The sequence below is a fragment of the Marmota marmota genome, unplaced genomic scaffold (assembly GCF_001458135.2).
Source record: "Marmota marmota marmota unplaced genomic scaffold, marMar, whole genome shotgun sequence".
NCBI lineage: Eukaryota > Metazoa > Chordata > Mammalia > Rodentia > Sciuridae > Marmota > Marmota marmota.
The window spans coordinates 13,951,913-14,096,091 of record NW_025999982.1 but is presented as its reverse complement, the minus strand read 5'-3'; the positions used below and the strand labels follow the sequence as shown (position 1 = coordinate 14,096,091).

The 144,179-nt window shown below is 40.7% G+C and overlaps 2 protein-coding genes and 1 pseudogene across 8 annotated transcripts in view; 1 reads left to right on the top strand and 2 right to left on the bottom strand.

Moving 5' to 3' along the window:
* Positions 1-24,572: 24,572 nt before the first annotated feature.
* On the top strand, positions 24,573-114,524 carry Adgrf5 (adhesion G protein-coupled receptor F5). Of its 6 annotated transcripts, none has more exons than XM_048805435.1 (22): positions 24,573-24,833; positions 62,797-62,916; positions 68,330-68,384; positions 77,901-78,071; positions 81,428-81,604; positions 81,718-81,827; positions 83,364-83,422; positions 84,259-84,401; positions 87,510-87,725; positions 88,650-88,853; positions 94,709-94,879; positions 96,828-96,947; positions 97,105-97,314; positions 99,219-99,431; positions 101,194-101,349; positions 103,368-103,576; positions 105,516-105,695; positions 107,455-108,849; positions 110,100-110,141; positions 110,230-110,289; positions 111,092-111,176; positions 113,018-114,524. In XM_048805435.1, exons 2-22 carry the CDS (start codon positions 62,821-62,823, stop codon positions 113,095-113,097), a joined length of 4,152 nt encoding a protein of 1,383 aa, XP_048661392.1. In that variant the 5' UTR covers positions 24,573-24,833; positions 62,797-62,820; the 3' UTR covers positions 113,098-114,524. The 6 variants fall into 6 exon arrangements, with proteins under 6 accessions (XP_048661392.1, XP_015343317.1, XP_048661391.1 ...); XM_015487831.2 differs by lacking the exon at positions 24,573-24,833 and adding an exon at positions 48,889-49,257; XM_048805434.1 differs by lacking the exon at positions 24,573-24,833 and adding an exon at positions 112,305-112,371 and having other exon boundaries at positions 113,018-113,109.
* LOC125617533 lies at positions 42,663-42,863 on the bottom strand (annotated as a pseudogene).
* Positions 114,525-124,183: 9,659 nt separating the features above from the next.
* Mep1a (meprin A subunit alpha) overlaps positions 124,184-144,179 on the bottom strand; it is a 45,127-nt gene continuing 25,131 nt past the window's right edge. Inside the window, exons 7-14 of one of the 2 annotated variants that reach the window (XM_015487829.2) lie at positions 143,802-143,977; positions 138,557-138,778; positions 137,626-137,775; positions 133,952-134,167; positions 130,009-130,482; positions 129,105-129,278; positions 128,153-128,453; positions 124,184-124,862 (exon numbers count right to left, since the gene is read on the bottom strand). In XM_015487829.2, the coding sequence (XP_015343315.1) occupies positions 124,703-124,862; positions 128,153-128,453; positions 129,105-129,278; positions 130,009-130,482; positions 133,952-134,167; positions 137,626-137,775; positions 138,557-138,778; positions 143,802-143,977 (1,873 nt within the window). In that variant the 3' untranslated portion in view covers positions 124,184-124,702. Of the gene's footprint in view, positions 124,863-126,982; positions 127,649-128,152; positions 128,454-129,104; positions 129,279-130,008; positions 130,483-133,951; positions 134,168-137,625; positions 137,776-138,556; positions 138,779-143,801; positions 143,978-144,179 lie in introns of those variants that run through there. The other variant, XM_015487830.2, reaches the window with a different exon arrangement.

Here is a 144,179-nt window from a genome sequence, read left to right as displayed (position 1 = left end):
ACCAGAAGACTGATCTATATTTGCTTAACACTAAACAATAAATCCTTGAACTGGTCCTCAGTAATAGGACTTTTCCTCTTCATGCAATTTGAAAAATGAATATCACTGTGGCCAAAACAATTTTTGAACCTGGTATAACAAAAAAAATACCTCTGGATAATATAGGGAAAAATATGATCAAATGAGATGAAGTAAGTAAAGATATGGAAAATATGATCAAATGAGATGAGGAAAGTAAAGCCCATTCATTTCAACACACTGTGATCCAGAGCCATTCACAACTCTGTTTTTCTTTAAACACACAAATGGAGGCCTTAAAGTAGCTTTTTGATATTTTTTCACTTCAGTGCTCTCTATTGTTTGCCAAGCCCATCTGGGCAAGCCAAAATGAGACCCATTTCCTTCTTGGTAGTTGTTTGGTGTGTAAACTTCTCACTGTGTATGTTTTCATGTGTTCCCTGCCTGCTTATAGGAATATTTCTCCTGTGATCCAGGGCTTTCAATGGTGCTGAAAATGTGGGTTTGTTCTTTAACTTAATAATAACAACACTGACTTATGAAGTGCTTGAGGAAATACCTAATGTTGCATAAAAGCGGTGCCTTAGATATAATTCCTGGCACACTGCTGTCATTAGAAATGGAGCCAAAGACAATTTCAATGTCCTGAGAACAAATAGTACTGGGGGTTAAGAGGGATGGCATCTTATTTCTCAAGGTGGAATGAGCTGATTTTTACTCCTGGATTGCTACAATTTTTGTTCTGATCCTGTTGTGATGCTTTTCACTTTGTGTGCATGTATGTGAACATGTACATGTTAAAAAATATTTCTGATTTTTTAATTACACAAATACAAGTAAAACAATGATTTATACTTGTGGTTTGGTTTGTTTTGCTCTATGACAAATGGTAAAGCCAGAAACGGTGCCAGGTGGATTAGTATAAAATCACTCAAGATTAGGTTTGGAAACACTTGGGGCACTTTTTTTTTCTACATGGTTGCTCTGCCTTTCTAGAGTCTTGAAAATCAATAAGATGTACTTTGTATCCAAGAGTGAAAGGAGAGTAAGTGGTCAGATTCCAAAAGAAATAGAAGAAATTGAGACTGTGGGCCAATAAGGTGGCACATGTTTGAGTCTCCATCCTAATACCATATGCCAGTATCTGTTTATGGTCTGGAAAGTAGGGGATCCACAAAGAAAGGAGAGTTCTAGGTTAATGCCCTAACTTCCATGACTCTGAGTGACTTCTTATTGATTTTCTGTTTCCAAACTGGAATATGCTACAGCAATTTGGGTTTCCCTAGGGTAAGAAGACTCCTTTGTCACATACAGTAGCTTATCCTTTACGCATTTCTTTCTATTGCCAGATTTCAAGACCTGTAAGTGGAAGACCACAGGGCTCACTCATCTATATATTCCCCAGTCTTAGTATTAATTCTATAAAATTGTTCAATGAATGAAATAGTGAAAGAATTAATAGCAGAGAAACAGAGAATCCTTGCTGAAAACACTTTCTTCCATGTGATTTTCCAAGGAAGAACTCCACTTACTTTTTAATTTTATGTATTGACACAAAGCCTGGTTTGGGTCTACAATTAACAGGAAGGAAAAGGAAGAGACTCTTATTTCATTAAAAAACTGTAGACCTCAAAAGGGGGCACATATCCTATTGAAACTAAATTTGGGCAATTGAAAAAAATCATTACAGTAGAAGATGGAAATATATAATTATTTAGCTTAAAGATATATCTTCCATACACACCACTTCTGACATACTCTGTCTCATACACCCACAGATAACCTAAATGATATACACAAGAGTACAGTCTACAAATTTCCCTGTGTCATTAGTAAGTTTAAAAATAGAATTTTAATGGGTATATTATTCTTTAATGGTGTTATACTAAATTTAATTTAAACAATCCCTTGTTGTGACTATAAAGTAAAGAATTATCTTACCCAAAGAGTAGCCTGGCTGTTGCCCTTGGCTACCTAGATAATCTCTAGGCCCTTGAAATATCCTAAGCATGTCTTTGTTTACCTGGGGTCTTGGGGAACATGTAAACAGTCTAATAATATGGTTTATGATGGGGCTTTGGGCCATGTGGTATCCACTCTACCTCCAGATGGACTGGAGATTGAAGGTCACCTACATGGACAATCAGCTATGTTTACATGATCAAACCCCAGTAAAATATCTGGAATCACAAGATTCAAGTGGTTTTCTCTGGTTCACAATACTCTCTCTCTCTCTCTCTCTCTCTCTCTCTCACACACACACACACACACACACACACACACACATACACACACACACACACTTGCCAGGGTGGAGTTCTCACTCTGTTGTCTACTGGAAGAGGACAAATGGAAGCTCCCATTTAGAAATTGCCTGGATTCTGCCTTATGTGCCTCTCTCCTTAATCTGGATTCTTTCATTGTAAAAAACTGTAAACACAAGTATGAAAACTTTCAGCAAGTTCTGTGACTACTTACAGTGCATTATTGAAACTGAAGGTGTCCTTGAGAACCTCCAGTCCTAATAACTAACATCAGAAGTGAGGGTAATTTTGTGGATTATGCTCAACCTTCAGGAGCTTTTACATCACTATGACTAAAAGACCTGATCAGAACAACCTCAAGGACAAAAAGACTATTTTGGCCCATGGTTTCTGAGGTTCAGTTTATGGTTAGGCAACTCCATATCTCTAGGCCTAACGTGAGGCAGAACATCATGGTTGTATTAGTTAGGGTTCTCTAGAGGAACAGAATCAACAGGAAGTATAATTATAGAAGGGGGCTTATTAGGTTGGCTTACACGACCAGAAGCTGGATAGACCACAATGGCCATCTGCAGGCTGGAGAGCTGGAAGAACCAGTAGCTTCGCAGTCCAAGAGGCTGAACCCCATAACAAGAGGGATCAATGGTGCTACCCTAGTCTGAGACAGAAGGCTTCTGAGAAATCACTGGCAGAGTCTTCTTTGGAAGAGTGAAGAAGCGAGAGTCCCATATTCTCAGACAATTGTAGCAGCAATCAAGGAACCCCTTCAGGAAGAATTCAACTTACATCTGCTGCTGCTTTCTTGTTCTTCCAACTTTTATTCCATCCAAGCCATTATCCAATTGGTTGGTTCTGCCCACACTTAGGGAGGGTCTCTGTTTCAATTGGCTATCCCACATATGTCAATCATTCCTAGACATACCCTCATCAACACACCCATAATCCTCAGCATCTCTTAATCCAATCAAGTTGGAAATTCAAATTAATCATTACAATGGTGGAAGAGTATGACAATGGAAAGCAGCTCAGGATATGGCAACCAGAGAGCAGAAAGAGAGCTTCTCTCACCAGGGACAAACTATAAACCTCAAAAATCTCTCCCCAGTGGCCCGCTTCCTCCAGTCATATCCTACCTGCTGCAGTTATAACCTAGCTAATCCATATCAGTGGATTAATTAGGTCACAACTCTTATAATCAAATTATTTCACCTCGAAATATTCTTTCATTGTCTTCCACATGAGTTATTTGGGGACATCTCATATCTAAACCATAACAATATCTTTTAAAAAATGTTTTTAAACTTATATATGACAGCAGAATGCATTCCAATTCTTATTACACATATAGAGTACAATTTTTCAAATCTCTGGTTGTATACAAAGTATATTCACACTAATTCGTGTCTTCATACATGTATTTTGGATAATGATAATAATATTCCACCATCATTTCTAACCCCATGCTCCCTCCATTTCCCTCCCACCCCTCTGCTCTATCAAGAGTTTATATATTCCTCCTATGCTCCCTCTTCCTACTCCCTATCCCACTATAAATGAGCCTCCTTATATCAGAGAAAACATTCGGCATTTGGTTTTTTGAGATTGGCTAACTTCACTTAGCATTATCTTCTCTAACTTCGTCCATTTACCTGCAAATGCCATGATTTTATTCTCTTTTATTGCTGAGTAATATTCCACAGTGTATATATGCCCATAGCAACTCTTAGTAAATATAAAAAAGTAGAGATACTACCTGCAGTCTATCAGGTCATAATGAAATGAAATTAGAAGTCAATGATAAAATAAGAAATAAAACCCACTCCAATACCTGGAGACTAAATAATATGCTACTGAATGAACAGTGGGTTGCAAAAGAAATCAAGGAGGATACTAAAAAAAAATTAAAGGTGAATGAGAACACAGATACAGCATATTGAAATCTCTGGGACACTATGAAAACAATTCTAAGAGGAAAGTTCATTGCATAAAGTTAATTCCTCAAATTAAGAAAAAGTAAGCAAATAAATGACTTAACATTACATCTCAAAGCCCTAGAAAAAGAACAAATCAACACCAAAAGCAGTAGAAGACAGGAAATAATTAAAATCAGAGCTGAAATCAATGAAATTGAAACAAAAGAAACAATTGAAAAATTTGACAGAACAAAACGTTGGTTCTTTGAATAAACCATAACAATATCTTAATACATTTAATGGAAGTTCCCAGCTATCTTCTTAGCACTCATGATAGGCTCTTGCACATAAAGAGTACTTGATAAATGTTATGACAAAGAATAAATGGATAGATTTATGGAAGCCAGTGCCCAAATTCTAGGTCTTTTATTAGAAAAAGACACACCTTTCAAAAGCATAAAGTCTTAAAATATTGCAAACTATCTCCTACCCCTCTGCTCTATCGAGAGTTTATCTATTCCTCCTATGTCCTCTTATCTAAGGACAATTTTCTAGATACATTGGAAACATTGGTGAAATTACTACATTTTGAGAGAAAGTGCCCAGTGGGCCTGGAAAGGAATGGAAAACAGATATGCAACTTTTCAACAACTTGTTTAGTGACCAAGGATGATAGGTCCCTGCTCACTGCCAGTGTAGTCCTGGGAATAATTCTCCTCAGTCTTCCTACCAGTACCAGTTTGATGGGTGTGAAAACTGAATCATAGGGCCCTACGTTCAGAAAGGTTCATGCTTGGTTTAATGCTACTGTCATTGACTAAGAATTCTTAATTTTTTTAACAAGGGGTCCTAATTTTCATTTTGCACTGGGCTCTGCAAATTTTGCACAAGATGCTAGCTCCTACTAACAGGTGGCTCCTCAAAAAGCTTATTGAAGAGGGTAACTGAACAAGCTAATAAGCTAATAAGCATTTTAAAGTTGGGGTAACTCTCAGAAGAGTATAATTAAAGGAAATAAGTAGAGTCTTACCAATGCAATTTATCTTACTCACATTAACACTTATGTCAAAACCTACCGATTTTTTTCCAGTTTCTTATCTGTCTTTTCTCTAAATATCTAAATGGTTTTCATTTTATTCTCTTCTAGGTCTTTCTCCTCCTTTCCTATCCTTTAAGTTTTCTTCTCCTCTTCTCTATTCTTTCTTTCAGGATCTATCTCTGCCTTTACTATAAGGAAGAAAACTATATTTAAAACTAAATTTGAATTTATGAAATGGATTATGTTTTCATTTTATTTTTTAAATGAGTTAAGTTGGTACTCTGTATTTCTATCTATCCTTTCCAAAAACTTCATCTTTTTTTATTATATAACATGATACCCAATTAAATTTTTGGCCTTTGAATTTGGGACCTGTTCAAAGAGAAAGCAAAACAAATAAGCAAATAAAAAAATTCTTAGCAAATTTAGGAACTTTTCACTCACATTCAAATCTCTCTAACTTCCTCTTCTGTTCTGAGAAGCAAGGGGAAAAAAGAAAAAAAAATCAGGGAAACTGCTTTTAAGAGATTTGTGTGATTAGGTTAGGTCTATCTTCATGTCCGCTGATTAGAGACATCAATTAATAAAATCCATTACTCTATGTAGAGGACCTAATCACAGAAGTGACACCAGAGTGTGGTCATGGGGTCCTCGTAGAATTATCCTATTACTGGACAGGCTTGACCCTGTTCAGAGAAGGACCCAAGAGACAAATGTATAAAGGCTGGCAGAGTTTAAGCCAGAGGTTGTCAATCATGGACCATAGTTTACTAGGTTTTCATAATAATAAAAAAATTTAATTTGCCTTTTTTTCACTTTCATTCTTGTGTGTGTGCATACAGTGAAACTTTCCAGTGGATACAGGTCACGGGAAGTCAACACAGATGAAATATGCAGTTGGCTGCCATATCTACAGGTTCGCATCTGTGAGTTCAACTAACCTCTAGTCAAAAGTATTTGAGGAAAATTTGCATCTATATTGAATATGTACAGACTTCCAATCTTCTCATTATTCCCCGAATGATGATTTATATGGCATTTGGATTGTATTAGGTATTATAAGAAACAGCAAGATAATTTAAAGTTGTGGGAGGGTGCACAGGTTGTATGCAAATACTACTCAATTTTATATAAGGTACTGAACATCCATAAATTTGGGTATTCACAGGGATCCTGGAACCAATATCCTGTGGATACCAAGGGATGACATACACATATATGAATACACAGGAGAATTCAGCTCTCAAAAGAAAAGTTTGCAGTTTCTAGGAAGAGTGGAACCTAATAATTGCATTTTTCATTCTCTGGCCATCAGGTGGAAAATGTATGCTAAGTCACTCATCAAGAGAACATTATCTCTTTATCAATATTAGCTGTATGTGTAATTAAATGAGAAAATTTAAAATGTATTTATTTCATTTTATGTATGTATGTATGTATGTATGCATGATACTGAGGATTGAACCCAGAGGCACTTCAGCACTGAGCTACATCTCCAGTCCTTTTGTTTTATTTTTATTTTGAGATAGGGTCTCACTAAGTTGCCCAGGCTGGCCTTGAATTCACCATCCTCCTGCCTCAGATTCCTGATTTACTGGGATTACAGGAGCACACCATGACACCTGACTTATTTATTTCATTTTAAATGGCAATAGTAAACCGATTGCATATTAAAATTACATTCTTATGAAGAGCAATTATACTTTCTAAAGCAAAACAAATGAATGACAGAATGTTGTTTTACATTTTTGTAAATCTCTTTAATGTCTTTAATAGTTAATACTGATAAAAATTAACACAACAAAACAAAAACGTTGACAAAAGCTCTAAATTTTAATAGTATAATTTTTAACAATATACTCATGCTGAGATAAATAAGTGTGAGAACTGCTTGTTTCAAGCAAAAGAAGTGTGTTGAGCAAAGTCTACCAGGAGAAAATGTATTTTATTGGGATAGATACACCTCTTTTGCACTGTTAGAATTATAGAAAAAAAATCCATTCAACTGATTTTGTCAGATGAGAGACCTGGTAAATACTTCCCCAGTTGATGGATCATAAAATAAAAATATAATCATTTGGTTCCACTCTTCCAGGAAGCTGCAACCCCGATTCCAAAAGAGATAGCAGAACCATGCTTACAGGACCTGGGCCAAGTTAAACATGCTTTTACTCTGTGCCCTTAACCAGAGAAATGAATCCCCTTCTCAAGCATTTGAGTCCCTTAACCAAGATCTCAGGTTCATCGAAGATGGTCTCCCCTTTGGTTTTCATGCATAGCTTCTCTTGCTTTTTTGTTATAATTTTAAAGATCTGAGAAGTGATGGATATATGAGAGCTGCATACAGAATAAAATTGATTGTACCAGAAAGCCACATTGCCTGTGGTCTCAGTCTGCCTGAGCATAGTACTATGGCTCAAATAACAGCTTCATTATTTACTATGTGGTTTTGGGCAAGTATTTAACCTTTCCTAGTCTCAATTAAAATGTACAAATTCAATTAAAAGTGATTATGAACATTGAATAAGATAGTATAAGTGTGGTACTTACCACATTGCCTGATATATAGTATAACTATTATAATTTTTAAAGGTATAGATCATGATTCTTCCACTTATGTCCCCAAATATGTTATTTCAGATTGTAGAAACCTGTTTTATTTGTATGTTCATAAAATCCAGTATTGTCTCTTAGTCTACTAAGTAAAAAACTATGTAATAATATCATTAGTCAAAATTATTGAGCACTCACTAGGTACCAGACACTGTAACTCATGTAAGACCCCAACTCCATGAGAGAGGCAGATCATACTTGGTCCTATTTATAGATAAGGAAACTGTGGCACACAGTGACTGGAAGTCTTATACAATGTCATTTGCACAGTGAGTGGCACAGCCAGAGTTCACAGGATGGACAGTTGTTTTTATTTCTGTCTACATACTTAAGTCCAGCCGTGGCTTTGCATTCTTCCTGGTAGAAAAGACTCCTGATAAAAAAGATTTTCTGAAGTCAAGACATGTGTGGTAGATGTCTCTTACCCCTTACAAAACGGAAAGTGCAGTGGAGAAAATTTATTCTTGAATAATTGGCTTTATCTTGATGTTATATTTAGATCTTCATTTAGGAGAAAAATATGATTTTCAAATAAATATATTTAGTAGCCTCAAAAAGTGATTGTCAAACCTAAGTTAGCAAACCTTTCAGCTTTTCTTCAATATTTTGTCCATTTCCCCCCAGATCTCAGCTTTATTATTTTTATGATTTTTTTATCTTAAATGCCCCACAAAGGCTCATATGCTAAAGACCTGGTACTCATTTTTAATCAGCATGTGACTATAGTGAAAATATTAGCAAAATTACTCTTGAATAATCCCTTAATAAGAACTATCAACAGTGTAAATGCCCATATTTATGGGCCACTTGCTGACTGATACTGACATACTATCACTCAGTAAGCCCAAGATGGCCAGTGTTATCTCAAGGTTAGAAATGTGGGCTGTGTTGGTATCAATTGAAGTCCCCGTCTTGAATTTAAGGGCTGTGTGAAATGAGCAATGTGTATCTCTCAATCCTAGAAACACATTCAGGGTGAGAGAAACATGGAAACTGAGCGTGTCAGAGGAAAGAGACAAAAACTAATAGTCTTTCATAATGGAGGAGAGACCGGGTTCAAATTGGGAATTTTTTCCACTTCTTTCAGTTCTGTGTCAAAATGTGACAATGCAAAGAGGTTACCATACCCCTTCTCATGGGGCTAGAGCCTGTCCAGAACCCATGAGCAACACCTTGTAGATTTCACCCAGCAATCCAGAGCCCTAGAACTCACTACTAAAGATCTCACTCTGGTTTTCTGAACCTGTGCAGCCTTTTTCCTGGAATGGGCTGTACCCCTGCTGTGCATACCTTTAAGCCCCCAGAATGACTAAGGTGTGGTTATTGCTGAGTATGAGGGTGGAATTTCAGCATGTTGACCTGGATGTGCACAGCCTTGTGCATGAGTCCCCTTGTGGTACAGGAGAGGAGTGGGGGCGGGCAAGCTTCCCTGCTCAGATCTGGGGATGTCCTGCCCGTCCCTGGCTTACTGGAAGGTCTATGTTGATGAAGTGGTGTCAGGCAGAATCTCCTCATTTATTTGAAATATCTGTCTATTTGTTTCTCTGCTGGTTGAATCAGCTTCACTTTAATTTTGGATTGATATAGATACCCTTCTGGCCCATCTGAAGGCGAAAGAAATGATATGTGGGTGAGTGTGAGGTGAAGAAGCCTTCCACAATCTGACTGGGTCAGTTGAGAATGTTTCCAGACTTTGTGCTAAGGACACAACATGTCACAGTCACCCTGTGGAGAAAGCTTGGGTCATGAGTGCAGGCATCTGTGATTCTTTCCTGGTCTTAAAAAAATCAAACAGAATCTTCCTATTATAATCCTTGTCTCAGGAGTTGTCCAATCATTGAGCTCCTTGGCCCCTCTTCCTTTCTTGGGCATAGTCTTCAATTTCTTGCTCTTCTTCATCATGTCCTTTCCAAGCCAATTCACTAGAAAATCCTTTTTACTATCTCAACATTACTCTCAGGTGGCTCCACTCTTTGTCCCCACTGTAACCACCAGTTCAGAGAAGGACATTGGAGTTGATGGTACAAAGCTTGATAGTTTTGAGAACCAGAAGTACGCAGAGCCAGATCTGGTGATTACTGGTAGTCATCAAGGTGGTCAAGGATGAAGAACAATTCAAGGGTATAATGTTCTCACTTTCTCCATTGCCCTTTACAGGTGTGTTATACTGTTGTTTCTGCAAATATTTTGGATTAATGTCAGAACTTTGTGTGATGGAGTCATGTGCAAGTCACACAAGATAATAATTTACTGTAGACATTTACATTTTTTCCACTTAATTTTAAAAGTATTTAGCATGCTGTTTGAAACCTACCTTTCCTCAAACTAAGAATGTTATGTAAGAAAAGTAATTTTCCATTCCAAATGTTTACAAAGTTCCCAACGTACCTGTCAATCTATTCTTTTATAACTCACCTTCCCCAGACAGATATGTAAATTAAAAAATCAATTTTGTATTGGTCACAGTCATATTTCCTGATGGGCTGAGTAAATATTTGCCTTACTGATTCAGAGGTATCGGAACAAAGTGTTGGAAATAAATGTATCATTTGTCTATAATATGAATTTTGCCCTGGCCCATTTCAAAATGATTGCTTTCTTGAGGTAGGAACTTCTCCGACACCTCAGCTGATCTACAACCTATCTTGAGGTATCTGTACCTTTGGTGGGGGCAAGTGCGAACATTAGAGAAAATCTGCATCATGGTGAAATAAGAATGATAATTACTAGGGAATTAATTATTCCTTATTAACAACATGTCATATTTATGGCTCTGCAAGGAGATTAGCTTTAGGGAAAGAGTTTACTTCCACTTTTCCCAGGCTCAAGCTTTGTTCTTTCTCCTTCTAGAGGACAAAATGTCCCTCCGCATAGCAACAAGCGGACTGGGTCGCCAGAATGTCTTCACATATTCTCACTTAAACAAACAGGAACAAATGTGCTTAGAGAGAGTTTCTCTTGTTTGATGCTGTGGTCCCGGTTGAGATTTTTCAAACAGAAGTTTTGAAAACAAGCCTATGCATGTTCTTCCACCCCTACAGAGCAGGAGATGTCGCTTTTCCTTGGAGAGTTTTCACATCCATGAAAATGGGAAGGTCTGTCGCCATACTGGCAATTAAAATGTCAATCCATGTGTGTTCTTTAAGAGTCATCATCCTCCCGGCTCCAAGATTCTGTCAATGGTCTCAGGCCCACCTGTGCATGTGAATATGAACACCACAAGGTAGAAAGGAGACTTTTCTGTACCTCCAAAGTCCTGGATTCCAGTTCAGTTTCAGTCCTTGGTGAGCAAAGTTTCTCTGAAAACCAGTCATTGCAACTTTCTGAGGTCAAGCTCCCCCATCTATAAAACAAGAGAATTGAACTAGATCAGGCTCATCAAAAATAATGGGGCATGTACCATCCCTTCCATTCCCTCATGCATGGCAGACACAGCTAATCTACCACTGAACTCTTTCCCACTTAGCCTTGACTTGGAGTTAGATCTTTCCCAATTAAATACGTTAGTAGCTGCTACCAATCAAAATAGACTTGGCATGATTACACTGTGACCATTTAGTCTTCCAATTCCAAATACTATCAAATGAGCTTTTCAGTCCAGGACCCCTGTGTGTGTGTGTGTGTGTGTGTGTGTGTGTGTCCTTTGTAAGATTAGCTTTAGGGAAAGAGTAATAGACTAAAGCTTTGGAAAATTTTGAGTCTATTCTATGGACTTATCCAAGGAATAATACTAAGAGTGCAGGAAATCAAAACATGCTACTGCAATGATGGATACATAGAATTATCAATTCCCCACTATCTTTTTTACACTCTGAAAATTAGATCAATAATACCTGACTTGAGAAACACAGATACTCTAAGCATCATATATGTAAAAACATTCTCAAATGAGATGGAAGTATAAGGAATTACTGTTTTACTGCCAATGCCCTCAGATTTGGAGGACCGAGGGACTCTTTTCAGAGTGAATCAGTGATTTTTATTTCAGTTTTTTTCCTTTCTTTTTGTAATGCTGAAGGAAAGATAACTCTGCTGTCTGATGCTTCCTAAGCCTTACAAGTGTCCTGATATATCAGGACAGAAAGTTTATCCACAGACCTGGAATTTAAATCATTGCTCATACAAAGAGGATCTATTAAGTGAGGTTGCCTTTAATGGAACAAATCTCATCTTGTGATACTTGAGACAAAAGAAAAACTCAGTTTAAATAGATTCTTAAACTGGCTGATTTAGAAGAGAATGCTTCCATAAATTCCTATTTAACTTAGCAAACATTTAGTGATATTGTCAGTGTACATGGCATCATGTAAAGGACAAAGAATAGAGACCAAGACCTGAACCTCAACACGTTCAGTCTTTGAAAGGGGAATGAGAAAAGTAATCAGACAATAAGCAGGAAGATTATTTTTCCCTGAGGAAGTCGACCAGGAGACTCAGAGAAGGAGCTCTCCTCTGGATAGGAGGATTAGGTAAAGCTTCACAGAAGAGGAAGCAACCCACCTTGACTTCGAAAAATGCATAAGCTATCCATGAAGGAAAAAGGGTCTGAGGTTTTGGAGAATGAATGTGATACTGAGTGTTTTGACTTGAAAGAAGGAGAGAATGGAGCCCAACTGAGATGCCCGGGATGACCATTCAGAAGTCTAAGTGTGAATTACTGATGGCCTAAACTAGAGAAGTGTTTGTAGAAACTGAAAAGCAGAGGGCACTGCAGGAGGAAAGACTGTCAGCACTTGGCCACTGATGGCCATCACAAGGGGGAGAGAAAGTAGTCAAAGCCTCCACTAAGTGTTCAGTCCAAGCAACTGAGAAGTGGCTGTGTTGTGTTTGCAAAATGGCTGAATCCGGAGAAAGTGGCTTCACTAACCTGTAGGGAATAGGCATCTCAGGGAAAATATTTCACAAAGAGAACTTTTGATTTTTGTAAATAAATAGAACCCCCACTGGAAATACTTATAACTTTTGCCTTAGTCTTCCTTGATGATTTGAATGGTATGGTGAAATGGCTTTTGTCTTTCAGACATATTTATTTACAAATACAAATATTGGAGTTTATCCTAAGCCACCCAGTTAAAGATGTCCATTAAAATTTTAATTTGCAATCATCTCTGTATGAAAGTTTCTGGGTGATTGAATAAAATGAATAAAATCCTTTGCCCTGTAAAATATATTTATTTTCTAGCTCAAAGACAATGTGTTAACTACCAGTGCATGTTTTAAAACCTGTTTTTAAGATCAGCTTTGGCTAGTGATGATATCTGCTACTGGAAGCACTCAGCCTCTCAATACAAAGAACATAAAAGATGCATGAGAAGGCAAATAGTAATTATTAGAACTGAAAAATAAAGGCTGAATAAATGGAAAACAAACAATAGTTATTTAAACACTGAAACAGACCATTGGGCATTGGGTGATATTTTTTAAAGAATAATATTGTGTGCAATATTTACCCAAGCATCATGATGTTTTTGTGGCAATAAAAGAACAATATTTACAGAAAATAATGGAAAATTGTAGGTTAAGTAGAAATGCTTTTGAAACTTGATGTTAAAATGGCCAAACATACTAAAACCTATTTTTTTTTAAAAAATGATCATTACATAGAATGGAGATTTTGATAAAAGATTGTTAATCATGGGTAATTAAATAAGAATATTTAATACACAAAATTTTCAGTGGTCAACTAGAAGATGTCAGTGATAAAAGTCACATTATATACTTACAAAGTATTAAAAACTACTAGATGAACACACAAGGAAGTGAAAGGTTAAAAAACGTTTCCTGGGTTTTACATCTATTGTTAAAAAAGTAAAAGTTTTGACTTCTATGAAAATCTAAAATCATAACTTTCAATTTTAGGTACTGATTTAAAAGTTTGCTAAAAATTGTGCTCTGGTGGTTGATAAAGAAAAAGCAAGTAAGCCAAAATATTCAACATAGTTTGAATTTGTCACAGGAGACAAATCTTTAACTTATGTACCATAATGGCATTCCATGGAACGAGTTGAAGACTATGTAAGGTGCTGTCTGTATCTGCCAAAAGATGGAAAATTAAAGAAACTAATATCAAATTGGGCCATACAACCATCCCCAGTTACATCATGACACTAATACTGTTAGAGCAATATGATTTGATTTAGACAAGATATCAGAGGTAGAGAAGGGTTACCTGAAACAAGAGAACAGTTTCAAATAAACAGCAAATTGTGGTCTTTAGCAGAAAATCAAATTTTGAACAAGAGCTGCCCACAGTATTTTATTTGGGATGCACTGTTGTTTATTTGGTATGGACTGTTAAGCAAAATCCTACAAAAAAAGAAATCTACATTTGCCCTTTCACTTGTAAAAGGTTGCAAATTTTTATTTATTTTCCAAGAAAATGTGTTTTCTACATCTAATGGAATTACATGTGACATGTGAAGCAAAATGACATTCCAATAACATATAAATTAATAAGAACAAGAAAAAGGCTCACATGAATATAAAGAAAACTTACATGCAAATAATCCTGGAAGAAATTCCTATAAGGATTATTTTCTGGTCTCTATTGATGAACAAAATTTGAACAAATGCAGTACATAGCACTATATTTGGCTTTCTTTAAAATTTTGGTTTTGAAAACTTAAAAGTAATTTTTAAAATATATGGAACTAAATTTTTCTTTAAGAGATGGTAAAAAACACAATATACCAATTGTTACGGTAATATTCAGATATGGCTTTTTCTATGATAGTGCTCATTTTTCACATGTGATTCTATTACACTATTAGAAAAGGTATATAAAATTCATGGCCATTTGTGAATTTATTTTTTTTTCAAGTGTTTCAAGTTTATTTTTCTTGTGAGAGAGGTTTGGCTGTGTCCAAACAAATAAACAAAAACTCGTTAAGTATACATTTTCCCTTTATTTCCAGTTAAAGACTCTTTTCCCATAGCAAGTCATCTATACTTCTGTCATAGTGATCATCCTGTTGTCATAGCTTGTTGTTTATGGGCTTCCCTCTCTTTCTGCATGGCCATGTCCTCTAGGTCAGATGACAGGCATGCACAATTCCGGGTAGTAATACATTAATTGTGAATTGGTTATGTCCAGAAAAAATTTCATCTTAAGAATCCCATGGGGCTGGGGATGTGGCTCAAGTGGTAGCATGCTCACCTGGCATGCGTGCGGCCCGGGTTCATTCCTCAGCACCACATACAAACAAAGATGTTGTGTCCGCCAAAAACTGAAAAATAAATATTTAAAAAAAAAGAATCCCATGGAAGCGTGTGTACTACATATATATGAATGATAAACATATAGTGAAGATGTTTCATAAACTATAGCAACTTACAAGTTGCTCAGTTATCCAGCTTCACTACACATAAATTTAGAAACTTCCAAGTAAAAATTGTCTCCTCCTCACATATGGGATTTTAAAACATATCTATGTTAGTCAGTTCAGGCTGTCATGAGAAAAACATCATAGGCAAGGTGGCTTAAATGACAGAAATTTATTTCTTGGAGTTATGGAGGCTGGGAAATCCACAATCATGGAGATGGTAAACTTAATCTCTTGTGAGAGTTCTCTTTCTGACTCATAGACAATCCATTTCTCACTGTATGCTCATAAAGCCTTTTGTCTACACTGTGCAGAAAACGTGTTTTTAAATTTTTATTTTTTTTTCTTTTTTTTAAATTTACATACATAATTTTACTTCAACATTCAGTTTTATATACATATATATTACTATATACGTTCCAAAGGTAACTCTCTCCATAAACCTAGCCCATAACTGCTATTTGTGAATTTAAAATTTATTTAAATTTATTAAATAATTAATTAAATTAATACATTTAAATTTATTATTTAAAAATATTCATTGACAATTCTAGCTGATTCTTCACTATGGAGCAGTTTCTCCAAATTTAAATCAATTTTATAGAACTATCTAAGAATTATAAGAAAGGTGTTCTAAAGTGACATTATATCAACAGAACAAAAATCTTTGTAATAATAACACAATTTTGCTAAATTCAGTCAAGAAAACTTAAATATATACTTTCATATTACTAGTCTTTAGTAATCATCCCAAATCATCCAAACTTCACAAGTTCATCAAAAGAACAAACACCCAGAAATGATCTATTAATAATCACTATAAATCACCTTTAATATTTTGCTAATTTATTAGTTATTTAGTTAACCATTGCCTAGAACCTACTTGGTGTTAGCGCATCATATTGTCATCGTGTTGGTTTTTTTGCCAAGGTGCATAATTGTAACATATTTTATTTAACAATTTGATAGTGTTATGGTCAGTTTTATATGTTAGCTTGTCTACAGTTTGTAGTTAGTTAATAAAATACTAATTTTGTGTTTGCATGAAGGTATCTCACAGATAAAAACAGTTGATTTTAAGTAAAGGAGATAATCCGAGAGGGCCTGATTCTATCATTTGAAAGACCTTTAAGAGCGGCCTAAGGTTTCCTGAGGAGGAAGTTTTGCCTGTGAACTGTAGCTTCAGGTTTTGCCAGGAGTCCAGCCTACTCTTCCTGATGCTCTGCCCTGTGGATTTTGTACTTGCCTTCTGTCTCAGTCCACTCATGCTGCTATAACAAAAAACCTGATACCAACTAATTTATACATGGTAGAAATTTGTTTCTCAGAGTTCTGGAGGCTGAACAAGTCCAAGACCAAAAAAAAAAAAAGAAAAATACTGGCAGGTTTGATACCTGGCAAAGGCCTTATTTCTGCTTCCAAGATAGCATATTGTATCCTCACGGCAGGAGAGATGGAAGGGACTATAGGGTAAAAGGGCCTAGTTGCTCCTCTGGTGGGGTCTTTGCCAGAGCCATTGACCATTCACCTGTCTGTATAGTCCTCAGTCATTTGGTTTCTGAATGCTTCATGGCCTTCGGTCTGCTTTCCCACATTCATGCCTTCAAGATTTCTATTGTTTTGTGATTTTAAAGTAGTTTTAGTTTAGTTTGGTTTTGTTTTTAATCAGGCCACAAATCTGTACCCATTTCCAGACAGATCTGTGTCTCCATCTTCTGAGTCTTGGCTCTCTATAGGCTCCCTGAGAAAGCAGTGGTGAAGAGATTCCAGAAAGCATCCAGGCTAGAAAAGCATAGTGTGTTACATTAATAAACTAATATTTCCTCAAACTCCATCCATACCTTAACCACCATTAGTTTGATATTTTTTAGCTTAAAGGAAATTTTACTTGTGTTCAGTCAAAATAATATATTTCATTTTAAATAGCATCATGAGACTTTAAAAAATAATAATAATACAACTTTTTTTTAACTTTTAATGGATTTATTTTTCTGGGTTTGTACATGGATTTTTTTTAAAGTCACAGGAATGATGTTTACTGATTAATATTATTGATTTTTATACCTTTAAATGATAATACCACTAAAGAGCAATATTATGGAATGTCTGAACACATCAATCTCCTTAGTGGGGATGGGGGTTGGGGAATGAATGTGGCAGCTGGGATTTTTGTTTCTATCAGAATTTGATCCAGAGTCTTGAGTGATGATGGAAGGGATCAAAGGATATATAATGTGGAGCATCATTGCCTTGCATTTTGCCACCTGTAATTAGATATGTTTCATTTTGTTCTGTACAACCGCCAAAAGGCAACTTGTCATGGTGATAAAAAGAAAAAGCAGTGAGGAGACACACTAGTGTCAAGGAGAAGTAAAGGCAAAAGCTTTTGAGGGAAATTAGGATCAAATTCAAAATGACTAGAATTACCTCCCAGAATTGTTTATGTCCCTCTTCCAGGCAGACTGGGCTCTCTTAAACATCAGATTTCAATATAACCATTTATTCAAGATTATTTATTTTTTGCATAGTTTTATTACTAATATCATAATTATTTTCTGTGCTTACTTTTCTTATGCATATGGACAAGTATGCAATATGAACTGCTTCCGAAACTCCCTGGTTTGTAAATTCAACCATTCTTTCTTTTATTCATGTATTCAATATCTGCATGACAGCCAAAAGGTCAATCCATATATTTTAAAAAACATAGCTAAGTGACCATGAACAAGTTCCACAATATCTGAGTTTTAGTGTCCTTCTAAAGCAGAAATCCTCAGAGATTAGTTTTTAAATCACAATCAAGTGAGATAATATCATTAAATTTAGCTTTTATCTGATATATGACCTATCGTAGTATCTGCTACTCAATACATGATAGCCATTATTCTTGATGCTATTTTAGAAACTTTGTTTTTGTTAAAAATATGTTCAGAATTCCAAAATAAATGACTGTATTTGGGATTAGAAACTTTTTGTGATTTCCAAACTGCCTTGTCCTGATTTCTATCAGTTGTGGAAATACAGGGAGAACAATTGAGATAATAATAGTAGATAGTATTTTTTTCCAAATGACATGAAAGTTGTATGCAAAATCTCAATGAGGTTAATACCCTAGGGTTAGAGTGTTTCTAAATTTAAATAGTTCTGAAATTATTCAGTCATATAGGCTGTGAGCTGCTTGAGCCCAGGATGTGCCCCGTTTTTTCCTAATGCTGGCATGAAACCCAGCACAGAGTATGGAATAGAATTGTTGAGTCTTTGAAGATATTGGCAGATTTTCTTTCTAAGTTTTCTAAGGATGATTAGGAACAAGCCATCTTAAATGATGTAGAGTCTTCGTGATTCTCAGAGAGAAATAAAGATCACATTTTTATAAAGTACTGCCTATCTGAAGAATTAGTAGCTGGGGAAAGTACTGTTTCTGTGAGAAGAAAGGATGATTCATTGAGGCATAGAGAGATGGAAGTCATCCCCTGGGAATGGACTGAAACATCAGCCTTTGGATCATTTCAGCAATGATAAACCAGAGGAAGTGGGTTCAACCCAAGGGCAGAGACCATGAAGGCAGTTAACTTGGCCTATGCTTCTCATTCCATAGAAAAAGGGGTCGGGGGAAAATACAACATGTTGTTTCCTAAAATATTCCATATTTACAGGACAGATTTAGTAGTAACAGTAACCTAGACTCAAAGAAGCAAGTACATTCTGGAAACAGGACAGATCTTTAAGACGTATCACATCTATGCATTTCCCTACCTCCCATCTCTGAGATTTGGGTCCTCTGCAACTATGAAATATGAGGCTTCTTGTGTTTTTCCAAGCATTGATAGAAATCAGTCTTCCTTTGTCCTTATCCATCCCAAATGCCTATTGTACTCATGCCTTTTATCATCCTCTCTCTAATTAATAAATTTATTCAACAAGTGTTCGAAATAAAGAAGCCTACAACAATGGTTAAGATGTAGTACCGATGATTAAAATATAATGTGAATAATAAGACATACATATACGAGGAAGTTAAGATGTGCACAAGCTCAGGAAGAAAATAAGATTTTGCTATTTAAATTGATAAAAGCATTATGGTCTTCTAAGGAAGTAGCACAAAGATGGATACTTATTTTATAAGATACCCAATTGGGTCATTCTGATTTGAAGGCTGAAATTCCCTGGGTATTTGCATGGGTGGAAGCAAAACAAGACAAGGGCTGAACTGCTGTGCATCGTGAAGTGAGAAAACATCACAATTTACGCAGTAGTGAGAGAATGGGAGCCAGAAAAGAGGGAGAAGGAGGAAGATGTCAGGAGGCTCTGGACAGGAAGAAGAGCCCAGGAAGCACCATGTTGATGGAGGCTTGAGAACACTGGCCTGAAAATTTCCCTATGGAGTTGGGGTGTAGGGACTTTAGGACAAGGACATCCAATGACTCACTTAAGTGGTTTTTTTGGACTGTTGATAAAATGACCATTTTTTTCTTTTCTCAGACTTCATTAAATCTGTTCTATGCAATGACCTTTGCTAATGGAGCTTTGGGGAGATGGAGAATGTAGATTCAGCTGCAGGAGTCAAGATCAGTGCTGATGAATCATTCTGTGCTAGTTCTGTGGGCCCACTGGCTCAGGAGAACGTGACACTCTCATTGCCCCCTGTTGGAAAATCCCAGAGGAATGGAGGGTGGGAAGGCTAGGATCCCATGTTTTGCCCAATACAAGGGATAGGAACTCCAGCCATTAATTTTTCTATACTAATGGGAAGTCTGTGAGCATTCATAAAGTTGCCTGTTGGGTGAATTCAATAAGTTAATCTATGTCAAGCACTTGGCATGTAGTAAGTGTTCCATGAATTTTGCGGGGGTAGAGGGTACCAGGGATTGAATCAGGGGCACTCAACCACTGAGCCACATCCCCAACTCTATTTTGTATTTTATTCAGAGACAGGGTCTGAGTTGCCTAGCACTTTGCTTTTGCTGAAACTGGCTTTGAACTCAACGATCCTCCTGCTTCTGCCTCCCTACCAGCTGGAATTACAAGTGTGCACCACCCTGCCCGCCCCATGAATTTCTGATATTATATTTTATAATTAAGTCATAGAAAGATAGTATATAAGACAGGGAAAGGCTACCAAAGTGATATAGACAATATGTGTTGTAGATATTTAGTGAGGGGAGAGAGTTCTTCCAGCATCATTTACTGGAAAAAGGTTTGTGGAGGAATTGAACTTTGTGCTGGGCACATGGACCTATTTGAGACTCTAATGGCCAACTTCAACTGGAAGGTCAGCTCCTTGCAAAAGAGGAAAGGAAAAGGCTTGTTGGAGGGAGCGAAGGCAATTCAGAGTCAAGGATAAGCACCAAAGAGCAGTAACTTTGGAAAGGTGGACTGGGCATAGGCTGGGATGGTTATCAATGACAACCCATGGAGTGAAGCCTCTTGGTAGGCAGTGGACATGTGCAGCTTAGGCATCATGGTAGGATTTGCAAGGAGAGTGTCACAAACATAGCAGTGCTTTATGGAAATTAAACTGGCAGCAGAGTGTTGTTAGATGGCAGGAAGGATAGGAGTCTAAGAGCAGAAAAGACTGAAGAGAATTTCCAGTAGTTCAGGCAGGAAGAGGAAAATGAAGGCATGGAGTGACAGCAGTGGATATGTAAGTACTGAGGCACATGGGAAAGAGCTGTCAAAGTGAGGATCAGCAGGACCTGGAATCCAACCTGGACCAGGGGAAAGGATGTGGGGCTAGGAAAACGAAGGAATTAAAACTAATGCACCACAGGTTTGAACCTGGCTAACTGAATGGTGTTACCAAAACCACAACAAGGGATGTACTTTAGGATATGCTCTCATTTAAAGAGGAATGAAGAAGTGCCCAGTGGGGAGGAAGAAAATGGATAAAAGGTAGAGACTCCAAGTGATATAATGCTAAGACCAGAAAAGAGTTTCAAAAAAGAATAGCTTTACGTGTTAAAAGCTTCAAGATGAAATATGAAAAAAAGCTCCTGTTTGCACAAAGTCCTTGGTGACTCAAAAGAGGACCGCCTAGGGAGACATTCGGAGAGGAGGAGAACAAGTGATTATGAATTGGGATTTTGAGAAGTTTTGGAGGCAAATGAAAGGGAAAAGACAGAATGGTAATCCAAGGGTAGGAAGAGCCAAGGAAGATTTATTGTTGAAATTTTTGGAATAAATGATATGAACACATTTTCAAGCAAAGGGATTAAGGATTAACGAGGGGGTCAGAGCTCAAGGGCTAGCTACTGAGCCCTGGAAATCTATGCCAAGTAACTATGAGAACCCAGCAGTGGCTTGCTCTTCAGTAACATTTTTAACCTCTTCAATATTCTTTGGTGATCTTTCCCATGAGTCATAGAAAGAGCAGAGAAGATAGCTTCATGGACTCCCCAGGACCAGAGTTTACTGGGGGCACAGTGGAATATCAAGAAAGAAAGATGTGACACAAAGTTGGCAGAGAGGGTTTAAACATCTATCCATGGTGTCTGGGTGAGTGGGAAGGTAGGAGTAGGCTGAAAAAGTTGGAAGGCTAAGGAGGAGGTGCAGAAGAAGTGGGGCCTCAGTGAAGCCAGAGTCCCTTGGAAGTGAGGAAGGGAAGGGAAGTGGGTGTTCCCACTTACATCCCCAATTTGAACTTAATCATCTATTTTGAAAGTACCTCAGTCTCAAATGGTGCTACTGTGGCACAACATATGATGACTGACATTCATATGGGATGAATGTCATTGTCATTGAGGAGATCGAGAAAGTGAAAGGCCAAGGTCTCCTCAATGACCACTGGAGCCATTCTAGCATGGAGTAAAATGGGAAGCAGAGCCTTATATCAGATAATGTGGGGCTTTTCACAAGTAATACAATACAACGTTACATCTGAAACAAGAACCAAAGAAAAGCTAAGAGAGGTTTTAACATTTTTTTGTGGAAAAAAGTGGCAGAATTCTTCCATGTTTTACGATGTCACCTATATAATAAGATTTCCTTATTATTGGCCAAAAAGGCATTTAAATACCAATCCCAGTGGAAACAATAACGCAAAATTTATATATAATTGGTTGACAACAGGTTACTTTATCCATCCTTAAAACATCAAGTGACATGAATAAATACCAACAAAATTTGTTATTTTGACATAGATCCAAGACTTTTACTACAGGTAATTTTAGTTTGGAGAACATCACCTTGACAAAGTGCTTTCCTAAGCTTTACATTTAACTAAGTTTTACTTTTAAAGTATTTCAAATTTAGAATCCAGAGTGTACAGTTACAATAATAATCACAGGTCTGCATGGATTAACAAAAATCAAAGAATAGCTTTAAATATCTTATACATTTAGGAAACAGTGTTAATGATCAGAAATTGACTTAGTCATAACAAACAAATATAAGACAGGTCTTAAATGACAGTGTGGCTCTTTCTATGTCAGACACAATGGTGGGATACTGTGATAGCAAAAATTGCTTTGCCCCAGTGATGAATACCCCCTGGCCAAACGGGGTCTCCTGTAAGATCTTAAAAGGGTAGACTATTTCTGTTCCCAGGTCATAAACTGACAATTTTGGAACCTACTGCCACATGCTTGTGGCCAGCAGCCTTCTTCTACCCCTATTTTTTCCTTTTCCCTTTTCACTCTTCCATTTGATATTCCCTTCTTTCTCCTTCTCTTCTCACCTCCAACAACTTGACATTTCCTTCACCCTTACTACTGTCAGTCCTCTTTCTTGTGGGCATAGCTGAGGCTTCATTTTCTGAACGGAGCCCATCTCCTACTCTTAACAGTTTACATGAGACAAGTAATGCACAGTAAGTGACAAATGGTGGCATCTTAGCAAATATTAAAACAATGTCCCCTGTGAAGTTGCTGTGCTTTGTCAGCCAGAGCTTAAGCTATAAAACGCTAACAACAAATGTGTGTTTTCCTATTTTTTTTTCTTTCCTCTAAAGTTCATAGGTGACTGTAATTAACAATGTTCCTCCTACTAAGCCTGAATTTACACAAATCAAACACTTCTGGGCCTTGGGTCTGCGGCTATAACACTGAAACAGATTCAGTCCAAGACCTCATGGTGTGACAGCCCGTGAGGCAGAGGGACAGACAGGCTTCCTGGCTTTGAGTGTGATGAGAGAGATAACTATGATTTGCTAGGGAAGAATGCTAAAGGGGCCCAGAAATCAGAAAATGCATTCTGGAAGATGTAAGAGTCAAAGGACTGAGTGCTGGGGTTAGGGAACATTCTTCATTCATAAATGGGGAAGGAGGAACTGTGAAGGGAATTGAAGAAAGGACATGTGGAGGGGTACCTTGAGGTGAAGAAAGAAAGGCTATCTCGTGTCTTGTTAAAGTATTTGGCTTTTATCCTTAAGCTAATAGAAGATTCTAAGCATGGAACTCTTAATCATGAAGACAGCTCTTGACAGAGATTACCCTGGCTGCTGGGAGGACCATAGACTGGAGGTGAGTCGTTGACAAGGACCAACTGGAGTGATTTTAAGTCAGTGATGCATTTGCAGGCTATGCCATAGCTCAGCACCCCCACCCCACCCCCACCACTTTGCATCAGTCTCCAAATACATTGATCATTACTCCATAGACCCAAACGGAGATAGTCCAGGTCACTTGACAACTCAGTCTGTTAAAGTCAATGCACCCCAGGATCCCTTCTTTTTCCTGTGCCCATGACTGGCTTCATGGGTACACATGCTGCACAGTTGCACAAAGACCTGTGCTCAGCAGGGCCCCACCCTTTGTTTAATGCCCTGTTGTTTCATCTTGCAATTTTAAATTTCTGAATGAGTGATCTTGCATATTCATTTTATACCAAGACCTAAAAATTATGTAGAGGGTTCTACTTCCAGCAATCTGTGAATAGTAGCCATCCAATAATTCTTTAAACCCTAAATAAAATGGCCCCAGGAATATGTTGTTGTTTTTTTCCAAGATTAGGAGCAGCATATCTAGACTTCCCAAAGACAGAGCAGAGAGGGTCTCTCCTGAGGCATGGGGGAGCTGATTTCTTCAGCCTATTCTCACCTGCCTCTTACCAGCTGCTCTGTAAAACCACATCTGGACCATAGCCAGAATATGCTTCAGTTCTGTGGAAGAGGATGAGGGCATTCTTGACTTTTGCAGAGTTAAACACTTGGAGAAACTTCAGGAAGAAAGCACTTGGGGAAAGGTAAAGCTAGCTGGCCGTCAGCTCCCTGCCTGTTCCCCCTGCTTATTCTCATTTTCATGGTTCTCAGCATGTTTATTCTCTTCTTTGCAGTGGTCAAAGAACAAGTTTAAATTTCTTATTTCCTCTAGGGAGCCTAGAGAGAGGCATGAGGCACCAAATACAGGAAGTCATGTGGAGAGGATCTCTTATTTATTACAGTCCCCATATTACTTCCCTTCTCCCAGCCTCCGCCCCCACCTCCAGCCACACTGTGTCTCCTTGCTCTTTCCTGCAGCAGAGAGCAGAAGGCAGTTCACCTCTGCTCTCCGAGGTCTGGAATCCTGCAAGCCCTGAGTATCTGAAGGCTGGTCTTGTGAAACTTACATCCTTCTCTGGTTGTGTGATTGAATGGGGCGCTCTTAAGTTTCACCTCAACTAAAGGGTTTGGGGAAGATCTCCAGTACAGGACTGCATTTCAAAAGCCTAAAAAGCCCAGAAGAGAAAGGTAGGCACCTGCACAATTTTGCTTTGTCGTGTTGAATGTGAATCAAGCTGCTCTGAGCTAGTTGTGAATATCCAATGTAGCCCTTTCAGTTGGCTTTGCGTTTTCAAGCTATGTATCCTGTGGAGATTTGCTGATTTATGTGAATATGAAGGAAAATAGCGAAAAGGAGATGAAATTTGGGTTTTTTGAATCTGTACATCTTTGGGTAAAGAATACCAACCAACATAGTACAAAGAGAAGCCAATTTTTACTTTCTTTGGAGGGCAAAATCTCATTAGGAATTGTATTTTTGGTTTCTACAAAAGGGGTAAAAGTTTGCCAACTCCTTTTTTAATAATATAGAATCCTACTATGATTTTTTAAATTAATTTCTGAGCTTTTTAGTTAAAAATGTATTAAAATTGAAAGAGGATTTGGTAATAGAAGTTTTAAAAAGGTGTTTCCCATTGGGGGTACCTATGAGTTATAAGTAAAATAAAAGCACTTTGTTCAGGGATATGGTGGACTTTCGCATTATTTTCCACAATTTTCTGTGAAATAGTTGTTCTCCTCAAGGTTTCCTGAAATTTGTTATAAGTAATGGCTGAGAAATCTGATTTTATTTATTCTGTTGTGTTAATTGATTGTAAAGATAGTACCCATCCTTTATCTGGCTGCTCTTTTTTGGCAACTGTTTGTTCGAGGTGATTTGTTAGCTGAGACCTAGAGAAAGGTCAACACGTATTCCAATAACACTAGGTATTGTTTTGGATTTTGGGAGGAATGGCCTTATGATTTTATTTTTATTTCATTTTATCCTCATAACCAGCTTTTCCTCTGGGAGAAATATTTTATACCGACCTCATAGAATATCAGCCAATTATACCTATCCTGCAGTCCATTTTCCATGTCCTACAGAGTTCTTGGGAAAATGCAGTTTAGATCTTGTCACTTTTCTCAGTGAAATATGTCATTGTATTCCATTGTTTACAGACACGTACCTAACCTGTAGTCAGGGGACCCACTGCTTCATGTGTTGCTTGGGAGCTTGTTGTCCCCAGACTTACAGGATGTGCATTTTACCCAGATTCCTGGGTGATCAAGCACTGACTTGAGGGAGGGTAGATGAGACTTTCAAGGCCTGTTTCTTCTGTTCTGCCAGCATCAGCTCTCACCACCTGAATCTTCAACTGTACTGAATGCTTCCATTTTCCCAGCAAGGGAGCGCTCTACTGCCTACCCATGTCTGGGCATGCTGTTCTCCCTGCCTGGATACCTCCATTCATTTATCTTCTCCACCCAATTACCCATTACAGCCTGATTTGTACCCTCATTACCCTTTATCCACTGCCTGCTGAGCACCCTCCAGGTCTGTGATTTTATGGCACTTGGTAAAATACTTCTGTCATAGCCCATAGTACATTAAATGATAGTTGCTGTATTTATTCTCTTCCTCGAGGAGTTATTGGTCTCTTATTTCTGAATCTGTGGCACTTGTCACAATGCCTGGCACATAGCTTGTGCTCAGTCAATGTTACTTGAATTCATGAATGAATGAACGAATGTGTACCTTGCCTGAAGAGCCTGAATTGATTATCAGAACGAGATCTATGTGTTTCTAGGAGCTTCCCGATCCCTATAACATTTGCTCTCACTTTTTTTTCTCTGAGGCTTTGTCAGATTATTTACCCACCAAATATTTTGAGTACCTGTGATGTGCCACACCTTTTAGAATCTATTTCTCCGTGTTTTTGTGGGTAGCCTCTCTCTCTCTCTCTCTTTGGGTGATTTCCCATCAGTGTTCCCTTTCTTCACCACTCCAAGTCAGGGATTAGCTTTTCAGCAAATAAATATTGTGCGCTTTGCCCATGCTAGGCAGATTCCTGTGTGCTAGGATTGTGACAGCAAATGACACAGATGTGGTTCCTGCTCCATGCAACTCCCCATGTGGAAGACATTTTATCATCCTCTACCCTGCTTTTCCTTAATGAAAACCCAAAGAAGCCTGCCCTCTAATAAATGTTGATGCATCCAAGTAAAGACATCAGAAGCAAAGTAGGAAAAGTTGAGCTGTGCTCTGGGACTCTGAGTTTGCTCCGGTACCTACAATTCTCTTGCCAGGTGACTGTAGTTGAATCCACAAACTTTCCCAAACCTCGATTTTTTTTTTCAAGTAGTAAACAAGACAGAGCTACAGGGGAAAGAAGCCCTTGACTTCATGGAGTGCACAGAGCAGAAACTCTGCTTTTCTAGGGAACCTCTGCTTTCATGCAGCATGATAATATAAAGACAATTCTCTGAAGTTCTCTGTGTCAGAGCAGCAAAGAGTCTCAGGGAAGTTATTTCATTACTATGCTCATGTACTCAGCTATAGATATTAATGTTGTCCTTTGGTACATTTCCCCAGAGCACAGTGTGACAATGATTCCTCGGGAGCATGTCCTGTGACATAGAGGAATCTCCTAGCTATTAATTTTGGGGCTTGAAGTGGGGAAGCTGAATGGGGAGGCAGTACCATCCTTAAGCAGCCTCTGCTTTTGGAAAGCAGACAGAAAGAAAGGAATTGGCTTTAACTAGTGGCGCAGGAAAATGTGGAAGCCTGTAGACACAGAACCAGTCCTATTATGTTGATCCTCACTGTAGCACAGGGCTCCCTTTCTGACTACATGTGGGATTTTCCTCTTTTTTTTTTTTTCCTAAGGATTTGTGTATTAGCCAGATTTTGCCAGGAATCAAAGGTTGGGGCAGAGCATAGTATCATTTGCCCCAAGCCTTGTGCTCCTGTAGGGTGCGTAGACCAATACTTGCTTTTTTCTTCTCCAGGCCCAACCTGCAGGCCTAGGCAGAAATTAACAGCTTAGGTAGTCTCAAGTGACCACTTTGGTTCTCTTCAACTCTTTCCTCACTCCTCCATCTTCTGAAGCTTCCAGATGAAATACCTCCTGGACATCTAGAATTTTTCTTTCTTGCTTCCTGCTGTGTATCCATCTTGTTATCTCCATACCTCCTGCATGACCACATTGGGTGGCAATGTGGTCATTCAGCAGCACTTGCTTGCTAGTCATTTCCTAATTGTTCAAATTCCCACTAATCTCTATTAATGAGCACAAGTTGTAGCAGCAAAAGAGACATTAACTGGCATGGAGGGGGCATTTAGTGGAATGCAACAGATCTCAGACTGTATCTGAGACCAAACTTGACTATCATCAGCTCAAAATTTTTCGTTTAACCAGAGGCACATGGTGGATTAGAAAGAGACAGACTTAGTTTTAAATTCCCCATTGGCTAGTTCCTTAAGTAAGCAATTGTACTCACTACCTCTTAGTTTTTATTTCTGGAAATATTTGCTAATACATAGCCCTCAAAGTGCAGATAAGATTGGTTAGTGAAACTGCATAATACATTACTTCAAGAAATAGATCTTAAGAGAGGAGGCTTACCAAGATGATGAAAATGAGAAGAAATATCACCTGCAGAAAGAATACTTGCAAGAACATTCAGGGGACATTTGAAGAAAGAAGTAAGTGTTGCAGCACATGAAGGCTGCTTTCAAATATTTAAAGGTGGCTTTGAGTGGGAAAAGACAAGGCCACCAGATCAATGAATGGAAATGATAGTGTAACAGATTTCAGCGGCATGTGCAGAAGGATTTACCCACCATCAGAATGCTCTAGAACCAGGAGAGCTGCCTTGTGGCATGGTGAACGTCCTGTCCCGGGCAAAGTTCCATCACCCTGGAAGACCAGAGACCGGGGTGTTCCCAAGCAATGCCTGTGCTGGGTGTGGTCTGGCGGATGACCTCAAAGGTCTTTTCCCGCTACCCATAGTCTCCTGATGTCAGTGCCTTAGCCCAAGCCATCAAATAAAGGGGGGGGGGAACCTCACCAGACTAGAGTAGAGTGAGGGGGGGTGACTTTCTGCTAGTTAGTCCTACTTTTCTGCTGCAGTAATTTTAAAATAAGATCCTTGTAACAACAATGGAGTAGGTTGGACTTCCAGGAAAGAGAGAAGATGAAATGAGAATAATGAGGAGGGAAAAGTTCATTCCAAACCACTCTTCTTGGGTTACTCTCCAACTTGATTGTGGGTTACTCCTTGTGCTGCAAAGACATTTCTATTTGATGGAAAATTGCTGTGTTTTGGTACATTTTCAGAAGTACCAAGCAGAAATGGGTATCAGCAAATGCCACTGTTTGTCAAATCGAAATAAAGCCTTGATTTGTTATATTCTCTCGGTTTACCTAGGCTTGCTTTCTTAAAAACAACAATATTAAAACAATCTCTTTGAAATATAATCAACTGTGCAGGGCAAAAATCACAGAAACCCTTGCAGACCAGTGTGTTTATTTTTAGATGCACATCAGCCTACCCAGCATAGCAAAGCAACTGTCTCATGTCCAAAGCATGGCCCTGGGAATTTCCTCTAACAAGGCTGTGTTTCCGCCCATTGTTGCAGTACAAAGGGCAGAAGGAGGCCGGAGTGGAGGCTCATGTCAACCCCGCCTAGAGTGAAATCTGGGACCTGTCATTCCCTTAGTCCCTGTGATTCTGAATGCAGCTATGGGGATGTGGGGTAGTCAAGATAGAAGTCTCGATTCTGGGCAGATGCAAATGAGTATACATGGATGATTATTTCATCTAAAAATATCTCAGAAACTAGTGATGGCAATTTAAAAACAAAGGCTCTGCTTTCTATTTGTAGTCAAGTATCTAACCCTGGTGCTATGAAGTGGATTCTTGTATACTCCTGAAACAGGAACACCATTTGAGGATGCTGAGTTGGATGGCAATTAACAAAGCAGTTTTAAATAAAAGTCATAAAAGCACACACAGTAAAAACAAAAGTCATAAAAGCAAACATAGCTCCAATAAATGCACACACACACACACATACACACACATACATACTTGTTCTTTGTAAGAGCAATTATCAGATCCCTGAATTACCCAGAATTTTGCTATTATTGTAGTCATTTACTGATTTTTTATTTACTCATCTACAAAATGGGTAAAACAGATTTCCCATCGTAATAGTTTTGGAAGGTATAAGGTACAATGCTACAAGTAATCAAATCCAAACTGGACTTGACTTAAGGTTTTGTAATTTGGTACTAATATGCTGTAAGTTCCTGGCAAGAAATCTCTGTTAAAATATTTAGCATTACACTTCCAGTTTTTGTTTATTTCTTTTTTTGCTACTGCAATAAAAGAACTGGCAGAGCCTTCATGTCTTTGACAAGCTCTCTCCACTCCCAAGGAAAGTCACTGCTTTGTTACTCAAAGTTGCAATGTGCCAGGTTGTGTTTTGGGGTCTCAGGGAGATGCAGAGGGTCTCAGGTCTGCCCTGACCCATGTTGAGTCTGCAATCTGCATTCCAGCAGCTCCAGCTCCAGCTCCTGCACAATCAAAGGTTCAAGGAGCAAGGGGGACCTGCACGTACAGATGCCATCAGGGAAGGATTGTTGGGCTTTGCCAGCAGGTGGAAGTCCAGGCCACCTCCAGGATTCCAGATGCAGGAAAGCGTTTTCTAACCCTTTGGTGAGAATGCAAGCATCTTAGTAAAAATGCCTTTATGGATTGTTTTGTTTGCAAGTGTTTATTATCAGACACCCCTCAGGGGTTCACGGGGCAGTTTGAGAATGTCCACAGTGAGGCCTGGGAATTTCCTTCCACAAAGGCTGTGCTTCCTCTCTTTGTTATTCCTCAAAGAACATGTTGAGGCATTACTAGAGATCCTTACTTAACCCTTTCTCTTGCTCTGGGCTCTTACAACTCCATCACAGAAAAATTACACTGCCAGCTGGCTAAGAAGCAAAAAGATTTTTGGAATTCAGTCGTGTGTGTGCACCTGCAGATGTGCAGGTACCTGTGTATGTCTGTGTGTGCGCGCGCATGCGCAGAGGAAATAGGCAATAAGGAATAAACATTTCATTTAAAAAGTTTTTCACTCGGTGTGATAACATGCACTTACTCATTGATCAGACCAGATAAAACACCTACCTTCTTTGCCACAATCTGCATTCCTACTACAAATGCTGACTCAATTTCAGTTCCCTTTCTCCAAGGCAGGACCCTTGTAGTATTATAGTTGCTTTTCCCCTTTAGCATTTGCTTATTGGCTAAAACAGGGACACGATGAGTTGGAATATCTATCAATCAACCAAGAATTTTTTATTGAGACTAAATGTTACTAAGCACTGAGGGAATGCAGAAGCCCTACCTCAGAAAAATTCCAGAGCCTATGATATAATTATACATATATCCAGATACAAACTTTTGTGCATTATGAGGGTGCAAAGAAGTGAGGAAATAGTGTGGGTTAAGGACAGGAAGGATTAGAAAAGAGAAATGATCCCTTATCCATCCCGGGACTCTTTGATTATCTCCAGGGACATTTTCATGGTGTCTTCACTGTCCCCAACCCTCCAAGTACCAGCACAGGATAGTGCCCACATGCACGCCCACACATCCACACCTTGCTCTCAGGAGAGGGATTTGCTGTCTTGAAGGAACTCCCTTGGCCTTGTCACACCAATTCCATGCTAGTTTCAGCCTGAACACTCATCTCTTGGCCGTCCTCTCCTGCCCCAAATTAAACATCCAGAACTTCACCCTCAGCCACTCCTTCCCTCCCAGTGGCTTCAGTATATTCCCTTTCGTTGACATAGAATTATGCTCAGGTGCTTCACATCTTAAGATAATAGAAGCTGCTCTTCCCATCCCATGTTCCTCTTTAGCTGCTCTTCCACCTGCCTTTCCCCTCACAGAATTCTTGAATCATGCATGTTCGTGTCTTCATCTCATCACCAACCATTCACTCCATTCTGTGCCCCTGATCCTGGGTGTACCTTAGTGACCACCCATGTCAAGATTCTCTCTGACCATTATGCCCTCAAATCCATCCAGTCCATCATCAACAGCATCTGTCACCATTGACTACTGAGTCCCCTGGTCTTGTCACTGTCTCCTGGGATGTCACAGACTTCTTTCTCGCCTTCCTTCTTCTCCTTTGGCTGTGACTTCTTGGTTTTCTATGCAGGTTCCTTTCCCTCTGCTTTCCCTTCAACTTCCTGATGAACTTGACCTGGGCCAACTTCTCTTCTCCATCTCACTGTGGCCCTGCTGAAGTACATTCCTCTGCCTAAAATTTTCTTTTTTTTACCTTCTCTGTCAGGTTAACTATTCTCCAAAGCCTATTTTAAATGTCACCGGCTTCTTTTTGACACATCTCCCCATCTCTGTGCAGAACTGGCCTCTGTTCTAGGTGTCTTGTGGCACTTTTCCCCCACCTCACTTCCAGTGCTTTTGGTTCAAACCTCAGGGCAAGTTCTCAGGTGCTTCTTTCCAAGGACAGAATGCCATCAAATTCATGTCTTTATTCCTAGTCCCTGGCATTATACCTGGCACATTAGGTTTTCATTAAATGTTTGATCATTAGGAATGCAAACGTGTCATTTCACAAATGACTTAATCCTAACAAAATAACATCTTGTACTGTTTCTGGATGGTTGCATTAGCAATTAATTTTAATGTAATATTTAAATTATTCCTGTTTAGACTACTAACGAAGTCTTACCTTTTATGAACATCAGAATCACAATTCTGAACACTTCTTATCTGAGTTTTTAATCCTTGTTTAAAAGCAAGAAATGAATAACAGCTTGGATTTCATGCTGTATTTCTTTCTTTTTTTGGGGGGTGGGTGGGGGGCGATGGTACCAGGGATTGAACTCAGATGTGGCTGAGCTACATCCCCAGCCCTGTTTTGTATTTTATTTAGAGACAGGGTCTCAGTCAGTTGCTTAGCGCCTCGCCTTTGCTGAGGTTGGCTTTGAACTCAGGATCCTCCTGCCTCAGCCTCCTGAGCCACTGGGATTACAGGCAGATGCCGCTGCACCCCACTCATGCTGTATTTCAATATCTGCTCAGGGAGAATCTATGAATGTGTTGTAAATGGTACTGTACATTTATTCATGTACTTTAAGTGTGGTGCCCTGAAGTAACAGAAATAACATGATGTCAAGGCTTCTGCTTCATCATGGATGGTGGCGTTGCATAGATTTTCAAGAGCTGCACCTTGTACATTTGTCCTATCTTCTTCCAAAGCACAGATTTGCCACATTTTCTAAAGGAGAACTGTGGTGACCACAGAGAATGAGTGTGAGCACTGAGGCAGTCGAGAGTCCATCCAACTTCCTCCTTCCCAGAAGCCTGAGGGGCAGGGAGGGGTGTTAGAGGGCAGGGCAGAGACTCATCCAACTCTGGGTGATGGGTGGGATGCTACCTCTCCTTTTGGCTATGAGGAAAAAAAAAAAACAAGCATGTGCCCTGCTAATTTTAGAAAAGCCTAATTTCTTTGATATCTCTATTTGGCGTTTTTATAATAATGTCTGTAGAATATTAATATAAGAGAATGCAAATAACAAAGGCAATATTGGTGATGCAGAGCAGGGTTTGTCCAGGGGTGGTCTAGAGACTGGAAGTAGATGAACTTATCCAAGTTTTGCCCGAGATGCAAATTCCCAGGCTCCCTGGACCTACTAAATTAGAAACTATATGTTGAGGGGAGGTGGGTTGGCACCAAGAGGGATAGAAGTCCTGCAGAATCCACACTTTCCAGCCAGCACCAACCTGTGGATGATTTATTTCTTAAAGTAATAAGACAGAGTTCTACACAAAGTAGTTCTCAAAAACATTTGTCCAGGTAGCAAATAGGACATTCAGGAATATGAATGAAATTATGGGTAAAAAGAATGAGAGTTTTTAAAATAAAAATGTAAAACCAAGTTGCTAACATAACCTGACATGTGACTAGCGATTGAACCTGGGCTGCTTGTAACAGAAATTAGTAATTTTCTACAAAATTAATCTATTTTCCCATTTGTTGTCTGTAATTTCTCCTTACTTATTTTATCAGGTAATTCTGCCCATTGCTTATATGCTTAAATTTTGTGTCTAATGTAAATTACAATCTGAATGCTTTTATTTTTACTCGTAACCCATATCAAGTAAATCATTTCATAAACTACAAATTTCAGTATTGTATGAGCTTCATTTATTGTACTGGATTAGCCTTCAAAAAAGCAGACCTCCAATTAAGGAATTGATTAATAATTATTTCCATATTTTGCTAATATATCCTAGTTATGTTTTTATCTCAAAACTGAACTGCCACACCACAACATGTACACATGCAGGTACACACATACACACAGACACAGATTCACACTGGTGACACATAGTGGTCACAAACGTGCAATCTTAGTGGGGGACTTGTAGGGAACTGAATCAGGAGAAGGAGAAAGAAACACTGGAAGTTTAGAGAGAAAATAAGCTGATTTGGAGAGATAAAGAAACACACACACACACATTCACACACAGTCATACTCACACATATTTAGAGAGAATAGAATTTAAAAATTCCCTATGTGGAGGCTTTTTAAAAAGGTTCTTAGGACTTTCTGGTTCTTTTGTCAGTAGCAATGAAGCCCTAATACTCACCAGGATCTGCTCTCAGCACTTGATTCAGATTACCTCATTTAATATAACTGCACCTCTAATGTCCATTTTACAGACAAGAAAACTGAGAAACAGAGAGAATAAGTAATTTACCCAAACTTTCACAGCTAATATATGGTACAACTAGGACTTTAACCCCAGAAATGTGGTACCATGCCCCCATGCTCTTATCTCTTCTAGCACCTCTAGTCATGTGATACATTTGCAATAAGCATTGGCCTACTCTGTGCTCCCACTATACTAGGGACTGGGCCAATGTCAGAAGACAAACAAAGTCCTGGAAGGATAGTGGTGTCAGAGGACAGCAGAAGAGCCCATAAATAGATCCTTAGAAGGCAGTTCAGGAAGAGCTCTATCAGAGGGACTGCGTAGGTGTGTACACAGGACTAGAGTCAGAAGAGACTTCTTTCAGGGAATGACCTTGAATTGGGCTGTGAAGGACAGTGGGAGTTAAGACATATGAATGGAGAGAGTAGACAGTTCTAGGCAGGGACCCAGAGAACACAGTGACTGTGGGACCCTTGGGAGGTCTGGAGAGGGGAGGGTGTGATGAGGCAAGAGCAGCACTTAGCCTGATTGTGGTGGCCATTTCAGGAGGCCTATATATACCAAAACATCATGTTGGGCAACATAAACGTAAACAACTTTTATTTGTCAGTTTTATCTCAAAAAAGCTGGGTGAGAAAAGGAGTGGGAAGAGGCAAAGCTGGTTGTGGATACAGAAACTGTAATTATTAAAGGTTTTAGCTGAAGACAATTGGGTGTGTGTGTGTGTGTGTGTGTGTGTTGGGGGAGAGGAGTGAGGCCCCCGGCTCTAAGCCAAGAGCTTGTCTACCTGCCAGTATTTCTCTAAGTGATTACAGAGCTTTTGATCCAGCAGAGCTAGGCCTGGGGACTAGCGATCAGTATTTTGTTTTCAAAGTGAGAACCACTATGATAAAAAGAATCATGCTGCATCTCAGAGGTTATTGAACTTTCATAAACATCAGAACCACCCAGAGAGGGTAAAAACGCTGGTTCCTGGAGCACACGGCCTACATTTTGGATTTGGAAAGGTCTTGGGTGGGATTTTCATTTCTAACAAATTTCCAGGTGGTGATAAGGGTACTTGTTGAAAGTCCACACTTAGCAGAACCTTGGAGGGCAAATCTAGGGACTGAATCAAAATTATGTGGGCAATTCTTCAGTCACACTAAAATTTGAAATATCCAGAAAAAAAATTACTAAATCTCTTATCTTCTTTGCTGTCAATGCTTCTCTTACTAACATTTTTGAGGTTTAAGAAAATCCAACCCAAATATTTCTGACAATTCTGGTTCAATTTGGTCTTGTCCCAGGTCAGAATATGGTAACTTGTAGGGTTCTTTGGAATTTAAAAAATTAGACCTCTGAAACTGGAGTTTGCTAAGCAGGAAGCCACTTGTTGCCCAGAACAAACACTTGAGCCAAGCATTTGCTCTTTTGGAGGCCTCAGATCTGTGGCTTTGGAGCACATTTCTCTACATTCTAGAACAGTCTGAATCTGAGTCTCTATGGAATGGGCCACAAACGTGGAAATGGGAGATCTGTGTCTTTGAGTGTGGTCAGCTGGGGAAGACCTAAATATATCCTAAGGGCTGTTATTTCCTCCTTGAAAGATAAGGCAGGAAGAGGCTGGGAAATCCAAACTCAACTGGACAGATGGGTAGGGAAAGGGGGATCCTGTGTGATTATTTTCTCTTTGTTTACCAAAACAAAAAAAACAAAAAAACAACCACCTTCTCTAATATCACGGTCACAAATGAAATCACTCACATTCAACATTCAGAGGAAAAGAGTTATGTGAAAATTAAGTGGCAGAATTAATCATCATTAACATAAGTAAGTGAAGAATCAGGGTGAAGCCCACAGGATCTGATAGAAACAGCAAGTTACAAGAGAAAAGTTTGGGTGAAATTTCATAATCAGCTCTGCAGCCTGAACTAAAGAGTATTAACCTGCAAACACTATTCCAAATGTCCGGAAGCACCTAGAAATCCTCATTCATCCATGGTGGATATAATTCCATTCACCACCTCTATTTCATATAGAAGGAAGGGGCTAAATGTAAGTTTGAAGGTTTCCTACACAATTTGTTACCTTTATGTTTACCAGTGGAATTAGATGGTGTTCCCTATTCCAACTCCTCACAAACAAAATTCAACCCTTACTGAAAGTCACTTTTGAGTTTTCAAACAATGAGTTCAAAGGGAAGTTGCTAAAAATAATTCGAATTAACTATGATTGTATAAAAAGGAAATAAATGGAAAACTACTTTCGTTGAGCCCGAGAAACAATACGCTTTCATTACCTTGCTCTTTCCCCTCATTGGTTTAATTTTCACTCTGGAATTTTAGTTGAAGTAACTCAGATGCACCAATTTGGTGGTCTATTTATTTGCTGTTTCTGCATGACTCCCCACAATCCTCCCAAGCCAGCACCCTCGCTCCCCTCCACACCTGTCAGGCCACCTGGTTTCCACCTAGCTCCAGCCAGATCTGCTGTTTCCAGATACCTGAGGCTGGCCATTCAACAACACCGTGAAAGCAAATTCTCACTCCAGCAGGTAGAAGAGGGTCACTGATTAAAGGAAGGATAAGTCCCCAGGACTGTTGCTCTGATATAATCAGTAAAAATTTAAAGAATGGGAAAATAAAGCAAATTTGGAGAGAGGGGAGGGCTCCCTGTGAGGTATTGGAGCAGATCTCCAGAGAAGTGCGTTTCAGACTCCAGTTGTTTGCACTGGAGTCAACTGGAGAGCTGGTTGATGGTGAAGATTCTGGGACTCCACCTTGAGATCTGGGGAGAAGGACACAGAAGGGGCCTGGAGATTCTTGTCAACAGATTCCCTGAAGTCTTATTAAGTAGCCTTCCCAGGAGATTTACCGAGATCCAGTCCAAGATGCTGATCCCTGCCCACCACAATGGTCCTTCATAGGGTGGGAAGAGGAGAGGGGCTTGGAGATGTCATCAGTTGCTTAGAGGACTTCTCACCTGCAGGGGCCTCAACTACCAGAACCTCAGTTTCCTTTTAGAAAGCAACCCTAAGCTTGTTATTGTCATTGCCTTCCTAGACGATAGAGCAAGAAAAAACAGAAATAGATGTGCTACCTGCCAAGTCAGCAGCATTTGTCAAGAATGAGAGCAAGGTGGGAGGGAGACTTCTCACTTGGCTGTGATTCTATGCTTAGGAGACTGGAGATGATGGTTGTGAGGCCAGCAAATGGGAAGGGAAAGAGTGAGGAATGCTTTAGAGGGCACTGGAACATCCTCATTCTGCCAACAAAGCCTGCGCAGGGCCAGCCTGGGAACTCGTTTCCAGGATTAAAAAGTGCACGTTTCCCAAACACACAAAATGAAACTGCAAATCGTGTTTATTCATAAACAACTCATGATAGAAAACATTTCTCATTATTGATACTCTTAATATTGTCTTGGAACTAGAGTGGTAACTACTGGAGGGCACATTGCTTGGGGCACTGAGGAGCACATTAGAAGGGAGGCATTTAGGTGGCCTGAACTGCTCTGTTCAAAGATAAGAAAAACTGAGGATCCAGCAGAAAACCCAATAGCAGGTAGAAAACCCAATGATGGGTAGCGGTGTTTAAGGGTCAGAAGGGGGACTTGCAATAACATGGAAGAAAGGGAGCTCAATGCCACCTGTACCAACACACTCACCCTATTGCCCTGGCCCTGCTTTGTTTCTTTATAGCATTTTTGTTCATCTGATATGCAACAAATTTGTTTATTGTCTATATTACTCTATCAGTCAAGGTCCTGGAAGAAAAGAAGAGACACTCTTCAAGATTAACAGAAGAGAGTGGGTAGTTAGTCAACAGAGGGCCAGTAGCATGGGGAGCTGCCACCAGAGATCTCCTCTCCTCATGCACAAAGGGGCAAAAATCCTGGGGAGGAAGATAGTATCAGAGGAATCTGGCCAGGTCTGTGGCTGTGGGTGATGGGGGATTCCCCCCAAATCTGAGACTGTGGGAGGAGGAACACAGCCACTGCCCAAACTGCAGTCTGGCTGAAGAGCAGAGGTGTGGATACCTGGCTCCCCTTTTCTTTCACCCTGCAATCTCCTGCTGGGATCTCCCACTCTCCACTCTCCCATTGCCCTCCCAGAGAACAAGGTGCTTCAGGATGCAGGGTTGGCCTCTTGGGGCACTGAGCAGGGCTGAGAAGGGCAGAAATGCATCTGGAGGGTAAACTGAGGCCAGCCAGCACCCTCCTGGGGGACAGCTACTGAGTTACTACTCATCCCCAGATCTTAGAACAGCATCTGGTGTATAAATGTTCAATACATATTTGGTGATGAAATCAATGCATGCGTGTCTTGGAAGAAGAGGCCTGCTGAACAAAGAGTTAAGCTGTTTCCTAGGGTGTGATGTAAACCCCTACTGTCCCTATATTCGTACTCAGTTAAATGTCGTCTTGCTCAACATATTGTCATGTGAAGGATGTTTTGAGGGGACAAGCACTGTAGGCAGATCTGGAAGGAAAAAATGAGAAGATACTTGGCATCTAGATTACACGTTACTGGGAAGTTGGCTTTACAGTTTTCTATATCATACTATAGGACCTGTAGGACGTGCTGGATTTCTGCGTCATACTGTAGGACCTGCTGGATTTTTGTGTCATACTGTAGGACCTGCTGGATTTTGCTAACAATAGATTTGAGCAAGAACACTAGTGCCACATGCCCAACAGTGCAATTGTGAAGGTCAGCAGGCCAGGAGGGTATTCTGCAGGTACGAGACTCGCAGGGGCATTGAACTTGGAGTGAACCCCCACCACAGGCAGGAGGCGGCAGCTCTGGTTTCTGAAATGCGATATTGGTGGCTCCTCCCTGGGAGACTTCCCGGGATCTATATGGACCTGGCACGCTGTGCTCAGCATGGTGTAAACAGTTAGTAGCAGCCTTAGGATTATTTCTCATACAAGATAAATTCTTTAAATCTGATAGAGGGGTGGACATTGATGTCAGAGGCTCTGCTTCCCGTACCGGAGCCATTCATCCCACATTCTTGATTAGGGAGAAGGTCAGAAGGTAACAGGACAGCCTGTCCCAGAGGGCTGCTTCACCCCTGTCCCCCAGCAAGGCTTCCTGCTTCCTTCCTTCAGGGTCGAGTGGAGCCAAAGCTTGTTTCCCTTCTGACCCCAGGTCAGCATCACACACCACACTTATTTTTTTCAGGTGGCCGGGGGGCTTGGCAGTGTACTGAAAGAGAATCGCGCATGCCTTCCTTCCTCTTGGTCGGAGAGATGTTTCCAGATGGAGCTAATCAGGAGCAGGTGGGGGGCTTGGGAAGGGAGCAAGGCAAGATTAGCTTCCCCTGGAGAAGATGGGAAATGCCTAGTGAGTCTTGAAGCTCCTTCTCCCTGGGCTCTCTCTCTACTTAATTTGGCAGTGCCGGGTCCTTCCACAACCATCTTTACACCTGTATCCTAAAAGGACTGTTCCAAGTGAAGACAGACAAGGCTAGTGAAGAGAGATCAGGCGACCTGCAGAACAAAGGCCTCCTATGCTGGCATGAAGGGTTCAGGACACACTCTGGAACTGGTGACGCCAGGTTGGGATATTGGGAGGGGCCCCAAATGCAGGTGAGGAGGTGATGCTCCTGCCTTCTTTACTCCATCCAGTTGGCAACATGGAGAAGTGTGAATGCGTGTGGCGTAGGTGCATGTGTAAGTGCGTGTGTATGAAGCGAATAAAAATATATCTGGCTTTCCCTCTCTTAATGCTCCAGGTCAGATGAGGCAACCAGAGGGGTGTGGGCCTGGAATAAACATGTAATTGTTGATGTGTAGCTGTGTTTTGTGTGCTGTGTTTCAGGTCTAAAAATAACTTAGCAGTCATGAGATGCAGACTTTGATACATAGAAGGCAGTGTAATTAGGAAAGGTCTGGAATTTGGGAACCTAGACCCCTCGTTGACTGAGCTGTGGGAGGCTGGTGATTTCCATAAAGTAAGGCTTCTGTTTGTGCAGAGCAGAGCAGTAGCAGCCACTGTGAACACCTTTACCATACATTTCCCATCTGAAAACCTTAGGATGTATGGGCTGGAGCCCAGGACCACTCACCTCCATGTTTACTAATCTTATCACCAGGCCAAGGAGAAAGTCAGTTCATCTCCTAGAGTTTGCCCTTAGGTATGAAGCAGAACAGACCAATGAACAGCCACTGCTTGGGTTTGGGGCACTGAGGAGTCAATGGATTTATAGCTAGCTTCTTGGTAGAAATAGCTAATACCCCCAAGAAAGCAAGGTAGGTTAGTAATGTGTCAGAGATTATGTGCCCTTACATAGAAGAATTATTTTCTTTAAAATAATTCCCTATGGGCAACATAAAAAAGTGTTGTTCTTGGCCTCTTGAGACCTTGCTAGCTGTTCAGTTTCCCAAAGCTCAGTTGTGACCCTCTGTCATTTTTCAACATTCTGCATCTCTGTGTTTTTAAAAGAAACATTCTTCCTTCTTCCCAAGGAGCGGAACTTCAGAAATTTTGATTCCTTCTCACTTGTGCTTCATTTTCTGTCCCCACCACTGCTGACCCTGCCTTGTACTTCTCCCCACTGAGCCTCTTTTCAGTCTGTCCTCGGGGCTGAATGTCAGAGCCAAGGTCCTTCTTCATAGACACAGGCATTGGCCAGTATTTTGTCCCGATTCCTTTCTCAACCATATGTTGTCATTGTGTCTGAATATATTATGTATTCTTGAAGGAGCTTTTTAAAAAGAATATTCCATCCCTCAAGGAACTGAGAGTGTTAGTACAGGGACATAACTCTAGGACATAAAACAGGGGCCCAACAGCAGGGACTCGGTAGGGAGATGGGATGCTACTTGGGGGATGGCAATTTTGACCACAGGGATGGCTCTTCTCTGGTTGACCAGAAGGTAGTATTGAACTATTCATGTTACTTTTATATTGTAGGTCTTGGAAAATTTATTAAGCATATGTTATGTGCTAGAGATTTCTGGCTCTTCCTCAGAAATTACTTTTACTCTGGCCAAGATAGTAGACTACTTCACTATACATGTAGGGGTTTGCTGAATTCTTAGGAACAAACAGATGAGCTTCAGGGGGCATTAATGTGCACAGAAAGCCTTGTGTGGATATGTTAGCAACCAAAACCATGCTGTGATTTTGCTTTTGAATGTCCAGGACTAGGGAAAGAAGAGTGATTAGTCTCACACTGAGGGCTCAGAAGAAGGGCTGAGCAGCTGGGGGCAGAATCTGCTCATTCAGCTCTTTGGTTATGTTTTGCTGTGAAGGGAAACAGAGGAATGTTTCAGTTACTGGGGAGGGCCAGGGGGACCCACTCAGTGCTGAGAAAGTAAGAGCAAAGGAGACCTGAACTAGTGGAGGAAATGGCCGGCCATCGGGGGGGAAAAGGAACATGTCATCCTCCCGATCTGGAGTGAAGATCAAAAAGAACAGCACAGATGCAGGAAGGCTGAAGATGTGTTGTGTAAGAAGACGAGCTTTCCCCACGTAACTGACTCCCTGTTCTCAGGGAAGCATGAGGCAAGCCTACTGCTGGACAAGGGGGTGTGTGATAGTCATTGTGAGGAGTGATGAAACTGATTAAATCATAGAACCCCCAGTTCTATGATTTAATATCCACACAAAGCTTTCTGTGCACATTAATGCCCCCTGAAGCTCACCTGTTTGTTCATAGTGATGAAACTGATTAAATCATAGAACTGCAAGTCCATCAAATCAGCAATATGATGGTTATATGTGAGCTGTGTGCCCAGCCTCAGACGCCCTTAAGGACTGCTCTGAGCATTTGAAAAAGGCCACTCTTGTCTTTTGCCATTTCAGTTTCATCCACATGGGACAGCAGAAACCCCTGAGTGGGGAACAGGGGAGAGGAGATCTCTACTGATGGGTGGATGTGACCAGGACCCCTAAGGACTGTAGAGAAGACCACCCAGATTTTTTATTTTGGTAACCATCAACACTGATGAAGAACAGAGGGGAAAGACAGAGTTCTAGACCCAGAGAAATATGACAAAAAAGATGCCGCAGGAGGACAGAGGAGGAAGACAGCCCTCTACAGGTCAGGAAATGGGCCTCACCGGAAAACAGCCCTGAGATCACCTGGATCCTGAACTTTGAGGCTCTGGAATTGTAAGAAAATAAATTTGTCTCATTTAAGTCACATGGTCTGTGGTACTCTACTATGACAGCCTGAAATGTGGCCAACATTTCTGAAAATCACTGATCCACTGCTCTGTGGAACTAATCTAGTGATGTATGAAAGTCCCAATTTCTCTACATCCTCACCAACACTTGCTGTGATCATCTTAACCACTCAGAAAGCATTACCTCCCTCTCACCCTTGCAAAGGGAAAAGAATGATCACCAGTGTCAAATGGCAGTTTTAACCAAGCAATACCAAGAGCCAGCTTCATTCTCAGGAGAGAGCATTTCACTTCCTCCTCATGGTTTCTACAGAGAAACTTCCCTAGTAATGAACTATAGAACTGATCCCTTAGCATATTGGCCTATAGTATTATCTAACTCCAAAGTTCCTTTGCTGATTTCTGTTTGGATGATCTATCCATTGATGAAAATCATTATTGAAGTTCATAATTATTATTGTATTGGAATCTGCCTCTCCCTGTAGATATAACAATATGTGCTTTTTATTTGAGAAAAAAAAAGGATGCTCTGAAATCTATCCTCCATTGCTCCCCTCTCCTCTCAACCTCATTATTTTCCTCTTCCTCTGCTCTTTCATGTTAAAACATCTTTAACTTCTAACTTAAACTAATTCACACTAATATGCAACTCACTGGAAATGGAAATGCACAATATCAACTTTTCAAAATCATGAGTCAGAGGAGAGGCTGTTCCTTCATTTAAACCATTGTTTCCCTAAAAGTGTAATTTCAGGAATTAGGGGCAATTGGATATAGGAGGTTTTTGTTTGTTTGTTTGGTATTTGCCATAATGGTGACAGCTTATACTTCTTATGTCACCTGGCATATTTTTCAGACCACCATGGTATCATTCACTATGCTTTCAATTGCATTCTAATATGGAAAAAAAATCACTTAATATTCTTCCATGGAAGAACATGGGCCCTGGAAAATTTTGGTTGATTTATATTAATGTCCTTGTTTGCTCTAATTAAATCATGAATCAAGAATCATAAAAAAAAGACTACCAGCTAGGCATAGTGGTGCACGCCTGCCCAGCAAGTCAAGAGGCTGAGGCAGGAGCGTCACAACTCAGAGGCCAGTCTGGCTAACTTATAAAGACCCTGTCTCAAGATAAAATTTAAAAAATAACTAGGGGTGTAGCTCAGTGGTTGAACACTTCTGTGTTTAATCCCCAGTACTGCAAAGGGGGAAAAAAAGAAAAAAGAAAAAAAAAAAAAACAAGACAAAACTACAAGTGTAAGTTTAGTATTGTTTCTGTCTCCACTCAGAAATCCCTGATCCTTCTTAGACATTATATGATATGAATAACCTCCCTGCCTCCAGCTGTGGAATTGTCCCAATTCGGAGGAGTGATTGTCTTATTTGTCTTAGTGGTCTTCCTTGCGAGGGAGCTATCTTTTGACAAGCACCTAGGAAACAATTGAGACCTTGAGACCCTTTAGAAGAGAGTAGAGGTTTTCATGCCTAAGGTAAGAAATGGATGATGTTTGTTCCCATAGATGGGAGAATAGACTGCAGGGAAGAAGGGGATCCATCTGTAAGGCTAGAGAAGCTGGCACCAAAGAAGGCAGGGCCTGTTGAACAGCACAGTGGAGGGGTGGAAAAGCACCTGACAGTAGTGATGTCCACTGTTCCAGTCACAGCTTTCAAGTAGGTCTTTGACTTCCTTACCCCTAAATCTTCATGTTCACATTTTCTCTCTGTGTGTGTGTAATTCATGGAATTCTAAGAAGAGGCTGCCTCTCATTTGCACCAACCTGGGGCATCCCAGATGCCCATATGTGCAAAGTGGGAGTCCTATGGTTTGAGTATATCAAGAGGATAGAAACACTTCTGAGAGTTCACAGGTGCTCTGTGAAGCACTCTGAACTTCCGTAACCTGGGATGGAGCAATTTTACCTAGATCCTTGAGTGACAGGGATCTATGGTCAACATTTGGGTTAGGCTTGGTTCTGCAACCAAATCTAACCTGGATCGGCTCCATCCCCCATGTGTTACTGTGGTGGTCACCCCGTTTTACAGCATCTTTTTAGTTGGAATCAGATGAGAATGTAAAGGAAACATTTTAGCCAGAGATTCTGTCTATGTTGAATAAAACAGACAGATAGCATGATGTGGGCTTGATCTTAGCCTGGCTTGGAGTGTGGTGAAAAGAAACCTCTGGAATAAAGCTTGCTTGTTGCCTTGTTAATTGGGAAGGTTTGTTTATTGGCATTGTCAGAAGTTGTCGGCCTTTATCACCCCTTACAATTAAAGCTGGGCTCAGAAAGCGTGCGGGACTTGAGAGTTGTTGGAGGAGAGACTGCTTAACTGTGGCAATGATGATGTTAACAGGGAATTCTGTTGTTGGCTTGCATAACAAGTGTCATCTCTATTTAATGAATAAACATTGGCAGATATTTGATTATTCTCACAGTGCAGATGTGTTTCAGGACTTGACTTCTGGGTGCCAATATTCTACTTAGAACCATTTCTCCTCCCAGGAAATCAGAGATGGGAAAATGTGTGTGAGGGAAGGAGGCACTAACTAAGATGTAATGTTAAGAGGACTGCATGGCTAAGTGGATGATCTAAATTCTTATTCTGGCCCTCACATTAGTGGGAGTTGTCACTTTAGTTAAACCTTTCAAGTTCACCCAACACTAGGGATTTAGAACAGATGATCACCTGGCCCCTCTTTACTCAAATATTACTTGATTATGATTTTTCTCCTGGCATGGATGACTCTCCAGCTAATATTTTCTAATTGTTTTGTCAATATGGTTGTTCACTAATCACCTTGGTAAATTCTGAGGAAATTGTCTTATAATAAGGGGGCGGTATTTTAGGGTCATAGGGAAAGTTGAGGTCTTGAAAACAGCATAGAACAATGGAATGTGAATCGGAGATGCTCTCACAAAGACAAGGCCTTGCAGGTTCAAGTCCAGGACCTACCAGATGTTTGCAGATCACCCTTGCTGCCACTTGTAGTTCTTGATATCTGCCAGTGCAGAGCATCCACATCAGGATACCCAACAAAGAAGCAGAGGTTAGCAGGGGATTGATCACCTAGTGTGCATGGTCCAAAGAACGTGTACCCTTTAAGAGGAAAAGGGCAGCTTTCTTTTTTGCAGATTCCCTTCCAGGCCAAAACAAGGAGGGCCCACACCCTCAAACACTCTGCTCTCTTGCGTGATCCTGGAGGAGAGGGGGGAGTAGAGAAAGAGCATTGAATGACACATTCAGTCGATCAATAACTATGACATCATGAGGGTGGCACATGTCATGCCTCGGCATTAGCAAGTACCTTCTTCTTCATGGTTGGCTTCTCATCTCTAAGAACTGAAGGTGGCACTTGAAGAACAGAATCAGAATTGCCCAGGAAAAAGGTCAATAAAGAGAAGGTCTTTTGATGTCTCTGTTGACCTCTGTTGGCACCTCTATGGAGCCGTATCTTAAGTTTTTCTGTACCAGGAAAGGACGAGGAAGGTAGGAGAGTCCAAAACAAGGTTCTACTTGGAATGTGTGTGAGATTTCTGCCCGAGGCTGGGGCCCTCACTGGAGGCATAATCAGTGATAGAAAGAAGTTGTCAGGTGTGTCCAGTTGGCTCAAATGTCAGAAGACTCTGATCCTCCACAGCCAAATACCATCTATATCTGAAAGATGAGTACGTGGAGAAGGTGTGAGGACACAGTCCAACAGAGGACAGTGCACCTAAACCTGGGAACCCGCAGCTGAGCACAAATATGACCAATCCCATTAGTGGAGACTATGCCAAAATACACACACAGGAGATAAGAATAAGACCGTTTGTATACTATAAAATTGCCCAATTATTTGTTGGTTCCTTCCTTGCATAAGGACAGGTCAGTGCCAGTGAAGAATTTTCCTGGCTTTCATATAGAAATACCAAAAGAGAGCTGACCCTGGGTGACATTGGGTCAAAAGGGTTACCAACATCTGGTTGGGGATTTAAAATACAACAAGAAGAAAAAAACAAAGAACTTACCCTGCCAAGATGTGGATGTGGGAGTGTTTTTAGATTGAATTTTTTGCTTATGCTGCTCTGCAGCTGGGGCATTACTGTAAGAACTTTGCTGGTGTGTTACACCTTCAAATCAGTCCAACGGTCATGTCTTCCCTCAGGGAGCTTCCATTCTAGTGGGGGAGTGGCAACTGTATTTGAGGAAAGTGTGAAGGAGGCAAGGGAATTGTCACCAGAAAATCTGTGCCAAGAGAACAAACGAGAAGAGGGCAGTGGCAACAGAGCAGGGAAATGGAACATGCTGGGAAATAGGTATTTATTTGGTGCTGAAATTTCTGTCTGAGCAAGTAGGAGCTGTGTCTCTAGTAATGCTGTACCCTGAAGTTGTGCAAGACTCTTCCTACTAACCAACATGGGTAACACGACCAGGGAATTAGTTACTTGGGCTGCATTGGCATTTTGCTTGAAGAAGTTTGAGTTCAACTTGCCACCCACTCCAACATTTTAGAAGTCAAAAGAAGGACATCTGTGTCAATCAATTCCAGCTGTCGTTGTGACAGGACAAGATCTCTCCATCAGCAGTTTATTCTGGGCTGCAGCCGAGACCATATGGTGCTTCTATTTTTTTTTTTTTTTAATTTGCGTTTGTTTTCATTGTAAAGTGTGTGCAGGGAGCACAGAGTGTTCCTAGCAACAAGCAGGGACCTGCGGGTGAGAGGAATTGCTCCTCAGGGAAGGGACAACCACTCTGACAATGCCTCATTCCATGTCAGGAAGCCAACTGCACCCAGCCACCGAAGTGCAAGCAGAGCATTTTAGAAGAAGCATTGCCAGGGGCTCACTCTGACAGCCGCTTGTTTTTTCTGGAAAAATATATACAATTTGATCTGTAGAATGCAATTGAGAATCAATACCTAGAAGTGGAAAATAAATTTTGAAGGTTCAAAAGGTTCTTTATTCAAATATTGTCAGCCTTCCACATGCTGTTGGTTCAGTATCCATGAATTCCACCCACCCATCTTGAATTGAAAATATCTAGGAGAAAAAAATTACATCTGTACAGAGCATGCATAGACTATTTGTCGTTATTTTCTAAACAACACAATAGAACAACTATTTACATAGCATTTACACCATATTTGGTTTATTAGGTATTATAAGTAACCTAGATGATTCAAATTACACGGGAGGATGTGTGTAAGTTGTTAAAGGCAAATACTACGCCAGTTTATATAAGAGACTTGAGCATCTGTGGACTTTGGCGTGTACTGGGGCTCCTGAAGCCAATCCCCGAGGGATGCCTATACTTGACTTTTGTCTCTAGTCTATGGATGCCGTACCCTAGTTTCAGATGGAAACTGAAAGAGAATAAGGTCAGAGAGAGGCAGGGTAGGGGTGGAAGCAGTGACAGACATGCCCTCGGAGGCAGTAGAGCCACGTCTCCAGTTAACAGCTAACCTCGCTTAAGTTTTTCTTGAGCTTCACAGAGCCTATGATGAAGTCGGCATGATTATTATCCCACTTTCATACATGGTAAAACTGAACCCTAAGGAGGTCAACTGAAGTGCATAAGGCCACATAAATAGATCTGGGTGGGAGTATGGTTAGACTCCCTACAGTCTGACTCCCAGTCCTATGTTATGAGGGCTTCTCTAAATACCATCTTGGGACTGCCTGCATCAGGCTCCCCTGGGGGACTTATTTCCCATGCAGATTCCTGCACTCCATGCCACACCTCGTTCATCAACCTTTTTGTGGGCTGAGCTCTAGATATCCAACAGCATTTGAATAGCATTCCCCCGAAAAAAAGTTTAAGAACAATTAGATGATAATCTATCACTTCCCATCAATAGTCTGACTTTGAGTAGACCACTATTTCTCCTTGGACCTCAGTGACCTGACTTGTAAAGTGAGGATGGATAGGATTAATTCCAGCTCAGAAAAAAACAACAACCTGACTGCACCTTGCCAAATGGACCTTTTCCATGTCTCCTTATCTTTAAATATCAGTGTTATCGAAATGATATTAAAGTGTCACTGCAGGTGTAGTCCGATGCATAAATGTTCAGTTTTCCAGGACACCTAGGAGAACTAGACATTCCCCTGATGTGGCATATGTGAAGTGCAGCCCTCCTCAAACCCAGGGTCAGGTCTCCCAACCTGCGGGGATTCTTTTATTCTCTGACTTCTTGACACTGCTGGAGGCGAGGAGCTCACGGATGAACATAAATCTTCCCCACGCAATCTAAGCTGGTGGTCATCTTTCGAAGTTTTAAACCCAGCATCCAGCACCATTCACTAGCTCCAACCCAGTTTTGGTTTGCACTGGTTTCGTTTTTCTGATTTTTTTTTCCTGTTCAGAGAAAGAAAAGCAAGAATAAGGGGCATTGGCCAAACAAGTCTGTCCACTTGGTGGAGAGGTTTCCAGATAAGAAAATCTGAAGGACTTCCCTTGGGCGGGAGGGAAACTGCACACGCCATCGGGGGAAGAGGATCAGGAAATTACTTTTTGTTTTTAACAGCAGCAAGGCTCTTGGGGATGGGTCTGTGAGGCTTGGAGGATCCCAGCTGGGGGAGACCCCAGTGAGGTTTAAGCTGAGGCACAGGAGCTGCCGGTCCTGCTGAAAGTTTGCCATGAGTCCTGCTCGGCTCTTTCTCCACTGGGCGTGAAGTAGTCCCTGAGGAGGCTACAGGGCAAATGGCTTCATAGGAAAAGCTTTTCAACGTCGGATCAGAGAAGGAGCCAGTCTGGTGACTTCGGTCCTGCACAGGTAACAAGTGTTTCTCCTACTGCGGTCTGTCTCCCACTGTATCAAGTCCTCTGAGGGATGTGAGTCACTTCTGCATTCCTCTTAAGGCTTATCTTCCAAGTTTAATTCTCTTTGCTTGATTTTTTATTTTTTTCTTAGCTGTGGCATGTGCTGGGAAGGGAAGGTGTGTTGTCAAGAGCACTGTGCACATCATTGGTCCAGGCGATAAGACTATATTTAGGAAGATTGTCAGACAGCCAGCCAGGATCCTGTTGAATTTTCTGTTTAGTACAGACTGTTTGCTGTTTTAAAAATGAATTCTCCCATCCCTGAGCCAGAAAATACGATCACAACCAGAGCGTCTATGAACTAGCGTACTGTTGTCCTGCCCCGAGCGTTTCCATGGCCAGGTAGCCATGGTGGTTGTTCTGAGAAGGGGAAGACTGCATCTAGATAGCAGGAGGAGCCTGGCATCTTCTCTCAGCTCCCAGTCCAGGGTCAGGGTGAGGGAGAACTCCTAGCCATGTCTGATGGGACGAGAGCTTATGGTCAGAGCAGGGAAGAAGGTTAGTGAGAGTGATGGGGCTTAAGATCTGGGCAGACTTATTTTGAACATCCTGGAAAGAAGGAAAAACTCTATAAAGTGTGCCTTGCTTTTTAAACTATGCTTTCTTATATGTTCCACAAAGCCAGGCCATGTACCTTCACAACAGCCATTTTTCCTTTCTTAAGGGGTCAATGCAGTTGATTTGTTTTTCATTTTCAAATCACATGAGTAATACATAAATATATTCTTACTTTAAAAGATTGCGTAGTTTTTCAAGATCTATGTTCCCCAATATGCATATACCCCCAAGATTATCCCATCAATTCTTTGCTGCTTTACCAATTTAAAGGGCTTTTTTTTTTCCTGTTCTTCCCAGCTCTTACGACAAGCTGGGTACAGGAACACAATATTTTCTCTTAGATTCCTGTGCTGACCCATGACAACACTGTGTAAGGTTAAATGACCCAGGGGGAACACAAGTAGCTCTTTAAACACTTAGAAAAGACTGAGAGTTTCACTCATTTTTGCCATTGCTGCTTCTGCTTTTTTTTTTATTTTGGTGATTATTGATATTAATAACAACTTCTCAATGACAAAGCTCTAGATTTGCTAACTAGTGGTTTGGGCTTTTCCTTAAAAGACATCAGAGACAATCTTATTCTGGAAATGAAAGGGGAGAAAAAAAATAAAAGGAAATGATTTATATAGATTGATGGATACATGGATAGATGGATAAAGTGGCAGCCATAGGGAAACTGGGACAAAGATAGGAGAGATTCCCTTTTTATCCAATGGATAATAAATGTATTGAAAAGAGATGTTCATTTTTCATTATTTTCCATCTTTTAAAAGGTGGCATTTTATTTTGTTTATTTTTATTTTTTGTGGCACTGGGAATTGAACTCAGGGGTGCTTTACCACTGAGCTACATCCCTAGCCCTTTTTATTTTTATTTTGACACAAGGTCTCACAAAGTTGCCCAGGCTGGCCTTGAACTTTCAATCTTCCTGTCTCAGCCTCCTGAATAGCTGGGATTACAGGCAAGCACTTACACATCCCACTGAAGGTAGCCTTTTAGATCCCCCAGTCCCCTGTATATTGTTAAGAGACAAGTGAATGAGAAAAAAATAATAATGATATGGGTCATGAACAGAGATTTTAGAGTTGGTACCAAGCACCAACATGAAACCCAAGAGAAACTACAAAATATATCAGCTGCTAGTTTGTTTGCCCTAAGATTTCTCCACTTGGCCCTGCTGGTTTTAGAGATCCTATCATACACTATCTTGTTAAAGCTGTCTGCCTGTCTTTTCTCTAGACCAGTGGCTAATCTGATAATAATAATTTCAATGAAGAGTGTTAGCCCCACTGAGACCTTGTGGTCTAATTCTGTACTCACCGAGTATGACACTTACTGAGTAATGGCAATAATATAGTAATATCACACACTGGATCACATGGTACTTGGAGCATTTCACAGCAGTCAAAAGTTATCATGGGGTCACACCTACTCTGCTTGGTAAGGCTGATCAATTTCCTGTAAAAATAAATTCAATCTCTTTTATCTATTTGCAACTTTTTAGTTCTTAAAATAGTTTTATACCTCTCCTTTCACTATGCCACAAGTAAAGCATGCATTTTTATTCCTACTTTATGGGATACAAAAATTAGAGGTGCAGAGCTTAATTTAATTTACCTAGGTTCACACAACAAATCTTTGTGGGCACTGAGATGAAAATATACTCAGATCACTGGCTTTTCACCCCTACTCTTGGTTGGTAATATGAGCATAAAAGTTACATGGAATAGAGAATCAAGGTGATTGGCTGGATTCTGTATGTTTTGTAGCAACAGGGTAGATGTTTTGCTGGGAATCTTGAAGGTACATCAAACTATTTCCTGCTTTAGATATTTGTAGACTTGAATACCTGCTGTCCGTTAGTATCATCCCAGGAACTTCATAAAAAGAAAACAATGTCCAGACATTTTTCCCAGAGAAACTGAGCCATAATCTCTGGGGGAAGAGGTCTTGGCATGTTGTTTTTTGGTTTTGTTTTTTAATCCCCAAATTGATTCCATTATGCAGCTGGGGTTGAGTCCTGGCTATAAGAGATGAAGTGCTTAAATTGAGAAGCAGAAGCGTTACCTGTTCACAATTCTGGAAAGTGTATTAGAATTCTGGCCACTGTTGTTTATCTGAGGAACAGACACAGCTGTGTGTGAGAATGAAGAAGAGATTCCTGGCTCCACACAGTTTGAATTGACTTCATTACAGATACAGTGGCTCCCTGTTACTTGTGGGCTTTACAGAATCCAGTGAAATGTCCCAGGCAAGCAGAATGTGCTCTTCTCATGCCAGATGACTATGGGGCTCATACATTTTACTCAAGGTCGCTTTGTGTTGTGTCCCAATACCTAGAAGAAGGAAATAAAAAATACTAATCATTCTTTGCAGGATCTGCCATTTTCTGGATTGAATTAAATGTGAATAACCAATAAATCAGGGCTGTTTTTTTAAAATCATAAAATATTTTCCTTTTCTTCTCTTGACATTTCTTGATATAGTTCAAATTAGTAATGCTGGTCAGCATAATGTTTGTTTCTGTTATAGACAGCACCAGGGGTGGGGCTCTTATGTATGGATCTGGTTTTTCCTAGTGCCTGTGAGTTTCTGCACAGAGTGGGTGCTCCTAGAAGGATTGTTAAGTATATGTATTGGCTACCGGTACACCATGAATTGATGAGTTATTTACCAGCTCAGCACTTCAAATCACATCGTATGACTCTGATCATGATGGTTAAAAAAAACTGGAATCTTGCCTATTTCCTAAAAGAGAATCACAGAAGCGAAACCTTTAAAATCACAGCCTAGTGAAACTATGTCCAGTAGAGAGACTTGCAAATGCTGTGGGATTTCAAAGGCGGAAAATCTTTTCCTATAATTAGCTTAAATGCCTCGGGGGAGGCAAGGTGCTAGCACTGAGAATTCTAATGATAGGTGATATAGATGAGTGCTTACTACGTGGTAGATACCATGCTAAGCACTTTGCAATGATTGTTTATTAATTTAGTGGTTCTAATAATCCTGTGCCTCAGATAATATTATCATTCCTATTTTAGAAATAAGGGAACACACTAAGGTTAAGTCAATTGCCTGAGGTAAATGCTGTGGGAAGCAGTGCAGTCCGAATTCCATCTCAGGCAGTCTGACCTCAGAGTCTATATGCTTAACTTGTGTGCCATGCTACAAAGACCACAACAGTGCTGCCCAATAAGTAGCTAAGAAGAGAAATACAGTGTAGTTCAGAGAATTATCTATCTCTGGAGAAGACAACAGACGGCATGCTATAAAAGTTAAACATTCACATGTTGGCAGCAAACTCAGCTACTTGCTGTGTGACCTGGGCTATATTACTTACTTTACCTAAGCCTCAATTTCCTTATCTGAAAAAATGGGGGTAATAATAGTTCTCACAATATAAGATCATAAGGATTGAGTCTAGGACCTGCAGAGTGTTTTGTCTAATGTCTGGCATAAAATTATTTTTGCTGTTGTTACAAAGTGGAAAAGCAAGATTTGAAATGATGGGTGAAGCTAAGCAAGAAAGAATAAAGCATTTCACTTGCTGAGGACAGCGTGGGAAGAAGCTGAGAGGTAGCAATCCTCCAACAATAGTTATTGTTAGTATTTATAATTTATATTGCAAAAGAGGGTGCAATAAAAAAAACTTGCTAGTGGGTTAGTCTGTTCTCTATCCTGGGGTTAATGATAGAGAAATGAAGCAGAGCTGGCTTTACATTAGATTGTGGGGCTCAGGCTTTTCAGGAAATAGTCTGAACATCCTCAGGGCATTTGAGAATGTTTAAAGTATTTGAATAGAGTATATTGGCCACTGAGGGAAAATAGTGTTCTAGGCAGATTTGCCAGCTGCTGTTGTGCTGGACTATGTGTCAGGGGGAAAAGAAGAGAGGTGTCCATTCAGGAAATCTCTGCTGCCATCCATCCAGGTGTGAGGGGATAACATCCAAACCAAATAGGCTGGTCCTAGAGAAGAACGAGAGCTCTGAGAGTGCCTGCAACAGTGGTGACTGGTTGAATGGGGCTCCTACTCCTGCCCTTGGTTATTGTGTCCAAGAAGCCCCATGGAGCTGAGAGCTGGGAACCTGGAGAATGAAGCTGGTGGTTGGCAAGTCTCGGGAGAGATGGGTCAGGAGACAGTGGTAAAGAGAAGACAAGTTCAGCTTTAGATGAGTCCAATTTAGACCCACAGGAAAGTAGCACAGTGGAAGATTGGTGCCTAATATTTAGCAAAGAGGCCAGGGTGGAAATAAAGTTTTGGGAATGCTCACATAAATTGATAATTAAAAATATGAAAGTAGACAAGCTCCCTAAGAGAAATACAATCAAGACAAAAAAGCCAGGACCAAGGAGAGATATTTAGCAGAGTTCACAGTGCGGTGGTTGTAAGATCAGGTGGATGGAGTGGTGGAAAGAGGAGGAGATGAGCAGAAACTGGAGCAATGGGAGAAACAGGAAAGGAAGAGGGAGTGGCAGAGAGGAGGAGGCCAAGGATGGCAGCAGTACCCAGCAGGAGCCAGGGGGACAGGGGTGGCAGACAGGGAACTAGGGAAGTAGCTTACTGAACTTGCTTTGTAAAGTTCTTTTCATAATGAAGACTGAAGTCAGTCTGATCAAATTAAATTGGAAAGGTAGGGGTATTGTATTTTTCAGGGAAAAAAAAAAGTCACACTTTTTTTTTCCATGTTGAGTAGCTCATGCCTTATCATTAAAGTCTAACAAAATCCTTAAAGGGAGAAATGAAAGTTTGAGAGAAGTAAAGCCAGAGCCAAAGATAGCAATGTTATGTCTCAAGGAGATGCTGTGGCCAAGGGATATATAATAAGGAGCCATAGAAAACTAAGATGGCCCTTCCAGTGATTAAAATGTTGAAATATTTTAAACTATGTGAATAAATTCTGGCTTAAGACCCCAGGGTGCCTCAAGTGTACCCCTCTCCCAATCTCTGTCTCAGCCACCCAGCCCCATCCCACTTGGGTCCTCCCTAGGTCTCTCCACTGGTCAGCAATAGAATTGCTAACATCTGGCCCAGAAGCAGACCCCAGGTCTCTACTCCTGCATGGTGGCCAGAAACTCTTCTGATTGCTTTTTATTGTTGTGGTTGTTAAAATTCCCATCTAGACAACAGTAGAACCACAGCATGGTAAAGCTTGAACCCACTCCCAGGCCCTCTGATTGTCAATCCATCCCTGCAGCCAAGTACAGGGCTGCCCTCCATGTGCACCATGTGCAATTGGAATGCACGCCTGGTATTGTTTTGCCTGGCATTGGGAAACCCCTCCACGTGATAAATTAAGGCAACAAGATAGACTAGATAGGAGCAGAGTTGAATTTAGTGTTTTCCTAACGATAGCAATCTTTTGCTTAAAGGTTAAAATCCCCTAGTGACTTACAACAAGGAAAGAAGGATAAAAGGTTATCAACACTGCCCACATGTGCAGTGTGTTTTGGAAAACTTGATCCCATTGTGTACAAACAAATGTTCCTCTGTAATCTGATAGGGCTGAGCCACTCTGACACAATGCTGCCACAGAACCTTATTTCAAGGCAAAGGAAAATTAAATAGGAAAAAAAAAACCCACTTCAATACAGTTCTTTAATTGGTATTGTGTTTCACGTTTGTGTTAAATAAATATTTAGCTTGTAGTTCTGCATGTGCTAAGAATGAATCATCTAATTAAATAAGGTCTGCAAAGATAAGCCTTATCATTTCTACAGTTGGAAATACAGATCTGGTGAAGGCACTTGAGGATATTTAATCCATATTTGTACAATTCAGGAGGGAGGTTATTGATGGCACCCTATCCTTGTTGCAGCAGCCTTGTGGAAATGAGCAAAAAGTAATAACCTCGAACAAGTTTGCAATGACTGTTTGGGTCTGGAATGTCCCTCCTATCTCATGTGTTGAGGACTTGTTCCCCAATGCAGCAACGTTTAGAGGTGGGACCTTTAGGAAATGATTGAATCGTGAGGGCTCTAACCTCATCAGTGAATTAATACACTTGATGGATTAATAATCTGAATGGACTACTGGAGGTGGTGGAAATTAGGCAGGTGGGGCATTGTTGGTGGAAGTGGATCCTGAGGAGTGTGTTTCTGGGGACTATATCTTGCCCCTAGACCTTCCTCTCACTCTGTCTCTTTCTCTGCTTTCGGCTGTCAGGAGCTGAACAGCTTTCTTGTGTTGTGCCCTTCTACCATGATATTTCTACCTTGGAGCCAGCCAACCATGGACTGAAACCTCTGAAACCAGGAGTCAAAATAAATCTTTCCTTCCCAAGTTGTTCTTGTCAGATATTTTGTCACAGTCACAAAAATCTGATAAACACACCATCCTCCAGAAATTTGGTACTAAAATCCATCACCCACCATCAGCAACTCTGTTTTGAATTATTCTCCAACAGTAGAACATGGGGGTAAAGGGAGGTAAGGAGCTAGGTCTTTGGTTTCTTTTGAAGGGTAAATAGCATGTCCAGTTAGCCAGCAGTAGGCCAAGGGGTGGTACAAAGCACGCTTCCCTTGATATTATCCTAGCATGCATTACAATTAGTTAATTAGTTCCATATATATATATATATATATATATATATATATATATATATATATATATTAGTTATAGGTGAACACAATGTCTTCATTTTTTACTTTATGTGGTGCTGAGGATCGAACCCAGTGCCTCATGCATGCTAGGCGAGCGCTGTAACTCTGAACCACAACTCCAGCCCTTAGTTCCCTTCTTAAAGGAAAAGCTATGATATAACATAACCTCTGTGTGTGAGATGAAAGCTAAGCAGCTTACACATGGGAAGAACCTCTGCTCTCTCTGCCACTTGAAACCAAAGTTTTTTGATTCTCATGGGCTCACCATCTCCAAGTCCCCACTTCATAGACTTTACAACTCTTCCCAATATGATTTCCACCCCAAACCCCAATGAGATTTCCCCTTGATAAGAACATGTCATATCTCCAAACCCAATAAGCAATCTCAGTCCCTCCTTCATGGACCCCTTAGCATCACTGGATACAGTTGAGCACGCCTTCCTTCTTGACACTCAACCCACCCAGCTTCATGACTCTACTCACCTCCTTTACCTCCTGCCTCTCTAATTTCATTCCCAAACATCTTGGTGTTATCATCTTCTTTAACTGGACAAAAGTTGTTGGAATTATGTGGAACTGGGTCCTAGGCCACCTTCTCTACTCTCTCGACTGTCTTCCTAATCAATCTGACCAAGCCTGTGGTTGCAATTCCCACGCTCTGGCCTCCACTCCCCTCACTCCAAACTGGTCTTCTATTTCCTTTCCGTGTTCCAGCCACCCCGAACTACTTGCAGTGCCTTGAAGGTGCCATGCTTTTCCCACACCTCAGGGCCTCTACCTGTGATCTGTTTTCCACCTGGAAGCCTCTTTCTCCCCTCCTGCCAACCTCCCTTTTGTTTTCAGCTAACTCCAATTCATGCTTCATGTTCATCTCAATTAAATGCTTCCTCTAACACACCTTTCACACTTCTAAGACCAGCTCACATCCCTCTGTTGTAGGTTACTTATTTATTGATTTGCAGTGCTGAGAATCAAACCTAGGGTCTTGCACATGCTATGCAAGTGCTCAACCATTGAGCTGCAGCCCCAGTTCTTCATAAGCATTTTTAGACAGTTCAGCTCAGTGATTAAAAGGATCATGGAGAGGACTGAGTGACATTGTCCTTGAATTCGACTTTTTAGGTTAAACTTCTAGCTCAGGCAAATTATTTAACCACTCAGAGGCTCTGTTAATTTTCTTTCATACTATTAGTTAGACACCATAGTGTAACCACTTCATTGGTGTGGTAAAGGTTAAATGAGTTAAAACAGTCGGTGCTCACATCAGTTCCTGGTGCACAATATGTTATCAAGAAATATTAGTATTTTGATTTTTCTCCTTGGAAGCACTTTCTCTTGGCAGAAAATTGAGTAATTCATTCTTTAATAATGACCATTTATTCATTAGACTCCAAGCTCCATGGACACAGGGATCATTGCCCTGTTTACTACTATTTCCCCTGCACCTAGTGGAACACCTGGCACTTAGCAGGACTTAACTAATGTTTGTTCAGTGAACAAACCTATAAATGAATAGATAAGTGAGGGAATAAACAGGTTTTCTTCATGGAAAATTTACAACAATAAACATAATAGAAGCAGGAGGGTGAAGGCCTACATTAAGTCTGTGTAGGTGTTAGGGGAAGTGGGGACACAGATAGGAAGCTTTTGTCTAGAGGGTAGCTTTTACCAGGGCATTGAAGGATGGGTAGAGTTTGTGTATACAGTGATTGTGCTGAACAGAGGGGACAAGAAGGAAAGGAGAAAGGAGATTAGTGCCAAATAAATGTTAGGAGTTTTTTTTTTTCTTTGTTTTTGTTTTTTTTGTTTTTTGTGTGGTTTTGTTTTTTGGGTTTTTGTGTGTGTGTTTTTTGTTTTTTTGCTTTTGCCACACACTAAACAATAGTTTGATGATAATTGTTTCTCTTTCTTCATGGTTAATTCTCAAGATCGGTTTTTGTTTTTTCACTTTTGCATGCACATAGGAAAAATCTCTTGCAGTATTTTAGATTTTGAAAAAAGCAACAGACTTTGGAAGAAAAATGTGATGGATGCTTATTGGTTTGCTGACTCTTAAAAATAAACTCCAGGTCATGGAAGGCCTAGAAAGTGAGTGATTGCCTTTATTCTGAAAGCAGCAAGGAATTGACAGGGAGTGACCTGGGGAAAGAGGGTTTCCTGAAAGTCAGTGTTGCATCCATGCAGAGATGGGGCAAAGAGGCAAAAGATGACATCTATTGCCAGGGTACATATGAGTGGCAGGGAAGGCCAGGACTATGTTGTCACAGATGGGTTGAATATATGTAAGAGATAATTACAGTGAGGCCCTGAAGATAACCCAGGTGAGGTTGCATTGGAGTGAAATAACTGTAAGGAATTTAGACTCTTAGAACAGTAATGGGACCTTCAAAGGCCAGCTCTTGTTCCCCACTTTTGAAATCATTGAATTCAGTCAAATTTCTGACTTTGACAATAAGAAAACTCAGACTCAAAGAGATGAAGTGACATGCCCCACATCACACAGCTTTTAGAGGCAAAGTGAGATTTGAACTCGTATTTCCAGTTCCTAGTCAGTTGTTTATATATACAGAAAAATATTCCTTTTACTCTTGTTGATAACTAAACAAGAAGATCTCTTAGTTCAAATGGCACCTTTCTCCAGGAGATTAGGCTGTTTAATTTATAATTTTGCCACTACCACATATCTGCAGAGTGGCCTTAGTGAGCTACTCACAAAGCTCCCATTTTCATATCTGAAAAGTGGGGATAATTTAGAAGAGCTGTAAGATCATGGAGAGGGTTGAGTGACAGTCCTTGCAAAGAGCTTAGCACCTCACACCATGCTGGAACACAGTACACACCTAACAATGACTGGGGTCTGTGATCATCATTTCCACCAACACTATTCATAATTCCATCAGAGATAGTCTGCCTGATTATCAGACAATATTATGAGTTAGAAATTTCAGAATCACTGCTGATCTCTGGAGTTCAGACCACTCCATTCCTCTCTGCCTTTGAGACACTCAGCCCTAGAGGGGGCTTAGTTTTCCCATCTGAGAAATAGAGGGGTGTGGATGTGGGCGCGAGGAGGTGGGAATGACTGAGAGGAATCAGGGAGGAGGAGCCATGTGGAGCTTAGCAAGCCACTCATTTCCAGAAAGATTCCCACCATTAACATGCTGGCAACCTCTAGGCCTGGTGACTTCATGAGGGCTCTGAGTCATCAGACCCCATTGATGAGGCCACATTGAGAACGTGCTCCTTGCTTCAGATCCTGCAGGCATACAAGCCCTCTTATTTTCACTTCCTCTCACGGTCACTTCTTCACCCCAAATAACATGGGCATGGGTCAGGGATGCCAAAAGGTTCTAGTGAGGAGTTCTCAAACACTGGTGTTGTTTGGGAGAACAGACCAAGTTCACAGTGACGCTTCCTAAAACGTAACCATGCGGAATGTCATTCCTGACCGCGAAGAGGAATGTCAACCCTCATCCTCCAAGTGCAGCTCGGCTGAGAGTCCCCATGACTTATTCCTGGCATGTGACGTCAGCATGTGCTTTCTTTGCTCTCCCTCTTTCTAAACTTTACAGACAGGAAAACAGAGTCAGAGTAGACCAGGAAGTTGCTCAGCACCATAGGGCCAACCTGAGGATTAGATCATATTTCCCAGCCTTTCCTAGATATAGCCAGCTTATAGAAGTCAGGGAGTTTGAATAGTGTCTAGTATTTTAATTTAAAAAGAGAAAGAGATTGGAAATGACACCAGATAATTTTCTTTCTCTCCCTGCCGTTCTTTGTCTCTCTCAGTCTTTGTCACCCTATACTTCAGAAATCTTTAGGAACTTCAAAAACTTTAGGAACTTGTAGGGGACTTACTATCAAAGGCGCCCTACTGAGGACAAATTGCCTTGAATGTGGGCAGGGATGCTTCATGTTTTTAACTAGAAGATTACGGATTTTCTTCCCATTAGTTGAATTGACATCTCTGTTGGCTTCCTCAGTTGAGAACACCTGTGAGCTGGAGGGTTTGTGTAAGATTATGGCTTTGTCTTCAGGCTTCTCTCCAAATGTAGCAGCAACTCTGAAAGCTGAAGTAATCTCCAACTGTATCATGTGCCACACTGGTGTCAAATATTGTGACTATTGCCCCCCCAACAAAAGTGGTGGCGTCATTCTCTTTTCATTCAAGTGGAGAACCCCTCACCCTACTGTGAAACTGATCCAGACAACAAGCCCCTGCCCATGGTGGGGTCCTTTCTTTATCTCTGTTTCTTTGGAATTGTGATTTTGGGGTGGGGGGAAGTCAACAAATGAGTCAACAGAAAAAAGAATGCTGATTTTATCAAGAACTGTCTCAGGGGATACCAAAGGAAGGGGAAAATGGAACACTATTGGCCATTGGCCTGTACACAGGGACCAGACATGACCATTTGGGGACAGTATAAATCTTGCTAATTCTAACCGGAAAAAAAAAAAAAAAGAAGCAGGGGGAGTGGAATGTACCACCAAAATAAAGAAATGACAGAAAGATACATTGCCAGGGCTGGGGATATAGCTCAGTTGGTAGAGTGCTTACCTTGCATGCTCAAGGCCCTAGGTTCAATCCCCAGCACCACACACACACACACACAAAAAAAAAAAAAAAGAAGAAGAAGAAGAAAAGAAAGAAAGAAAAGATACAGAGCCTGCTCTAGTCCCTTTGGTACCCGAGTGCCTCTCTGTGGGTCAGGTACTCAGGAGGTTCATTGACTATGCAGTCTCATCCCTTTGATTAGGTGTCTAGTATGGAACCAGCTAGTAACCTGTACTAAGTTGGGGCCTGAAAAGATGAAGTTGCCTCCTAAAGACTATCCTATACCCACAAGAGCCTACTCTCTTTTAATCTTTTAATAAGGAAGAGAAAATTTCTAATTGGAGAACTTAGTAACTCATTGCTCTGATTTCCCTACAGCAGACACACCTGGTGTTAAACATCTCTTCCCATAACCAAAATTGCAGAGCATCTTCCCAAAACCACTGAGTTGCAGAATTTAAAAAATGTATTTGATAGCCAGATCTACTAATTGGGTCAGTTTTCCAAAGCCCTTTACTCCCCTGCTTTTCATGGGGGAAGAGGAAAAGGAGGCAGTCAGCAGCTGGTGATTGAAATACAATTCTCTGGCATGTAAATCTTGGCCAACACTAGTGTATTATCCTGGCCAAGGTTTCCTGGTGCTCCCTGACTCCTCGCCAAGGTCTGCCCTTCCTGGTGACTGCCCTAAGGTTGCCCTTCATTGACTCCCTTCTGATGTCCATCCTCTGAATTCCTCTGATCATCAGAGTGGTGATCACAGCAGCCTGCATTTCTGGAGCTCTTCATGATTTTTAATCTCATTAGAGCCTCAGAAAATTCTGTGAAAGAATTAGGGATATATTATCCCTATGTATAATTACCTCCATTTTACAGGTGAGGAAACTTGGACTCTGCTAATACAAGTAACCTACTACTTAAGGACACAGTGAATTATAGCGATGCTGTATCCTAACCCACATCCTCTGTCTCAGAGTCTACTGTTCTTTGAACAAACATGTGGGCATAAAAGGCCAGTGAGAAAAGTATTCTGCCAAAAGTAGACTGTCTTTGTCTCCAGAGGTAATAGGGTTGGTATTATTCCATGCAATACCCTGATTTTTAAATGTAATAATAATTAATCTGGTTACCAAAAATGGTGCATTTTTCACCACCAGCATTATAAAGAGACAATTTACAAAAATAAGTACACCAGCTGAGATATATTGCGATATTAATATTATGTATTCTATATTTAATATGCTACCATGTTATAAACTTATATTTTTATGACTAAGTCCAGGAGTTTTCATAATAATGAGTCATAGCCTATTAATATAAATTATTAAGTCAATGTAATGGACTCCTACCAGAATTAAAAGAAAAACAGGGCAAAATAGGATGGAATAGAGTTGAAAATATCCACGTACACCACTTGTAGCAAAGTGAGTAGTGTTCTCTGAATCCTTTTGTGCATGTGCTCTGTGTACTGGATCACAACAGGAAAGGCGTTTCTTACTGTAGTCCCTCCCTCTTTCTTGCTTTCTTTTTCTCCCATCGTCCTCCCATCTCTTTTCTTCTCTCCATGTATGTAGGAAACATACCCGGATACCCACTACCATCCTGTGCTCATGAGCAGGGGCCACCTGCCTTCCCTTGCCCCACTCCATCTTTCCTCACCCAAGGTTCTAAGGCAGGGACTACTCTCTCACATTCACTTGTACCTTCAAGTCAGGATTTGCTACTTCTTTCCTTGTGTAATAAATAAGTTGGTCTCTCTAAGACATCCTGTTTCCATTTTAGGCAAAACAACTTGAACGTGAAGAAATGAAATCCCAGAGGAGAACCACTTTGTGCTTCATGTTTGCTGTGATTTATTCTTCCCAAGCGACACTGAACTTAGAGTCTGCTGTCCATCCTTCGGTGAGTAAACCCATGTCTGCTATAATTTTCCTGTCACATTTCTCTGATTTCCTGGGAATGTCACAGACAGGATAATGGTTCTTCAAAGAAATTGGGAAGGGATTTTGAGAAAATGTTGTAAATGAGGTAACAACTGGATGTTAATGGATGTTAGTGTATTTACGGGCCACATCTTGCCATATTCTGAAATCGGTGGTGGTATCAAGGGAACACAAGTGCAACGTAAGACAGATCTCCCAGGATGGCCACCTTAACTCAGTCATAACCTCTAGGCTTCCACACAGTGACAATGACAATGACAATAAAGCAAATTTGGAGGACCAAGCACAGATTTTATGTCCTCAAAGGATTCTTCTTGAGCATCAGACTAGAACATATTTCAAAAGACATTGATTTGCATGCATGTCATGGTCACAGGTTGCTGTAGCTCGAGAGTCCATGGAAATCATCTAAGAACTTTGCGACAGTTGTCCAGGTTGTTTGCTTTTGGAAGGTCCACAGAGTTTAGCTTAAGTCAAGGGAGTGACAAGTGCCCCTTACTCCTTATGAGAATTCTTGATTATTCCTTGCTTAGGTTTTTCCCTGCTCTAGAGACAGGGTATGAAACTGGTTGAGAAATCTTGGAAGATTTGTAATTCAGTTTCTTCATCTGTAAAATCATGCTGGCAGTAGTACTGACTTCTTATGATAGTTATGAGATTTGAACTAGTTTGAAGAGGCCTTAAATTCAAGCCCATTACATAATAAACAGCACAGCAGTATTAGCTATTTTTGTGTCTCACTTTGGAATACTATATTTTCCTATTGATTATTTTTGTTTCAGATATTGCAGTTCTATTTTATTCTATCACTATTGTTAGAGTTTCAGTGGTACATTTTAGCTTTGCAAAATCTGTCTCTTTGTTCTACGTGGCTATTTTTGATGCAATCCTTTGTCTTCTATTCCAATTGTCAATCCTTCTTCTCTATTTCTGTTTGCCTGGTTTTTGTCCTTTAATTTCTGTTTAGCCTTTAGTGTATTATTCTGCTTTAATGGTTCTCTTATAAACAAAATATGTTTGAGCTTTTTCTCATTGTTCTTTCTGTTTTAGGTCTTTTATTGTTCAATCTAGTTTTCTTGGTCTCTTTTTGCTTTTTTTGTAAACTTATGACTTTGAGGGTATACATGGGGTGTCTTCTCTTAGCCTCCAGTACTCATGTATAATCTGTGCAATGTCATGTGGCAGCTTGCTCATAGAAATAGAGGAGGGAAACTTTATACTTTTGAATTCACAGGGTCAGTGTGGTTATTCAAGGTATGTGGAGAGAAAGTCAGAGCTTATGTTGATCTGTGCAACATGGTTAGATTTCTTCTGTTTCAGGATTCTTTTTTCCTCCCTTTACTTCAAATCTACGTTTATAGTGACAGTCTGAAAAAACTCCCTTCATTGCCAGGTGACATAGGCGCTCAAGGAATACAACTAACTTCTTAGGGTAGTTGGTGGAATTTGAACTTTGTCTCTCTGGAAACTTCCACTGCTTGCCTACCCCCAAAGTCTCCCACTTTTCCATCTAGATCTGCCCTAAAGATACACTGTCTTCATATAACCCAAAGGCTGAGGAGCCCCATTGGAGAGATTCACTTTAGCCTGATCAATTTATACTACAACAAACTGCTGCCCAGTTCCCATAGCTGACTTTTCACTTTCTTAAGTGCAACACCTGAGCTTTTTAAACAACAACAACAACAACAAAAAGCCCACATAAAATACATTTATTATCTTAACCAGTTTTAAATGAACATCTTGGTAGTTTTACATGCATTCACATCATTGCATAGTCAATCTCCATAAATTGTTTCACCTTTCAAAAATGCAACTCCACCCAATGAACAACAACCCTCCCCCTTTCCTCCCTCAGTCCCTGGCAACCACCATTCTACATTCTGTCTTTATGAAATTTGACTACTCTCTACATTAGGTACCATATAAACAGAATCATGCAATATTTTCTCTTTTTGTGCCTGGCTTATTTCATTTGGCATAATGTCCTCAAGATTCGTTCCTGTTGCAGCCTATGACAAAATTTCCCTCCTCTTTTAAGACTGGATAAAATTCCCTTGTAAGTCTGTGCCATGTTTTATTCATTCATCATCCACCCATGGCACTTGGGCTGGTTCCATCTCTTGCTTATTGGGAATAAGGCTGCTGGGTTCGAATTGAGGGATGCATTTGTCAAGTGCAACAGTCTAGCCTGCTGCTTCTCCAACTCAAATTCTTCCAGGGGACCTCTTAAGATATAGATTTCAACAGGGTAAGCCCAGAGTGGGGTTGGAGAGTTGCCTGCTCCAGTGACCACCCTTGAAGTAGCAAGCCTGTATGTGTTCTTCATTGGCAGCAGGTCTGGGTTGAAGCCCAACTCTGACTCCCACTAATTTCTGAGACTTCATTCAGTTTTTTCATCTCTCTGAAGCTAATCCTCTGCCATAAATAAGACTCAACAGTATCTCCCTAAATGGTTTGTTGTGAGGATTAAACATTGAGACATTTATGCCTTAGCACTGTGACTAGCTCAGAGCACCAGGGCTTCTGAATTGGTAGTTATTTTTAATATTCTGCTACAAATAAATCCCTATGTTAATATCCTTCTATAAGGGGACATTCTAATAGGACTGTTACTGAGATAATTGTACAACATGGCAGCAAAGATGTGAACTTGGGATTCCAGGTCAAAAAGAAGAGGAGCGGGTGGTGGACTCCAGGGAGGAGGACTGTGATTTGAAATGCAGGGGCAGGGGCTTGGTGACCTCCTTGTTTGCCATCCTGTTCCCTGGGGATTTTCTTTTTCATGAGTTCAAAGCCACCTCTCATTCCTGACTAACTGCCCACCCTGCTTCAGGCCACCCTGCTCCACCTCCACCACAGTTATTTGGAAAGTCATCATGTCTGAAAGGTGGGGCGCTTCCTGGAATTGGTGACCTTGTCTCTTCCGGCTCAGCCATCAGGAAATCCCCTCCGGATGGACAGAGCTGGCCTCTGTGGCTCAGATCCTCATCTGGGTCCCTCTGCACAGAACATGCAGGGGGAGGTGGCAGGGAGCCCTGTTTTCTTGTCTGAAGTAAATATGCAGCTGAGCCTTCTGAGCCTAGGGGGACCTGTTCTCCCTCATGAATGACATGCGTCTGTGCAGATTGTTTTTCATAATGTGAGAAACTGAGGCTTAGAAGAAGTAAATGACTTTTCCAGCTAGTAGGGAGCTGAAGTAGTGAGAATCAGTTCATGGTGTGACTCCAGTACCTTCTGTATTCAAATCCAGGTCCCATGACTGGCAGCCCAGCTCTTTGCACCTTCTCAAATCTGGGACAGTGGGGTTACTCACCACCACCACCACCTCCTCCTCCAACTCCCTGAGGCTTTACTGCTGTCAGGGGTCTTTTCTGCATTAGCTCTGATGACTGCAGGCTTAACTGAAAGAGTAGTTTCCTCTCATGAGAAGCTGTGAATTCTCACTTGACTACAAAAGTGGGAGGTGACAGGGATGTAGAAGCAGCACTTTGCAAAGGAAGTTTCAAACATTCTATGTGCTGGAATTGCAGATGATCACCATAAAGACTCAAGAAAGCTTCAAAAGGCAGTGTTTCCCCAAAAAAGTGGCCTCACACCTAGGAATATGCTGGTTAAAAGGCCAGTTTTCTCCACCTTCCCTGGACCTATTGAATCAGACTGGGGGAAGAGGAGGCAAGTGATTCTCATTCTCACCAGGATTTTAAATGCCCTGCATTAGAGAACTGAAATGGACCTTGATTGTAACATTCAGCAGACAGCAGCAAGTCCCCCTTGGAAAACAGGGACAATAAAATTTGATCTGGGAAAGCTTCCAAATGTAAGCTCTGAAAGTCACGTTCTCCTGGGCTTGTGAGTCCCCCAACCACAGCCCACAAGTAGCAGACAGAGAAGCTTCCTGGTAGCCACCTGCTCCCTGCCCTGGGAGGATGAAGTCAGGAATGTCCGGAAGAACCTTCCCTCTGCCTGGGCACAGGGCCAAAGCAGGCTCCAGAGGAAGCCAGCAGGAACCAGCCTATACATTGACTTTGCGCCTTCAGTTCCTGCATACTTAAGTACTTCTAAAATAACTTCAGTGCAAAAGAGCAGAGACTAGGTTTTCCAAATTCCAATCATCATCCATCAAGCCTGTATTTATTTCTCCAAGGGCAATTATGAATGTCCAGGTACAGGGTCCCACCCCACTTCCTACTGACTTTAATACTTCCTTCAACCTGAGTCTCCCAAGGGCATAAGGGAGAGGAAAGACAAAACCTCCCACAGAGCTGTAAATGGACCTTATCTAATAAGTGTAACTTAATAAGGGCAGGGAGAAAAGCCAGGGGAACTATTCATGGAAAAGGAAGAGGAGAGAGGAGGAGGTTGCAGAAGAAGGAGAGAAATTTCCCACTGAGCCAAGAAAGACTGGCTCATTGAGACAAATCCAGTCTCCTACTATGTAACCAAAGCTACTCTCAGTTCTTTCCATTTAGTAATCATTTGATCTTTACAACAGCCTTATAAAGTAGATCATACTCTTGGTTAGGACTGTGGCACAGAGATGTTAAGGAATATGCCCAAAGTCACAGATCCATTTTATAATAAAGCTAGGCTTTGAACTGAACATCTGCAGAGTTCTTGCTTGTAACCACTGTACCAGGTGATAATAACTAAAATGTACTAAGAGCTTACAAATATGCCATATTATATTTTGCTTCATTCTTATAACAATCCTGTGAAAGTTGGCACTATTATTTCCATTTTAGAGAAAAGAAAGCTGAGGTTCTTTGAAGATAAGTAACTTCCCCAAGTTCGCATGGCTAGTAAAGTGGCCCAGCCTTGTGTGCAGGCAGTCTGAGTCTAGAGCAGGCTCTCCTAGTTTTTACCACAAATACCAATAGAATCATCTAAGAGAAAAAGGACTAGAGGAGGAAATCATAGTTCCTAAGCTCTAATAGAGCAGAAATGTCAAGGTGCAGCCAGACGGGATGCTGAAAAGAGTAAATAGATCTGTCTAATAAGTCAGTGGAATGATTCAGGCTTTAAGTCTTAGATGGAAGAATACAAGTTTAGAACATCATCACCTACTTTACTTGACAAAACTCAAACTGCAGAAACACTAAGAAACTCACCTATAATGATTGATTTCTTTTGCTTTTGGATCTTGAGAATGGTCTATAGAAAGTGCACTCCTAGGTCACACTACAGAGGTGAATTCGTGATTTTCTTGACCATTCCATTGCTGCCTGTCTGCCTGTCATCCCTGGGTGCATGATGTTGACCCAAACTCCACAGCTTTAAGCTCAGCTCAAATACCTAGGGGCACATGAGCAGGAAACCAAGTGAAAAGACTTCTTACTGTTAACTGACAACTTTCTAAAATGTTCTTTCAGATTCTCCAGGAACATGAACTAACTGCTGTAGAACCACTAAGGCAAAAACGAGCAGGTATGTACATTTGGCTCGCATGGTGGTCTCTTTTGTAAGTCCAATCAAATGAAATGTGTTATAACTTTTTAAAAACACTATGGTCTCCATAATTCAGTCTCTAAGAACATCAGAGTCAAACAGTGCAGTTTGATTGCCAAAAGTACAAAGGAACTCCGTTTTCTACTTGATCAAATGAATAAATGGATCATTGCAACATATTTCGATCCTCTTTCCTCTCTCATCTTCCTATCCCCAGGGCCTCCCTGTGGCTCTTTCTTCAACTGTCCCCCAGCACCACTCAAAAGTCTGTTTCTGTCCTCCCAACCCAGCAACTTCTTCTTCTCATCTTTTAAAAATTTCTCTCGTTCAATCCTTTGTTAACCAACCTAACTAACCACTAGATTCCAGTCTTTCTCCTATTTCCCACTCTAATTTTCCACTAAACTGCAAAGAAGTAGTCTGGAAAATATAAGACTCTGTCCTTTGGAGAGTTTGGATTATGGAGAGCTGTAACCACGGACAGAAACACTGATCTTTGTGTCTTAGCCTGTTTTTTGTAGCTATAAAGAAATATCTGAGACCAGGTAATTCATAAAGAATAAGAGTTTATTTGTCTCACAATTCTGAAGGCTGGCAAGTCTGAGAGCATAGCATCTGGTCGGTAGCTTCCTGTGTGTCATGACAGGGTAGAGGGCATCACATGGTGAGACAGAGGAAGGTGCTAACTTGAGTCTCTGTTGCTCTTCTTAAAAAGCTACTAATGCTATCAGAGGACCCCATACTCATGACCTCATCTAATCCTAATTGTCTCTCAGAGGTCCCACCTTTAAATAACATTAACATCTAAATAGACAGATTATACTTCCTACACATGAACTTCTGGGGACACATTTGAATCATAGCATTTGGCATCTGGTCCCAAGTGCATGACCCTGCAGAGGTGTCAATGCACATCTACAGGCTGGATTCCTGGGGCCCCGGTCTTCCCATCTCCATCAAATAAACTTTTCAGAGAAATGAACCTGTCATTTCTCTCCATAAAGGCCTTCATGAGCTTGGGAGTGACTTAGAGCTAAAAGCCAATCATCTGTTCATAGCTCCTGGGGTCTTCTGAAATGCTTTCTCCATTTGATCACCTTCTGTTCCCTTTCACATGGACGGTTGCTGCCCGTCATCTCCATTTGCTTGGCTGGAGGACTCCTGCTTACATCCCAAATTTCCTGAGCTCCTGCTGGGCGAGACCTTCCATCCACCCATTCCCCAGACTGTCAGGGATGCTTTCCCTGGATTCTTATCACCCTTGAAACATTTCCTATCTCTGCATCTGCCCCAGCCCATTGTAAAGATTGTACTTCCTGTGTGCCTTCCCTAGTAGTTGGGTGCTCCCTTGAGTCCTCTTCAGTCTCTGTAGCCTGGCATCGAGCCCAGTTCCTCCCTCGGAGCAAACAAATGAAAACCTCACATGTGTATGCCCTAGCTATCTCTTTCTGAATTTCTATTGGTAAATGTCTGCAGGCCAAAGGGCGGTGCCTCCTCTCTGGGAGATGAAACTTCTTAACCTATCCCATTATGATTGAATCATTTTTAGGCATATTGCAACTTGATTTATTTAGCTTCATGTTTTATTTAGCTTCGTGTTCCAAAAGAGACACAAGAATGCTAAAGAGAGCAGCAGCCTTGCCCTGAGGTCAAAACACAGGTGTCTGTGAGAGCTCTTCACGTGTCAGTAGCCAGACCCAACTGTTGCTCAGGGATGGAAATGAGAAATGGACCACAATTTATTAAACCCTCAAAATGCTCACTGGAAAGTCCTAACACTGCTGGGATACCCTCCCTCTTCTCCCTGCCCTGACCCTTCTCTCCTCTCCCATCCTCCCCTTCCCTTTCTTTGTCTCCTCTCTGGTCCTTTACTTTTCTTTTCCTTCACTTAGCCTTCATTCTGTTATACTAGCATAATCCAGAGGGTCCTCTCCTTCCCTGAAGTGGCCTGTCATAGCTAGAACTTACTGTGCTTTGACACAGATATCATTGCCGCTTCCCCTCTGACAACCCCTTGAGCATTTTTGTACCCTGTGATGGGTACAGAGCCAGAGATGTGCAATTTGGGGTTTTGAAAGACTTTTTTTTTTCAATGATACAAAGGGCTAAACCCAGGGGCACTTTCACTGAGCCACATCCCCAGTCCATTTTTATTTGTTATTTTGAGACAGGATCTCACTAAGTTGCTCAGAGTCTCATTAAATTGCTGAGGCAGGCCTTGAACTTGCAATCTTCTTGCCTTAATCTCCTGAGTTATTAGGATTACAGCTGTGACCCACCACACCTAGCTTGAAAGACTTTTATTATTAATACTAATCAAATTCTTTTTAAAAATATTTATTTTTTAGTTATAGTTGGACACAATACCTTTATTTCACTTATTTATTTTTATGTTGTGCTGAGTGAGGATCAAACCCAGGGTCTTGCACCTGTGAGGCGGGCACTCTACCACTGAGCCACAACCCCAGCCCCTTAATCAAACTCTTTTGTGGGTGAGCTTCAGCTCTGTCTTTTTACCAAGTTCTTCCAGGGCTCAGGCTGCTGGCATCCTCAGAAGCAGTTTTACCCCACAGCTGCAAAAGGTAATTTTCCCTGTTCTCCTGAGCCTGATGTTTATGGGACCCACTGTGGCAGTAGGAGGGGTAGCCAGTGGGGAAGAAACTACCTCCATATCTAAGAATTTGACATTCCAAAACTTTTCCAGGCATGCTTTCATTACAAAACAATTATGACAATGATAAATCACCCTGAAAATATGTTTTACATTTATTATACATGGTCCTCTGAGCTCTTGGGCCTCTCAAGTCATTTGGGAAGTGTTAATGAGTCAGCCCATCATCTGCAGAAGATGGATTGGACTTGGTACTTTTACAAAATCACTGAAGTAAGAAATGACCATAGAAAGGCTCATTGCAAGGCCCCTGAAATCAGGAATGTAAGTAGCAATAAAGAGCCTGGCTTTCCAGGACAGTGACGAAAGGAAAGAACAGGAGCGCTTCCTCTAGCAGGATGCCATGTGAAGGTGTCTCTGTTTTTTGGTGGTGCCAAAAAAGTGAGGTGCTGGGTCTGGGCTCTAATCCTGAGTGGCATTCCCTTTCCTGTATGTATGTATGTATAATATATATATATATATATATATATATATATATATATATATCCCCTTCTGAAGGCTTCATGATAGTCACAAGCATATTAAGTTTCCAAGAAAAAGAAAATAGGTCAAGAATTTTCTTTTGAGCTTCTGGACCAAATATTTAGAGTTTGGGATTAAATCATATTTAAAGGTAGAATAAATTTGTATTTATTTTCAATATAGTATGGACTTCAACCTAAGTCAGTTGCACAGTCTCACTGACCTCCTAAGAAACACACGCGTGCGTGCACACACACACACACATACATATCATATATACATCACATATATATGTCACATATATGCTATATATTGGCATCTCACACATACCCACACAATTTATTACAGTCATAACCTTACAGGGTTTTTTGCTTTTGTTTGTTCATTTTGTTTCATTTTGGTACTAGGGATTAAACTCAGGGCACTTAACCATTGAGCCACATCCTCAGCCTCCTCTCACCCCCTGCCTTTTTTTTTTAACAGGGTCTCCCTAAGTTGCTAAGAGCCTCACTAAGTTGCTGAGGCTGGCTTTGAACTTTCTATCCTCCTGTCCCAGCCTCTCAGGCTGCTGGGATTACAGATGTGCCACTGTGCCCAGCTCTTTATACAGTTGTTGAGAGGATTAAATGATGTTATTTTGTACATACTACTTTGGAAATGTTAATAGAATTATCTGGGGTTTATTTTCTTCTTTTTAATAATTTTTTTTAAATTAAAAACAAAGTCAGTAGGCCGGGCCTAGCACAGAGGGGTATCCTGATCAGTTCCAGATCACTACTTGAATATGGAAAAATGGGTGCCATGACATAGGACTTAGCATTTCGGGAAAACTCTTTCCCAGTGCTACTGGGAATAGAAACCTGCATACAAACCCAGAGACCAGAGATAAGAATAAGTGTGGAACAGCCTGTGAGAGCAGTGTGGCTGGTGGGGACAGAGGGACAAGCATGTGTGGAAGCCTGAAGAGCTACATCAGCAAGTGCATCCTTGCTGGCTGAGAGGCTGGCACAGAGAGTGACTGATAAAAGCCACACGATTCCAGTGATTATGGGTGGATTAGATGAAGAAATTATTGCCTGAGAGACCAACTAGGAGATTCAGCAGCCTGGACATGGGTCCCTGGCTGTGGAGAAAGATAAAAAAGAAACAGAGGATACACCTGCCTAAGACCATTTGAGAAATGGCACCAAAGGGCTGGAGTCAACGTGACTGGCTGGGGGTAAAGGTGAGCAATGGTCCAGATGACTGTCCAGGAGAGCACAAATCTGGGACCCTGTGTGCTGAGGAGGCCACAGGAAGAGGCCTGTGTTGGAAGAAAAGGCTTACTGTAGAGGTCTGCAGAAAAGCTCAAAATTAAGTCTAAAGGGGAATCTTCACAGTGGACTGAAAATGGACATTTCTTACTGCTTAGCACTAGCACAAATGTCAGTTGCAAAAGTTCTTAACCCTGGGTCTCAGAGCTTCATTGGGAAGCATGTCTCAGAGACTGGCCCTGAAGAGACCCCATTGGTTTTTCTTTGGCTTCCCAAGGACTGACTGGTGGGAAACAGAGGACAAGGGTGAGTGGAGTCCAGCCTGAGGGGGGCAGGATGCCCAGAGCCTGTACTGGCTGGGTGACACTTCTTCACCTTTCAGTCAGAACCAGGTCCCTACAAGATCAGGTCACCAACTGCCCATAAGGAAATCCTGACTTTTCAGTAGACCTGGCAGTGTGGGTCTGCTGGCCTTTTTTGATGTGGGGCCAGGAAATGCTGAGCATTTCCCAGTTTGAGGAACAGGGTTTGGGTTTCCGTGGCTATCATCTTTCCTGTGATAACACATGGTGCTCTGTGCTCTGGTGGTAGAATGAGTTGGAAGGCTCTGGGCTCTCTCACTAGTGTGTGTGTTGGTTTGGAGCTTGACATTGAATATTAAGACTGTTTTATAACTTCCCATTCTTGTGGTTGTACATGAAGTGGAGTTACACTGGTCGTGTATTCACATATGAACATAGGAAAGTTCTGTCTGATTCATTCTACTCTTTCCTATTCCCATCCCATTCCCCTTCATTCCTCTGTCTAATCCAATGAATTTCAATTCTTCCCCCTCCCTTATTGTGTGTTAGTAGGAATCCAATTCCTTAACAACATCTGTTCAGAAAAATGTTACTCTGAATTTACAGATGAACAAAGTGTAGCTCACAGAATTTAAACAAATGGCCCAGGAAAGAAGACCTTCCATTCTGCTCTCTGAAGCTCCAAAGTACAAGTCAAAGTACAGTTTTCAACATGTGGTTCTGGTTCTTGCCTATGTGGTCCCATTTCATGACTCTTAGGGCAGCTTCGTAGAGTGAAAAGGCCTCACAGACCTGTTTCAACTCACTAGGTCTGTCTCGTCTCACTTTATGTGGGGCTAACTTGGATGTTTGGGGTTCATGGTTAGCTGGTAGACTTGATCATCTGCTCCAGACTTCACAATCCAGGGTTCTATGACACACGGTGCCAACCTCCTCCTCCATCCACACCTGCTGGGTAAACCATAGACTGGAATTCTGGCATTTCCTTCTTGTGTGAACAAACCTTTCTAAAACCCAAAAGAGAATAGATCCTTTGTATCTGCCGGTGGCAAGGTGTGATATAGACAACTGCAGTAAATCACCACCTTCTATCAGGATAAAGAAGCATTGTCCCTTTGGTCACCAAGCTCCTTTCTCTAGGGTGAAGTCAGCAAGCTTCCTTCATCGGCAGGTAGGAAATTAATTTATGCATCTGCTGAGGCTCTGATTCTGAGAAGCCACTGTTCCCACCAGCGTTGCTAGGCAAAAGTAGTATTGTTTGCTTAAACAGCTGTGATTAAGACACAGAACTGCTTGTTGCCCTTTGTGGCCAATTTTCCAGAAATGTCTCTTTAAGATAAGTGGTATGAGGTTGGCAGTGACTTATGGGAAAGGAGAGGGGAAATCCTGGTAGGTTTGTGCCTCCTGGGCTTGTGATACGCCTATGTCTATGGATGCTGACCCCTGGGATTGGCTGCCTTCCACTGAAGGGCATTGGTGAGCCAGAAAAAGTCAGACAAACAACACAGGGGGCAAAGGAGACTGAGGGAAAACACACACACACACACACACACACACACACACACACACTAAACTGTCAGCAGCTGCAGAGGAGGGTGAAGGGCATCTAACATACACAGGCAGAAGTGGGAGAGCTGTTCTTTTTTCTTCCTGGGTCCTTTGCAGCCTGGAACAGGACAAGGAGCATCACTTTTCCAGGCTTGGAAGTTCCTGGGTTGAAAGAGCATAGGAAAGCAGGGGATGGCATTTCCAACTGAGTTTCTGGGCCTGTTTGAGGGGACTGAGACAGTGTGCTGCTGACCCCCTCCCACATGGGGCATGCTGACCCCTGAGCATTGGGGCTACCTCCTACACATACAGGTGGTCCTTCTGGATCCTTGATGCTGTTCTAAGGTCTAAAGGTGATGAGAAGGAATGACCCAAAGAGGAAGCATGTCTTCTTTAGCCCTCAAATGAGCCTAGAGGGTTGCCACTCGGGACTTTCCTGCTCCTTTGCCCTTCTGAGAGTGATGTTCTCCCAATGGCTTTCAGGTTCACCGCTCACTTCGAGTCTCTATTCAAAGTTTACTACTTTAGGAAGGTCTTTTCTGATCATGCTACAAAAATTAACTCCCCACCCCATGATCCCTGTCATTCTGTCTGTTTGTTCTTCCTTATTTTTCTCCTACAGGGCTGCCTGATGTAAGAATGCAAACTTAATCATTGGCCCCAGCATAAGAATGAGAGATTCATGAAGTCAGGATTTTGTGTCTTTAACTAACACAATGCTCCCAGCACCTAGCACAGTGCCAGGAAATGGACACCTAAGAAGTAGAATAACTACATATAAATCAATAAATCAAGGAACAAACAAACTAACCTGGCAAGACTTACTGACAAATCCATGTGCACTGATAACAGCGGGTCATGATACTTTTCTCCTGACTGTGGATTTCTAGATTTATTATGGTCAAAAAACATGAATAAAATTTTTCATGGTTCATCCATTTATTATGAATAATTTTAGTTTTTGAGCTTGATTTTATTTAATAACTTATTTTAGGAATTCTTAATTTCCTTTAAGGCTATATTTAACAATGATACCTTATATTTTTATGCTACTTTGGACTTTACACAATGATTAGGTTTGTTATCTTCTTCATTGTGGTAGGTTATGATTGAAAGAAAATGGACTTAGGATTCAGAAAATTGTGCTTGCGAATCCCAGCTCTCCCACTCATTATCCTGTGCCTTCAACTCTGTGAATCTGCAACATGGAAGTGTATGCATACTGTCCTTGTGGCCCCAGAGACTTCTGGGTGATGAACAGATGGCACCTGCTATTGTCATTGTTACTGTTATTGTCATTGCCTTTGATTTGCCCAGTATCATTGGGTGATGTGAAGGATAAGTAGGTATCAGCTCCCTTCAGGCACAAGGGGGCTGCACAGGACCCAGGAATTGATAATGTGCTGAGATCCGACTCTGTGATGCAGCCATGTAGACAGATGATGAAGAGTGTGATAAGGAATTATTATTGACCCCACCCATCCCAAACAGCCACTGTCCAGGAAATCCTGTTTATACTTACAGAAGGACAGGCTTCAGCAAAGAGGATCCTGAAGCTAGTGAGGGATAAACATCACTGCATTACTTTTTAGGAAAAAGAATGTGCTCCAAGGCAAGCTTTGTAAATATCAGGCAGCTGCCCTCTTTGCAGATGTTCCCAGTGGGCAACATAATGTGACCAGGGTTAAACTCACAAATTATGATTAGCAGTTCTTCCAGGAAGCTTACTTTCATTACAGAACCATTTGAACATCCAGAAGAAAACAGGAAATTGGAGGCAATGCTGTAGTATCCCAACAGACTGAGATCCTGTATTGTTTTAAAACGTATAATCCATCTTTATAAGTATACAAATATATCATAAAATGCATTCCTACAACATGTATCTGCACAGACCTTTTCTATAGTTTGAGTTAATTACAGAGATTTCAATGATGCCCAAGGAAATAATACTCAACAAAGTCAATGGGTAAAACCAACCTCCTAGGATAAACATAGTTTACAACTCCAAGGGAATAAATGAGGCAGAACAAATAATGCAGCTTTCTGCAATAAACATTTAACAACTGGAGTTTCCCATAATAAACTTTCTCATAGTATTTCACATCAATAGTCCTGAGACTATTCAAAATAAATCTTACAATATTATGGGGAAAAAATGTTGTCTTTTAGAAAGGAGATATCAAATTTTAATTTTATGGCAAAATACATACCATGCTTTCAGATTTGATGTAAATTTGAAAGTAATAATTTTGCAAGTAGTTACTGCTGCCCCCGTCTCGTTTTAAAATATTCTCAATGCATGTGTGTGAAACAGTCTTAATTTTTGGCCTTTCTTTATAAACTACAAGCTGAGCCCATAGCTTCTGTTTAGTTATATATTATAGCCAAGACAGGGTCAAAGATTTTCTTGGTGACAGAGAGGTGAGTCTATGAGTAGATTCAGAGAAGCAGACTTCATAAGGATTGGGCGTGTATCCATTAGCTGGTGAGCTCCAGACCCTTTTGGTAAGTAAGGTCATGAGAAGTGGAGGAAACAGTTCTTGCCCTTGGGAAGCTTACCAATAATGACTGAGACATGATGTAATATAGGAAACCAACAAAGAACTATTCTAAGATTATGCATTGTATACATAGTCTGTCCAGCCTGGAGTGGGTGTGTGTTGGGGAGCAGATCCCTTTAGAATGCCAGCAGGCAACTACCTGGAGACAATTCTGGGAAGCAATGAAGAACTAGAAATCTCTTTTCTTTCGCTTTTCCAATTTGCCAGATTTTTGTCAATTGTGTTCTGGACATTGGAGGTATACAAAGGAAGAACAAAGAGCAGATGTTCTGGGTGCATAGGCTAAGGGCAAAAGAAGTTAGCAAGGTGACCTTTCCCAGAGGTCTTCATGTATGGTTCAGCTCTTAGAATGTGTGTATGTCAACTGAAAGGTGCGGGAAACACACTGGCTCATTCCCGCAGGTCAGGATGGTGACTTTCATTGTCTAAACTGTTGCCAGAGTCTCCCTGGTGATTCTTCCTGCTTCCATTCTTGCCCGTCATGGTTCATTCTCCACACAATGCTCCTTGACCTTGGACACCAAGATCCAGAGTTAGTAGAAAGTAGACAAACTCATCTTTTTCTCTTAGTGGGTTCATTAGAAATTCTCATGGGCTGATGTGCCCAGCATCCATACATACCTTTAACTGATGTGTCATGATTTCTCTCCATGTCCGTGGGAAGTCCTCACAACCTTTGTGTGCTTGCATTTCAGTTGCCACAAGTGGTCCCGCCATGGAAGAGTACACTGTTGATATTGAGATCAGTTTTGAAAACACATCCTTCGTGGAGTCTATCAGAGCTCACTTGAACAGCCTCAGTTTTCCAATTCAAGGAAACAACACTGACCCAGCTACTGATATTTTAAGCATAGAGCTGACAACTGGTGAGTAAGACACCCAAAGCTTTAGAATGGATGGTTGGGTGTATCAGGAGAAAAGCTAACTGAGATCCTTATTGTTACGGCATGTTATACTTAGTAGGCAAGGGAAATGACTCAACAGGTCTACTGGTGTGATTTTATGACTTCACAGCCTCCCAGGATAAACTCCTATCAGTAAACTCTGCAGCCAGAGTTTCCTTCTTTGAAGTGGTTTGCTTGGTAGTCTCTCTGATGGTTGCCGTGAAGTTCCAAGATATGACTAGATCCTTCGTGATAAACTATTGGACCCTCTGTCCCAGGGCAATCAATGGGTATAGCAAGGACAGTTTCAGGATATTAATAAGTATCAAATTCCTTTCTTTTTGGAATCATAGGTCAGGAAATAGAAGTCAGACACATATCTGGATCAGAAGCAAGGAATTAAGCAGAACCTCTCAGGCCTTGGATTGGTTACTGACTCACTTCCAAAGTCATGCCATCTCCTTTGTGTCTCAGGGAACCATCACCAGAGACTTAGTGTCCCAAAGGGGCCATGAGATGAGGCTGCCCATTGTTCTAAAAATGTTACTGCTCTGTAAACTGGAAAGCACTAACAGATGTTGAGTTTTATTATTCTAAAATGAAGACAAGAATAAAATTCTTATTTTTCAATTCTCATTTTTATGTCAATCCCCATAAAGGTCTTTCTTTTTTCATTTTTGATTCTAAGTATATGCTAATGGAATCTGACATAGTTCCCTTAAAGCCCCTTTGAATACCATGTTTCAACAAATTCTACCATGGAATTAATTTCCTTGAGTTAGTGGTTTTCTGGATTGGATGTCAATATGTGGGTCCTCCAGCAATGGTGAGTTTATTCTGTTTCCCAAATGAATTTGTGCATAGAGTTCTTTCTCTATAGAATAGCTCATAAAACTCTTTGGGACATATATAGGAAACACCCCTCTCTGTTCTTGCTCAACACAGATTCTCTGCCTCTGAAATTATTTTTTTCTATTTATAGGAAAAAAAGTAAATACTGGATAGATTTTTAAACACTTTTGTTTTTCTTCCCAACTTTTTATGAAAACCTTTGGTGTCTGTAGTGCTATAAAGCAAATTTTGTAAATAAAATAGACCAGTAGATATCCAATAAATAAGTGATTTTTAATCGAATACCTTGTGATCATGGACACTTGGTCAGTAGGTTAGTTCATATCACATGTGCTCAATATAAACATATGAGCAAACTGTCTCACGTTTCTTTTATTCTATTAGAGCTGATGTGACTTCAAAGGACTTTATAATTTAAACAATTTTGGAAACTTGAATTAACAAGTTTCCCTTTTAAAATGCAATTGCCCTTGGAAAGTGTAATCTGTCCTTCCAGAAAGACTGGTCATGCACACATTAAAGAGTGAATTCTTTCTGATATCTAACTGTGAAGGAGATCTGCCAAAACAAAACAAAACAAACAAACAAACAAACAAAAACATGCTTCAGCTAGGCACGGTGGCGCATGCCTATAATCCCACTGACTTGGGAGGCTGAGACAGGAGGATTGCCAAGTTCAAAGCCAGCTTCAGCAAAAGCGAGGTGCTAAGAAACTCAGTGGGATCTTGTCTCTAAATAAAATACAAAATAGGGCTGAGGATGTGGCTCAGTGGTCGTATGCTGCTGAGTTCAATCCCCAGTACAAAAAAAAAAAAAAAAAACAACTGTGGTTCAACAGAGCAGAAAGAGCCTGAGACTCATGAACCTCAGGACCAGCAGAGAACAGCCAAGGAGAGTTCGCCTCAAAGGGAATGGGGAGAGTGTGTGATTCGGGTCAGGCTTGTGGGCTTTGCTACTGATTTCTGAGAACCATTGTCCTCTTCCCATACAACGGCTTTCCTTATGATCCTTTCCAAAAATTCAGTTTTATTAATAGTGAATAACTGAGGATGTTTAAGGTTATACAGTGTGTGTAAAGCAACTAAACAACACCTAGAATAGTAGTAGTTGGTTTGGAAATGACAGCTTTGTCATTCCCCCAAACCATGATTGCATTGTACACAGGTGTCTAAAGTCTTTCAAATATTTCTCCTCATCTCTTTTCTTCCCCAAAATAAAAAAACCAACACTTTAGCAGTGAAATTTCAGGACAACAAGAGATTTTGACAAAGAGATTCTTTTTGATTCTCTTCAAATTACCCCCATCCATTGCCTGCCACCCACATATAATTTCTTCTGTACCTCACACTTCTGCCAACTCCAACCTACTGCTGGGAGACAGGATTGTGTCGTGTTCAAGGAATAATTGGAACTTGCCTGTCCTTCCTATTTCAGAAATGACTATTTGATAGCTTTCATTTGCATAGGATTTGGCCAGGTTATCCTTTGCAGAATGGACAGCTTCCAATGAGAGGACTTTGGACCAGCTTTACAAACCGACTTAAAAGCACTCTGTTTTCACAGCATTTTTGATGTTCCCGCTGAGATCAGAGTCCATTTGGCCTGTTCACACTTGAATGTAAAAGGCTCAAATTTATTTTTCTTCTGTATCTGTTATCTGCTGCTGCATAACAAGTTACCCTAAACCTTAGCATTGTAAACCAACAGAACTATTTATCTTGAAGTTTCTGACAGAAATCTGGGAGCAGCTTAGTTGGATGCTTCTGATTCAAAGTCTCTCATGAGGTTGTAATTGAGCTGTCAGCTCGAGTTGAAGTCATCTGGAACTAGAAAATCCACTTCCAAGTTCACTTTTGTGGTTGCTGGCAGCCTGTAGTTCCTTGCTACCTGTCAGCTAAAGATCTCAGTTCCTTACAACGTGGACCTCTTCATGACATGTCTTCATGCCATGGTAGCCAACTTCCCCCAGGAAAATGGAGAGAGAGAAACAGAGAGGAACAAGCCAGACGAAAGCTGGAGTCTTTAATATCCTAATTTCAGAAGCTCCATACCATCATTTCTACCATATTCCATTGGTCACATGGGGCCACCCTTGTACAGTAGAAGAGAGCACTCGAAAAGAGTGTGAATACCCAAAGGCAGGGGTGGGCAGGGGCCTTCTTGGAGGCTGGCTCCCACCGACTATGTCCTAGAATCTGTTTATCATCATAGATATATGGTGGTCATTTGCTATTAGGCAAGACCCACCAGAAGATGACTCTACAGTCATCAGTCACTCAATAATTTCATCACCATCTTTCTGATGGCCATGCCTGATGGCATTGTGGGGCATATGTGCGTTCAGGAACTTGTGCAATCCTATGGAATTTCCCAGAAGAGCAATATAATAAGTCAAGTTAGGATTTCCTACCAGTACAGATACTTGCAGTCTATAAATGCAAATGTGGTGACTACCTTCTCTGTCCTCCTCTTCCTGTTGATGATAGTATGCAGGCCTACTGGAAATGAGATCTGGTGCTCCTGCGAGACAGGCTATGGGTGGCCTCAGGAAAGGTGCCTCCACAGTCCCACTTGTCAAGAGCAAGGCAGCTCTCTCCCAGGGCACCGCTGCAGTTGCCTTAGGGGACTTCCTTCAAAGAGACCTTTCTGCCAGCTCCAGGGAGGTAAGTACCTTCTCATGAATATTGTTGGAGTGATTCAACTTCAGCTGAGGCAGATGTTTCTCTGTATTCAAACATCAACATGAGATTTTCAAGTATTGCTCTGTGTTGTTCAGCAGATGTTACCCTGAGAATGAAGGTCAGACTAAATGTGGAATTTCCAGCAGACCTTAAGAACACATCCTCTGCCCTCTATAGGTCCTACAAGACCGACCTGGAAAGAGCGGTACGTTTTGGCCCCAGGAAACTCTCAAACCAACAAAGTGTGTGTGCAGAACTGAGTTCATTTTATTCATAGTAGACAGTAATCTATGGTATGAATTAGAAGTATTTCATATCCATCTTGGATGGCGAATTAAAAAGTATTTGAATCAGTGTTCAGGAGACATTGTGGTCAAGAAATCAGCTTAACCTATAAGTAGAACTTCTTCTCAAGGTGGATCTGATTCAGATAAGATTTGGTGGCATTGATTCACTAAAATCTATTCAGAGGCCCTGGTCTAGAAACATCAATTGTTTCATTTCTATTCTTCACACACCACATGTATAAGAATCCTAACATCTGGTGAGCAGACCAACCTCAGAGCAAGCTCAAACTGCTTCAAGCTTCTCTATGCTACAGGTCATTAGACACTCATACGAAAGACAATTTAAATTTAATCATGTAAAAAAGGATATATCCCGTGAATGCTAATCCACTGCCAGATGCTCTTCTAAAGTGCTCTGCACTAGATCAACTGTAAAACCTTAATGCTATTTCTGAGTTAAACTCACTTGAAACAGCTTCTCAACTGGTGTAGTGCAGATTATTCAGGTGGCCTGAGGTAATGACTTTCTATCACTCTCAGGGCAGCCAAATCCCTGCTTGGGGCCGGAAGCAGCCTCTTGCTTAACCCAGTGGGCCATATAAATATTGTCAATTTCCCTGGGTGCCATGATGGAGTGCTTACCCAGAAGAACTCTTGGACCTCTGATTTGCATATCTGGCATGTCATAATTCTACATAGAAGGAAGCCCTTTTCTCATATACCAAAGAGAGGGTTACATGTTAACCTTTGGATCTCATCCACACAGGTACCCTACATTCCTACCATGTAACTTCTTTGTATATGGTAGCTGCCTGTAAATTTAATTTGGGTCAAATAGAATCTCCTGTGGGGTTGGTGTTTAGAGGAACAACATGGGATAAAAACATCATCAAAAGCTATATGAGCTCAACTAGTGTAGCAATATCATCAAATGAGGAGCAGGTACTGAGGTGGTCTCCCATATGTCCCTCCTGGCCCTTCAGCTGCATGGGGATGTGGTTGAGTCCCAAGTGCTCTCTCTGGTACCCTTGATGGCATTTGCTTCTTCTTAATGATGAATGAGCTCAGTGACCTGTGTCAGATACGGAGACTCCTTAGAAGGACTTATTTGGACTTCCCTGGCTCAGCCTAGGATGGTTTTATTTAACCTTCCTTATCTCTTCCACATAGGACCCAATGGCTCTCCCTGCCTTCCCCACTCCCCATCATTTTCTTTCCTGGGCATCTGTCTGAGCAATTTTTTTTTTCACATTCAATCTTGTGTGTACTTCTCCAAGAACCCAGACTGACATAGGTGGTCAGGAAATGCTTTCTTAAGGATCCACTAATGCCAAAATATAAAGAAGAAAATTTTACCCAGGGTGATAAGCAACATGGGCTTTCCACTGGATTTGAAATCTTTTGTGTCTCACATCAGCCTCTAAACATGATACTCATCTTGCCTTATTTTCCAGTTCCAGGAGGGTTACAGAATTTTACCAGGCTTCAAATCGGTGACTGTGACAGAGTTCACGTAAGAGTGCTATAATTTGTTCATTTCTATTTGATGGCAGAGATCAGCATGTCAGTGAAGGAGGAAAGAAAACCATTAGTGGGCATCATGTGGAATGCTTAGCAAGAACAGTTTGTTAGACATGAAGACAAAAGCCAGATTATAGGGGTTAAAAGGGAAATGAGACACTGAGAAGAGTACTCACCCCTTACAGATACACCTATATAAAAGTAAGGACAGAAAAAGATGTGGCCACTTTATGTGTGCAAGCATTTTGCAAAGAGATAAATTTTCAGTCTAGAGAGTTTAGAAATTTAAAAATAAAATAATGTTATATACCAATGCCTTTATGCAAGAAAATTCTTGCCAGCCAGTCAGGACCCCAGAGTTGCATGCTTGTTCCCCTTGGAGTTGGGTACCCTGTAGCCTTGAGTGGATTTTCACACTATTTTGAGGACTTAGTTGCAAATCTTAAAAAATCAGGAATCTGTATGGGAACATCCAGGGTTTGGGCTTCATTAACATTCCATGTATCTGGTAAGGCCAAACTCCCTGTGTGACAGCCATCAACAGGTTTTGCTTGGTGGCTGGCTCCCATGACCAGGGGGTGGGACTCTGTTCATTAATTCCCACCTGCAAGTTTTTTCACCTGTCTTACCTGTTTGCAGACTTTTGGGTATGCAAGCTCTGCCTAGGGTTTTCATCCAGAGTTTGAAGATAGGTTTCTTTTGGTGATTTCCTGAGCATAATAGCCTCCAGGTGGTTCCTGCTATTTGTTTTCCCATGCAAATAAATCACAAACATCTAGATTCTTCTAGGTGAATTGCTGCTTTACTAAACTAAGTGTCTCTATTCAGCAAGGGCAGTGTGAGTGTGTCATATGAAGTCCAGAGTAAAACACCACCACCTGGATTAATTCAGAAAGCCAACGAGCAAGTCATGCAGACTCTTAATCAGACCTACAAAATGGACTACAGTTCCTTTCAAGGGGTGCCTAGTAGTAAGTGAAACCTTGCTACATTTTCCCATCTGTAGATTCCATCTAGATGGTAATGGTGTTGATGGTTATGCTTAAACCTTGAAAATCATTATGATATATTCTGTGGAGAAAGACTTTCCGGTTCCTGGCACATAGGATTATGTGCCATCTCCCCCTCTCTAATCAATACTTCTCAACTTGGCTTGTGTCACTGCATTGGGATATAGGGGAGAGGGGAGCAGGGAACTTCCAACAGGGCCATCTATTTCAAGAAGAAGCCTTCTGAAAGAAGCCTTCTAATGTAGCAAGAAGTTTGAGAGCCACTGCTTTACATCATGTGGTGGTAAATTGTTTTTTGTTTGTTTGTTTGTTTTGTTTTGCTTTAGATGTTCTCCCCACTTTACAAATGGGGTTCAAAGTTGGGCTTTGGTGTGTCTGAAGGACACAAAACCTATTGTTAGTTGGCAGCTAGTAAGTGAACCCAGGAGAGCAAGATAAACATAGGAGTCGGCCAGCAGATGTTCTGCATAACTCAGGTCTGCAGTCTGGAGCAAAGGCAATAGCTCTTCGGAATCTAGTATGGGGGCAGATACTGACAGGATGGTGTAGGCACAAACAAAGGAAAAGGCCCCTTGGTCAGGAGTCAGGTCAGCTTCACAGAAAGTTTATATCCTATGTTTATGTTCTCTGCACATGCTTTCAAACATTACATCATTTTTTAACATAAAATATTCTAAGTGATAAAACTAGCTAAGGAAAGTATGAGAAATATGTATAATGTTAGAATGTAATATAATATAAATAGCGAAAATGAAAATTCAGACTAAATAAGACAGTAAAACATAAATAAAAATCAGAAAATTAAAGAAAAGAGAATAAGTGGCCTGAAAATCTGGCTCACATAGATGCAGTCTCAGCAATACCACCCTCCCCTGACCGTAACACCAACTGGCCAACAAACAGATGTGCTTTCTCTGCCCTGAAGAGTTCCTTTCGTTCATCATACCAAGGGCTCAGGAGAGTAGCAGATTTTTGCATAGTTAAATTGCAGGTGTGATTTCTCTTTCCCCAAAATTGCAGTCATGTGGAGGATAGGCAGCCATATAAATGAATAAGTGCCCAGGTTTTAGTTGTTGGACTCACTGTCCATCTGGGCACATGCTGCTGATAGTCCAGTTCGTGTGGTGCATTTGCATCCATGACTTGAACTTCCAAAGAGCAATGGAGTCATTGAAAATGGCACTAAACATCCTCTCACCCCTACACAGAGTCTATATCCATCTCTGTCCTCCCTCAAAGACCAGAGTGGGATTCTGTGATATGCAGAGCCTAGAGCAATAAACATGAACTGGTAGCACACTCAATTCCACGGGGAACTCAGATGCCCTCCTCCTCTCCACAGTGTAGGTAGTGTTAATCCAGAACACAGACATCCCAAAACTCATGTTGCTGCATGAAAATTTTCTCCTCCTCCTCCCCCTTTCCCCTCCCCCTCCCTCTTCGACCTCCCTCTTTCCTCTCCCTCCTCCTCCTCCTCCTCCTATTCTTCTTCTTCTTCTGATGATGATGATGATGATGATGATGATGTGGGCATGAGTAGGAGAGAAAGAGGGCAAGAAAGAAGAATGTTGAATGAATGAGTTGGTATCAGGAACTTAGTTTTAAATCCATCTTCACAAGATGCAAAAGGTACATGGCAGTCTTTAGAATAGATCCATTTACTTTGTCCTACATTAATCCTCTGGTGATACTTTATTAAACAACAGCACACTTGTTCTTAATTATTCCTGCTAAATTTATATTAAATTCCATTTAACCATATAATATTGGAAGTTCCATGAATTTTATTTATTAACCATAATCGTAATGAAAACAGGGACATTTACCACATCTTTTTGTATTAATTCTAGAGTGTTACTTCTATTTCATATTCACATGTCCTGCGAGATAGATGTCATTATTCCCATTTACAGATGAGGAACTGGAGGTTGATGGAGGGTGAATGACTCACCCAAGGACACATAGCCAATACCTCAAGTTTGTATGACTTCAAAGCTAGTGCACTACATTAAATACTCACAGATGGTTTTGCTTCCCAATAGTTAAATGAGATTTTAAAAAAGAAATCTTATTTTAACTAGTAGTCTTAAAGAAGCGGTAAGATACTAATATTTTGACTAGAACATCATACTACCCAAAATTAATTTTATGGTGACTTATTCCCATATTTATTATCTATAGAGGATCTTTCCTGGGCTTCAGGCCCCACTCCTCTGGTTTTCTCAACACATATAAGTCATGTCATATAAGGAAAGGGCATCCACAAAAATGGATACAAAGATAACCAACATGATGTTTTTATCTGTGTAATGACAATGCAGTGATTCCCTGGAACTTACTGCCATCACAGTAATAATAGCTGCTGATTTCCCAAGTCCCCTCTCAAAGTGATTTTCACTGTTCTCATTTTCCAGAAAACGGAGCTGAGGTTGAGTGAGGCCAAGCAGGTTCCCCAGGTCCACACAGCTGCACGTGGAACAAAACCCGAATCCAAATCCACACCTGTCTACCTACTAAATTCTCATACTTAAGGGTCCGTAGGGATCAGACCTTGAAAAACTTCTTTGTTCCCAGGAAGGTTTTACTTATTATCAATAACAAGTTTATCTTCCCATTTGTAGCTCATTATACACTTAGAGCTTTCAGTGGGCACAAGATATGAGTAATTGGTGAGAAGCAGTTGATATTATTCCAGTCAGTAGCAAAGAAACCCCATGCTTATCAGCTTGGATGACTTTTTCATAAATAAATGCATTATTTTCTACCAGATTTTTGAAATATTGAAAACAGCTTTGGGCTCCCATTACTACCATTAGGAACTCCTGAGTGACCTTATGACACATGTTATATAGGCCCCAAACTAGAAGGTCTGCCCCTAGTACCTAGCAGGCTATAGCTCTGTGGGTCTTGGAGGCAGTTTGGGGAGTGGAGTGAGGAGCCATGTGGCCCACCCTGAGCAGCATCCCAGGTGCTCAGGAGACCTCTTAAGATTCCCCAGCAGGGGTGGCACCTGGATTCCATTAAATTTATCTGCTCTGGGATCCTAACACCTTTTCTTTGAATTTCCAGATGAAACTAAGTTCACTGTCATACCAGAAATCATCTTTGAAGGGGACACAGTAACCCTGGAATGTGAAAACGAAGTTTTGTCCTCCAATGTGTCTTGGTACCAGGGAGAAAGACACATCCAGAACAACAGCAGATTCTCCATTTACACCTCGATGCCCAACAACATAACCTCAGTATCACGCCTCACCATCCACAACATCACTCAGGGTGACGCGGGTGAGTCTTCCTCAGTGTTTTGTTTGAGGAAAGGAACAGAATGCTCTTAAAGGAACAAACCCTATAATGTGTTAGCTAAGTTCTGCTCTCTTCAAAAGGAAGCATTCAGGCTCAATACTTCAAAATTGAAAATTTATCCTGTGATCTTAAATTATTTTCTAAATTAATTAATGTATTGTTATTATTTTTTTACTATGCTGTATGTTCTTATTCTTTGAGTTTTCAATTAAATTCTAAAAAAATTAAAGTAGCTTAATTAAGGTAGAATTGATGTGGAATAAACTGCACATATTTAAAGTTCTTTAAGTTTTGACCTATGTACACCTGTGAAACCATCATCAGAATCAAGATAGTGAACCCCCCTCATCTATCACCCCAGCCCCAGATTTTCCTGTCCTCTGCAGTAATCTGTCCCTTTGGCCTGTCCCCACCATCCTGTCTCCCCAGCCCCCAGCAGCCATAGGAGCGTAAGTCTTAATTCTTCATTTTAATCCAGATATCAACAAGTCACTTCTATTTCTCTGCATTAAAAGGTAGGCTGTTGACACATGGGGTATATCACATCTTGGCCAATTCTGATTTTACCAGAGGGTTAAATAAGATGTCAAAATTTTTTATCTTCTAAGTCTCCAAAGCTTTCCAAAAATTTTTCCCTCCTGTTTTCAGTCTTATTCCTTACTAGCAAAATCCATGAGACTGCTACAATCAGAACAACTCTCTACTCTGTACCTGTGGCATCAGAAATCTCTGTGTTGATCCTCAGCATTTCCCAAATGTTTCTTAAGGAGCATTTAAACCAAGTCTCAGGTGCTTTGAAAATGAGGCCTCCTGATGTAATGCCATGCTGCATGAGACAAGACTATCATTCATCTAAGGCAAGACATATGTGGGGTAATAATAAATGATTTTGTATATTCTGTGCAGGTGAATATCTTTGCAAACTGATATTGGATATTTTCGAGTATGAGGCTAAAAAAAAAATAGATGTGCTACCCATCCGAATTTTGGCAAAAAAAGAAATGAAGGTGATGTGCGACAACAATCCTGTATCTCTGAACTGTTGCAGTGAGAGTAACGTAAATTGGAGCACAGTAGAATGGAAGCAGGAAGGAAAAATAAGCATTCTAGGTAAGAATGTTAGATAAGATGTTCTTTGGCAAATAGGCCTTTGCTTGCTTCTTGGTCATGTAAAAGATGAGAGATGGGATAGGAAGTGGGGGGAATATCAGATGCCTGTCTCCTTTTTCATTTTTGATCTTCAAACTATGAAACTAGGTTTGGTATCAGCTTCAGCTGAGCCATTTAGAACAAAACTCCAAAAATGCAGACACACGAGTGTCATGCTTGGTTACAGATGAATTTTCAGAAACAGAAGACCCAAGAGAGAGTGATCCTGATGGCTGAGGTCCACGGCATTTCCAGCCCATAAAAAAGCTTGTCCCTCCTTGCTTTCTTTTTCACCTTCAGCAAAGAGCTAAGGAGGAGTTCATTGGCTTTTCATTTGAGGTACATCTTGGGACTTCCTGTTTCTGTCTCTCCTCTTGGTATTAAGTTATATCCTTAACTTCAATCTTTTCTCGGTGTTTCCAGCTTTTTATCTTTTTCTGTAGACATGTTTGTCCTTCAACTACTTCATGACAGTTTCCAATCATGGTTGCTTTTGTTTTATTCAGATCGGACTTGAAGCCCCTACCCTCCAGTTTATACTGATGAATATGGTAATAATAAATAAAAGCAGCAATGGTGACTTCATTTTGTATAACAGCTTATGATTAACCCATTTAAAAAATATATGTGATCGCTTTTAATCACATTTAAGCTTGACCACAAATTTGAAGCTGGCATTTTTACTACCAATATAAAAATAAGGAAATTGAGGTTCAGATTAAATGACTTATCCAATGTTGTCATAATATGAAAAGAAAAGGATTAGGACTCACCACAGATTTTGTTTCAAAAAAAAAAAAAAACAGTGTTTGTCTTGGCCAACTAAATCATCCAGCACCTGTGTGAGCTGGTCTGCTAGTTTGGAAGGAAGATTTTCCCACCTGGAATCCCAATAGAACCACCATCTAGCTCTTCTCTCCAGAAACTTTCAACTAAAATGTGACTTTACCCATGAAAATCATTAGTGTGGTGAGCCTGGATTTTCTAAAGCTTTTGCTATTGGACAATGGAACAAAAAGATCCATTTACAGGCACAATTTCCAGAGCACATTTACTTTGCAAAGCTGATTTCACCTGCAGCATTTGTATTTGACTTTAAAGACCACAGGAGAATGGAAAAGGCCTTTCTTAACTGTTGAAAATACTGACACATGGGACCATTAGTCACTTCCCTGCTTTTTAAGGAAAAGGAGGTGTAGGCATCCTGAAGGAACTGCTGGGTGGGCGAAAGACCTTGCACAATTCCTGTGGTACTGACTGAAAAGCTTTCAACTCTGAGAGGTGACAAACCTCGCCCTTAGCAGAGGAACCAGGAAGTCTGCGCTGCAGATACTCAGGGACCTCTCTCTGGCGGCCACCTCTGCGTCCATTCCTAATGCCCCAGTGTGGACTGAGCAGACTGCAGAACAATGAATTTCCTGCCCCAGGGCTGGCCGCCAGGGGACCTACACAGTGAGTGCTCTGATGGATTTAGCCTCTGCTCTGGCACCTTGTCCTTCTTCCTTGCCTCTTGCTGCCCCCTCTCTGCAGGTCTCTTTCTCCAAATGCCACAGCTTCTTTCAGCACCCATTTCCCCCATGTCAGTAGGAAGCACTGTAGCAAAAGATTTCACCCCAAAGTATTTGGAAGTGAAGGTTTAACCTCCTCTCAGAATCAGTTGTATTTTCAAAGCCCTCTGAAACAGGCAAGGCAGAAAGTGAGTCCTCAGCCATGGGGGAATTCCTTCTCTTTTTCCCACTTCCTTCCTTCCTTCCTTCCTTTCTTGGTACCAGGGATGGAAGCCAGGGGTGCTTAACCACTGGGCCACATCCCCAGCCCTTTTTAGTTTTAATTTTATTTTCTTTTTACTTTGAGACAAGGTCTCACTAAGTTGCTTAGGACCTCATTAAGTTGCTGAGGCAGGCTTCAAACTTGTTAATCTTCTGCCTCAGCTTCTTGAGCCTCTGGAATTACAGATGTGTGCCATTGCACTCAGATCAATGGGGGAATTTCTAACTTTGAGAGGAATAACATTCAATGAATTCAATGATGTTCTCCCATTGAACTCAGGAAAAGGGAAGGGATGTTCTTTAAGGGCATTGTCATTATCATAAAAGTTACTGTGGCAGATTCAATGCATTCAACTCTGTGTGTTTCTCTTTTTCCCCCCTCCTCCCCATCCCAAGGTAGCTACCATTATCACCATTTTATAGGTGAGGGTCTGGGGTATTATATAATCCTGAGCAGAAATCTTGGAATTACAAATCACCCCTTCTGCAGAAAGCAAAGCACCAACCTATTAGCTGCATTCTGTACCTTCCACGCGGACCTGGACTTGCACAGCCAAGGGTATCATAAGGAACACTGTGTGCATGGTGACAATACAGGGGTTCCACTTTGTTTGTGAGTTTACCATCTCTTTGGAGCCTTATGTTCACTCTCTCCCTACGAGAGCTGCCTATTGTTCCCTGGTTAAGACCTGTGTGCTGCTGCTTTGTGTTTACTTATCTCCATTTTCTTATTTGACTAAATAATCCTCTCTTAAAGCAAGATCTTATATTAGTGCCCAACAGAAGGCTTGTTAACCTTGGCACTATTGACATTCTGGACTAGATAATTCTTGGTGAGGACTGTCCTGTAGGATGTTCAATAGCATCCTTGGTGTCTACTCACTACTGTCAGTAGCACACAGACACAAGAACAATACCTGTCTTTAAACATTGCCAAATGTCCTTCAGAAAACTAGAATTTCCCCCAAGGTGAAAGCATAACTGGTGTGTACAGCAGACCAGAATGGAACTACTCTAGTTAAAAAGGAGTGGAGACTTGGATCTCACATAGCTGATTATATACTAAACCCAGCTCCAGCCCTGGAAGCAGCTTAATGGAAATCTAGAATCAGTACTGATTCAAACACACAACATACATCCAATCCACATCAGGATCATGAGCCCCATTTCTGTCTGTTAAACTGTAATTGTCTTTCAAGGCCTAAAATAAATCTTGCTCCTTTCTGACTTCATTCTTAATCTCTCAACTAAAGAATACCTCCCTTTAATCTATGTAATATACTGAGTTGTTTCCTATGGAGCCTATCCACTGAACATTACCATTATTTCAGTATGTTTCTTTATACACTCCATCCTGCATAGCTTATTCCCATGTGTGCTAGTTTGATGAAAAGAGTGGATCTTTAAGAATGAGTGAGGGTCAATATAATGCACCAATAAAAAAATATGAAACCCAAAAGAATCAGTAGAGAGGAGGAGGGAAGATGATTTCAGGATGAACACAGGCATACAGGTGTGAACCTGCAGGGAATGTCAAAGGTCCAGGATGTGACCTAGATTCTACAAGAGGGATGTAGAACAAGATCAAAAGGGGAGAGGCATATTAAAATTATATTGAGAATAAATGCCATATATCACACTAAGCAGATTTTACTTTTTCTATACACAATGGTAAGATTTTAAAGGTAAAAAGAAGATAGTCAGATAATCTGAAGTGAACTTTATAAAAATAAATATTCATGTAATGTAACCTATAGGTTCAGGGGACAAATTACTAAATACAGAGGCCCAGCTACAATAATATGTCAAGTGCAAACAACAAATACTAGAACCTGGGCAAGTGGCTGTGGATTGACTATAAAATGTTTCAAAAGCATAATCTAAAAATTTTTTTTATATTTGAGTAGAAGTACAATGTGAGGAAATGCAAGTGATTAAAGATGACTTTAAGATTTTTAATTTGGTGAGCTGCCAATGGCAAAAAGAGGAAATACTGGAAGACGTGCAGGCTTTGTCTAGGGAAAAATAAATAAATTGCATATGCTGAATTGGAGGTACCTGAGATGTCAAATCAACACTTGGGCAGTTGCTTCTAGAATTTCCAACAAGGGTATTTCTCTCAGAAGAGAGTGAGAAGTCATCTGAGTATAGTATTTAATAGGAGCCACAGCTGGGCGCAGCAGCACATGCCTATAATCCCAGTGGCTCGGGAGGCTGAGGCAGGAGGATCATGAGTTGAAAACCAGCCTCAGCAACATCAAGGCACTTAGCAACTCAGTGAGACCCTGTCTCTAAGAAAATACAAAATAGAGATAGGGATGTGGCTCCGTGGTCAAGTGCCCCCAAGTCCAATTCCTGGTACCCCCCCCCAAAAAAAATAAATAAATAAATAAATAGGAGCCATAGCTGTAGATAAGATTGCCCAGTGAGAGAATCATGAAAAGATGAGGAAAGATGAATATCAGGACCCTTGCAGAAAGGTCAGTATCCTTGGGAATATCTGCACTGAAGAAGGGAATAGAAAGGCAAAGAACCTGGAAATGAGGCACAGAAGGAGGGATGAAGACAGAGGAGAAGCAGGAGAGACCTATGGGAGAAACAGTGGTCAGCAGCATGACATGCTAAAGTCCAGGCTGAAAAGAGGAGGTTGGCATTGGCCTAAAAGAAACACTCTCGGTAAAGAAGAGAGTGAAAAAGGCCAGTTGTAAAGATTTGCTGAAAAATGGAAGTGGCACAGGTAGAAAAATATGTGGCAAAGTTAGAAGTATCATGGAACACAGTGAGGAAGCAAATGCCCTGGTGGGTAGAGGAGCTTTTGGATTGAGGAAGACCATTTTAGGAAACAAAGCCTTGAGTATATCTGAAGGGTAAAGTGAGGGAACCAGAGAAAAGGTTAAAAATGCAGGGAAAAGAACAGTAAAGGATGCAGTAAGGTCCAGGAGGAACTGGGGGAAGTGACTGTTCAAAGGATAAGTGAAGAGGTGAGCCTTAGAGAGAGTAGGGAGACGTGTCTATAAGCTAGAAAGTAATTCATGCAAGGTGGATGAAGGTGGAAATCACTTGGGTGGCTTGAACAGCCATTTTGGGGACTAGGGACAAATTCTGGTTGCATAACAAGTAAAGTTTTTCAAATATCATTGATGCTCTATCCAGTGCTAAAAAAAAAAAAATGCTAAAATAAGCTCCTAATCAAGGAGCTTATTCTTTTTCTTTCATTTTTTAAAGATAGATGGTAGTGGAAGAATGTTTTAAGCATGAATGGTGGGAGGAGAAAGAGGGAAGGGACTGTGGTGGGAAAAACTAGACTTAGAGTGTCCTAGATCCCCAGGCGAAGGGTGAAGATGGTATGAAGATGTTTCTGGGAATGGAAAGGGAGGTATGGAAAGAGAGCTACTGTGAAAAACAAAACTACTGGTAACAGAAAACATGATGTCAAAGCTTTCGCTAAAAGGGAACAAGCTATAAAAGTGCTTTCAAAGAAGATGAATAGATGTCCCAGAATCATTTGTTCCTTCAGAAATAATGGTAGTCTGATTAATCTGATATGTTTTTTCCTTTCAGTTAAAGTCATACCCAGATACATTGCTTCTCTTTTTTATTTTTCACATTCCAGTGACTACCATTAATGGTCTTTGTTGGGGAAAGGTTCCAGCCAGGCACTTACTAAGTGTGTTTGTGTATGTGTATGTGTGAGTGAGTGTGTGTGTGTGTGTGTGTGTGTGCGTGTGTATGCATAGTATCATTGAACATTCTTACAGTCTCGGGAAGTAGCTGCTGCTATTACTTACCTCCATTTAGCATCTGAAAAAATTGGGGTGTAGTGCAAATTATGTGACTTTCTCCACAACACCTGCAAGTAAGTGATGGAGTTGGATGCCAGGTAACCTGGATCCAGAGTCTGCAGACCCAACCATTAAACTGTCTCCCCTCTTCATTCTAAAAGAACATCTAATTTAAATAGTAACCTTTTCTTTGATTTGACTCTTTGATACTAAATTAAAAATTCAACCAGTCATGACAGCAAAAGAATTGTGTATGTCATTGCAGGAAACACAGAAACAAACCTAGATTCTAAATGCAGCAGATTCACCCTCAAGGCTAATGGAACCCAGTGCCCAAGTGGGTCATCTGGAACAACAGTCATGTACACTTGTGAGTTCATCGGCGTACATGGAGCCAGAGGCAGTAAGAATATAGACGTGACATTCACCTCTGTGGGTAAGAACTCTCTCAGATTTTTTTAGCCATAATTCCATTACACTTGCCAATCACCTAGGAATATCCATGGGCAAAAGAAAGTAGGGTTTTCCCTACAGTGGGATTGTGATGGGAGTAAATCAAACAATGGGAGGTAGAAGAGGTTTCCCTCTCTGCCATTGAAATTGAGGTGGCATCTTTTTAAAATTGGGAAGGGTAGGGATGGGAAAATGGCTGTAGGGAAGGAAGTAGCTGCATTGTACTGAGAAGGCAGAAAATGGACTGGGAAGTAGTTTCGCCATCAGATTGGTCCTATTGTTATTGAATTCATAATAAGTGTACTCTGTCCCTGAGAGTTTTCCCCTCTTCCTCCCAACCCCCATTCTTCCTTCCTTGGAGCCACCAGCCTGGCTCTCCCTCTTCCCTCAGCTCCCTCCCCCATCTCCTCTGCTCCCTCCCCCATCTCCTCTCCTCTCTCACCCATTCTAGAAATCAAGCTACAGAAAGCTTTAATAATCCATTAGTCTGTCGATATTTTAAAGTGGGAATGAGTGATTTTTAATATCTCAATTCTGTTTTGTTAAAATGACACTTTCAAGTGTCATTTCTCCTCATATCATAAAGCAGTATAATTTTATCCATAACTGCAAAAATGTTTTTCCATCCGTCTTATGAAGATGGACCATTTAGATACATCATCAGACCCTTTTTGAAAAACTCAGAGAAAGGACTGCTGAACGTTATACCTGTGTTACTATATTTATGCTTTCTGCTACTGTAATTTAGCATTGGTACAAAGATCGCGATGAGGCTTATGTGGGCCCACGTGATCAACACAACTCTTGAGTTAAAACTGGGAGTACATAACCACCTACACTTCAGAAAACTGCAAACTGTCCAAAATACCCACGAAATGCTCTGGGCAATAATATGTGCAGATAAACCTAATCCTTCTCCAAATTGTTCATTGTGATTTCACTCTTATTTGTAAAATTGGGGCAAGTCATGAGGATGTATTTAACCTTTGCTGAAAATCACTATTGTGGCAGTTGGATCTCATTTGAGAATCAAAAGAATTAGATTCATGGCTCCATGCCTTTTCTTTCCACTCTTAGATGCAGCTAAGCCTTAGAAAGTCACCTCTGGGTCCCTGAAGCCAGAGAACACAATGCCAGGGACCCAGTATGCCTTCCCTAAGCAACTCTGGTGCTGTATCTGAGCATTTGAACGCCATGGAAAGCCCAGATTTCTTTTTATTATGATTAAAAATAAGATTTTACATTGCTTGGAAAAGGAGGTCAGCATCATCGGCATGATGCTGTTCCCCTATGGAAGACTGAAGCCAATAACATTTTGAAGTGGCAATCATATAAATAAGATGCTCTAAGAGAATGGAAAGAGAAGCAGAGGCAGAGAGAGTAGGACTTTCACATCACTTTTGTGTTTGCAGTGGTCTCATGAACATTTCCTGTGAATAATTTCTCATGAATCAGTCTGAAGCTTTTCATATAGAGTAGTAAATATATAGTTAAGTTAATATAAGTATTTAATTTTAGTTAGATAATTATGTATAGCTAATGTTAAGGTGCCCGTATATCCCAGTTTGCCTGACACAGTCCAATTGTGATTATTTGGGCAATAAGTGCTATGATTCCCACACTGAAAATGTAGTTCCAGAATTCACTTTTGCCTATCAAGCCGTGGCTTTGTATTGATCCAGAACTGGATGCTAGAAGCAAAAGGCCCGCCCTTGAGGGTTCGCACGTCTACAAAGGAGAGATCTAGAAAGACAGAAGTTAAGATTCAACATGATCTTACTTTTTAAAGTATATTTAAAGAGTAGAAAATGAAGTCATTACAAGAACCCAGCCATTTCTTGTCCCTCAAGGTGTCTCAGAGGAGGTTGGAGGGGAGCTTGGGTTACTTCAACACCCCTAAGTTTGCAACCTTTTGCCCTGCTGATCATCAGGAGATAATTCCAGCCACAAAAGGGAAGTGCACGAGTTCCTAAGGCATGTGATGGAAGTGAGTACAGTTCAGAGCACCACCGGGAACAGCCTAGAAACAAGTAAAGCCCAGGAACAGCAAGGTACAGATTCGCGCTGACCCCAATAGAGTCAGGAGGGTCCCTGATTGCTGTCTCTGTCTTGAATTTTGCTTGTGTCTTGATGTCACCAGAAAGACTAAACACTGGACTTGTCGTTTGGTTTTTTTTTTTTTTGTCTTTTCTATTTGTATTCTTTCAGCCAACCTGACCATAACCCCGGACCTAATTTCTGTTTCTGAGGGACAAAGCTTTTCCATAAAATGCACCAGCGATGTGAGTAACTACGATGAGGTATATTGGAACACTTCCGCTGGAATCAAAATATATGAAAGGTTTTATACCACGAGGAGGTATCTTAATGGAGCAGAGTCAGTGCTGACGGTGAAGACCTCGACCAGGGAGTGGAACGGTGAGTGAAAGGCCAGTGGATGGGTGGTGCCATCTGGTCCCCAGGGAACACTCCATGATAGTATCCACCCAGGCTCTGCCCTAGGACATGCCCACATCACATTAAAATAGGGACAGTCCCCTGGGGGATGATGTCATCACTCCATCATCCACACTGTAGAAAGTGAGGCCCAGAGAAGAGAATAAACATGCTTCAGCCAACACAACTTCAGTTGAAGAAGGTTCCATGGTTGAAAGTAGTGTCTGATTCTAGAGTCTGCTAGTCTGTTAGAGGATTGTTTTTAAAAATGCTTTTCAAGACTTTTGGGAGTATTTTCCCCAACTGTATTTTAAAAAAATAGAGTTAGCCAGGCCTGGGTGTGCACACCTGTAATCCCAGTGGCTTGGTAGGCTAAGGTAGGAGGATTGAAAGTTTGAGGCCAGCCTCAGCAACTTAGCAAGGTCTAAGCAACTTAGTGAGACCCTGTCTCAAAATAAAAAATAAAAAGGGCTGGGAATGTTTATCAGTGGATAAGGGTCCCTGAGTTCAATCCCTAGTACAAAAAAAAAAAAAAAAAAAACTAGGTAAAAGTTTTATATATCTGGTTCTGAAGACACATTGTTCATGTTAGGAGGAAACACAAATCTTGGAGAGCAAAATGAATTTGGTAGACAGAACTATCACAGAAAGAGGAAACATTTATAGAGCCCTTACTGTGTGATGGGCTTTATGTGATGAATTAATGTATTAATTTATTTAAAACAATGAACCTTAGAGACAGTATTATTATTATCCCCATTTGACGGATGAGGTAACCAAGGCCCAGAGAGATTAAATAAATTATCCAAGTATATTCATCTGGTAGGCAGAGCCAGGATGCTAATCTGGCTCCAGTGAGCAACTCTCAACCACTCATTCTGAAGCCTTTTGTTAACTATAGGATTAATCAGTCCAGATTCTGTGAGTCCCATACCTTTATATTTTTTTTTTATGTAAGGCCTAGACGACGCTGCCAAAATAGCTATTTATTTGGGGCTCTGGACTTGCTAACACATGGTCAGGAAATGGTAGTATCTTTCTCCCATGCTGACTTCAAATCTGCTGTGTCCAGATGCTCTTTCCTACTGCTGGGCGATAACTGTAGCTTTTCCCATCACATTAAACTATTAAGCAGTTCCATCCCTGGGTACTGAAGAATCTGTTTTGGTCTGAATCTACAATACTTTACTTTTATTTCAGTCTTAAGTCCCCCCCTTCCTCCCAACAGGAATTGAAAGTGTTTCTTTTCTCTCTTGCGTCTTCTTTTTTCTCTGGTGCCTGCTAACTCCTGGCTTCTCCAGAGCTGGGGCTAAGAGAAAGAATATAAGAAAAATGGAAGAGTATAATTTACCTGTAGGTACCTTAAAATCTTGCTATATTTTCTCCAGGGCAGCTTGCTCAAGTGATTTTTCTTCTGATGCTGTGGTACTCTGGAACCTGAGGGTCCTGCCCACTTAGAGATGGGGAAGGGGTCATCAAATAACATCATGCTCCATTGGATCAACAACATTTAAACAAACAAACAAACAAACAAACTTCATCCTTGAACACACCAAAATCCCTATTTATTTTCTGGGTTGATGTAAGAACCTTGGAACAGAAATTGGGAATTTGGTTTGAAACTTCATCATCCCTAACCTTGAATAAGCTGCTTAATTTTATTTGAAACTAAATGCATATTTAGGGGGTCATTGGTTAATCTTTCAAATATATGGGGAATATAGGAGAAGGGTTGGTCAAGAATTTTGTCCTTCAGTATCCAGGAAGGTATGGTGTGGCCTTACCTAGGTTCGAGAGGAAAAGCTTAAACTCTCCTTCACCTTTCTAGCAAATGCCTTTAGGAGTGATTATTTCACTCCATCTCATTTTTGCTTCTTTCCACTCAGGAACCTATCACTGCATATTTAGATACAAGAACTCATACAGTGTTGCAACCAAAGATGTCACTGTTCACCCGCTGCCTCTAGAGGCCAACATCATGATTGATCCTTTGGAAGCTAGTTTCTTATGTGGAGACTCCCATTCCTTCAAGTGCTGCATTGAGGAGGATATTGACTACAAAGTCACATTCCAGATTGATTCCTTGTCCTTTCCAGCAGGTAAGATGCAGAGTGCTGAACTGATAGGACATATTATATCATATATGTGGAGTCAAAATTCTACTCTTAAGCAGGGATCAAGAAACCTTCAGAAATACAGTGTAACAGAGTAGAATTCCAAAGACATTACTTTCTGTTTGACAATGTGCCTGGTGACTTACCAGTTTGCAGCAAAATCTTTGGAGTTGCGAGGGTGGAGTACATTCTTTTTGGTGGGAACTGTTGAAGACAGTGTTAAGATAACCTTCATTGGATTTAAACTCCTCCTAGGTGGCAGACTAAATATTCTGATAATGCTTCCTGATATGCTGTCAAATAACTTGCTATAAAAGTGACACAGCAATCCTTTTAAATACACAATTGAGCATGCCAGAAAGTAAAAGAAATAACCAAGAACTTAAAACATGGAAGAAAATAAAATAGAAATGATGTTTTTATTTCATGCTAGAGCTTAACTGCTGGCATTTGCCAGAATTAGAAACCTAGACCCTTGGATTAAAGGCTTCCAAGGGCATAAAAAACATACCATGCTCCCTAAGCAGTAACTGAGGCTCCCCAACCCACCAGCACAATGTCAAATGGTAATATGCTTAGTAATAGAATAGGCCAGAAAACCAAAATTCATCTGCCTGAGTTAAGAGTTGGGCCTAATTTCTGGGTGGGCAACAAGTTTCCCCTGAGAATTATAAGAGTTTTGTCCTCACCCAACGTTGGACTTTGAATTTATAATGTTTGTGGTTCAGGATCACTAAGATGAAGCATAATTAACTTAACGTGGTCCATTGATTTGCACCCTAAACCATAAGGCAATTAAAAACAACAATAATGTAATTCCTCCCTGGTAGAATATATCCTCAATTCAAATTCCTCAGGATTTCCAGAGATTAAGTTCAACTAAACATGAGCTTACAACCTCAAATCTCAAAATACAGATACCTTCCTGAAGGTTTTATAAACTCATTCTTTCATAACTATTCTTGGGAATTTGCACTTTGTAAGGTACCATAACAAACAAACAAAAGGAGACTAAATAATTTAGGCACATATTTTGATATCTAGAAAGGCCTGTGCCATAAAAGGGAATGCATATAACATTAAATATATAAAATAAGTTACATAGATTGGAGAAAAAAATAAAAATTTTGAAATGCCAGCCTCCAAAAAGATTGGATTATCATAAAAAGACTGTATGTAGAAACATTTAGCACAAACCTGCATATTGAAACCTTCAAATGTTTTCAGCACTCTGTGATCAATATGCATATGTGTGTGTATATATGTGTATGTGTGTGTGTGTGTGAGAGAGAGAGAGAGCTAAGTACTGGGAGATCCAAAGATAAATAAGACCAAGGGTCTTCTCTATAAAATATATGAGTTATGGAAAAGAAAGATCCACAAAGAGCTGATTAAAACACTACGTCGTAAATACAGAATAGGAAAAATGCACAGAGCATGATGGTAGGTGGTAGAAAGATTAGAGGGATGCTGAAAAAGCATGATTGTGACCATCAAAAACATATGGGCACAGATTTGGATTTATGAATGGCAGAAGCAAACTTCTGGTTGGCACATATGCAAATACAGGCTTACTTCTGGGAAACAGAGATCATCTTTATGGAAATATGTAAAAATGCATTAAAAATGAATGTTACACACTCTGGAGAAATATTTGACAGGTTTCTTCACATTGAATCACCTTGATAATATGTATGTTTTGGATGCTCATGTTGTGACTTCATGCTCTCAATCATTCTATCTCTAGCAAAAGAAGTTAATGGGAAACAAGTGTGCTACAAATACAGTTTCAACACAAGCTCAGTTTCCTTGTGTTCAAGAAATGTTGATGTGTTTTGTCACTTTACCAATGCTGCTAATAATTCAGTCCAGAGCCCATCCATGAAGCTCTCTCTGGTTCCTGGTAAGTGCCTTTCACATTACTTTAAAATGTTAGAGTCAAGAGCAGGGACTCATTTATTCATTCGCTTCCTCATTCATACATTCAGTAAATATATGTCAAACACTTTTCTTGTGGCAAGCTGTGGGCTAAACATGGTATATTTGAAGAGAAATAAGTTATGTTTTCTGGCCTCAGGCCTAGGGGAAAGCTAGACAGATACAGTAAAAAATGTCACATACATTGGGTATGTGCAAATCTAAGCCTATTGTGAGTGGTCAGAAGGGTCACCTGGTTTAACTCTGCTGCTGGCAGGTGGGGAGAAAGTGATCAGGAAAGCCTCTTAGATGAAATCACTCTTCAGCTGAGCATGGGAGGCCACCAGGTAGTTCACCGGTCAGATAAGAGTGGGCAGAATCTGTGTGCGCTTGAGATTCCTTTGAGCTTTCATCAAAGGGAGTGTGACACAGCCACATGGGAAGAATTAATGTAAAGAACAGGCAACTGCCTTTCCCATCCATTGTCAGCACTGTCAATATGCCTCTGCAAAATATCTTTGAGATACAAAGTGATGATCTGTGGAGGCGTTTCTATAATAGCCCATGCTGAAAGTTCACCCTCAGTCAACAGAGAGGCAAGGAGATCTGTGATAATCCTGGGCAGCTCCTCTATCTATCCCCCTGCCTCATAATTCTTCCCAGTAGCAGGACCCCTGATGTACAAAGGACACAAGGTTCTATCACTAAGTTTGTTTGAGTTGACAGAATGATTTGTGATCGTTCTCAGTTGTATTATTGGTCACTGGGCCCTGGACAACCATATAGGGAAGCAAATTAGCATTTCATGTTCCTCTGAGTCACTGTCAACTGACCCTCAAAGCACAGTCCCTTTTCATTGTCTCCCCATCACAACCAACGTGTTTTATCTACTTATCTTTGTTCTCTTTCTTCATACCAAATTGATTTCCACTTCTTTTTTTTTTCCTGGAATAGATAATTACTTATTTATTTCAAGATTTTATACAATGGGTGAGATTTCAATATTCATTAACTAAACAAAAACTGTGGACAAGGGAGGATTCTACTCATCAGAGTCAAGATCCCTTAGAAATTAAGAAATTCTGCAACAAATGTCATTTTCTCATTATTTTCTCCTCATGAGCGGAGTTGAAATAGAGTCACCTTTAAGGGAAACCAGAAGGAACAAATGCTTATGAAACCCATTGCTTAGAATATTCAGGTCATGGATGCCTGGAATTCCTACTGTTAATTACATTTTAGCGGGGGCGGGGGGGGGGATTGAACTCAAGGGCACTCAACCACTGAGCCACATCCTCAGCCCTATTTTGTATTTTCTTTAGAGACAAGATCTCACTGAGTTGCTTAGTACCTTGCTTTTGCTGAGGCTTTCTTTGAACTCTCAATCCTCCTGCCTCAGCCTCCCAAACCACTGGGATTATAGGCATGCATCATTGCACCCAGCTGTTAATTACATTTTTGAACTACAGTGGTGCTTCTCAACCTTGGCTGCCACTGACCAGGGAAGCATAAAGCACTGCTGAAACTGGACTTTCTGCCTAGAAATTCTGGTGGACTTGAGCCTGAACACCAGCAATATCCAAAGCTCCCAAGTGATTCTAACATGCCAACATTGATAATCCCTATATTAAGGCATTACATCCTTAAGATTCCTGGTAAAGGGGGCACCTCTCATTGGGAGAAGAGCCCATTTTCCATGGTTTAGATTTTCCCAACAGCAAAGAGAAGCTGGCTGGGAATGGGAGGTGTGGGTGAGGCATAGAGATAATCAGTTCTGTTAGGAAATGCAATCTTAGGTTACAAAAGACAGATTTGTATGGGAAGCAGAGAGGGGCTTTGGACAATCAAGAACAAAATTAAGAAACTGAGTAAACTCTGAAAAAGTCACTGTAAGTAAAGAGAGATGTGACTTCAAACATCACAATTCTATCAGCTGGACCCTATTTCCACTGTTTTTCTCTTCTTCTTTCAATTGTTCCTTTTATTCCTGTGTTTCCAATGCAGAGAAGAATATCACATGCCGGGATCCCACAATAGGTGTCGGGCATCCAGGAAAGGTCATCCAGAAGCTATGCCAGTTCTCCAACGTTCCCAGCAGCCCTGACCGTACCATTGGAGGGACCATCACTTACATCTGTGCAGGCTCGAGGTGGAAGGTGAAGAGAAAAGACTGCATCTCTGCCCCAATAAATAGCCTGCTCCAGTTGGCCAAGGTGAGCTTCAAACCCTTGACTCTGAGCTCTTGCTAGGGACATCTGTCTGGCTCATCAGATTTCTCAGCTCTCAGGAAAATGGCCTTGGGATGTTTTTGTGTTGCTCCAAAAGCTACTTTCATTTGTCTACTCTCAAAGAAGATGTAACCCTAGAGATGCTTTGAAATGTTTAAATTCAAATACGAAGGCAAAAATTGTGTGTGCTGCACTAGAACCAGCCAGATAAACTTAACGGTGACTTCTCAGGACCTTGTGCCCAATATCTGCAAGAGGTGCTGGTATTATACTCTATTTTATTTCATTTGAATAATTTGGAAATCTAATAGCTATAGTCTTTTCAGAAAAAAGGAGTAATGTAAAAAATAAGATTTAATAAAATGTAGTTGGGATTTATGCTTTTGCTGGTCTGAGCTTTCCTCAATCCTTAGAGGTGCTTATACTGCTGAAAGGACCAATCCACCTCTCTTAACATGAACAAAGACTACTGCTATGTAACTAGAGGAAATTCTCTTCATCTTCTCAAAAAAAAAAAATAAATAAATAAATGTTGCTCCCATCTCTAGTCTGTTGTAAGTTAGAGACTCCTAAAAACTCCACGAAGTACAGCAAATAAATACCTGAGCTATAACTAGTGGATTATAGTGAATGGTGACATCTTTTGAACAACAAGTTCAAATCTTCTGGAGAAAGAAGAATGGAGAAAGAGGGAGAATACTGATTTGTGTTTTATTAAATTATCATCCTTCTTACCTCTTATACCAAAATGATTAAAATATCTACTATGTTCAAAGTGTTATTATAGGTGCTATCAAGATAGAAAGGTCAAGTTAGAACTTGGCCTCCCATTTGATAAAGAGTATAATGCATTTGAGTAATTATATACATGGTAATTTTCAGCAAAATAAATCAAGGAGTTCTGCTTGAAAAATGTAGCATTTGTGTTGGGCCTTGATGGATAAAGCCTGAGAGATATAATTTATTGTAATCAAGAAAGATAGAACTTATAATTTGAACTCAATTATCCTAGTTCAAATTCTCTGTATATTTTCAACGGAAAAGGGCCATACTGATCTATCATGCTCCACCTAATTTATTCATTAAGCATATAAATTATATGTCAAGATATACAACTTGTGCTACGTTAGGAATTATGGAATAATAGAAGAATAGAATAGAAATATAACATATGGCCCATGCTGTTAAAAATATTATAATTTAATTGAAGAGGTATTAGAATTGAAACACAAGATAGGAGAAGAGATGTCACAGGTGTAAGGCAGGTGAAATAAAAAATATGTATTCATAGGAAGGCACACTCATCAAAGTCTTCTTAGAAAACATAAGTAGGAGCTTGAGTTAAAAATCTGAATTGTGATCATTACAGATATGTGACATAATCTGAGAATCCTTCCACTGGGAGAACAGATAGAAACAGAACTGCTCCAAGAAAACAGGAATGGGCAGTCACCTTAATGGTCAGCAGAGCAGGTGATGCAGAGAAAAATAAAAGCTGGCAAATGCTCGTCTATGAAGATATCCAAGTGATAATTTTATTCCCTATTAGTTTTCTAGCAATCAAGTCTCTCTTTTGTTCCTCACTAGTTTTTAGCTTGACACATGTTTTAATTTTCCCTTTCTGTGTGTGAGGTATAAAGTCTTAGTCCATTCTAAAGAGTACACACAGAGAGTTTAAGAAGTAAAGCATCCCTAAAATAAGTATTTAAGTTAAATAAGTAAGATAAAGAAGATTAAATTATTGTTGTCAGAGATGAAATAAATAAGAAGTACTAAAATAAGGATATCTTATGGGACATACTTACACTTCTGGGTGTGGAGAAAAACAAAAATAAAAAACTACAGCTTTGGGAGATTTTGCCATGAATGATCAGTGGGATCTCATTAACAGGTTTATTATTGGTTTTGGCTTTTGTTTTACTAGGCTTTGATCAAGAGCCCCTCTCAGGATGAAAAGCTCCCTGCCTACCTAAAGGATCTTTCTACTAGCACAGGCAAGGAGGAACAGGAAATCAGCTCATCACCAGGGAGCCTGGGAGCCATTATTAACATCCTTGATTTGCTTTCAACAGTTCCAACCCAAGTGAATCCAGAGATGATGAAGGTAAGATTGTCTATCTTGCAGATCTTTGGAGTTTTAACCTTCTTACCCCTCAGGACTCTGTTTAGGAAATGAAATTTCTCCCCAGTGCAGCTTCTTCTCTGTCTCTTCCAGAGAAATGACTTGAATATTAGAGTTGCATGACATGCTCTGCCAGCCATGGCTTTTAAGAATCACAGAGTATTTCTGGTATTCATTTGGAGGCCTTAAGAAGATTTACTTATGAATCTCTGTTCTGGTTTCTTTACTCATATAGTATGAATTCTTATCTGCTTTCCAGGAAAATTAGGAGTTAAAGGTTTTCAGAATATGTACAAGGAAGGATTCAGAGGTCTAGCATTAACCATGAACTTTGAAACAATCCAAATATGGGGAGAAAAGAGAGTTCACTCACAAGAGTTCAAATGAAGAGACTTTAATGAAGAAACACAGCAATAAGCCAAAGTAAATTCAATCAACTTATCCGTCAATCAACCAATCAGTCAATAGGTGGTGAGGCATTCAGAGACCAGCAACATTTATAAAACATTTATACTCCCAGGGAAAGAAGAGAAAGTAGAGAGGAGAGACCTCTTAGCAGGACCTAAAGTCCTGTAAGGCCATAGCTATTACCAAAGATGTGCTGAGTAGCAGCGGTGTTGGAGGGTAAATGGGGGAATAAAAACTTTCTCCTCCTCTCTTCCCCCATCTGCCCATCACCTGCCAATGCCTCTTAATGGCCAAACCAACAAAAGGCCAACTTCCAAGAAACTAGGTAACAAGGTCCAAGTTATATAAATTTTCTGGGGCTACTGTAATAAATTACCACAAACTGAGTAGCTTACAATGACAAAAATGTATTCTGTCACAGTTCTGGAAGCTAGAAGTCTGAGATCAAAATGTCCCCAAGGCCAGGCTCCCTCCATGGGTCTGGAATAGAACCTCCCTTGCCTCCTCCAGCTTCTGTTTTTTGTTTTTTTTTTTTTTTGGCTCACATGTGTCTCAGTCTGCTTCATGTGCCTTCCCCCCTTCTCCATTAGTCTACTTCCTTTCTGTCTCTTGGCATTGGAGTCAGGCCCACTCAGGAAATGTGGGATGGATATTCACTTAATTACATCTACAAAGACTATTTGCCCTAATTTGCCCAAATAAGAGCAAATAATCCTTAGCCCTTCACAGTGTTTAGGTATTATAGTATTTTTGGAGGCCACTCTTCACCCCACTATGGGGCTCAGACTTCCAGAGGACAGATGAGGCAAGAGAAGAAGAGAAATTACTTTTTTTTTTTAGGGGAGAATGGATGAAAAATGACAAGCCCAAGTTTATGAGAGAAAAACCAAATTGTTTACAGAAAACAAAGATGCTTTTGACAACACCCTCAGAGCTCATTTGATGCTTAGGGTTTGAGGGGGTCCTCAGATACTTTCTTTTGCTGGGGACATGCCACCCACCAAAATATCTTTACAGGCTTCAGATAATATAAAACCAAACCAAACAATAAATACCTCTGTCAGTCTGCTGAATGGGCCTTTGTAAGTGGTGGGAAGGTGGCTTTCACAGTCACTATATCTAAATGGTTGGCAAAGTCCCACAGTCTCCTAACCACCTCACCTCTGTCATCAGAAGGCAGGTCGCTGATCCTCTCTGCCTGCAATGTCTCATTTTTCTCTTCTCTTTCTCTCTTATTTGTACCCACTCAACCAATTTCCAGGGAGATGTCATGTTTGTAACTTTCATGTTTATAAGAATTTCCTTGGTTTGACTCCACATGTGTCCCTTACAGGATGTGCTGTTTACTGTGAACATCATCCTCAGTAAGTCTGTCTTGAGCACCTGGAAGGTTTTACAGCAGCAGAAGACCAACCAGAGCTCCCAGCTACTGTACTCAGTGGAAAGGTTTTCCCAAGCCTTACAATCTGGAGATAACACCCCATCGTTCCTCTCCCACCCCAATGTGCAGATGAAGAGCATGGTGATAAAATCTGGCCAGATGAATATCTACCAACAGAATTTTATTTTTGCAGACTCTGACCTCTGGGGCAACGTGGCCATTGATGAGTGCCAGCTGGGACACTTGCAGCCGGATTCATCTATTGTCACGGTGGCTTTCCCAACACTCCATGCTATCCTTGCTCAGGATATTCAGAAAAAAAATTTTGCAAACAGCTTGGTGATGACAACCACCCTCAGCCACAATCTAACCAAGCCATTCAGGATTTCCATGACTTTTAAAAGCAACCATCGCTCAGGAGGGAGTCCCCAGTGTGTCTTCTGGAACTTCAGTCTCGCCAACTCCACTGGCGGGTGGGATAGCAGTGGGTGCCGGGTGAAAGAAGTCAAAGGGGACAGTGTGTCCTGTACCTGTGACCACCTGACATCGTTCTCCATCCTCATGTCCCCTGACTCCCCAGACCCTGGTTCTCTCCTGAAAATACTACTAGATATCATCTCTTACATTGGGCTGGGCTTTTCCATCTTGAGCTTAGCGGCCTGTCTGGTTGTGGAAGCTATGGTGTGGAAATCGGTGACCAAGAACCGGACTTCCTACATGCGCCACACCTGCATAGTGAACATCGCCACCTCCCTACTCATTGCTGACACCTGGTTTATTGTGGCTGCTGCCATCCACGACCATCACTACCCACTCAGCGAGACGGCCTGTGTGGCTGCCACCTTCTTTATCCACTTCTTCTACCTCAGCGTCTTCTTCTGGATGCTGACACTAGGCCTCATGCTCTTCTATCGCCTAGTTTTCATTCTGCATGATGCCAGCAAGTCCATTCAGAAGGCTATTGCCTTTTCTCTAGGCTATGGCTGCCCCCTGGTCATCTCAGTCATCACCGTGGGGGCTACCCAGCCGCAGGAAGTCTATACGAGGAAGAATGCCTGTTGGCTCAACTGGGACGACACCAAGGCCCTGCTGGCCTTTGTAATCCCAGCACTGATCATTGTGGTGGTGAACGTGACCATCACAGTTGTGGTCATCACCAAGATCCTGAGGCCTTCCATTGGAGACAAGCCAAGCAAACAGGAGAGGAGCAGCCTGTTCCAGATCAGCAAGAGCATTGGTGTCCTCACGCCACTCTTAGGGCTCACTTGGGGTTTTGGTCTTGCCACTGTGTTCCAGGGGAGCAATGCCGTCTTCCATATCATATTTACCCTCCTCAATGCCTTCCAGGTAAGTTCTGCTGTGCAGGGCTCTCGGGAAATTTCTGTTCCTGTGGGACAAACTAATGATAGAAACATAAACAGGAGTAGGAATGGGGAAGGATTTTAATGCAGAGAAATGCTTAGCCCTAAGTAGCAGTAATATAAAAACTCAATGAGATAGAAAAGGACACCTTCCTTTGCTCCCATGGAACCTTGTACCTCTTATCACCTGCATCATAACTTGGTTGCATGTGCCAGTCTCTTCCAAATGCCCTGATAATGCAAGCAGGAGGGAAGTCACTTCCATAAACTGGATGTTGCTATTTGTCCAAGATTACTTTGGTGCAGTCTATTATCTCTTAAGTGAAAATAATTAAGCCAAGTCATGTCTCCAGTTAGTCTCTGGAAACATCAGTGAACTCTGTGCACATCTTCCTTGTTCATCACAAAATTCCTTGTACCTAATAAAGAAGTTGGCCCACGGTAGGCTCTCAAAAGCCATTTGAATGAAATCAGTGCTACGTATCACATAATTTCTCTGAAAATATTTTGTTGAAGAATGAGGCAATGAATGCCCTAGGCGTGCTACACAATCTGCTTGATTATATTAAAATGGAAAGACATCTCCACTCTCCTGTAGCACCTATTAGTAACAGTGTGTTAGAAGAGCTCCGAAAGAAGTATAAACAAGCCCCTTTGGTGCATGGGGAAGGGAGGGATTAATTCTGCTTCTCCCAATAAGTGGGGTGCGGGGGGTTAAAGATAAGGAAATACCTGCCCAAAGGATGCAGGTCCCTAAGAGCTGGTGAGGGGAAGAGGTGAAGTTGAGAGGTTGCTCCCAGATGCCTGTGACATGACCATAGGAACCTAACTTCTGCTCCTGCGCCTGTGGCTCTGAGTCATAGGTTCTTATCCAGTGACCTTCAAGGTATCCCTCTGTTAGAAGAAGCTAATGATCTTTCCTCATGCCCCAGATTATCATCACAGCCCGGAAGGTTAGGTGAGTAATATAGACACAGGGCTTTATTTAATAGCATAACTAGCAGGATATTTAGTTCACAATTACAGAAAATAGAAAATATTCTCCCAGTATCACAACATGAAGGGTACCTTAGTGTGCACCAATAAAATCCCTTTTAACATTGTCATGTCCTAGATTAATTCTACAAACACAGATGGGGAAAGAAGTACCGCAGTTAGCACTAGGTTAATACGACTTCTTGTTTCACTGGACAATAGAATATGATTAAAATTTACTTCTCTTAATTCTTTCCCCAGGGATTATTCATTTTACTCTTTGGATGCCTCTGGGATCAGAAGGTAGGATCAATGACAGTTTTCACCTCATAGAGAAGTCTAAAGTACTGGTGGCATGTTGAGCTGACTGGGCTTCTTTTCAACAATGCAGGTACAGGAATCTTTGCTGAACAAGTTTTCATTGTCAAGGTGGTCTTCTCAGCACTCAAAGGTAAGCCCTCACCCTGGAGACTTTCCACTCTGTATCCTCACGTACTCCAACTGGTAAGGATGAAGTGGAGAGTACAGAATCTCTACCTTGTGATTTTGGTCAATGGAGCTAAATGCAAACCCCTTTGCCTCCATAACTAGTTGCTTTTTGCATTTCACCACATTCTGCCTATCGAACACAGCCATGCCACTACCACAAAGATGCTTCTTCGCATCTTTAAGTCAGCGTTTAATGACAGATGAGATAAACTTAAGATCAAAATCAAACTTTCAATGCAAAGCAGTTTTCTAGGGGGAATTCAAAGCATTAGAGAAAACAATTTGAGGAATAATAATGGACAGAATTTTCTATAGTTCATTTTGAAATATTAGTGTTGTCCTTGAATACATTTGACTACATGCACTTATCAGAAGATAGAAAATCCTACCAAACAACAAAACATTTTTTAGGTGGGGTATAGTCTGGTGGTAGAGTGCATATTTAGTAGGCAGGAGGGCCTAGATTTGATCACCAGCAGAAAAAGAAAGAGAGAGAGAGAGAGAGAGAGAAAGAAAGAAAAGAGGGAGGAAGGAAGGGAGTGAAGGAAGGAAGGAAAGGAAGGATGGAGGAAGAATATGATTCAAATCATCTGTATTTTTTTAATACTGATGATAAAATTCCATTGTCTCCATGTGGTCCAAGGAGGTGGAACTAAAAATGCAGGAAATTGAACAGCTATGGGGCAGCAAAGCAGTCCCCCAAGAGGTCAAGTAGTCCTGGTCTAATAAATTTGCTTTGTGATTGTCTTTTTCTTCTCTCGTAGTCAACATCCATAGGTTCATCTACACCTGTGTTTTCTATGAGTTCTCCAATATCAAGAAGATTTAACAACCTTTTTGGTAAAACAGGTATGTAGTGACTTCTGGGTGTTCCCTGGTTGATCAGAAAAAATTTGCTCTGATGGGGAACCCCCTATTATTCCACCCTACACTTCATGACATTACCTGAAATAACCTCATCTAAGATAGAAGTTAAATGTAGCAACTTGCTTACATTTTCACCAGTCATGAGGAGGTTGGTACAAAGAGCAACTCTCTTTAATAATAATAACAAATAATAACTCATGAAGAATAATATTAAGAAAATCTTGACTAGGCTCAGAGGGCTGTCCAGCAAATCATTGGCACAAAGTGGGACCTGTAATTGGATGCTCTTGTCAAAGTGGATAGTCCTGGTCTTGTGCTGTGGTGCAGCAAAGATTATACTTGCAAAATCTGACTATAGGATTCCATTCTAGGGTTTGTTTTTCCCCTTATAGAATATGCTTGTCTTATACATCGACACTTATGAAACTGTGCATATCTGTGAGGGACTATCTAAGTCAGCTATTCTATTAGAAATACAGTTAAAATTTCCAACTTGGAGGTATGAAATAAATAGTATTAAAGACTTGGAGCAATGGTCTCAGCTATTCTGGTCAATTAAATACCATGCCAATGTCCCCAACAGGAAAATAAGCACCAAAATTCCTGCCAGCTTTTTTGAACTGAATAGATCTTACCAATGCAGAGTTCACAAGTGTCTCAAGATTCCCAAACCAAGCTTTTCGTGTAAAAGTATATTTTGACTATGCCTATCATTGCCGAACCTCCAGAGGACTTAGTGTTTTCAGCTTCGATTTGATGAATTACTCATGAAACTGACAGACCTTTTCATTTTGAAAGGCACTAATTTGACCTGTTGGGAAATGATGGAGCTTTCAGGGAGTGTGTTAACCATTGGCATTAAAGAGAAAATAATGAAAACTCTATTAAATTATTCCATCCGGTCAGAATGTGATGCACTATGTAAGGCCAGTGAAATGGATTTTTTGTTTCTGAATCAGTCAGATAAACACTGGGTGTGGGCTCTGTTCTTGGAGAATGAGGCCTTGATATTCTGATCATTGCCACTGGATAGTCTCTCAAGGGTCATCAGCTCCACTTTGTCCCATTTGGAGGGTGCATAATCACTGTAACTTTGGTTTATGTTGTCAGCAGCCCCAAAGGTCCCCCCAGGCAAAGACGGAAACCTTGTTAGCAGTGGCAGTTCACGAAACTGATGGTAGGGTGGACACTCTGACCCTTCCTTTGCCCAACACACACTCCCCACTCTTCCTCAGCACAGTGCCCTCCATCTGCCCACTCGAGGCTGTGCCGCTGCTCCAGTGCTGCCCTCCCTGATGCTGGTTCTCGACACTTTTGTTGGCCCTGGTTTCTGTTTCTTCTGGGTCTTGCTTTTTCTTCCCTTATAATATCCCCTTTCTTTCCTTTTCCCTCCCTTTACAAACCTTCACCTTTAGCTCAGCCTCCTGGTTCCTTCCAAGAGCTTCCCCAAGTCACCATAATCAAGGGGACCAGGGAGGCTCCCTCATGCAAATGTCCCCAGGCCCGTGCATGTGGCGGCATGTGGAGAGGCTGCCCACGTTGAGATCTCCCTGTCCTCTCCTTTGTAGAAATCTGGCTGCTGGTGTGTTGTGAAGTAGTTAGTGCTTGTCGGCTGCCATGCATGCTTGAGAATGGCAGCTCTTCTGCGTGTGTTGATTGGCACTCCTGGGCTGGGGAGGAGGGCAGGCATGGGTTGGTTTCCAGGCATGGCTGAGCTTACCCAGCTCCTGGATTAGAGCTCCCCTCGGTCCATTAGGAGATGGTCACACCCCAGAGTTGATGAAGGCTTATCTGTGAGGCTGAGCAACAACTCTGTTTTCCAGGAACGTACAATGTCTCCACCCCAGAAACAACCAGCTCCTCCCTGGAAAACTCATCCAGTGCTTATTCATTGCTCAACTAAGAACAGAAAAATCCAACCCACACGACCTCTTGGAACTGGTGGACGTGATCTGAGCAAGAGACCCTTTTAAAGCTATGGGTGAAGTGTTCTCTCTGCAGGCTTCTGGGAGCAGATGCTGAAGAGTCTTTTCCACTAGAAAAGAACCTTTCTTTTGTAAAGACAGATAAAAGTAATGGTTATGTTTATTTTTGCTCCCCACCCCCATCCCTTGTGTGATGTCAGGTGTGTATAGTATTTAAGTGAAACTCAAATCCCTCAGGCCCAACTTCTCTGTCTATATTGTAAAATAGAATTTTGTAGAGACATTTTCACTTTTTGCTATTGGCTACAAAGATAAGCTTTGACTGAAATAATAGGAAGGAAGCTAGTACCAAGGAAATACTTCATCAAATTCTAGGAAGGAAGGAAGAAAGGGAGGGAGGGAGGAAGGAAGGGAAGGAAGGAGGGAGGGAGAGAGGAAGGAAGGAGAAAGAAAAAGAAAAAAGAAGGAGAAGGGAAAAAAACAACATTAAGGACCATATTTTAAGATTTTCATAGTAATGATCTAATGTAATTACTCAGATATTTCAACACTGAGAGGTTAAAAAAAAGACTCAAAATGGACACTGAAAGTAAGATGAGGGGAATGAGCTTGATATCTTCCTGATATTTTCCTAGTTACGAAGTGGGGAAAAAGACAGTGGAAAAATAAGAAATCACATCATTGGGATGCTTTCAAGTGGATAATGATATTTACAAGCAATGTACCTAGGGGGACATGATTCTCCTAAAATAGACATGGGTGGATTCCTTTGTGTGTCAAGGTCAAACCTAAGGAATGAACATGCAGAGAAAGTATGACTGCAGGTCCTCGTCAGATCCAAGTAGATCCCACTGCTGACTAAAGTTTTAAGTTTATTGAAAAAAGTCTTTTGTTTCATTTTAGCATACATTTTAAAAACAAAAAAAAAACCTATATTTTTATACCCAACCATTGACAAATGTGACATATTGCACTGAAAATGGAGTCCAACTGTCTTATTTGTAACAGCTTTAACCAGGTACTTCTTCTCTGTGCATTGTAGAATAGATTTTAATATTCTTCTGGCATTGTACATTACTATTATTGTTCTTACTAAGCATTTGATGGCCCTTGGTGTGCTGTATAATTTTTTGTGTAGTATTTCTTTCAGTTCCCAGACCAATATACATTAAGAGTTTTTTTTATGGTTCAGCTTGTACTTATTACAACCACTTGGAAAGCTTCCAGAGAAAAAATTTACAGAGGGCTATTTTGTGTTCTTAATGACACTTTACCTTGATGAGCAAATGGCAAAACTTTTTCCAAGGATTTGATTGTTCATGAATTATTTGTGTGTATGTTGTCTGTATGTGTGAATTTCATCAAAACACAAATATTTATTAAACTGTATCCATATTAGAGTTCACCGTGGACTGTAGATATATTAGCCCAAATATTCCAGATCCAACTCTGATCCCAAAGGGAGTAGAAGAGGAACATGGGGCTACTCAGGACAGTGGGTAGTGAAGTCTTCATAAGGACTGGGAACAGAAATGGGGCACTATTGTCAGGAAGATGGACCAAGAGAGCCTGAGAGTCAACAACCCCCACCACCACCTTTTTATTTTTAATAAGGCTTGAAAGAGTTTTACATTAATAGTTTCACCCTTTAAAATCTCTTCCTATTACTTTTAATTTTTTAATTTTACCTCTGCCTCTCTCTTATTCACAGAACAGAAGAATAGGGTCCTAAATAATGGTTAAAGTCAATGAACTCAATTTCTACATATTTACAAATGCCATAGACATCTTTTCCCATGTTTGCCCCAGAATTGTCACATCCCTGCCTTAACTGAGTGGTATAGTATTTAAATTCCCTAAAGGAAATGGTTATTAGGTTAAAATGGTTATTAGAATTCAGGCCACATTCTCCAGGCAATGATCAGCCTTGGTGTAGAGCTCAGCACTGAGAAGACAGAAGCAAAGGTTCAGGTGCAGGGCCCATTGAATTAGAATTAGATGTATCGAGAAAGAACAGCCTCTATTGATTTGGTTCCTGAAGTTAATGTCAAGGAGAGTTGAGACCATCTAGAGTACAATGCTAGCTGGGCAAGTGTGGCATCAGGGGAACCACAGCCCTGAGAGGAGGCTGTGGCTGTCATGTTCAAAACAACAAGGGAACAAGAAACACTGAACTTCCATGGGCTTTGGTAGAGATCCCTTAGGAATCACTGTGCTTGACCTTGTGAAGGGAACCTCCATAATGGCAGGAACTTTCCATGGAATTCCCTCAGGTGTAGATCTGGCCCTCTGCCTACAGTCGTTAGCAGAGGCACGTTCTTTTGTTTCCAACACACCCATCCCTGCACACATGTGCCCACACATGCACCGGTATACACACACACACACACACACTCACTTGCACTCACACACAGGCTGGCATGCACCTCCACCATTTGACCACAGCACTGGATCCAAGTTCCAGAAGAGCAATGAGAATGAGGTACTGAAGAAACTTTTTCTGGTTTTCTGACCACTACAATATACATAGATCAACCCTAGCCTTTCCCAAGAATACCCTAAAATAAGCATAGAATTCAAAAATCACAGAAGAAAACGGCCCATGGATCAGTGAATCTGATGAAAGCCAGAGCCTTCTTGGCCTTGAGGTTGCTTGGTTTCCAAGCAGAAAGGACAAGAGGCTAGTAGCAACAGAGAAGGAGGCACATAAATGCTGATATTGTCAATATTGATATTGGTGTCAGGTGAGCCGAGCCCTGTGGTCACCTTATAGAGTGCCCTGTGATTTCCTATTCCTGATATCTCTCAGTGTGTAAGTCAAATTCAAGGGCCAAAACTTTCTTGAATGAAGTTGTTTTAATCATTTTTGTTGTTGTTGCTTTAACCAAAAAACCTGAAAATAATTTTAAGGAGGAAAAGTTTATTTGGGGGTTCATAGATTTCAGAGGTCTTAGTTCATAGATAGCAGGCTTTATTCCTTGAGGCTTGAGGAGAAGCAGAATGTCATGGTAGAATGGTGTGGCAGAAGAAAGCAGGTTGGGACGTGGCCACCAAAAAGCAGCAACAGAGACTCCACTCAACAGGAATAAAATATGTACCCCAAAGGCACAACCCCCAGGAGCCGCCTCCTCCAGCCACTCCCCACCTGCCTACAGTTACCACCCAGTTAATCCCTATTAGGGGATTCATGCACTGCTTAGGTTCAGATTCTTATAACCTAATCATCTCACTTCCAAACTTTCTTGCACTGTCTCCCACATGAGCTTTCGGGGGACACCTAACATCTAAACCATAACTGAAGTGAACTTCCATTAAGGCAGTTTCTTGCAAAGAGATCTGGGCTAACATTTTAGAGATTGTAAAGTCCAAGCATTCACCAATGAACAATTAATATAAACTACAGCCATGCTTCCTGGGAATGTTCTCAGTCCAGCATAAATAATTTCTCCAGTGAGTCACATGTCTGCCATCTTCCTTCCCATTTCCTATTGTTGATTTCAAGAAAGAGGTAAATAGATGTTCCATGGGGTTTTCGGCATGTAGGTTGCTAAGGCCAGAAATGAAGAAACACTGTGGGAAGTCTAATCCTTTTGTGTGGAGAACTTCAGAGAGGCCCCGTTGGCAGTTTTCAGAAGAAAAGTTACAAAGAGATGAGAAAAATTAGAGCAGCCAGCAAGGGCAGGTGGGAGGTGTGGGGAGTACCTCTCAGGTGAGTGGAGCAGAAGTCACATCATATAGGAAGACAAAGGGAAGTGTGGTTCTAGAGATGCCACGCAGGTGGAACGCATTTCATTTGTGGCATATAAGGATGATGTCAAATGGCGTCTCTGCATCCTGAAGATAAAGCCAGTGGTTCAGGCCATTAAAAGTCTGGTTCTCCAAATGTCCAGAATAAAGAAGGAGTTTAGGGTGGACATACCTATCTTATGTATTCTCTGAAACACAACAGAAAGAGCATCTTACCTTTTCAAAGTTGTTGACTTTAAAGTCAGATGTCATAGGTTTCTAAAATTATGAATTGGGATTTTAAAATCATGTCTTAGTGGTATGCCAGCAAATGGCTGCTTCCTTTCTGTGTTTTTAACAATAAAATATCAAATGAGATCTCAAGCTTTCTTTGTACAAATAGGCTGCTTTTTTTTTTTTTTGTACAGCTGCTGCTGCTGTTTCAGGCTTCCCCACATCAACCAGAATTTGATCCCATTCCCCAAATAGTAAATGATCTTGTCCATTTTCCAGGCTTGGGATGAGCTCAACTGGACAGCAGGGCTGATGTCTTTTCTCACACCATCCACCCTCAGAGCCAGCATGTGATGATCCATCACCTCATTGAGGATTTAAACAGGGTCTTTGCAGTAAAGCTTGCAGAACCTAATCATCTGGGAAACAAACAGATGTCTCTTTCAACATTTATGCATGGCTTGGTGGGAGTTTTTCTTGGCAGCTGAAAATACAGCCTTCATGTCTTCAATAGATGAGCATCCTCTAGCACATTCGAGGCAGGAACCAAGTTACCAAAGCTTCCCACTTGCAGTGAATATGAAGTTCCAATGATGGAAGCCCACCCTGGACCAGACACCTGTTCTCAATTTCCAAATACCGTTTCTAGATGTTGGGAGTGGGCAGGGGGATTTTGGTTGTTGTGTCCCATGATTGAGATACCGTCATCCTGTCTACTTTCAAGTGAGATTATAGACCACCCTTCTTTCCCTTTTACCTATAAACTTTGAAAAGAAAGAGTGTCCATGACAGGTCCCTCTGCACAAATGGAACATGAGTAGGTGATATGTGAGCCTGTTCATACCCCAGGGGTTTTATTCTTTAACGCAGAGCCAAGCAAAGTATGCTGGTAACCATTAAAGACTAAATACAACCCAGAAAAAGTGGGGTGGGGCTTATTCTCAGCCTGAAAGGCAACAGGAACTGATTGGACAAGTCTTGGGAAGATAGCTGTTACACCCCACTGATGGCATTAAGCAACAAAATCCAAGAATGACTTTTGGCCCTGCCCTCTTAGTACCATCCTCTGTTCTACATCCTGCCAACCTGACCTTGGCTGTGGAAAGAGATGTTTGATTTTGATTAATTGAGGAAAACTGTGCATCCATTTGCTGTGTTTTGTTTTGTTTTTGTTTTTGTTTGTTTGTTTGTTTTCCTGGAACTGGGAACATTTTCCCATGCCCCCAGGAGCTCTCTCCTAGCTATCTTGGTTGAAATAGTCTTGACAGGAATCTCCAGCTGGGCTAATGAGTGACAGCTGGCTCTATCACTGGGCAGCCCAACAACCAGCCTGCTTCTCTTGAGGCTTTATCGCCACCTGGTGGACAATAGTGGAGGCGCCTCCTCTGTGGTCCATGCTCAGGTAGAAAGAACATTGAAGAAGCAGAAGTCCGGTCTGGGAATGCTATATGCTGTGGGCAACATACAATTAAGTTACTTGGATCATCTGAACAAGATAAACGGTCAGGACTTATTGGGTAGTGAAATCCAAAAAGTAATTCTCACTCTCCATCTCCTAACACTTTTATGTTATGATTCTTGCAGAGGAAAAGGAAATCAGAAACAAATAGGGGACATTCCAGTCATGTACTTTCATTGTCCACACTGAATTTTCAGGCTGGAATACATTTCTGAGGAATGCTAGGTGGAATACCTCCCTCGTGCTCTTTCCTCCTTCTCCACTCTCTGATTTATGGAACCAACAGCAAAGCTAAAAGTGTCCCCAGAAATAACCTAATCCTGGTCCCATCATACTAAATGGGCTGCCAGAAGAGTCTGAGGAAGGAAAGTGGGTAACTTCCATGGTTCATAGGACCTAAAGACTTTTTCCATCATGCAGCCACAAAAACATTGACTTGAATGATTCTATTCCCTTTTCTAATTTGTCCATTGAATTCCATGGTTGGAAAGGATTTTCACAGGCAATCCATGTTGAATCTGCAGCTGTCCAGGGTTGTATGACAGCCCAGCCTGCAGCTGAGGCCAGACGGTAAGTTTCTAGTGCAGCCTCTGGGCATGAATTGCCAAAGTGCCATCTGAGAAGGTCCAAGAGAAATAAATATGGCCAGCTGCTGAGAGGGCTGGTCCTTGGAGCAGAGGCCACTAGCTGACCTTATGTAATGAGGCAGATATCTTCCCAGAGTGGGAGAATGTCATGTGCCTTGGGATTCCTTTAACAGAACACAAAATTTCAAAAAGAATCAAACCTTAATATGCAAATACCTCTGGGTATAAGTGGTACACGGCAACTTAAATTTTCTCTAAAAAAAAAAATGATTGATAACAGTGGTTAACAACAAATGTTAACTAACATTTATTGAGCTTTTACTATGTACCCAGTGCTTTTTAAAGATTTTTATGTGTGAAATATCCTTTAAATCCTACAGCCACACATTACAAGTGGAAAAAAAAAAAAGGTAAGCACAGAAATGTTCAGAATCTAGAAGTGATAATGGAGTATGCGTGTCTTACCACCTCACTCTATGGCTTCTCCATGCAACCTGATGCTTTTACTTTGTCAAAAGTAGCTTCCACAGAGGGAAGAGTCTCCAGACCACAAAATGAGACAGGGAGAACTATGAAGGCAGAACAGGAGGAGGAGTTAAGGCTTTTCTAAGGTTAATCTCACTTGTCATTTCTCAGAGAGGCAGGTGAGCTGTGTTTTGGGCAAACTTTACAATCTGCCTGCTTCCTTTATTAGTCTCTGACAAACAACCAAGGATTCTTGCTGTGTTCCTTTATTAAAAGTAGATCTCAAATTAGCCACCTAGTCAACTCCCCAAATGATCACTTTGACTCTATTTGTCATTTTAATTTTTAGTCTTCATTTAGATGATTTTCCCCTGAGGTTCCAACCACCAGTTACATTATTTTTATTCTTATCACAGATCTATCAAGTATTCTAGAGTATTGGATGTCACAGAGGAGAAAAATATCATTTCCCAGAAATGAAGTGTGATGTTGAAGCTGCATTTAAACACATCAAGTGGAGAATTAAGACATCTGTCTTGATTAGTTTGACTAAGTCATGATTTTCCTTGTGATATGCAAACTAAATCAGCAGCAGATTTGAAACTTGAATCATCTGAATTCTTTGCTTCACCTTGCATGGGGAGATGTAGCTCTTCAGCATTGATTGACAGGCCGTTTAGTGAATATATTAGGATGGTTAAGAACATGGGCTCTGGAGATTGTGTGCTTCCCAATAGTGGGTCCATCTCTTCTTAGTTTGAGACCTTGGTAAAGTGATTCTCTTGTGACTCAATTTCCACAATGTAAAAGGGGATAATTACAGTACAAGCTTTACAGATTGCTAGGAAATTCTTATAAAGCTTATAGAATAATAACTGGCACATATTTTTTTTGCTAAATAAAGTTGGTTATGATTGCTTTGTATCATTCTGTGTATATATTTAAAAACTGTGCATATATAAATAAAATATATACACGCAAAAAAACCCCATATTTAGACAAATTATCTCCTCAGAATCAAAATACATATACTGTTCACATTTGTGCACCTAATTCCTGGTTAAGAGTCTTTGAAAATAATCCCGAAGTTGCCTGACATCCTAAAGAATGACTTGACTGAGGTTTGAGTTTAAAGTATGCTCATTACGAAGCCAGAATGAGAGAATAAGTCACAGAACAACAGAGTGAGCCTGGTTAGCTTCCCCTATCTGCATCTGTCAGCTTTGGAGAGTTTACATATTACACAATTTCTTTTAATCCTCACACTAATTTCATTCTTTCCTGTCTTCACAGATGACGAATTGTGTGGGTAGCTGTGGTGTTGGTTAAGGTTTCCTTGGTTGCAGGCAACAAAACCATATCTAAAATGAGTTTAAGCAAAAATGGATACTTACTAGCTCCTATAACTGGGGAAGATGCTAAATTGGGCTAGATGGGTGTACCTTCAGGTACAGCTGGATTCAGGGGCTCAAGTAGGGTGCTTAGTGTTCCTGCTCTTTCTTTTGTGGGTTTGTCTCCCTTTGTCTCTTTATTTCATTCCAAGACAGATCTATGAGGAAAGACATCCCAGAGGCCTATGGATCCATAGACAGAGATGAATAAGGAAGAATGACTCTTTGCTTCCCTGTATGTATGTGTACATATGGCCATGTAGGGCTCTGTGACTGGCTTAGTCTGAGTCATGTGTAAACTGCAGAAACCATCATCTCAGTTAGGATTACATTCTCTGTGAGTAATAAAGATTTAAAATAACAGTGACTTAAAATAGAGGTTTACTTCTGTAGTGCAAATATCTGCAGCTAAGCAGCCTAAATCTTTTAAGACATCATATCTCCATGTAGTTCTTAGGAGTTCAAAGAAAAAAAAAAAAAAAATATATATATATATATATATATATATATATATATATATATATATATAAAATCTGCTTTTCCCAGAGTCACCTCATGGCCCCTGATGACAGCTCCCACTCTGGCCATCACATACCCCTACCAGTCATTAGGACAGAGGAAGGGACTGAGGTGGTATATGCTGAGACTCTTGTAAGAAATGTTTCTGGAAGTTGATAGGCAGCATTTCTGTTTCCATTCCATTGGCCAAACTTGGTCACATGGCCCCACCTATTTGCAAAGGAAGTAGGAGAATGCATGCTATATTCTGGGGAGACATTTGACCAACTCAACTTGGGGATTCTACTCCTAAAAAATAAAAGGGATATGTCTGCTGTCCGCCATTTTTGCCTGGGGCTATCTCTCTCCCCTGCCTTCCACTGTGTCCACAGACCCTTCTTGTGATCCTTCTTTTAGACTCTCCTTTTATTCTCTTGACTAGATAAAAATCTTAAAATGTTACTGCTGATTTCCATGGGGCTGGAGAGCCACAAATGGGTCAAATTGTCCTAGATTTGTCTAGACCCTGAGGGAAGCCACAACCCAGATGAGGCCATGTCTCTCCCTCCCTCTCTCTCTCACCTTCGTGGGCTGCTCTACCCATGTCAAATCTTTTGTGTCATTTTCTTTCCCGTAAGTGCTCATCAGAGGTCACCAGCATCTGGCCCTGCTGTCTCCCATCCCACACCTACTAGGGTTGTGTGTAACTTGCTAAATAGTACTCATAGCCATAGGATAAATATGATACATCTTTTGAAGATTCATGTTGCTTAGAGATTTGGGGAACACATATTATGAATGTATTAAAACTAACACAGGAAAGTTGTTTTGCAATGTTCATAAACCCATGGTTAGGTGACTACCTGGAAATTAAATGGTATCTGGAATAAAGAAAAACAAGCAAAAAAAATCTTTACATACTGCTTGATGTAAATTATCCTATATTTCATAGCACTCCTCCAAACCACTGATTTTATTAGGCTTTTCTGCAGCCAAGCAAAAATAATAGATTCTGCTATGGTCACAGTGGTTCTGTGACCTGTATGAGGCGCTGTTCTCTCTAGGATCTCTTCTGTTTACTCAAGTATGAAAACTGGACATAGGGTGCCTGAGACTCTGTCAAGCCATAAGATGGATGGTATAATTCACCAGAAGGGAGGGGCTCAAGAACAAAGTTGCGGATGGTAATTTGCTTGTCGATGAGTCAAGGTGGACATTACCCTGTGTACAGTGCAACTGTGATCCACACCCTGGAGCTGGTTAAACAGAACTCAGAGGACTCTGATGAGGAATATGCACTCCAACGCTTAGTTAGCATTTGAAGGATCCTAATCAAAAGTCAGAAACATCTGTGGCAAAACTTCAAATCTTGCTCTGTCACATCATACCAGAAGGTTCATTATTAGTATAAAAGGGTGCTATAAATAATCTTTGCATGGATGATATAGAATTACCAAAATAACTATGAGTACAAAACTCTAACAGGCATTGTGAACTTGCTTTGGGGGTAAAACTTGGGCTAGAATCTGTCTGGTCCTGGGATCTCCCTCACTTAATAGACAATTCCACTGGCTGATCCAACTAGACCAGCAAATCCCAACCAGGGATGCTTTCATTGTATTCCTATCCAACCCTGGGAGTGGCAGAGGTAGTCACTTCTTATTTCCACTTGACAGATTGGCAAACCAAGATGGACAAGAGCTTGAGTGATTTCTCACAAAAATGGCACAGCTTATTAGGTGGTCAACCAAGCCTGAATCAGAACACCTGGCCTCTAGACCCATTTCCACCTGTTCAAGCAGTGAATCTCAGAGTGTGGTGGGCAGGTCAACAGCATTAGCAGCTCCTGGAACCTGTTAGAAATACAGATTCTTAGACCCCACCTCAGACCAACCAAACTAGACACTCTGGGGTAGGGCCCTGACATCTGTAATTTACCCAGAGCTGCAGGGAAGATTGTTGCAACTGGAGTTTGAGAGTCACTGTCTTTGGGCTCCTTTTGTCACCCACTACATACTGTTTTCTCACCTATGCATTAAAGAGATTCTTCTAAATTTTTCATATTTGTTTCCAGTACATTTAAAACTCAACAGAATTATCTTAAAGTCCATGCTTGGGAAGCCTGGTAACCTGAATCCTGGACCTCTCAGGCTCCTTGAAATCTTTTATTAAGCTTTAAAGGTAGTTCTTTGTTGATTGGTGTTGAGAAACTCAGCTTTTCTTTTTACTAGATCTAACTTGGAACTTTCTTGCCCCAACTAGATTTTATCTCCTCAGGAACTATGGAAAGTATATCTAAAAATTATTTAAAGTTCTCTCCTACCTAATACCTTCAGTTTGTTAATATGATGATTTTATACATGAAAGGCATGTAAACTATACTTTTATTTTTTAAAAAGATCTAAAAAAGAACATCCTCAGCCCCCAATACACATACATATATACAAAGCTGGACACATAGAAAATATTAACTATATATTTACTGAATTTATTAAAACAATTTTCTTAGAGTTAGAGAAAGAAAAAGATTGATGAGGCGCTGTTCTCTTTAGGGCTTCCCACAGTGTGTGTGTGTGTGTGTGTGTGTGTGTGTGTGTGTGTGTTGCTGGGGATGAAACCCAGAGCTTTATGCATGCTGGACAAATGCTCTATCACTAAGAAATCCTTCAAGAAGACATAAAAAGAGTAATTATACTATCATAACTGATGAAAAATTAGTATTTTATTCTAATACACACATGTGGATTTCATCATATGTACTGATTTGAAATGAGAATGTCAAGTCAAAGAAATGAGAATCAACCTCGGTTATTCATTCATTTATTGGTGTATTCATTTGACACTTAGTGAGTTCCCACAATGTACCAGCCAGGCACACTTCTGGGCCCTGGAGCTAGCTCGGTCAATGAGGATAACATGCCTCTGCCCCATGGGAGCTCACTCTGTATGGGAAAGATGGTCAGTTAAGCAAGTGATTTATAATTAAACATGATGAGTGTTGTCATTGGACACACTAGATACATTAGGAGCACACAGTAGGGTAACAGAACCATGTGGGGGGGGCAGAAAAATGACAAGGGTCACACATGAGGTTAGAGGTCTTGGTTCTCAGAGGCCCCTTCAAAGCAAGGCAGATAAAAACTGCTCCAAACCACACTGGTGGTGAAGGATGTTCTGAGCAGAGGAAGGGGCTCCTGCAGTCTGGCTGGCATCAGCAGATGGGTCACTGCCTTGGCCTTTGAAACATCATGATGGAGATGATGGTGATGGTCACGAAGATCACAGTAGCCATGCCACCAATCATCAGACCCAGGGCGCTGCCGTGCACCTGCATGGCCTGACATCGCTCCCCCGTGTAGAAGAAGGCATGTCCAGAGATGCACCTGGGAGAACAGGACACAAGGGGAGTGTGGCAACTACCTGGGCCTCAGGTGCCTCCTAGCATCAAGCACCACCCTAGACATGACAGCAGCAACCAGCCTAGAGCAGAACCACATGCCTGCCTCCATTCCAAGCACCTTATGCAAATCATTGAACTTAAACTCTCAAGGCAGTGGGAGAGGTAGAGATTGTTATCAGGCTCCTCTCACCATCCTCATTTAACCTCAGAAATGTTTGCTAACTTGCTCAACATTGCGTGGTTAGTATGTGTTTTACACAAGAAGCTTAATCCTGAGAGGTAGACCCCCAGGTCCAATAATCCTGGCCACCAAGAATTCAGGAGGAAGGTCTGGCACACTCAAGAACATGGGACCTGACACTGGCTCTGACCGTGAACTTCAGGGGAGATTCCCCAGATAGAGCCTGACTCACTGCACTGGTCAGAACTTCAAAACTTTCAGATGGTATCATTGTAAGGGTAGTGTCCTACTACTTATCTCTTAAGGTTGTCCGGAAGCCCACATGAAATTATGAGGGTACTGTACCTGCCAAGGTGGTCCATACACAGTTGGCACATAATAACCTTACCCTGTTATTTTGGGTGCAGGGTGTATAAAATGTTATTTGATATAAAGATCAACTATTCCAGAAGCAAGGCATCGAGGGTAGCATTTTGTCCCTTCCATCATGGCCGTTCCAGACTCTGTTTCAAACAGCATCTCTGCTGCAAAGGCTACTCAACAGAGCAGGATGAGGCAGTCAGAAGTCAAGACCCCCTTTTATTAATCCTGAAGTTATTTTACCTTTATAGGCTTCATCTCTAGCCTGACAATATACTTAAAAATCACTAATAGCAAATTTGTTCAACTGTTTTTCTAACCCAGTATCCTCCAAATACAGTTTAATTATATTCTCTCTGAATAGAATTAAAGCTCTTTGAAGAGCTTCATCCACAGATGAAGGTTTGTGGGAAATACTTTGACTGATGGGAGGTTGACACATGAGTGGAGTCACCTATCAGAACCTGGCATCCAAGGACCTATCAAGTAAAGAGGTGCAGAGTGCAGACCCATGGCCATGAAGCCCTCGAGAAGCAAGGTGGGCATTCTGCAGTAAAAGGAAACAGAGGGCCAGGTGTGGGGGTGCACTCCTGTAATCCCAGAGGCTTGGGAGGCAGAGGTAGGAGGATCATGAGTTCAAAAGCCAGCCTCAGCAACTTATTGAGGCCCTAAGCAACTCAGTGAGACTCTACCTCTAAATTAATTTTTTTTAAAGGGACTGGGGATGTGACTCAGTGGTTAAGCACTACTGGATTCAATCCCTGGTAGCCCCCCAAAAAAATACAGGAACCAGAGGGCTCCTTAGAAAAGTGATAGATTCTGCAGCTGGTGCAGGGAGAATAAAAGATGAAACTGGACCATCCTCTGGTACCAGAAAATAACACTGTGTTCGTGAAATTATGGGTGATGCTGAAAGCACACAGGAGCCATCCTGGAAGAGCTCCCAGAGAGCAAAGCTGGAGCCATATGAGCAACAAAATAAATAATGGAATTACTGAAATGTCACCCATGGAGTAAAATATTTATGATTCCTTAGTGTCATAAACAAGTGATTGCATTAATAAATGAATGGGGGAGAGGATGGTGATTCATGATAGAAAAATCCCAACTAGTGACTGTGGAGGAAGTAGACGAAACAGGAATCATTAGGAGACCACAGTGGTGACAGCCATGGGCAGGATCCCCCAAGGGGGTGCTGAAATTTGTGGGCAAGGATCTGAGGAAAAGCAGGGTGTCTGCATGATCTCAGAGCATCTCTCCCAACATGCATACTCGTTGCAGAGAGAAGATCCGCAACTGTCAAGCAGGAAAGCCAGGGGAACACCCCCTTGGCCAGGCAATGAAGGCTTACGTCACCAGTGACGACAAAGGGACATATCACTTCTGTCCTCTCTTGTCCAAAACAATCTCAAGCTAATCATGGGAAACCATGGGGTAAACCCAAATTAGGGAAAAATTTACAAAATATCCCACCAGCGCTCTTCAAAAGTCGCAAGGGAATGAAAGACAATTAAAGACTAAGGATTGTCCCAGACTAAGGAGACTTAGGAAACATAAAATTAAAAAAAAGAAAAGAAAAGAAAAAGAACCACATAACATGTGATTCTGAAGTGGATCCTGGAGTAGAAAAAGGACATTGTGGAAAAACCTGGGAAATATGAATAAAGTCCACTGCCTAGTTAATAATTTTATATCTATATTTATTTCTTGGCTTTGTTTGTCATCCATGGTTATGTAAGATGCCAAAATTAAGGAAAGTCTTTTGAAGGACATAGGGGAACTCTGTAGTATTTTTTCAGTGTACCCATAGTTTAAAATTATTTCAAAATGAAAATTTTAAAAAAGAAGAAACCAAGTGGAGATAGAACTCAGAGGAAATGTAGATGTTTCAAGGCAATCTGAATGACTCCTAAATCTGCTACCGCTCTGTCAAATGCAACTGAAGCTTCTGTCATTACACACGTCCTTTTATGAAATACTTCTTAGGTTTCTGACACAAATGAACATTATAAAAAGAACTATCAAATAGAGCAAATCGTGCAGACAGAACTTGATGCAGGTCCCAGCTCCAGCATTTATCATCTGAGCCATTTTAGACAAATCATTTAATCTTTCTGAGCTTCAACTTCCCAATGCACTGAAGGAGGATAAGAAGAGCCCTTGCGTCACAGGTCACAGGTGGCAGTGAGGATCAGTTTAGATCATGCAGGTATAATGCTTGGGAGAGCCTGTGGCACAGGGCAAGCAGTAAAAGCAAATCAGATATTCTCATTCCTGTTATTGAAAATATAATAATAGTACATCAGAACAGATAAACTACAGAAATAATAATAATAATAATAATAATAATAATAATAATAAATCTTCTCTATAGATAGAGAAGATTTAAGCTTGCTCTTGAGTCCACTGGAGCAGGTCAGGGAGTAGAAAGTTCTTAGGCTAAAACCCCTGGGTCATTTGTGAGAACTATGGTAGAGTTAGAGATTCCAGTAACACCCTGGATATTGTCAACAATGCACCACAGGTGAGTAAAGAATGACAATTAAGACACAAGGGACTTGGGGACTCCTCCGTCCTGGTGGTGAGTCCACTAAACCAGGGCCCACACTTCTGGAGTCAAGGAAAACCACTCTGGTTGTCCATCTCACACAGTCATCGCCCTAACCTGCAAACATCAAGTGACAGTGGGAGCAGGCCAGCTGATACCACTGCCTCCTGGCCACTGAGCCTACCTGCAGCTCGCCATGCCCTTCACATTCACACAGATTCCTTCATTTTGGCAAGGGTTTGGGTCACACGGATCTCTGAAGTACTGTGGCCAGTTGTGGTCCTCCAAGGGGCCTGTGTTCTCCACTGAACGCTTCCGTCGGCTGGGCTGCTCCTGGTCCCGGCTCTCAGGTAAGGTTTCCTCTAACATGGCCTTTTCTGAACCTTCTACTGGGGTTTGCTGCTCCTGGTTTTGGAGGATGAGGCCTTGAGAGATCGACCTTTTCTCTTTGGTTGGAACTTCCGTATGGTTCAGGTGGGTAAGATCTTCAGGAAATAGACAGGTGAGGAAGACCCAGAATTAATCAGTGACAATGATTAACAATCTACTATGGAGAAAGTTCTCTGGGTCACTCCTATCCCTTGTGAACATCACCCTAGGGACATGTAAAAGTGGCTTTGAATCCAGCTGATGTCTCATGAGGGCAACAATTTTTATTTTAAAGTGGTCTTTTCACATATTCATTTATTAAGCTTGTAAGAAGAAGCATAAGTAAATGGAAATCAGCCAACTGTCAGATTTGATAAATTAACAAAAAGATGAAATTTTGGGTTCTCCCAAGGACAGTTAAAAATGTAGTCTTTCACCACAAAGAAATGATAAATGTTTGAGCAGGCAACATACTTACCCTGGTCTGCTCATAGTACAATGTATTAAAACAGTACACAGTACCCCCACAAAGATGTACAATGTTATGTGTAAATTAAAAATATATTTAAAGATAAAAATAAGTGAAGACATGTGTCCTTGACCAATTGAGTAACCTGTGGCATCTTGCAAAACATCTTTTTAAAAAATTTTGGCCTCATCCTCAAAGAAGATCCCCTCACCTTCCATAGAAATGCTTCAAAATCAGTGTGAAAGCAGTGGAGCACACAGAGCAAGGATGATTGACAGAAGAAGAGCAGCACAAATACCTTCAAAGTCCACAAAAATGATGAGGTCATCGTTTTTAAGGAAACTCTTCCTTGTCAGCATTTGGTAGGAGATGGCCTTAGACCAGCCAAAGTCGATGCTTCTAAAACAATCACAGTCCTTATCATAGAATCCCACCAGGGAGGGTCTGTCCCAGATTATAGAGTCATTTATTGCTGCAAAATGATAAGTAATGTATTATCACATTGTCTTATGTATTTTACTTTACAATTTGTCTTTCATAAGCATATGGGACTTTATTCGTCAGGAAAAAAAAATATGTGGGAACGAATCAGGTTATTTACTCTTTCCAGAACAAAAATTCAGAATCAGGAGATGAGGGGGGCAGAAAACTATAGCTCTGAAAGGACAATTGTCCACCACTAAGCGACTTCCTGAATGAAGAGAGAGATGGCTACAGCTGCTTTGTTCTAAGGCTTACTACGGCCCTTCATTTGAAAAAAAAAAAATAGTTTTCCCATTCTTTTATTGATGTAGGTTTATTTCATGGATGTAATCACATTCAGTAATAATTTTGAAGTCAGTCCATTAGCTCAGCACAGAGCCTACGAATTCTGAATATTTGATAAATGATTAGCAATATATGCCTTCTCCATTAGAGAGCTCAATATGGCAGGAACCACATGACTCCTTGTAATCCAAGTACCTAGCACAGAGTTTGGAACATTGCAGGCCCTCAGTAGATGCCTGGTGAGTGAATTTAAGAAAGACAAGGAGGAGAATGTGACACTGAAAGTCTTAACATAAATATTCAATGTAACTATGTTGTTGATATGCCCAAGGGGGAAAAAACGTGAGAGAATGTTGTTCTTTCTTGTATAGACAAGAATCATGTTTGTTAGCCCTTCCAGACTGAGAGTCCCTATTTATACTCAAACCACCTACCTGAAGATGTATGGGACTCAGAGGTGGTTAACAACCGGTTTAAGGACATCCTTTTTGTGACATCCGTTTCCTGGTCGAGTATCGTTATTATGGCCTGTCTGTTAATCACCGGCCATTCCAGGATGGCGTCATTCTCCCCACTGCACAGGTGGAAAGTGATTCCCAAGTAGTCAGAGCTACTGGAGGTTATTCTTCCATGGGGGTATAAGGTCACCCCAAAACCGTATCCCTCTGAATTGTAGAATCGAGGGCTTTGAAGCTTGTCCCCTTTAACTGTGTTCTGAAGCACCTGGGAGATATTCCGCACTGTCCAAACCCCTGTGGGGCAGGGTGTTTCTGTCAGAGTGATGTCATCCAGGTAAATGCCCCCATTTGAGTTCTGAGGGTCACCCTTTGCACCCTGGAAGAGATAGCGAAATTTCTTTTCCTCTTTCAGTGTCACATGGCCAATTTTCCAATAATGGTCGGAATCTCCTGAGGACAGAAAAATAAGGTTCATGACAATGGTGGATGACGTGTAGTGAGTACTCACTACGAGTCTTGCACTGTGCCAGGCATGTGACATCTCATTCAATCTTCTAACAGCAACCCTATAAAATGGCACCATTACAGACTCATTAGCTTTCTAGTAAGGGAAAATAGCTTAAGAAAAGGACAACTATGATCTATTTTAAAATCATCATTAAATCTTAATCATGAGTTTGTTTTCCACTGTTATGGTTTAGAAACATGGTGTCCCCCAAAAGCTCATGTCTGAGACAAAGCACGAAGATTTGGAGGTGAATTGTTTGGGTTATGATAGCCTTAACCTAATCAGGGCATTAATCCATGATGGGGATTAACTCAGTGGTAACTGTAAGTAGATGGGGTGTGGCTGGAGGAGCTGGGTCCCTGGGGGTGTGACTTTGGGGTATATATTTTGCCCTTTTTGAGAGGAGCTCTCTCACTGCTTCTGCCTTGCAGTATCCTGAGCTGCTTACCTCTGCCATGATGTTCTGCCTCACGTAGAGCCCCAAGGAATGAAGTCGGCCCTCTATAGTCTGAGACCTCTGAAACCAGGAGTCCCCCAAATAAACTTTTCCTCCTCTAAATTGTTCTTGTCAGGTGTTTTGGTTGAAGCAATGATAAAGCTGTCTAAAACATCCACCACCATGTAATTTCACAGGTTCTGTATTTCTTCCTGGGTTTGTTGTTGTAACTGAACTCCATTCCCTCGTGTTAGCATTAAAATGTCCATATGTTAGGCTGTACCATATGAAACAGACATTTTCAAAGTCAAATAATGATAATTCCATAAGGCCCAACATTTGACTTGTTGGCAAAATCTGGAAGGCTATATTTTTTTTTCTCTTCTTCATAGTATCTTAGGGAGATCCAGATCATCCAAAGACAGTCACTTTTATCCAAATACCCACATTCTAGGGATGATTGGGTCTACTTGATATTTTTTTCCCTGAACTGAACCAGAAGTGGAAATGTTTAATTATGCGCTGAGCCTAAGAGGGTGAGGGGACTATTCCACAATGTGGGATCCTATGCCAAACAGCATAAGAACGCCGAAAGAAGCCTGAGGATACCAGGAAGAGGAAACTGCTAGGTCAGAGCAACTCAGAATTTCCAAAAGTAAGCCTTGACTTTGATATTTTGCCTAAGGTAGACCTTACCACTGGGTTAACAGACAAAAAAGAAAGAAAGGAAAAGCTACATAAGTAGAAATCTTGTTGAATAAAATGAGCTCAGATAGGTGCCAAGGAATTTAATCTGAAATGACATTGAGGAAAGGGCCTTTTAGTTATCTTTGTTCCTTTTCCTGTGTCTTCTGACCAAAAATCTCCTTATAGAGGTCTATTTCTTCCAAAGTTGAAGATTCCTCTTATCTCCTTTTTTCCTCAGGTCATCCTAAGAACAATTACAAGAGAAAGATCTACCAATGTTCTATTTCTGGAATGGAGCTTGTATGGTTAGGTGACATGGATATGTAGGAGAAAGGTGGACAAGGTGCACAGACCACATGGGTAACACAAATGGACCTAACTGCCATCTTCTGGGTCCAGCACTACAGCCAGGTGGAGGACATGTGGACTGGAAAGGTAATGGATGACAGAAAGCCCAGATTATGGACAGAGGCACAGGATTTGTACTATTTACCCAGCAGGGTTATAGATGCTGGGAATTCTGACAAGAGAATAAAAATTCCTTTCTTGTTAATGAGTAATTGCCTTGTTTTTTCATAATATATGTTGTTATAATGAGGTTGAAACATGGGACTGTGGTACTGAGAGAAAGTCCTGAGAGGCTATGCCATCTGGGGAGGGACTGTCATTGATAAAATCATTCAAGTTTTATCTAAGTGCTTCCACAGGACTCTCCTGAATCAGGGGATAAAGATGCTAGAATTGCTCAAGAGAAATTTCATCTTTGTTAGTTCAGAATTGTTATTTATTATTAGGGGCTGCCCTCAGTGTGTGTGTGTGTGTGTGTGTGTGTGTGTGTGTGTGCGCGTGTGTGTGCACTCACACATACTCATATTTTTATGCAAGCTTTTTGCATATAAGTTTGTATATTAGCTTTATGGATTATAGAACATATGCTATATACATAGGTATAAATATAGACACATTTTGTATGTAAGCATTTTGGTTAAAAAATATATATCACAAATATGAAAAGCTATTCAAAGACAATTGTAACTATCTTACATTGAAAACCCTATAAATACCAAGCAATATTCAACTAGCATTTTAGAAAAGTTTCATTAACAAGACAGTATCTGAACAGACTACTTTAAAAATCAATTTATATCATGCTTCTAGAGAACTTGTAAAGCATGGAATGGTTGCTTGATTGATTCTGTGCTTACAAGGGTCACATTTTCAGTTTTAGATGAAAGCGAGTGATATTAGTTCCCACTGATATAAATATTCTAGCTTATTTTTTATTAAATATTTAGACTTTGGTAATGTAACAAATTCTCAACTCTTAAAGGTCATCTAGTTAACATCTTTGCATTACACCTGCTATGATAAATTTCAGCCAGAAAAATGAACCCCTTAAAACCATTTTCTGTAAAATTCCTAGATGGGACACAGAAGGGCTTGATTAGAGGTGGTTTGGGCATCTATTCTTCTGAATGATCTCTAGGAGCCTTCCTTCCTCCAAGAGCAGCAGCCTTTTCCAAGGTATGCAAATAAGGTTTCCTTTCCCCAGTTCATCTTAATTGAGAAATTCTTTGTTGAATGGGAAAACAAAACAGGAAAGCTTGTCTCTGTTTCTGGTATGAACATATTAACTGCCACAACAAAAGAATGAAAGTATGTAGATTTAGAAGCCTGGGTCTGGATTTATAGCCAGATGATCCTACTGCCCACCTTAGCAGTTTAAGGTTTTCATGCTGACCCACTTACAGAAATACACAAAGTAACACTTTGTGTTATTTTAGAACATGCAGATGATTATAGTAAAATTCACAGACATGGCTTATGTTCCCACCAACTTTACAAGCAGATTTCAAGTTACTTCCATATATTAAATAATGATATTGTTTGTTTTTCCAGAACAGGTGCAAAAACACTTATGGTCAATAATTGAACTACTCTCTGTCCAGCAACATCAAATCCTGCATCCCATTTACCTTCCCATCTCTACCTTCCGATCTTCCATTTTCTTTCTTGTGGTCCTGGCTTCCCCCAAAGCACTAGTGAAAACTGAAGGTACATATGCCTTTTAAATAGCATAGTTAAACAATTCTGTGGTAACCACATTCATCTAGTGAAACTTGCCAGGCAACATGGTAAGCTCTTGGGAGGAGGAAGTAGAGGAAGAGGGGGAAGGGGAGAAAGGAGGGAGAGGTTAGAAGGGTTGAGAAGGTAAGGGAAGAGGAAGGAAGAGGAGTGAAGTCCCAGGTTTTAAGCCAAGTGTTCCTTGTGGGGATGCCTCCAAGTACCTTTAAAGGTCTTCATCTTGACCAACTTGCGCACATTGCCAGTGCTGTCGTCCCTTCTGACCCAGACCACCAGTCTATCCAAAGGGCTTCCTGTCATTTTATAATAAAACTGCAGGCACTGATGATTCCTCTTGGGGTAAAGAATCCGAGACTCCAGCAGGGCTGCCTCTTCTGCTTCCCCTGAGCTGGTGTTGAAGTGCATGAAGAAGCCTGCACCTGTGGAGAGAGCAGCCCAGCACTCCATCTCTGGCTTCCCACACACAGGTGCCTCACCCAGGCAAAGTGAGACAGGAAACAAAAAGGCTAGAACTCTTCTGAGGAAAACAAAAAGAAGGTCATTTGTCAGTATTCAGTATTCTCCATATTCAGTAGACACAGTCACTGGCTAAAGCCACAGTTCTTGGCATAGGTGTGTGTGTGTGTGTGTGTGTGTGTGTGTGTGTGTGTGTCAGGGATTGAACCCAGAGGTGCTTAACCACTGAGCTACATTCCCAGTCCTTTTTATTTTTTACTTTGTGACAAGGTCTTGCTAAGTTGCTGTGGGCCTCACTAAGTTGCTGCGACTGGCCTCAATCTTCCCAAGTCATTGGGATTACAGGTATGTGCCACCACAGCAAACTTTAAAGCCACAGTTATGCACTGTCTCTTTCTCTTTTTTATTTTATTGGTGCATTACAGTTATGCAAAATAATGGGATTCATTGTGATATAGTCATACATGCACAGAGTATAATTTGGTCTATCTCATTCCCCCTTTTCCTGCCCTTCCCACCCACACCTTCCACCCCCATTCCTTTGCTCTCCTGACTCTCTTCTATTTTTATGACATTCCTTTTCTTTCCTTTTTTTCTCTTTTGATTACCTTTGTTCCAAAGGGTGTTAAGTGTATAACTCTGACTTAAAGAAACACAAGCTTCAACCAAAGTTTGATGGGATGCGTTCTCTATAAGACCTGTTCTATTTTTCTCATTGACATCATTGTTTAAACTAGAGATTCATTTTAAGTTAGCCTCTTGGTTGTACAAGGAACTGTAGGTTTAGGATTTGAATTTTAAGTATTCAAGATGAGAAGGGTTCAAATTCCCCTGCTTCTTGCTTAATAACTGGGTATATTATCAGGTGTAAAAGCAACTTTACTGTCCAATAGAACAGTGCATCCAAGATATCATAAGGACTACATGAGGATTTCACCTGTAGTTAAATGAAAGCGTTGGAAGAACAGTGGAAAAGAAGGTGAAAAGATTCATATTAGTGCCCAAGCTGGAGTTTGCCTAACTCAGATGCCTCAAAACTCTTTCTCCTAAAAATAAACAGGTAAACAACTGTTGTTTGGGAAAAAAAATAGCACAATTTTCAAAGTCCAGCACAATGAAAACTTCTTGCATATAAAGAGGTATTTTAAACTATATTTCTGCACTCAACTGCTTATCACAGGGCTCCAATCAAAACATTTCACAAAATAAAAATCAAGTGACTATATAGCATAGTCCTGAGTCCTATGGCCATGCTCCCTGCCTCATCCTGCCTCACACATACAGCATGTACTTTTTGTGTTGGCAGCAAGCATTGATGGCTTAAATAAGCTCTCCAAAAGGCTTAAAAATAACTTCATGGGGGCTGAGGATATGACTGCATGGTGCACTGCTTGCCTAGTATGTGCAAGGCCGTGAGTTCTATCCCAGGACCACAAAAACAAACAAAACAAAACCCCAACTTAATGACTTTAATATTACATCCAAGAAAACTGGATTTTCTGGTATGTTCTTTTCAATACTTGAACTTTGGTCTGAGACCTCTGCATCATAAAATACTGAATGCTCGAGTTAAAGAAAAGTAGTGCTCACAGAGCTAATAAGTTTTTCAGGTGGTCCTTGATCAGGAATTCCTGCCCCTATGGACTAAAGAGTATAAAGTGAGAGTCAATAACTCAAACCTGGGGTTCAGGAGGTCTAAATGTGTGCCCAACTCTGCCACTAACCAGGTGTTCTTTCTTTTGTCTACATTGCAAATAGGAGGTGGGTTCTATCTTAAGGAATCCTTTGAAGTCAATGCATCTAGTAAAAGTGCTCTTTAGCAGTGGAACTGAGTCCCTTAAATGCTACCCAAGAGGAAGCATTATGGATGGTAAAGTTACCCTGATAAGATTTTTCCTTGTATTTCTTCTGGGGTGTGGTCCTTTCCTTTCCTACTTGGGTAGTAGAACATTCTTCCAGCAGAATGTGGAAGATGAATGATCTTCTCAAATGAAGATCATGGCTCTGTCTAGATGTGTATTAGCCTAGCAGTGAGCCCTACAGCGGGGGGGTGGAAGAGTCTACCACAGCAACTTGGAGAGAACATCAGACTTGGATCATCACCCTTTGGATACTTGGGATGATAGGTGTGAAAAGCTTGTGTGGGAAAGAAACTTTCACCCTCTTCCAAGGCCAGAGAGGAAGAATGACAGTGGCTCTGACTTCAGACATAATCCCAGGTGGCCTAGCATCTGGGACACAAGCTGGGTCCCTTCTGAAAGAAATCTAACCAGCTCTCAGACAGGAGGGACTCAGTGAATCCACAACAGCCAGAAGACCTATAGAATGGTGCATCTAGGTCCAGTCTTTGAAAAATTAATTATAATCTATAACCCCACCTGCTTCCAGGGGTTGAGATGATTTCATGATAGGCACATAATAAGAAGGTACAAAAACAGAAATGTAAACAGTAAATGAAAAAATTAAGAGTGAAGCTGCTGGTCTGTAGCTGGGTACTCCATATGGATTATCTTTTTTCACCCTCTGTGAAGTATTAATAGCTTGATGTTCAGAGTTGTACAAATTCAAAGACTTTTTCAAAAATAAAATAAAATCACACACAATAGCAATTTCTTGTGGTCACAATTAGTAAGTGGTAGAACCAGATTTCAAACCCAGGTCTGTCTGACTGTATGGTTGTTTTGCTACAAGAACTATATATAGGAACCACCTGAAACTGTGCTATGCAATATGGTGACCACGAAACACAGGTGGCTACTGAAAGCTTGAATTGTGGATGGTCCAAACTGAGGTGTTCTGTAATGGTAAAATACATGCCATATTTCAGACACTTCATATTAAAAAAAAAAGCAAAGCATCACAATCATTTTCATATGGGTTACCTGTTTAAATGCTAATATTTTGGATACACCTGCTTAAATAAAATATTAAAATGAATTTCACCTGTTTCCTTTTACATTTTATGTGACTATTAGAAAATTTAACATCATGTATGTTGGCTAATGTTATATTTTTATTGGAGTACTCGGCTATGGAGACATTACCCTTATTTACAAGGTCATATCTTATCAATCTTATGTCCATATCAGTTTCATTATTGTTAAAATACATCTTTCTTTTGCATGTTCAGAGCATGAATTTTTAAAAATTTTTATTGATTATTTATTTACTCATTTATCTTGTCAGTACTGGGGACTAAATCCAAGGCTTTGTGCATGATAGGCAAGCACTCTGTCCCTGAGCTATGAGCAACAACCCCAACCTATCTGGACTCTTTTTATTGAGTTAGTAATTAAGATATGAGAAATGTTCTTTTTTAGATTCTCAGGTTTGATAACAAACATTCTAATTAAGGCAAAACATGCTGGCTGCCATTACCTAATTGAACCATCTCAATCACCAGGTTTCCACTTTCACTGACCTGTGCATTGTCCCACCAAGGTGTGATCCACTTGTCCATCCTGAGTGCCATCCTCATGGACCCAGTCAGCATCATCTCGGGTGCCCTGAATCATCCCACAGATGTTTGTCATCTCAAAAGTGCAGTGGTCCAAAAAGGTATGAGTTGTGGCTGCAGATGACATTTTTGTCATCTGGTTAAAAACGTAAAGCATCTTCATTCCAAATAACTAATGTCTTAAACCACTAAAACTTCACTGTTCAAATACAACCAGATCCGAACCTTCTATTTTCTTGACTTTTTCTCATGGAAATCCCATCATTGTCATTTAGATCTTAGAACTTGTCAACATAGACCCAAACCTATCTATCTTGCAGAGCCCAAGTGAAAAGACCTGTAATCATTCTCTGCTATGTAAATGCCAACTATGAACTCCTTCAGCTCAAGAACAAGATACTCATAACCCTGGGCTTTGCACTTGGTAGGTATTTTATACACATTTTTTAAAAAACAGAATTAAAGACCACGCCTGTGAAGACTAGTGGGGTCATCTTAGAAAACACCCATCCCAAAGGATTACTTTAAAAATAGCATTGGTAAAGAATCTTGCAGGATACAAAATACTTTCAAGCCCATTGTCTCTCTTGACCTTTACATAACTAAACACCCTTCAAAAGGAAGCTAACGAAGTTAGATGATAACAACTCTTTACATTTGTCCAATACTTTAATTTTACAAAACACAAATACTGATTTTCTTAAATCAATGAACTTAATTTTCTATGAGGTAGGTAGATGTTATAAACTTTTCTAGTCAAGAGATAAAGCACCTAAGATTATATAGTTTATCCCTGTTCCCTAACCAGAACCTTCCAGAAAAGTAAAGCAAACTAAGGCCAAGGGAACGTCTGTGAAAACTAGCGATCCTAGTCCTCAGACCCAGCGATACTCACTGCAGTTGTACATTCGGTTCAGTCTCTCTAAATCAATGGTACTGAAATCCAGGCGCTGCCCAATGATGGAGTTAAACTCGGGGATCTTGGTCGTAATGGTAGGAATACTGTCATTCTTATTAAATGAGAAAGGTCCATAATGCATTATAGACTCGTAATCATAGGGTGTGTTGAGGTCTGTGATGAAGTTGTCATCGTAGATATTAAAGTTGTGCTGGTGACCTGTGAGGGAGAGAATCCACAGGTCCTGACCAGTCATGATATTTCCTCCAACCTTTTCTATTTGACTAGATATTCGTAAACCCCCAAAAGGGAAATAATCTTTGATTTCAATTTATATTCATATTTTAAAATTAATATGATGTGTAAATTAATACATTTATTATTAATACAAATCAATTAATATATAACATTAAAAAGTTATGTAATAATATGAATGAAATTATTGGAACAACCACAGAATACTCATGCTAAAATATATATAAATACTTACAAATTTACTAAATATATGTATATATTTAATGCAAAGTTGCATTATACATGTTGGGGGAGGCATCAGGATGAGGCATCTCTTCAGAAAGAGAAAGAAAAACAGATAATCTGAGGCAAGTATTCCAAAAGGCAGGAGAGAAAAAGAGTTTTTGAATTCAGGAAAATGTTCACATTGATTATGTTCAAGACACATCTTCCTGGTAGCCAAGTACGTCAGCCACCAAGTCTGCGCATTGCTGTATCTGGCCAGCTCTTCATTGGTTAGGAAAAAGAAATCTGTGGGGCCAGAAGAAAAGGCAAGCAGCTGGTAAGAAAGGGGTTTCTTGTCAATTAAGATCTACTCCCTTGGGTCCAGAAATAGCTTTAAGGAGAGAAAAATAAAATAGGAAGAATTTTTTTCCTACAAAAATTGGAAAGACAAATATTTTTCTGAGAGTAACATGAGGGAGATACGGAACTAAAAGTGAAAAGCTGAATACTGGTGAGACGTTCTTCAATTGATTAGTCATCAAAAATTTACTCCTCTAGCTGCAGTCATGCGAAAGGTTCACATATTTTTAATTTCCATTTGGGGGAATGATAGGAAAACCAAATGAGAATGCTCATAACTCTTCTCACCGTAACTTTGTATCCTTGTGTTCTTCTCCTTCTATAGCTCCTCATCCAATTGTTCTGAGCAATTATAGAAGGAAACACCCTTCGAAGATCACCCAGAGGAACATGTGGCCTGGAGAAACCAGGTGCAAACAGATGGTGCTCCAGCAGGTGCTGGAGGGACCTTCCAAATGCTTTTGCTGAAGCCCATGGACCTCTTTGAGCAAGACCTCATTTTAACAGCAAAATTGGAATACTGATATTTCATTCCCCCAACCTGCAGGGATTTGGTGAGAAATTATTTGAGAGGAATCAAAGTATTTGCAAAGGTGGCACGGTACTGAAAGAAATAAATGGCTCAGTTGGGTAAGTGGGAAAGTAACTCTTTCTAGAGCTCTTGGTGCTAGGAGGTATATGAGGTGATAGGATTGTAAAGAGCATCAGGTGGTGGTGAGGATCACGACTTCAGTCTGAGATCTCATATTGACTCTGGTTGGCACTTGCTGGATGGTTTCTTTAACTTCCCATAAAATCATCAAATGAGAATAGATTATCTTATTTTTATTATTCAAAAATTCTTATCAGAATGCTTTATTAACAAATGGTTTTAATAATTATTTAAAATTTATTCAACACATTTTTGTTGTGCCTCCAACCTGTTGGGAACTGTGCTAGAAAGTCAGCAGCCCCTGACGGTGCACAGGGCATAGGTTGACCCTCAGGAAACTCACAAATAAAAGCCTTGAAGACAGAGGGATTCTGTAAACCAGAGGTCAGCAAACGATTTCTATAAAGAGTCATGCAGGAAATATTTTGGGCTTTGCAAACCATATTTTCTCTGTCTCTCCTACTCACCTCTGCCACTAAGTCACAAAAGCAGCCATCAACAATCTGTAAACCAATGGGTGTTTCATAAAGTGTTTTCATAAAGCTTTATTTATAAAAGCAAGTGGCCCATGGGCTACAGTTTACCAAACCCTACTGGACTTTAGAAATTGAGTTTTTTCCTTAGCAGAAGGGAACCAACAATTCTTACTCAAAAATGGGATTGACTTGGGGACAGAAACTGCATTGCCAGGAAAGTGTCCTCTTAAATAATAAGATTGCAGCACCAGCGATGACATGCAATAAAGGTCATAAATTACCATGAGAAATAATATTGCCTTCATTTATAATCTTGTGGAATTTGATATCTCATTTGAGACAAGCTCACCAGTGATTGTAGGCAATTTAGATATATGGAATTGTACCCGATGAAAACATAGATAAGAGATAAGCAAATAAATGTTGAGCAGCCCATATATAAGCAGAGCTAAGCAAATCTGCAAATTACACTAGCAAATGTGTTGGCTCACCCTGATTAAGGGGACCTCATTTGATTCTAAAACTATCTTAAAAACATTAAACAGTGTCTTCTTCAAGACTTACACACAGGGATGTTTTCTGACTTCTCATGGAATTTTCAGCAAAGCCAAGTACATGTACAAGACGGTAAGAAATGCAGGACTACAGGCAAACACAGACAAAGTCTAAAAGTACCCTGATACTCACAATCAAGATTTACTCCTTGGCCCTTGCCTTCATTCCTCTTTCCCTTCTACATACCAGGAACACCCAGTTATAATACAATTACCACTGGGAGTTGAATACATGAAGTCTCATCTGTGATTTCATCTCTGGGTGAATACACTCAAACACTTTCCTAGATTAAACTGGGAGGCAAAGAATACTACTTGATCTCCGGCTCAGTGGGCAGGTAGGATGGCTTGGAGTATGTCTGAAGGTTTAGTCATAGTGACCTTCTAGGCTTGCACAAATTACATAGTTCTCCTCTTTCGCCCATGTGCAGCGCAGATTAGGGAATGGGTTTCCCTTCAGTGGGATGGGCTGGCTGAGAAACAAAAGCTAAGAAAAATCAAACAGCAAAATGACCACAGAACACAGAAAGCAGTTTCAAAGAGGGGGCAGATACAGGCAAAGCTGACTAGATGGGTTCAACTTTCAACAAAGAAGGAGCCCAGATTTGCTTTATTTATATTGGAAGACATCAAAGGCTTTCAATAGAAATTTCTTCACCCAAACTGGATAGAGGTGGGGACAGGTAGGCTGCTGAATTCCTAGCTGGTTATGCCCATCTCCAGTCCATGAGCGGAGGAAGAGGTCACTTGTATCGGACCGTCTACCCTGGTGGGACCACCATGGGAGGTTACCATTTCCAGATCTACCTCCTCCTGGGCTACGATGCTGAAAAGGTCCTCATGCATTTCAGGGATAACTTCCTGCACTCTTCCCTTCCCCAGCACTCCACACTCATGGAATTACCAAAATATGAGGGACTGGGGGTGGGGGGAGCATTAGCCATCATTCTCCTACTTCATTTGAGGATCATTGACAACCTTACTCCAAATCGAGCTGATTCTGCCAGAAATCTTTATTGGATTCATATTTAATTTTAAAACTCAATCACTTATTCCATACCTCTAAAAATAAAATTATAGATGCCCTGCGATGTATGAGCCCACATATGAAATTGGGATCTAATTAAAACTGATTTACACAGAGTAATTATTTGTTCATGAAAGCCATGTGCAGTAATAGTTAAGGCATTTCTGATGCATTCAAGTTTCATTAATTATTTACTGCCCAAATAATGTTTTTCACTCCCTGAACTAATCCCTACTTAAAAATCTAAGTATCTTCAGAAATTTACTATTTTTTAAAGCACGTTAAGAAACTGTTCAATAAATAACATTTTGGTGCACTTAAAAAAATTCAACTTAGTTGTCTCAAACAAGGAAAGCAGTAGTCAAGGAATTCTAACAAAACTAAGGAATATTAAGATTGTTAAAATAACATAACTGCATAGTATGTAAGATAAAACTGGTATCTTTTGGGCAGTGTGGGAAGGCACAGAAAAGGAGGAATGCATAGGAAAGAGGAAGAAAAGACCACTACATTTTGATTAACCAGAATTCAAATAATAAGCCAGAATTAACACAATTGGAGGTATAAATAACAGATAAAAGTATTCATTTTTGGTACTGTAGTTTGGTATTTAAATGTTTATCATTGATTTCATAAATCACAAAAAAATATTCTGGTGTGTGTCCCAGGGTCATCCTGAAGTCAACTCACACTTATTGGGCCTTCGAGAGCCACAGACATCACAAACAGAAAAAGTAACCCTAGTATCCTCAGAAGTCTAATTTATTTCACTCAATAATGTTGGTGGGATTGTAAATTAGTACAACCACTGTGGAAATCAGTATGGAGATTTCTCAGAAAACTAGGAATGGAACCATCATATGATCCAACTATACCATTCCTGAAGAATTAAAGTTATGACTGTACAGTGATACATGCATATCCATGTTTATAATAGTACAACTCACGACGTCCAAACTACGGAACCAGCCTAGGTGTCCATCAACAGATGAATCTATAAGGAAAACGTGGCATATATACACACAGTTTTATTCAGACACAAAGAAAAAAATGAAATTATCATTTGCAGGAAAATGAATGGAATTTGAGATCACTGTGTCAACTGCAACAAGCCAAACTCAGAAGAACAAGGGTCATATGTTTTCCTTTATATGTGGAAGCTAGAAAGGAAAAGAAGAAGAAAGATGGGAGGAGGGTCTCTCACAAAAATCAAAGGGAGATCAGTAGAACAAAGGAACCAGGGTGTGGGTGGAAGGGAAGGAACAGAGAAATACTAGGGAGTCATACTGACCAAATTCTGTTGTTATATTCTGTACATGAACGAATGTGTAGCAACAAATCCTGCCATTATGTACAGCTATAAGGCACCATTTTTTTAAAAAATGGTAAAAAAAAAAAAAGAAAGAAGGTAGAGTTCTAGATAGTGTGCTAAGAAAAACACTAATACAAAGTGGAGACTTCTGGTTAACTTTGTTAGCCCCCACAGAGTTAACCAATGCACACCATCCCGTGAGACCTTTTCCAGGAAGAGTTATGATCACATCTGTATAGCCCAAGGAAAGCCCAAGAAGTCACCACCTCTTCAAGGTCTGTTTTCCACCAGGGAGGTTGAAACTCCTGTCCACACAGCGCTGCCCTTGCCATTTCAGAAATGTTCCTCACAAGCTGTAAAGGCAAGAGCAACCTCCACCCAACCCATTGGGGTCATACACACCTGACGTAATTTCATCCCACCAGATGTTCACATAATCATCCCGGTCAGTCCTTGACTGCTCATGGTAAAATCCCAAAGCATGCAGGATCTCATGTTCAACAATGGCCTTATAGTCACAGCCCTGGCCAATGGACAGGTTCTGTCCCACATGTTGGTCACCCACTGAGGACCAGCACCTATAAAGAGGAGAAAAGGAGATATTTTTCCTAGAGAATTCTTAAGTGGCTATAATTCAGAGGATTTCAGAACACAAAAGAGAAGAAAGTTAGTTCTGATTCTTTAAAAATAACATTTATTTATAGTGAGAACTTTTATTGTGCTCCTTCCAGTTGTTCAGAAATATTCATTACAATATAGTTAGCTGTAATCACCATCCCA

What these genes read in the sequence shown, in the direction of transcription:
- Adgrf5 (XM_048805435.1), top strand. Translation starts at nt 62,821, where the DNA reads ATGAAATCCCAGAGGAGAACCACTTTGTGCTTCATGTTTGCTGTGATT. An exon ending in TGAATCCAGAGATGATGAAG is followed by an intron (nt 105,696 to 107,454) that starts GTAAGATTGTCT and finishes TGTCCCTTACAG; the next exon opens with GATGTGCTGTTTACTGTGAA. An exon ending in GATGCCTCTGGGATCAGAAG is followed by an intron (nt 110,142 to 110,229) that starts GTAGGATCAATG and finishes TCAACAATGCAG; the next exon opens with GTACAGGAATCTTTGCTGAA.